General features: G+C 35.7%; 10 protein-coding genes across 32 annotated transcripts; 8 read left to right on the top strand and 2 right to left on the bottom strand.

The window, feature by feature from the left end:
- Positions 1-17,777: 17,777 nt before the first annotated feature.
- Positions 17,778-18,918, top strand: LOC122276793. The gene is made up of 2 exons (XM_043086697.1): positions 17,778-18,156; positions 18,224-18,918. Exons 1-2 carry the CDS (start codon positions 17,778-17,780, stop codon positions 18,916-18,918), a joined length of 1,074 nt encoding a protein of 357 aa, XP_042942631.1.
- Positions 18,919-40,577: 21,659 nt separating this feature from the next.
- On the top strand, positions 40,578-44,455 carry LOC122275179 (ankyrin repeat-containing protein At5g02620-like). The gene is made up of 4 exons (XM_043084150.1): positions 40,578-41,192; positions 41,401-41,550; positions 42,725-43,266; positions 43,509-44,455. The coding sequence occupies exons 1-4, from the start codon at positions 40,667-40,669 to the stop codon at positions 44,217-44,219; spliced, it is 1,929 nt and encodes a 642-aa protein (XP_042940084.1). The 5' UTR covers positions 40,578-40,666; the 3' UTR covers positions 44,220-44,455.
- Positions 44,456-46,306: 1,851 nt separating this feature from the next.
- On the top strand, positions 46,307-49,529 carry LOC122275178 (ankyrin repeat-containing protein At5g02620-like). Its single transcript, XM_043084149.1, has 4 exons — positions 46,307-46,941; positions 47,099-47,248; positions 47,710-48,260; positions 48,490-49,529. Exons 1-4 carry the CDS (start codon positions 46,422-46,424, stop codon positions 49,213-49,215), a joined length of 1,947 nt encoding a protein of 648 aa, XP_042940083.1. The 5' UTR covers positions 46,307-46,421; the 3' UTR covers positions 49,216-49,529.
- Positions 49,530-75,985: 26,456 nt separating this feature from the next.
- Positions 75,986-84,038, top strand: LOC122276792 (ankyrin repeat-containing protein At5g02620-like). Its single transcript, XM_043086696.1, has 6 exons — positions 75,986-76,144; positions 76,571-76,870; positions 80,987-81,107; positions 81,261-81,410; positions 82,231-82,781; positions 83,035-84,038. Exons 1-6 carry the CDS (start codon positions 75,986-75,988, stop codon positions 83,758-83,760), a joined length of 2,007 nt encoding a protein of 668 aa, XP_042942630.1. The 3' UTR covers positions 83,761-84,038.
- Positions 84,039-85,073: 1,035 nt separating this feature from the next.
- Positions 85,074-86,458, bottom strand: LOC122277446 (probable transcription repressor OFP9). The gene has a single exon (XM_043087422.1). It carries the CDS (start codon positions 85,605-85,607, stop codon positions 85,128-85,130), a length of 480 nt encoding a protein of 159 aa, XP_042943356.1. The 5' UTR covers positions 85,608-86,458; the 3' UTR covers positions 85,074-85,127.
- A 3,486-nt stretch (positions 86,459-89,944) lies between these two features.
- On the top strand, positions 89,945-98,481 carry LOC122277769 (pyrophosphate--fructose 6-phosphate 1-phosphotransferase subunit beta). The gene is made up of 16 exons (XM_043087900.1): positions 89,945-90,233; positions 90,559-90,720; positions 90,825-90,946; positions 91,619-91,672; positions 91,760-91,866; positions 92,779-92,884; positions 93,115-93,178; positions 94,170-94,258; positions 94,901-95,032; positions 95,135-95,305; positions 95,400-95,515; positions 96,815-96,926; positions 97,122-97,206; positions 97,589-97,633; positions 97,838-97,906; positions 98,212-98,481. The coding sequence occupies exons 1-16, from the start codon at positions 90,038-90,040 to the stop codon at positions 98,286-98,288; spliced, it is 1,707 nt and encodes a 568-aa protein (XP_042943834.1). The 5' UTR covers positions 89,945-90,037; the 3' UTR covers positions 98,289-98,481.
- A 9,961-nt stretch (positions 98,482-108,442) lies between these two features.
- Positions 108,443-109,918, top strand: LOC122274968. Its single transcript, XM_043083852.1, has one exon. It carries the CDS (start codon positions 108,631-108,633, stop codon positions 109,663-109,665), a length of 1,035 nt encoding a protein of 344 aa, XP_042939786.1. The 5' UTR covers positions 108,443-108,630; the 3' UTR covers positions 109,666-109,918.
- Positions 109,919-113,923: 4,005 nt separating this feature from the next.
- LOC122276148 (26S proteasome regulatory subunit 8 homolog) lies at positions 113,924-127,534 on the top strand. 21 transcript variants are annotated; one of them, XR_006228766.1, is made up of 14 exons: positions 113,928-114,452; positions 114,616-114,656; positions 114,744-114,898; positions 115,102-115,263; positions 116,006-116,150; positions 116,289-116,560; positions 117,180-117,230; positions 117,484-117,608; positions 118,408-118,466; positions 119,369-119,446; positions 119,758-119,822; positions 119,914-120,027; positions 121,540-121,618; positions 122,436-123,148. XR_006228766.1 is itself a non-coding variant. In XM_043085658.1 (13 exons), the coding sequence occupies exons 2-13, from the start codon at positions 114,624-114,626 to the stop codon at positions 127,382-127,384; spliced, it is 1,281 nt and encodes a 426-aa protein (XP_042941592.1). In that variant the 5' UTR covers positions 113,926-114,452; positions 114,616-114,623; the 3' UTR covers positions 127,385-127,534. The 21 variants fall into 21 exon arrangements, 15 of the variants coding, with proteins under 15 accessions (XP_042941603.1, XP_042941601.1, XP_042941600.1 ...); XM_043085658.1 differs by lacking the exons at positions 121,540-121,618; positions 122,436-123,148 and adding an exon at positions 127,327-127,534 and having other exon boundaries at positions 113,926-114,452; positions 117,180-117,194; XM_043085661.1 differs by lacking the exons at positions 121,540-121,618; positions 122,436-123,148 and adding an exon at positions 127,327-127,534 and having other exon boundaries at positions 113,927-114,452; positions 117,550-117,608.
- A 4,430-nt stretch (positions 127,535-131,964) lies between these two features.
- On the top strand, positions 131,965-139,074 carry LOC122276147 (probable 26S proteasome regulatory subunit 10B). Of its 3 annotated transcripts, none has more exons than XM_043085652.1 (14): positions 131,965-132,434; positions 132,711-132,880; positions 133,088-133,249; positions 133,707-133,837; positions 133,999-134,143; positions 134,249-134,532; positions 135,449-135,573; positions 136,311-136,354; positions 136,940-137,071; positions 137,258-137,335; positions 137,606-137,688; positions 137,780-137,902; positions 138,556-138,616; positions 138,726-139,074. In XM_043085652.1, the coding sequence occupies exons 1-14, from the start codon at positions 132,317-132,319 to the stop codon at positions 138,831-138,833; spliced, it is 1,764 nt and encodes a 587-aa protein (XP_042941586.1). In that variant the 5' UTR covers positions 131,965-132,316; the 3' UTR covers positions 138,834-139,074. The 3 variants fall into 3 exon arrangements, with proteins under 3 accessions (XP_042941586.1, XP_042941588.1, XP_042941587.1); XM_043085654.1 differs by having other exon boundaries at positions 131,968-132,434; positions 132,726-132,880; XM_043085653.1 differs by having other exon boundaries at positions 131,968-132,434; positions 134,261-134,532.
- Positions 138,967-139,942, bottom strand: LOC122276150 (uncharacterized protein At4g22160). The gene is made up of 2 exons (XM_043085671.1): positions 139,328-139,942; positions 138,967-139,235 (listed from the first exon to the last, which is right to left on the bottom strand). The coding sequence occupies exons 1-2, from the start codon at positions 139,813-139,815 to the stop codon at positions 139,187-139,189; spliced, it is 537 nt and encodes a 178-aa protein (XP_042941605.1). The 5' UTR covers positions 139,816-139,942; the 3' UTR covers positions 138,967-139,186.
- Between the last annotated feature and the right edge of the window lie 4,237 nt (positions 139,943-144,179).

Raw genomic sequence — 144,179 nt, 5'->3', positions numbered from 1 at the left:
ATTTTGCTCCAGCGCCACCGTCGTTCCACCTCTGGCCACCACTGCTTCACCACTTCATCACCGACCTCTTGTTGACCTAAACCACCCATTTCCAGTTTCAGGATCTCACTTTTCATTTTGAGCATTTTGGCATTCCACCGCCGTTTTCGCACCACCCACGGCCAACCCTCACTTCCACTAGTTTCATAAACACCTCTAAGCCATTCCCTATAAATCCCAAGCCTTGGTTCATCCCCATTCAAAAGTGAGTATTTTACAACCCACAGCCACAGTGTTTTTACACTGTTACATTGCTTTTCCTTTGCCTTTTACAGCCCATTGATCCTCCAAAAATTATTATATAGTGCTGTAAGTATTTTTCAAACTTCCTTTTAGATTTAAATATATTTTTATTTTAACAATAAATTGTGACTGGTTGGTTGTGCCAGACTAAGTCCGAAAAGTCGGGGGTCGGATGGATTGGAGGACGGAGTTATTGTATGTTGGTTGATGTTGAGATTTGTTGGATATATTTATGTCTTGTCATTTGCATTGCATAATGCATGCATGTACATGTGTTGAAAAAGGAAAACTGAGTTTTCGTGTAATTGCATGCATGTTCATGTGTTAGAACTTGAAAACTGAGTTTTCAAGCTAGAAATGATTTTTGGGTATATTTGAATGATTGGATTGATTGATTTAAGTCAGAGGTACTGTAGGGATGGTGGTAGGCAGGGACAGTGGTAGAGTCCCGCATGCTATTCCCGCCTACAATGCACGCGTCGTAGGGATGGTGGTAGAGTCCTGCCTGCGATTCCAGCCTACAGATGGACTTATAGGGATGGTGGTAAGTAGGAATGGTGGTAGAGTCCCGCCTGTGATTCCTGCTTATGGTACACGTATAGGGATGGTGGTGAGTAGGGATGGTGGTAGAGTTCCACTTGTGATTCCAGCCTGCAGTGCTCTGATGGTTTGGTTAATGTGCCATTTTCTGGGATAATGGTGAGATTGGATTTTTGAGCCATTATCTAGGATAATGGCAAGGAAATATTTTAAAGGAAATGTTTTGGGTCAAAAATGAGATTTTTGGCGTGCATGGAAAAATGTGAATTTTTGGGACATATGCATATGTCATCATGTTCATGCATTTAGTTATTGCATAAATGTATTTTTATCTTGAGGGCGTTTGGATTATTACTTACTTACGGTACCGTCTTTGGTACTATAGACTTTGTTGTAGATGAGGAAGAGGAGGCTGAGCCCAAGGAGGCGGCTCCGCCGGAGTATTGAGTTGGAATTGCTTGTATTTTTGGAAAATATTTTCCTTGCCTATATTTTTATGTATTTTGAAATTTGAGATAATGTTGAACTTGTAGTATTTTATTATGCTCATTTTAAGCGAGTTTGTATTTAGACAAAATTCTGATACTTAGTTGAAAGATTTTTATTACCTCTGCATTATTTTTATTGTACACGTGTTGCATATACATACACTTGGCACTTGGCGATGGGATGTGTGACTTGTGTTGTCATCATCAAGAAGTCTCGATTTTTACGTGTCCATACGTGGGAGTTGAGGGCGTCACATATGAGGCTGAGGAAGATGAACAAGAGGAATACTTGAAAGATCATCCCAAACCTCTTGCCATACTAGACATGGGCCAAAACACTTGCGTGAATATGTCTATGTCACTCAGAGAGGATTCCCTAGAAGCTGACTGCATTTCCATCATTTTTTCCTACAATTTGAAAGAAAACACACAATAAGTAACATATTAAAAAAATACAAATGTACAATTTATTTAACAAAATTAACTATGCTTACATAATTTTCTGCAGCGGCAGGATCCATCCACTCACTACGCTCATTAGTGTGAACAGCAACATAGACATGAACGAGGGAAAAGTTTTCAGGATCATCATGTTTCTAACAAAACAACATTAGTAATTTTAAAAAGATAGTGTTAGTACTTCTATAAAAGAATATCAGAAAATTAAATTATTTCTATAATTTATTAATTACCATTTTTTCAACAAGACGATAGAATGACCTTGAACCAGCACAATGGTAGACAATCAAAGCGGATCTATTATGTGCATTTGTAGCACTTAAATGCTACAACATTAATTAAGAATGTTAATTGTAATATATATACATATAATATATAGAATAAATATAAATGTAAATAATTAAAGGAAATAAATTTAGAATACCTGATAATCTGGATATGTGAAAAGATCATAATTCTTTCTTCAATCGTCTAACTTCATCTACTGGAAAGGGGACTGCGCAACCTCTTCTAATGTCTCAAACTTCTTGAAGTAGTCATGACATTGTCCCTTGTGACGTCGGAATAATGTAGCCATTAACTTATTCACAGTTTTCAAATCCTCACTACAACCAAAGTCGAGGTCGAATTCATCCTAATAAGTGAATTACGTAAAAAATATTATATACTAATCTAGGTGAAAAAATGTATTCTCAAAGTAAACTCAACAGCACCCAACTCTGAATGTGCTCCATAATCTCATTTTGAACATCTCTTCATGATCACACATAAAATGGAGCATAAGCACGAACTATTTATCAATATAGGAGGAAAGCACTGATGCACTATCATTCACTCCTCCAGTAGAATTATCAAGAATGGTGACCTTGAGTTTTTCGTGCCTTCAATTTGTTTTAGAGAAATACCACGTGTATAGCCACGAACGCGACAAGCAGATACATCAACTAATAGATAATAGTATAATTAATTAATTATATAGTTATTGAGACAAAAGTATTAATATATAATTAATTATCATAGATATTACTTACTGGTAGGTGTCAACTGGCTGTTGTTCTCTACCGTGTTAACTTGATTTTCAGGACCGAATTCCTCGGCTGGGGAGTCCTCAACGGGTTCGGAACTTGGATTTGGCGGATGGGGCACATTTCTTCTTTGTCATTTTGGTGGCATCCTTGAAAATGATTAATATGATAAAAAAAAAATTAATTAGAAGAAACTATGAAAAGTATAACATTGTACAACAACCTATATTGTAAAATATTTTTACTAATTTTATGTTTCATCTTCGGATATATTTTCCATGCTTGTTTCAGAATCTTTCTCAATAACATCTTCTTCATCATCATCAACCTCTTCTTCGTCCTCCTTATCCACTTCCTCTCCTGATTCTTCTTCGCTTTTTCTTCTTCGTCTTCTTCCTCACTTACTTGAATTGAATGATTACTTAATACGAACGGGTCAAGATAGATATGTGGGACGTCATCTCTACACAAGGGGAGCAAATTGAGTACATCGAGAACAACAAACAAGTTAATACCCTCTACAATCGAAGTGTCATCTTCATCTCCACTATTCTCGTAATCCACACTCGTTCATGTTTCATATATATTTTGAGAGACAAATTTTTGTACGTTTCGCCAAGTTATCTCTCCACTATCTTCATCAGTACTTTTCATTGGATCAATCAAATAATAGACTTGGGAAGCTTGACAAGCCAATACAAATGGATCATCTTCATACAATTTAGATGCAATATTGACACTCGTAAAGTCATTATTCCTATGTATCGAAACCTGACCACCGCCTAGATCTCACCAATCACATTTAAAGACATATGTTATCATTCCAACCAGATATTTCAATCCGATAATATCACGTATGACACCATAATAGTCAATATAATTTGTGCCATGACTCTCATTGACCAACACACCACAGTTTTGAGTCTTTCTACTACGTTCAAAGTCTAGAGTATGGAATTTATAACCTCGAACCGTGCATGTAGTGTATCGGAGTGCTCTATTTGAGGGACCACTGACAATGCAAAAAATTCGAAAGAAACTGATCGGGGATCACGAGTACGTTGTTCCAAAATCTATCAATTGAAATTGTATATACTTATTAAAAGTTACCCATAGTTAAAAGTTTTAAAATCTAACATATATCTAATTGTTCATACACGTTATTCAAACCATCTTGTATTTTCTTCATCATGTCTTGCCTCTATATTCTCTACGCCTTCCGTCCTAAATTTGTCCATGTGCTCACTATATATAAATGCAAATAAATATAATCGAGCACAAAAGTTATAATTAAACTTTAACTAGAATTATTTGAAGCATGCAACGACATACCTGAGATAGTCATCAATCTCCCGACAATTATTTAACACGTACCACTGAACTTTACCCAACTTTCCATCAATTAAATTGTAACCCATTTGTGCATCTAATGGTCGTACATTCTGAGAAAGCACTGATAGCTCACGAGGAGGCAGAGCAGCAAGATCAGCATTTCATTTTGACGATTAAATCGTGTCTCAATATCAAGAAGATATAGAGAGTAAAATGTTAACCATTCATCATGTATACAGGCTTTTGCTATTGAACCATCAACTCTAGCTTTATTCCCAACAGTGCACTTTAGTCGACTCAAATATCTTTCAACTAGATACATCCAATGGAACTACACCGGTCTACCCAACAGTACCTACCGGGGTAAATGTATTGCTAAATGAACCATGACATCAAAAAATGATGGTGAAAAGATCTGCTTGAATTTACATAGTATAGTAGCAATGTCTTCTTCCATCTTTCGCAACATAGCTCGATTTGCTACCCGAGCACACAAATCCTTAAAAAACATATATAGTTCGGATATGGAGACATGTACATTAGATGTTAGCTTCCCACAAATTCCCACCAGTAATAACTTTTGAGAATATTTTAACCACTCACTAGCAGTTTCTTTATTACACGTCGGACACGCTAATTTCCCTTTGGTACTCCAACTGGAAAGATTCCCATATGCCGGAAAATCATTTATCATCCACATTATCGCAGCATGCATCTGAAAAGATGTCGACGTGGATGCATTATAAGTTCTGACTCATGTTTCCGATAACTCTTTCAACTCTTCAATCAACGACTGCATGTATATGTCAATGTCATTCCTAGGTGATCTCGGGCCGAGGATAAGTAAAGTTAACAAAAAGTTGGACACCTTCATACACCTCCATGGTGGAAGATTGTACGGAATTAACATTATGGGTCAAGTGCTATAACTTATACTCATATTCCAAAAAGGGTCGAATCCATTGGTTGTGAGTCCCAAGCACACGTTCTGAGCTTCCATCCCAACTCTGGATATTGATATCAAAAGATTGTCACGCAAGTGAGTTAGCTGAGTGCCTCACATTTGCATCATCCTTAACTCTTTTCTCCTTGTGCCACCTCATATCGTAAGCTGTTTTCTTACATATATATAGTCTTTGCAACCTAGGTCTCAAGGAAAAATATCGCAACACTTTAACTAGCACGTTTTTCTTACCATTCCACCTCGACTCTGCGCATACAAGACAAGCTAGTTTCTCCTCGTTCTCCTTCCAGAACAAAACACAATCATTCTTGCATACATATATGGACTTGTACTCAAACCCTAATCTCTTTCTCAACTATTTTGCTTAATAAAAATTCTTTGGCAATGCAAACCCTTTGGGAAGTACCTCATTAAATAAGTCCAATACCATGTTTATTGCTTTCATCGACATCCCACAAAATGACTTAATCTGAAGTAATTGCACAATAAACAACATTTTGGAATATTTTGTACACCCTGGAATAAAGCTCGCACTTTGCATTTTCCCACATTGCAGCGAAATTTTCATAATCAGTCCCTCGACCACTTAAGGTACCTCATCCATAAACATCATAGCTCCAATGTCACCCAACATCTCCTCCATCTCATCCCGCTCATAATCATCATCCATGTGCAACAAATAATTCAGAAGACCAAACAATGCATCCATTGACTGTGCATATGGTTCACTATGCAGTACCCATCGGGTATACCTCAAATCCATATCATTCACAAATATATGACTTTCAATTTCATCCAACCTTATCGCACACAAATTTTTACACGCTCAATATAGACACTTAATGTAACCACGACTATCAACGTAGACCCTTGCAAAATCAATTAAGGTTCTTACTCCACGCGCATAGGGTACGTAATCTTTTCCAAGTCTATTGCCTAGACGCATCCAACTTTTATCCATTTCTAAAAAAGTTGTCTATTAGTAACACGTGCAGAGAAAATTCACATGCATGTCATGCTCCAATTCTAATTGCTCTTTCGATAAGGTAGTTGGTCATATCCCATTCGAGATTATATTATCCATATTGCAAATATTTCATCACTCTACTACTTTCCACATCAGTAAAAATTACAGTAGCACCTCCCAATAGTTCTCCAAGTATACATGTTCACATAGAGGGATTGTGACCCTATGAACAATAGAGGAAGACACTAAAATTACATACTAAACGTGTTCAGTAGGAATAACAAGAATGTAAAATACAGATAATATAATCACAAATTGTCCACAATGTACAATTCAGAAATTAGTATACACCTAAATGTACACTAATTTCCAAACGGTTCTAACGTTATTTATACAATGTCACACAATATTTTGCAAAAAACACTACAAATAATATTTTCATGTTGTTTGAATTAACAATGTCAAACGAATATAATACTGTTATATTGTTAAACTAGAGCTTAGATGAAAGAATATGCTCACAAGTTACCTATCTTGTAGATAAACGGTTGAGAATGATCTTGAAGAAATGTCTAAATTTATATCCAATTACTTAATTGTCACAAACTATCCGGCTTTAACAACTCTCAAAGCCGGAGAGATTTTGACAGTCAAGCAACTTGACAAACATTTCTTCAAAATAATTCTCAATCGTTCTCTCCAAGACAGGAATCTTATAAGCATATTTACAATATCTCTCTCTAGTTTAACAGTACAACACTATTATTTGTTTGACATTATTAATTTATATAAAAAATAAAAATTATTGTTATTATATAATTGTTATTAGAATCACTATTATATATATAATTGTTATTATAATTTTTATTATTAATATTTAATTGTTATAATTGTTATTTTATTATAATTGATACTTATTTATTTCTTATTATTTATATTATAACTTAGTAGAAGCACATATTAGTTGTAATTAGTTATTATGTCTAATATGTTTACTGATATCTATATATTTAATTGAGCGAGTTATTTATTTATATAGACAATACGTGTATAGTATATTCTAATTAAACGTTTATTTGATCCATTGTTATTTACTCTCTATTTTATATTAAATAATCTTCAATACCTCTCTTTTGAAGAGTATTTTACTTTCTTAATTTATATATATATATATATTTAATAATAGTGTGATTTAGAAAGTCACAAGGGCAGGAATATTTAATGTGTTCCCTCCAAATATAGTTATTATATGTATATTATACTTTATATATAGTTAAGTTATTTACTTATAAGTTGCATAATAATCATATTCTAGATAAAGTAGTATTAATTTGTTATGTATACCTATGACATATTAAATTTTTTTTTCTTTTTTTTTTTTTATCGAAGAGCCAGTAGCCACCCACCTAGTAGCCCTGTCCCAAGTTTATTAAAAAAACCCTCACTTACGGCGGAGGAATACGAAAAAAAAACAAACTCAAAGAACCAAAAGAACCAAAAAATTACATCTCTCTAATAGAAACCATCCCCAACCGATCCATGCGGATCAAGCCTCTAAGACGACTATTCTCGAAATCCAAACCCAAAAAATCACACACCACACCCTGTACACCCACTTTTGCCAAAAAATCCGCTACCATATTCGCTTCCCGGAAAATATGTCGAAACCTCGCACTTATCTCCCTAGAAATCCCCTGAATCTCATCCCAATACTCCCATAAAGACCATAGTCTACAAACTCCAGATGTAACCCAATCCATAAGAACCAAAGAATCAGATTCTACTAACACATTCTGAAACTTTAATTGTTTACAAAGTTGCAAACCATCAAGTAATGCTCGACATTCAGTAACCGTATTCGAAGCAATACCATAATTATGAACAAAACCAGCAATGCATCTACCCCTAGAATCCCGAATAATACCTCCTCCACCAGCCTCTCCCGGATTATTTCGAGCACCCCCATCTACATTCAGCTTCACAATTCCGACCTCTGGCATCCCCCATTTGATATACTTTAGTTGCTTGTTACGTGTTGGAATGATTGGTAAGTTCAACCTTTGCATAATTTCATAATCCCCTGTTTTTATTTTATGAAAGCTTTGTACCGAGCAGCAGGCTTCTTGTAGGAACCATTTCACTTGCCAAATGATAACATCAATGCTGAACGGAACTCCTTCTATACGCGATAAACATCTAGACTTCCATAAAGACCATGAGATCATAATAGGAATGACTCCCCGTAGCCAGCCCACTTGTGTGTTTTTCTTTGCTTTCTGCCACCAATACAACATCATACCCTTCCAGTTTCTGATATGAGGCAGCCGAAAGTTACAGATTTCTGCAAAGTATCTCCATACCTTTTGAACTTCCGGCCCTGCACATAAAACATGATTCAAAGATTCTACATCTGGAATAACACAACACTGACATTTAGACACAAAAGGAATACTTAGCTGTTGCACTCTTTCATCCGTCGGCACAGCCTCTCTTTTAGCCCTCCAGCAGAAAAAAGACATTTTTTTCTGAACATTAGGCTGCCATAGCCACTTCTTCCATTCACAGATTTGTCCCTTTTCTCTAGATAACTCCCAGGCTGATTTCGTTGTAAATTTCCCCTCCACCGTATGCTTCCATATCAACACATCCGAATTATTTGGCTTCAACTTTATTCCAGCTTCTTTAATTAATTGCATCACTTCATCCGGAACCAGATCACCAATAACCTCAAGCTTTGGACCCCGGTTATCAAAGACCTCTGCAACCTTAAGGAAAATATTCCCTATTACTGGACAAAAATCATGAAGAGGCCCACAACCAACCCAATTATCCATCCAAAAATTCACATTCCCATTACCCACCAGCCATTTTGAATTTTTAATAACTCTCGGCATTAATTCTGCTACTCCTTTCCAAAACCTTGTCCCCTTTTGCACTTGAATAGCCTTATATACATGATCTTGGCCAATATATTTCTTTTTAAAAATTTCATCCCAAAGAGAATCTCCCTTCAACAATTTCCAACCAAATTTCATAAATAAAGATTCCTGCACCTCCATCAAGTCTCTAACACCAAGCCCCCCCTTCTTCCACAGACTTACAAATCACATTCCACGACACCCATTTTCTTTTTCTAATCTCCAAAGAGGAACCCCAAAGAAAATCAGAGAAAATGCTTCTTATCCTATCATAAATTCCTTTTGGAATTTTTAAAACCGAAAGCACATGAATTGGAATGCTATTCAGTACATGTTTTAGTAGAATAATCTTTCCCCCAAATGATAAAAGCTTTCTTTTCCACCCCGCCAATTTCTTCTGAATCTTCGACAAGAAACCATCAAATAAATTAATTTTGAGCCGACCCACATACAAAGGAATACCAAGATAACCACAAGGCCAACTCCCCTCTACAAAACCCGATAACCTCTTTATATCCCTTTTACGATCCAAACCAATAGAATTAGAAAAATAAATTGTTGATTTAGTAGGACTCATCAATTGCCCCGACATCTCTTCATACCGATGTAAAATTTCCATAATCCTTCTAATAGCAACCTTACCTCCATTGGCAAAAACCAAAACATCATCCGCATACAAAATATGTGAAATAAGTGTTCCGCCACCTGAATGATAACACTTGATTCGACCCATCCTGAATTGTTGATTCACCATGCGCGAAAGAATTTCTTGAGACAAAATAAACAAATATGATGATAGTGGATCACCTTGCCTTATTCCCTGCGATGCCTGAAAGAAACCTTTAGAGCCACCATTCAACATAATCGAGTAACAAGGAGAAGAAATAGCATTATATACTAAATTCCTCCAATTCTCAGAAAAACCCAAACGACGTAAAACTTTCATAAGGAATTTCCAGTTAACACGATCATACGTCTTTGCCATATCAATCTTCAACATCATGTTCCCACCTCGAACCTTTCGATTTATTCCTTGTACCAACTCCTGTGCCAAAGCCATATTGTCAAAAATACTTCTTCCTGGAATAAATGCCGCTTGCTCCATCGAGATAATTTTACCAAGTACCAAAGCCAAACGATATACCATAATCTTTGTCATGATCTTATACACCACAGAACAAAGACTAATTGGCCTAAATTGCCCAAAACCAACAGGCTCCTCCACCTTAGGTAGTAAAACCAATTGTGTTGCTCCGAAAAATTTTGAAAAAGGTTGCCCTGCAAAAAATTCCTTTGCCATCTCCACAAGGTCCTCTTTCACAATATCCCAAGCCAGTGAAAAGAAAGAAGCCGAGTAACCATCCGGACCCGGACTGCTGTCTACCGGAATAGACTTTAGAGCCTTCTGCACTTCTTCAACAGATGGTTGTTTACACAGTTCTGTATTTTCTGCTGCTGTTACAACCGGATGCAATAATTCCATTTCAGGACCCTCTGTATTAACATTGGAACATGTAAACATTGGCTGAAAATAGTTTACTGCTTCCGTATGAATCTGATCACTATCGTCCAGCACTCTACCATCTTCCAACAACATTTTTCCAACTTTATTCTTTGAATGTTTAACTCGTAAAGCAGCATGAAAAAACTTTTGACATGCCAACATTTCTTCCCGGTTTATCCACTGCAAATGTGACTGTTTAGCTTTCAAAAGCTCCATTTCTGTCTACTCCAAACCAGTCCGTACCAGCTCTTCTTCCAGCAAGTGAACCCGGTCACCTAGTTTCTAAATCTCCACATCCACACGACCAAACACTTCTTTATTCCATTTCATTAACTTGCCTTTTAAATATTTCAATTTTTTCCTAATCCGCTCCATAGCATTTCCCTCAAAAACCTTATCCCAACAACTTTTCACCAAAGGAAGAAATCCCTCATGTGTACCCCAAATACGGAGAAATCGAAAAGGCTTCATATATTGTTCTCTTTGACTGGAAAAATTAAGCACCATAGGCGAATGATCAGAAGATGTCCGAGGCAGATAACACAAACCAGCTCCCTCAAACTCATTTAGAAATTGCACATTCACCAGAATACGGTCTAATCTCGCCCAAATCCTCCTACCACCAAGCCTTCCATTACACCATGACAATCGGTTTCCTTTTGAATGAATATCCAATAATGCACAATCATTAATGCAACTATTAAAATCCATCTTTGCCCGAGGTGCCTGAAACACCCCTCCTACTTTTTCACTATCGCTATGAATAATATTAAAATCTCCCCCAACCAACCATGGTAACCCTTGAGGATTTTGAAGCCTGAGATATTCCCATAATTCAACCCTTTTATCTCGGAAGCAATTAGCATACACAAAAGATGCAAGCAAATGTCTCAACCCAAATGAAAACCATTCTAAAATAGCTTGATCCGAACATGAAGACAGCTCAAAATCCACCTCCTCTGCCCAAAAAAGCCAAACTTTCCCACCCACTTCTGAATTATTAACAAAAAATGGCAATCTCAACCATCCCGCCCATCTACGACATTTATTCGCACTAATAAAAGGTTCTAAAATAGCCACCACCAATGGACGACTTTTATTCAAAATACGCCGAAGTCTAAATTTCGACGAACCAATGCCCCTAATATTCCAAATAAGAATAGACATAAAGAATTAATTTTTTTTTGAGCGAGTACGACGCTCCAGAGCAATTATAGACTTCTCTTTCCTCACCCCCACTTTCTTTAAAGACATATGCAATTCTGGATCAGAATCAAAATTCTTTTCCGCCAACTCATTTAATTCTCCCTCTTGTTCTCCATCAGAAACTGTTTGGAAAAGGCCAGTCGCATTCCTCAGATCAGCTTCTATAAATTCATCTTCTCTAGCCAGACTTCCCATCTCAAACTCCAAGGCCTCATCCACCAAACGCAAACCACTTCTAGGACCCGATTTACTCATACTCTATTCCATCTCTGATTCAGAGCTATCTTCACCGTCCACATCACTCCATTTAGTCGGGCTCACAGCTTGATTATATACCGGCAGTATTACCTCTAGCAACCCTGCGTGATCTTTATCTTGTCTACATCCCTCCTAGTTCCGTTGTACATCATTCAGCATAGGTATTTCTAACTCTTTCTCTATTTCCCCATCCTCACACTTTCTCATAAGCCACACCCAAATTTGAAATAAATAAAACTGCTCCCTCTTTTCCAACCACTACCTTTTTACGTGAATGAATTCTATTCAAAATCTCCATCCACCGAGACTTTGATGATTCTCCTCTTTCCACCTGCGTTGTCTTCAACCCATCCTTCTTTGCTACATTTTTTACTTCTTTCCATATCACTTTCCCTGTTTTTTTATTTCCCCCATCTAAATCAATAGATTTTTTCTGCTTCAAACCAGTTCCCCTTTTGCAGTTAGCATCATTATGCCCCTGTTTTCGACATGAACAACAATACTTTGGCAAAGCTTAATAAAAAAACCTCTTGATAATGACTTAGCCGACCATGAGGAGGTCCCAACCAAAACGACTTCCTCAACGGAACAAAAATATCTATCTCCACACAAATTCATGCCATTTCAGGTCGTGTAACACATGCTGTCACATTATCCCTTTTCAAGAATTTTCCGAATCCATCTCCAATACTCCTTAATATTGATTCTTGAAAATAATTTGGAGGAAGGCCTGGTAAATTCAGCCAAACTGGAACCAGATGAGAGTCTTCCTCTTCTATAAAATCTGGAGACCAATGGAATACCCTGAAAGGTACCCCAAGCACCTCTGAATTTCCTCTTGCCATAACCGAAATAAAGTCTTCTTCTTGACTCATCCTCACCAGAATATTTCTTGGATTTTGCAGTTGCCCAATAACTGGTATTTTTCTCAAACCCCAACGAGCTTGAATAAAACCCCTGATTTGGTCAAGAGATTGCCTTCTCCGTAAAATTTTCAAAACCACCGAAAATATGAATGGTTCAGCTGATAGTTGCACCTCTATTTTTGAAAACACAAAAAACATCTCCCCCTCGTGGAACTTTGGATCCCTATGCGGAATCACAACTGAAGGAAGCATCTGTGGATTCGAACCCACAACATCTGCAAACTAACGAATATGCGCCTCCCCTTGATCTGTGGAACTATCCACTCTGCCTTCTCCAATCTCCGGTTGAAAAATCCCTCCTTTCCCACAACCCCCCACTGGCGGCTGAGGGCAGCGCCCAAAGCCATGAAAGAGCACCCAAAATCGCCTCAACGTTTGAGAGAAAAAAGACCTAGTGCCACGTCCGTATGGTAGACATGTTTGAACAAAAAGATACATATTAAATATTTATTCCCATATTAAATGTTAACAATAATCACAACAATTTCACATATTCACAACATACTTAATAAATATTCACACACAAATTCACAATCTATAAACATATTCCCCACATATTCAATAAAAATTCACAAACAATAATCACAATATATAAACATATTCCCAACATATTCAATAAAACAAACAATAATCACAATATATGCATATATTGACATATTTCCCACATATTCAATAAAAATTCACAAACAATAATCACAATATATAAACATATTTCCAACATATTCAATAAAACAAACAATAATCACAACATATGCATATATTGACATATTCCCAACATATTCAATAAAACAAATAATAAACACAATATATAAACATATTCCCAACATATTCAACAAAACAAACAATAATCATAATATATGCATATATTGACATATTCACAAATAAATTCACAATAATATGCTAAACAAAGTTTAGAAATATACCTAGCCCAACAAAAAAACGTATCAAATTAAATAGTTGATTACAAGCTCCACCAAATAATCCTTAAAAAAATATACAAACATAATTAGTTCACTTATAATAAATTTATTAACAAGTAACACAAAAAATTTCTAAGGTGAAAATAATCTCACCTTACCACTCTTCAAGAATAAATTAATTTTTGTGAATTGGCAATTACCTTCTAACGCTATCTCTCACTCAAGCTCTCTCACTCTAACCCTCTCACGAAATTTCTCTCTCTCTCTCTCTCTCTCTCTCTCTCTCTCTCTCTCTCTCTCTCTCTCTCTCTCTCTCTCTCTCTCTCTCTCTCTCTCTCTCTCTCTCTCTCTCCCTTAACCTCTCTATTTCACGCACAGGATGAAGTAAAAATGAGGCCGCTTTTCATCCCGTGTGTGATTTCATTCTAAAACATTTCATTTGTTCTAATGTTCGAATGCAAATATTATGCGTTCAAACGTTAACATTTATAGCCCAGTTTTCAAATACTACATTCAGACGATAAAAAATATATATAATTTTTACGTTCGAACTTAAATAACATACGTTCAAATATTTATTATACGAGCTAAGGAAATGAGAGGGAATTTTGCTGCATTTTTTTAACGTCCGAACATAAATAACATAATGTTCAAACGTTTATTATTATATCTGAGAAAACGAGCGGGGGATTTCCAGCATTTTTCTAATATCCGAACGTAGATAATATAACGTTCAAAAGTGTATAATAAGAGCTGAGGAAATGAGTAGAAAATATCCTGCATTTTTTCCCATTTGAACGCTAATAATTTAACATTCGAACATTGAATAGGAATGTCTATTCACGTTTGAACGTTAAATAGAAACGTTCAGCCTTTTCATATTTTATAACTAATATTATGTTGTTAATATATTAATATTAAAATATTATAACTATTAGTTATATATTAATATATATTAATATAATATATTATAAATAATATATAAATTTGCTGCCACCCATATGCAAATTTATAGTATATTATATATATACTTATATACATAATATAATATATAATACTTACATAAACTTATACAATATACTAGATATATATACTTATATAATATACTATATATATACTATAGTACTATATATAGTATAATATAGTATATACAAGACTATATATATAATATATATTATGTACTTTACTATTATAATTGTAGACTATATATGTATATACTTTGAGAAACGCTTCCCAGCGGTCGGGCTGAAAATTCCACAAAAACAGCCCTCCATTTAGCTAACTCCACGTAAGAAAATACACTCCACCACATAGAATCACAGTCGTATGTAGCGCAGCCCTTTTGCCTTCTCATTTGCACTGCCCACCCTCTCTGCCCCTCTCTTCATCGCTGCATCCCTTTGCACCACCCTCAGTCCGCTGGTTCTCCTCCTACTGCTACTTCAACATCACCGAGATCCACGGAGTCAACACCAACGAGCTCTACAATGTCGTCCAACCCTGGAAACAGATTAAATAGAGTAAATAAACCTTTTTGGTCCATTTTCATGGCTTCCCAGCCACATATTCTATCAACTTTAATTCAGATTTTTTTTTTCAATGCAAATGTGAAGTTCTGGGTTTGAGTTCGAATCAATCTTGAGAACTCTACCCCAGCAGAACCAAAATAAAATCCAAAAAAATGAAAACTAAATCGAACGGTCTGAACGGTCTTGCCCAGGAAAAATAAAACTAAGCCTGAAAGAAAAGTACTCTAAAATGAAGAAGAAGGAAAAACGGTGAAAGCCAAAAAAGATCAAATATAAAACTAGAGCCAAACATCAAAGCAAGAAAAAATAAATAAATCTAAAGAGAAGCCCAGCGTCCGCCCAACAAGAAACTAACACTGAAAGAAAAGCCTCCGGCAAAAATAAAATCGAAAGAAAAAGCTAATGAAAGAAAATTAAAACTGGAAAAAAAAAATGAAGCCATCGCACCAGTACACGAAAAAAATAAAACTAATGAAACCAAGAAGACAACGAACGGAATGAAAATAAAATTCTACCCCAGTGGAACGTAAAAAATAAAAACTATCCAGCGAAAAAGAAAAAACAGAAGAGAAGGCAAAAAATAAACTTGCCATTTTCTAGTGTAGTGTTGCTTCAGGATAATTATGGTGAAAAACTTATGTGTTACTATGTGATTGGCAAGCTATTATTTGGCTAATAGTAGTCGGGTCGGTCCTAAGGATTTCCCTTATACTATATAGTAATAAACTATATATATACTTATATATACAGTATATATATTTAGTAGTATAGTGTGTATATATATTATATACTTTACTAGTATAATTATAGACTATATATAGTAGTATAGTGTATATATATTATATACTTTACTAGTATAGTATTAGACTATATATATAGTACTTATGTATACTTATATAATATGTTAGATACTTGAGTATGAGTATGTAATAGACGAGTTAGCCACTACAACAAAAAAGATATTTTGGGACGAATTGAAAATCGTCCCAAAAAGTGAGATTTAGGAATGAAATTCATTTTTCATTCCCAAAAAACGACGGAATGTCCAAACTGTTCGAACACGTTCGAACGTTCTAGTTAGGGATGAAATATTTTGTCCCAAATAAGTTAACCGTTCGAACACTAATGATTAACCATTCGACGTCTAAATTGTACCGTTCGAACATAATTTTGGCACGTTAAGTAAACTTTTTTAGAGGGAAATTGATATATCGTTCGAACACTCCACTTTAACCGTTCGAATGATGCATTAGCACAGTTCAAACTTTATTTGAAGGGGTCGAACGGTGACCAGGGTTTTTTTTTTTTTTTTTTGCAGAATTATATTTATATTAACTAGTAATTATAAGAAATTGGTCAATTAAATAATAGGAATAATATAAATTAATAATTAGTTCAAAAAATATAAAATAATACTATTTCATAGTTAAGTACTGAATTTATAAAAAATAAATAAAAGATAGAAGGTACTAATTAAGACCCCAAGTCTTTGCACACTTCCTCGACTGCAGCTATACGTTCCTCTATTTGTGTCAGTCGAGTATGCACTGCAATAATCACCGCTGATGTCTGTTCATTGATCGTCGCACGCACGATCTCAGCCATCTCCTCACGAGTAATATTGTTTACTGATGTCTCGGCCTGCGTGGATGTCTCAACACCTGATACTCCATGATCTCCCAGCTGTGCATCTCTCTAAGGATCAACCGGTTTTGGAATATGTCCACAAAGACGCAGTCTCGAGTGTCCCATACTGCATGAGAGGGTGGTGCTGTTTATCAGTCCCATTGGCTCCTGTTAACGCTCGGCAACATCAAGTACAACACCAGCAAATAGCAGAAATCGGGTGATTAGGATTTCGAATGGTAGTATATCCATCGAAATGTATCGAGACTCTGATCGAATCCTATCGAATATATACCCCACCAAGTAGATAGGAATGCCACGAGTGACCCATATCATAAATTTCGTCCGATCATTGCTAACCTCTGTCTTGTGCTGCCAAGGGTCATTGTTGTTGGCAATTATCAAATTCAAGATCTTGAAGAAAGAAGATAAATATGCCTATTTGATGCTCTTCATCCCGTCATACGGTGGAGCATCTGGACCAACAACCAAATCCCTCACCTCATGATCAGCAAGGGTATCAACCTTATCAATATAAACTGATGCCTCCTCCTCAGCTGTCTCCGCCTCAACTGAAGGATCAGACTCTCTAGGCACCACATTCAGATATGCATCTGGCAGTCTAGGAATACCGAGATGCTCAGCAAGTCCATCCCGTGAAAATACAATGGGTACTCCTCGGACAGAGATCTTGTAGGCCCCTCCGTCATCTGGGCTGGCACTAGCAAGCTCTCTATAGAACCCATTGTTTATATAATTTACCTTCAGCATAAAACTTTCCATATATACGTTCTTTTCGCTCTGCTAGGGTTTGAACCCTTACGTGGTTTTGCATGGCCGCCGACGGGGTTTTGCAGCCTCTGACTGGCCCCTACAGGTCCTTCGCTGACATGGTTTCGGTCGTTCCACAACCCCTACCTGAGATGGAGGTGGCTTTTCGTCCTCCAAAAATAGTAGATGGAGAAATCATTTTTCACTCCTCGGCAGAGGAGATTGAGCGCACTGCTTCTCCTTTCCGATACTCAATGGTGATCAAATTCCTCCACCCACGACCTTCACTTGATGATATCCGTGTGTTCATTCGATCTAGATGGGGTCTATCCAGCATGCCAGTTGTCTCCTCCATGCAGCAACCGCGCCATGTTTTTATCCGAATGTCCAACGAGGATGACTTCAATAAAGCACTTTCAAGAGATTCTTGTGACGTTAATGGTTGGGAAACTAGATTTTGATGAAAGCTTTGAGTCCCCATTTGTTCCGATTTGGGTCTTTTTACCAGGACTTCCTCCAAATTTTTTCCATGCTTCAATTCTTAAGGTTTTGACAGCACCGATTGGGAGATTCATTCGCCGTGATAATTCGACGAAGTGCGCAACCCGAACAGATGGAGCAAGGGTGTGTCTTGAGGTGACTGCATCCAAGGATCCTATTCTACATTTTTGGATAGGAAGTCCTGGTTTACTTGGAAGTCGACGGCAAGGGGTAGTGTATGAAACACTGCCCGCTTACTGCTCTAACTGCAGATGCCAAGGCCATAACTTGAAGACCTGTCGCCGAGGTAATGACCAGAATAAAAAAGGGAAGGGCAGCTTGGTTTGGGTTAATAAAGGTGTCAAAACAAATATGGAGAAAGAAGGGTTTAAAGTGGAAGAACTAATTCCTAAGCCAATTGAAACCGATGGTTTAGAAGTGGAAGAAATTATTTCTAAGCCGATTGAAACTGATGGGATTGAACTCAGTGTCAACACTATGAATGCCGTAGGAGGGTTTTCGACAAGTGAGAAATCTGGTGAGAAGGAAGCAGGAGGCTCTTCGGTTATTGAGAAAATTGTTGAAAAGGAAGCTGAAGTTTCTTTGGTTGCTCAGAGTCTGAAATGTGCTCATGAGGAGGTGCAGAATTTGATCCAGGGCGTGCATGAAGAAGAAACAGATTGCAGAATTTTGAGTGGACCAGATGGTGTAGGTGATGGTTAGGAATCTGATATGCAAGTGGAGATCTTGGGCCTGCAGGGTGCAATGAAAATGCAACACGTCCATTTAAGTGAGGTGCAGGAATTAGAGAAGGGTCCTGTTTTGGATTTTAATGGGCATCAAGCGGAATTTACTAGGCCGGTTTTGGGGTCCTGTGAAAATGAGAATATCGATCTTGATAATTTGGAAGGGCCTAATGTGGTTGCACAAAGGGAAAAACTCAAGGCTGTAGATGAGGAAAGACATACGGATATGATTTATGTTTCCCATTCCGATCAAGAAAGTGAAAGAGATAAATTAAAGGAGGACATGAGCAAGGACTACAGCACCGATTTAGAGGGTCCCAATAAGCCTGTGGATAAAATTAATAGAAGGAGCTCCACCAGGGCGGTAATTCACCCTTCCAAACTTAATTTATGATTAGTCCTTTTATTTTTTGGAATATTAGAGGCTTTGGCACTTCTTATACGCGGTTGAGGAAAATTCTAAAAACTTATCGTCCTAATATTTTAGCTTTGGCTGAGCCTTTTTTGTTGGAGGATAGAATTCCGTTTTATTTGGGACGACTCAATTGTGATTTCTTTGTCACTAATGAGGTGCTTGGAGGGAAAATTTGGTTACTTTGGAAGTCGGGGGTGTCGGTTCAATGGGTTGCAGGCTCTAACCAGTTTATTACTGTGAAAGTTGAGGAGAATGGTCATGTTTTTCTTCTCACCATTATTTATGCAAAGTGTACTCAAATGGAAAGGAAAGCTCTTTGGGCGGATTTGGAAATGATGAGGACTGCTAGTATTTCGTGGGTCATTTGCGGGGACTTCAATATTATTAAAGATGATTCGGAAAGAGTTGGTGGCTGTCCTCGACCTTTCACAGCCATGGAAGATTTCAATCAGTGCATTCATTCTTGCGGCCTAATAGATATGTGCTCTAAAGGACCGAAAATGACCTGGTGTAATGGTCAAGGCGGATTAGCTCGCAGTTGGTCAAGGTTAGATCGTTGTTTCATTGATACTAATTTTCTTAACTCTTTTCCTACTGTTTTTTATCAGGTTTTGGCGCGTACTACTTCGGATCATTCTCCTTTGGCTATCCAATTTGGGGAGGACCCGTTTAGGTATGGTCCTAGTCCTTTTCACTTTCATTTTATGTGGACTGATCACAATGATTTTTATAGTTTTGTGGAGGGGGTGTGGAAGCGTCAGAGCCTTGGTCACAGGTTAACAAATTTGTCCTTTAAATTGAAACGGGTCAAGGTGGCTTTAAAAGAATGGAATAAGAGTGTTTTTGGTAAGACTGGTGTGATCATCAAGGATTTGGAAACTTGTATTGATTATTTGGAGAATTGTCTTCAAAGCTCATATAATGCTGAGGACGAAAATGATCTTTTGGCATCCAAGCTGGAACTTCTAACCTAGATGGATAGAGAGGAAACCCGGCTTGCCCATATGGCCAAGAAGAGTTGGCTGAAAGATGGGGATCAGAATTCCAAATTCTTTCATGCTTACTTGAATGCCAAGTATCATCAGAGAGTGCAGGACATGCGTTTGTCAGATGGTACTTCTTTACACACTCCTCTGGACATTCATCAAGCTACGGTTGATTATTTTGATCAGTTTCTGGGTCATAATTATTCTTGTGTTTTGCCTAATTTAACTGAGTTTATTTCCCCTACTATTTCTAATGAGGATAATTTGGTGATTGGTAAAGCTCCCTCCTTAGAGGAAATCAAGAATGCTCTTTTTACTATTCCTATTGATAGTAGCCCAGGGCCGGATGGTTTTGGTTCTGGTTTTTTCAGAGTCTGTTGGGATTTTGTTAAAGATGATGTTTTTGAAGCTATTGTTGAGTTTTTCCATACTCATATGCTTCCTAAAAGCTACACGGCTTCTTATATTGTTTTAATTCCTAAAGTGGACAAGCCTCTTGGCTTTGATAAATTTCGCCCTATAAGCCTTTGTTCTGTGATTTATAAGATCTGCACTAAGATTATTGTGACTCGTATGACTAGCTTGCTTTCTAAAATTATTTCAAAAGAACAAGGGGCCTTTATCCCGGGTCGCAGTATTTTTGAGAATATTAGTTTGACTCAGGAAATGGTTCATTTTATTCACAGGAAGTCGATTGGGGGTAATGTCTTGGTTAAGCTTGATATGTCTAAAGCTTATGATCGCATGGATTGGAATTTCATCTTACATGTTTTGATGCATTTTGGTTTTTCTCCTAATGTTTGTGATCTGGTGAAGGCTTGTATCTCTTCGCCCTGGTATTCGGTCATGATGAATGGTACTCCTCTTGGGTTTTTCAAAGGAGCGAGGGGCTTAAGGCAAGGTGACCCTCTTTCCCCTTATTTATTTATTATTATGCAAGAGGTTCTTTCTCGTCTTATTAAGAAATCCTTTGAGGAAGGTAAGATTGGTACCTTCACTCAAGCTAGAGGGACTCCTATTATCTCTCATCTCATGTATGCTGATGATATTATTATTTTTGCTAATGGTAGCAAGAAATCGATGAGAGGTTTGATGGAGGTGTTGAACACTTATGAGGTTTGGACGGGTCAAGTTCTTAATAAAGAAAAGAGTGCCATCTTCGTTTCTAAGAGAATTCCTTTATCTAGGAAAAATGCTCTTCTTAACCTTACTGGGTTTTCAGAGGGTTGTTTTCCTTTTAAATACTTGGGGGTTCCTATTGTGACTGGTAGGCTGAAGGCCAGTGATTTTAGTGAGTTATTGGGCAAAGTTAAAAAGAAGATTGCAGGTTGGAAGATGAAAATGCTTTCTGCTGGGGGTAGAACTATTCTTTTACGTCGTGTTTTATCTAGTATGGCCACCCATCTTCTTGCTATGTTAGATGTACCCAAAGTGGTGTTTCTTAATTTGAATAAGATTTTGAGTTCATTTTTTTGGGGTGATTCTGAGGGAAAGGGCCGTAGAAAATGGATTTCCTGGAAGCATATTTGCACTCCCATTGATGAAAATGGCCTAGGAATCAGGGATTTTGGAGATGTTCAAAGAGCTTTACATATGAAACTTGCCTGGAGGCTTATTAAAGGTCAGTCTCTTTGGGCGGATTTTTTCAGAGGTAAATATGTTAAGGGGCAACATTTGTCTATTTTGGACTCTACTAAAGGGACCCGGTTTTGGAGGTCCATTGTTCGTAATATCCCGATAGTGTTAAATAACTCTAAATGGATTGTGAAAGAGGGAAATATTTCTTTTTGGTATGATAATTGGGATGAGTCTGGTCCTCTCAATAGCCAATTTTCTGTGATTGATCATCCGTCGATCAAGATTAAAGAGTGTCGTATTGAGAATGGATGGGATATTTCTCTCTTGACTAGGTTGGTGGGCCATCAGAAAGCTTCTGAGTTGTATGATTTTTTGGCCAGACGTAAGGAGGGTCAAGATGTGCTAGTTTGGTTGAAGGATAAGGATGGCCACTTTACTATTAAGAGTGCCTGGGATTGTATTAGGATTAGGGCGCCTCCTTTACCTTGGGCTCAGTGGATCTGGCACTCCAACCTTCCTAAGAAGATTTCCATTATGATGTGGAAGGCGATTAATAATTGTTTAAGTGTTGATGATAAGATTCAGATGGTGGGTATTCTGATGGTTTCAAAATGTAATTGCTGCCAAGAGGGTCATATTGAGGATTTGAATCATGTTCTTTGCGCGGGGGAGTTCGCTAGACACGTTTGGCGTTTAGCGGCTAGTCATTTAGGGGTGCATATGGCTTCTTTTTACACTTGGACGGAACAAATAAATTTTTGGTTTCGTCGTGCGAGTAAGTCCTCTCAAGTGCGTATTATCTTTGGTATTCTTCCTTCTATTATATCCTGGAAACTCTGGGAGAGGCATTGTAAAGCCCGGTATGAAGAAAAGGCCAATACGGTTGAGTCAGTTTGGCATGCTATTAAATTATGGCTCCGTCGTGTTGTGGATCAGGTTATGAAAGTCTCATCTGTTTCTACTCGGGATATTGATATTTTGAATAGATTGGATATCCCGATTTTGAATCCTAAACCTAAGAGAGTTCGTCTGGTTAGATGGACTCGACCTCGCCAAGGCTGGGTTAAACTTAACATTGATGGTAGTAGTCTTGGAAATCCTAGTCATTCTAGTGCAGGGGGTGTTATTAGGGATGATAATGGCAGACTGATAGTGGCTTACTCTGTCTCCCTGGGTCATGGTACTAATAATTTTGCTGAATTTCAGAGTTTACTGGAAGGAGTTCGCAGGTGTCATACTCTTGGTTTTTCTTATGTTCAAATTGAGACTGACTCTCAACTTTTGGTTAATTGGATCACCAAGGATGCTTGCCCCAACTGGTATCTAGAAGATTTTTGGGAAGATCTACATGCTTTTCTTACTTGTATGGATTATACTGTGACTCATATTTTTCGTGAAGGTAATGTAGTTGCTGATTTTTTAGCAAAGAGTGGTGCTGAGGGCTTGAACTCTGATTGGTCTGGTGATCAGACGTTGCCCAGTCTTTTAAGAGGTCTTATTCGCATGGATAAGTTGGGCCTTCCTTACTTAAGGGTTTCGTAAGGTTTGTGCTTGGTAAGTTCTTTCTATTTTTTTTTGTTTATATGCTCCATTTTTGCTTGCTTGTTGTTTTTTTGCAGGTTGTCCTGTCCTCGGTTGGTTTTGAGTTAGGTTCTTGTTTTTTTCTTTTGGCATTGTATTTGTATGTTTTAGTTATTAAGGTTTTTTACGCATGGGTTTTGGTTTTTTGTATCCCTATGCGTCAGGTTGTAACCACGGTTTTCCTCTGCCATAAGTGAAGGTTTTTAATAAAATTGGGGTAGGGGCTCCTCTCGTACATGGGGCCCTGACTTTTTCAAGAAAAAAAAAATGCTCTCTATAGAACTCAGTAAAAATGTCAATATAGGAGACTGGCTCCCATGCTTCCTCCCGCTCATCTAGGATAGGTCCCCAACCACAATTGCTAAAGACTGATAGTAGTGAATGACCCTCCCAGACAAGACTCTGGAAATCAGAAATCTTCACTGGTCGCTCTAGTGAAACAGTCCTCTCCCTGACTGGACCACTACTAATCTCACCAGGATTGCGTCGCTTATATCCCGCCCTAGAAGAAGACATTATAATCAACTTGAAATTTACAATTAAAAATTAGATATACAATATTAACAGTAAAAATACAATAAATAACTATTCATAGTACTTTCAAACGAATAGCACTTTAATAAAGTGAGACATTGTGAACAACATAACTTTTATTAAATAATAACACATTATAATATTAATTAGATTAATATTAATAGAAATATAATATTAAAAAAAGTGATAAATTACGGCATTAATTTAATTATAATATAGAAATTATTCTCGTTAAAATTTAATGGAACTATAATATAGAATAAAAAAAACAATTAATAAATATTACTAAATTTAATTATACAGTTCGAACATCTAAAATAGTGCTCGAACAGTACACATGTACAGTTTGAACATGTAAAACAATGTTCGAATGTATATCTATTACCGTTCGAACATCCAATATAGTGATCGAACGATAACTGTAATGTTCGAACGTTTACATGAACGGTCGAACAAGTGGGATTAGCCTGGACGTTTGAACGTCTAAAACAACGTTCAAACAGTTAGTGAATACCATTCGAACGATGTTTATAGTGTTCGAACAGTATGCGAATCGATTTTGTATACTAGGCCGAGTCGACTCAGCCATTGAAATTCATGGAATCCTTCGATTCGATTCCATGGATTTTTCACCAAAATAAATCAAATAGAAACCTAAATAAACCTTCATGCAATGGATTAAAGCAAATCTACTATGAGTATTGATGGATAAATCGCTTTATCCTAATTCAAACAAATAATCTAACAAAAACCTAAATCTAAACGGTAAAATGCTTTGAAAAAGAAAAATACCGGTACTTAGAGGAAGAGGCTTCGAGTGGGTACTGTTAACGGTGGCGAAGACAGCATTGAATGGCGGAGATGGACGGTTAATGGCGGAGAAACTTTGAAATGCACACGTTTGGCTTCCGTGAAAATGACGTCCGCGGCAACTTATATATGCAACACCATTTGAATGGTTAGTTAATACGTTTGAACATATTGACTGTAACTTATTGCCCAATTATGTTATTATTAAATATAATGTTTATTATCATAATAATTTATTATAAGATTAAATATAATATAATATATTATATGTTATTATATTATATTAATATATTATATTTATCATTTTTAATATAATATATATTATATTATATTTAATAGATTATATTATACTATATTATATTATATATAATATGGTATAAGTTATATGATGTAGTATAATATAGTATACTATATATACGACACTATATTATAATATTATATAACATATATGTGATATTAAAGATCACATATATGTTATAGTAAATGTATGTTATGACTTGTTTAGTATATTAACATATTATATTTTAATGATAGGCTAATTAGATGACACTCTCTATTCTAGCACTATAGATGACACTATATATGATAGTATATATATGTTATATATAGTTTAATATATATAACATATTATATTTTAGTTTTAGTCTAATTAGAATACACTCTAAATGCTAGTACTATAGATGACACTATATATGATAGTATGTACATGTTATACTAGAAAGTATTATATTATCATATTATATTTTAGTTTTAATCTAATATTTTAACACTATATATGCTAGTACTACAGATGGCCCTATGCCATGAGACCATATATATGTTATATATAGGCTAATATATATAGTTGACTATAATACTAGATGTAGTATGATATTTTATATTATATTATAGTAAAATATAATATAATTAACATATATGCTTGATTATATATTATAATCAAGCATTACTAAATCAGTAAACTTTAGTATATTATATATTAGATATTAATGTTGTTATTTTATTTAAAGGTATAGTGCAAAAAAAATTACATTGACCAACATAGTTCAAAACATTTGAACGCTTACTCATACGTGTTCAAACGTTTTCAAAGACAGATATTAACGTTCGAACGTAATATTATACATTCGAACATTAAAATTCATGGGGAAAATTTTTCCCGCTACATTATTTCACGTTCTCGTTTAATAAATAACCGTTCGAACATAAATATTCTACATTTACACGACAGAACCTCACATTCTCGCGCTCGTCCCACCACTCCCAGTCTCGCTCCCAGAGGCAATATCTTCCAACCAGCCCCATTCTCTCTCAATCCAGCCCCTAAATATTAATAGCTTTCATCCATCTCTTGTATTTTCGGATTAAGAGGTTATTTTTACTACTTCTTGAAGAGTATTTTCGTTTTGGGCATAACATATGGTCCCCTTGCACTTTCATCTCTCAAAACCAGGTATATATGCTATCTTATTCTCATTTTAGTTTGAATATAAGTGTTTTCATTTGCTGTACTGAGTTCGTGATATTGTGTGTTTTCGTTTGCTGTAATGAGTTGGTCATTGTTGGGGTTTTCGGAAGTTAAAGACGATTGGAGTCTGGAATAAAACCGTTCGAATGGTACACGCTTACCATTCAAACCGGTTTATTACGTTCGAGCACTTATTAACACCGTTTAAACGTTATGTTGGTCAGTGTTAAAATATTAATTAGAAATTAGAATAGTACTAAATCTTTAAATATTTCAATTTCAATATTAATTAAAATACAAATAGTTAAGATTTAATAATACTTAAATACTTAATATTTAAATTAATCAATTTAAGGTTAATTAAAATATAAATAGTTAAGATTTAATAATACTTAAATACTTAATATTTAAATTAATCAATTGAAGGTTAATTAAAATACAAATAGTTAAGATTTAATAATACTTAAATACTTAATATTTAAATTAATCAATTTAAATTTAATTAAAATACAAATAGTTAAGATTTAATAATACTTAAATACTTAATATTTAAATTAATCAATTTAAGTTTAATTAAAATACAAATAGTTAAGATTTAATAATACTGTCCATGCTTAATATTTAAATTAATCAATTGAAGGTTAATTAAAATACAAATAGTTAAGATTTAATAATACTTAATACTTAATATTTAAATTAATCAATTTAAGGTTAATTAGCATATCTTGCATTATTTGTTTGATACATGTTAGCATATCTTGCATTGCTTGTTCATCAAAATAAACCTTAGACCCATTCGAGAGTTATCAATCTGGATGAATTGAAAGATTGATAACTCTTGAATTGTCTATAGTGGACAGTTTGAGATTGTAAGATCATTCTTGCAAACTATCGAACTATATCTGTTATACGTCCAGCATTAAGATTTTGGTAGATTCATCCCTTTTTCTCCGGATATGCAGTTTCAGTGATGGTGTATTGATGTGTTAATCATTAGTGCACACAACCAATTGAGCATATTTGGAGAACTATAGGGAGATGCTATCGAAATTTTGTTGGATGTGACAGATTATAGAAAATAGGTTTGCGACTACAATCTTACAGTTCCGAATGGGATAGGATCAATTACCAGGTGAAAGGTGGCACACTCCTTGATTGATACATGATACATGTTAGTTTGTTGATGCACATGTGATTGTTTGTAATAAAGATAGTCGGCATGGATAAGAGTTGGACACGAGTTAGCGATTGATTGGGTCAAAATTACAATGTATATGCTGAAGGTGTTAAGAAATTCTTAGAGTTCGCATTGGGTACATGTGATAGTGATGGGCGTATTAGATGCCCATGTAGAGAATGCAGGAATTTGCATTCTCATAAGATAGACTTGGTGAGAGAACATTTGTTTGTCAAAGGTATTGACAAGGGTTATACTGATTGGGTCTTACATGGCGAACCATATACAACTTCATTCGAGGTTCCACATGAAGAAGAAGAGATCAATGAATATGTACAACCAGATGTTGTTGGAGATGAATATGATGAGGATATGGAGCAAATGTTAGGTGACATCGGTGAGGGAATGTTTATGAATGAAGGTGACACGAACACATCAAGTTCAAATGATAGGGGTCATAACACTTTTACACGATTGTGAAATGATTCACAACGTGAGCTATATCCAGGATGCAGAAGACACACTAAGTTATCATTTACCGTGAGACTGCTTCACATAAAATCAATGTGTCAATTATCAATTAAGGCTGTCAATATGTTATTCGAGCTGTTTAAAGAGGCACTGCCATCAGATAATACTTTACCTCGTAACTTCTATGAAGCGAAAAAATTGAAACGATGACTTGGGTTTGATTACAACTTAATACATGCATGTAAGAATGACTGCATATTATTTTGGCAAGAGAATTAGCAGTTGAATGAATGTCTCATATGCCATGAATCAAGATGAACATTTGACAAACAAAATGTGCCGGAAAAGGTAGTACGCCACTTTCTGTTGATATCTAGATTACAACGATTATATATGTCACGTGCAACGGTTGTAGATATGATATGGCACTCATTAGCCAGAGTTTGGAACGATAATATTTTATCACATCCTGCTGACTCTCAGGTGTGGAAGGAATTTGATCAGGAACACCCATGGTTTGCTGAAGAACCACGTAATGTGCGACTTGGGTTGGCAACAGATGGATTTAATCCGTTTGGGAACATGAGTACTAGTCATAGTACTTGGCCAGTTGTACTTATGTCGTATAATCTACCACCGTGGAAGTGTATGAAAGATCCATATTTCATGATGAGTTTGCTCATTCCAGGTCCGAGATCACCGGGAAATGATATAGACATACATTTACAGCCATTGATTGCAGAATTGAAATATTTGTGGGAGAATGGGGTTGTCACATTTGATTCATCAACTGGCAAGTCGTTCAAGATGCATGCTGTCGTGTTATGGACAAGAAATGATTTTCCAGCTTATGGAAACTTGTCCAACTTGTAACAAATATGCTAAATCTGAATGGCTCACTTACGGGAGGAAATTTTGTTTCATGGTCATCGTCGATTTTTACTTGGTGACCATAGATGACGGGGCAATTCACAAATGTTTGATGGTACTGTTGAATGGGGCCAACCTCCACCATATTTATCTGGTGAAGATGTACTTGCACAATTTATAGAGGTTGGTTGTAATGAATTTGGTAAAAAACAACGAAAGAGAAAATGAGCTACATCTGAGTTGAATTGGACTAAGAAGAGTATATTTTTTTATCTTCCATACTGTTTAAAGTTAAAATTACGGCATAGTCTTGATGTTATGCATATTGAAAAAAATATATGTGAATCCGTATTGGGAACATTGATGTCAATTGAAGGAAAAACGAATGACACATTAAACTCAAGGAAGGATTTGAAGCGGTTGGGAAAAAGACCGGAAATGCAATTGCAAGAAAATGGTTCGTCCGTTTACATGCCGATTGGGTGATATACATTGTCAATGAATGAAAGGGCTACATTTTGTGAGTGGATAATGAAAATTAAATTACCAGATGGTTATACCTTGAATTTGACAAGGTGTGTGCGAACAAATGACTGAAAAATAACTGGATTAAAAAATCATGATTGTCATGTCCTTTTATAGCGTATCTTGCCTATTGGTATTTGTGGGTACTTGACCAGAGACGTGCGCGTGGCTTTGATTGAGTTGGATTTATTTTTCAAAGACTTATGTGCTAGGACATTAAATGTAGAAGCTGTGGATCGTATAGAATGGGAAATTGCCATAATATTGTGTAAGCTAGAAAGTATTTACCCACCGTCATTCTTCGACGTCATGGTTCACCTAGCCGTCCATTTGCCACGTGAGGCTCAACTTGTAGGACCAATTCAGTATAGATGGATGTATCCCATTGAACGATTCATTGGGAAGTTAAAACGAATAGCTGGTAACAAGGCTCGTCTAGAAGAATCAATTGTAGAAGCATATATTGATGATGAGTGGCATACCTTCTGTTCCAAATATTTCACGAAGTTGACACTAGGTTTGATCGGCTAGAAAGAAACTTTGACGTTGATCGAGCCAGACAACGAAATGTGTTTTCTATGTTTTCCCAACAAGTATGTCCAGTTGGTACAGTGCGTGGTTATGACTTATGTGAAAGGGAGTTTGAGAAAGCTCAGTAGTACGTGCTAAACAATTGCCCTAAGATAGAGAACCACTTGAAGTAAGTTATAATTTTTTCTTAATTTAATATTCGCTCATTTACTTTTGTAAAATTCTAAGAATATAAAAGACTTGTGGTAATCTTCAATTTCAGTGATCATATTAACATGCTCAAGGAACTAGGAGTAAATGATATAACCTAGAAACATGAAGAGGAGTTCTCGAGATGGTTTGAATAACGGGTAATGACATTACACATGCTTTACTCATCCAATAGTTTAGAAAATATTGATTGTTTATTATTGATATAATAGAAGCTTTACTCAATATGTAAGTTGTACAAATGCATGCGAATAATCCAAATGATATATCGGATGAACTGTATGCATTAGCGCGTGGCCCATCGAGACGCGGTACAAGATATTTTGCATGTATTTCTCGGAGAAGTAGGTATCACACAATGGATCAAGATTACTATAGGAAAACATAAAATAATAGTGTCCTAGTCGAGAGAAGTTATGATGGAGAAAATATTGATTTCTATGGAGTTATTGTTTATATAATTGGAATGAAATATTAGGGGGAGCTTGCAGTGTATCTATTTAAGTGTGATTGGTGGGATTTAAGCAATCCTCAAACTGGAGTTCGTGATGATGAATATGTTTTTAGTATTAATACATCAAAAAAATGGTACAAAGATGATCCTTTTATTTTAGCCTCTCAAGTATCTCAAGTATTCTACTTAGATGACCCGAAGTTAGGAAATCAATGGCGAGTAGTACAAAAATATTCTCCAAGAAATATATATGATGTTATCTCTCAGGCGGAAGGGCGAGATGAAGAAGAAGATGATCCCTCTACTTAAGAAGCATGCCAAGAGAGTCAGCCCGTCTTTAATTTGTTTGTGGATTTGAGCCAGTATGAGATGATTCCATTAAATAGAGAAGATATTGAGGCTGAAATTGTTGATGCGACAATTGAGCAAAATGTTGATTCATCTGAAGTATCTATAGATGATTAGATTGAATTGTCAAATGATACTGATACAGATAGTTATTGACCAATCATGTTTTCACATTACGTGATTATGAGTAATATTTTACTTAATGAATATTGTATCAGTTTTCTGAAGTTATGCCTTCGAAGAGAAAGGAAGTTCGCATCCCATCTCCACCTATTCCTAGCTCTCCTTCAGACTCACCATTAGAGATTGACTCTATAGAACAAGGTAAAATTCTAATAGTCATAAAAGTTATTAATTAAGGTTATAATAGAAAATTGATTACAATGTTATATATCATGATGAATTCACAGCACAATCTTGTCAAGGTCGAGGCACTACCAGAGGTGTGGCCGTTGGAAAAATATCGTAAGGTGGGTAAGATCAAAGTTAACATTCTTGACGAATATGCCGGAGGCCAAGGACAACTAGCAGCTTGGCTTGCATCGCATGTGGGTGTTCTTACACGAACTTATGCACCTTTGGCAACAAGTTCATGAAAGAAAGTCCCCCAAGATGTTAAAAAGCTTATCAAGAAGCATTGTTTAGTAATGTTTAAAACATTTATTTAGTTGGTAAATTTTTATATTTTACTTAAAGTTAGAATATTATAAATGATAATATGTTTGTCTAAATTTTTTTTTAAGGATGATTTCGAATTAAATTTTGGTCGGAGAGAGGAGCGTAAGACTGTGGAAGAGCTTATGAGTAATGCATTCCGCAAATATAAGGCGAGGTGTCATGAGCATTATAATAAGTTCGAGAATATGGAAGATGCACGCTAACATCCTTTTTAAGATGTCCAACCTTCTTATTGGGAAAAACTTTGTGACATGTTTGAGAAACCATCATATAAGGTATAATTAAATTAATTATTTTAGTCGTCCTATTTTTAATTTCGCTTTCTAATATTTTCAATTCCTATGTAGGAGCGAAGTTCTACAAACAAAACAAATAGATCGAAATTGAAGATTACTCATCATGCAGACTCAGGATCTTTCCACCGCCTCTCTAAGAAATTGGTATTGCTATTTTTTTTATTTGTATATAGTTAACTGAATATATGAATCCTAATGACTTTATATCTTAACAAATATTTATTATAACAAGATTTAGATGTCAATTATGATCTGACAAAATTATATGCTGCATCACATACTAATCGTAATAAAGAGTGGAGTCATCCCAATGCCCATGAAAATTATGTAAGTATTATAATTTGTTTTAAATAAATATATTAGAATATTTATGATGATATTAACTCTTTATCTTATGTGTAGGATAAAATGGTTATCATAGGTGCTGAATCTACGTCAGATCAAAATTTCTCAACAAATAATGTTGAGATTTTTACATAAGTTATGGGTCAACGTTTAGGATATTTGAGGGGTTTGGGTCATGATTGAGCTGAAATATTACATGTTTTAGCTATTTAAAACCAATGTATTTTAAATTCTTCATGACATTATTATTGGTTTTAGATGGAAAAATGGTTAATAAGCATAAATACGAGTTGTGATTTTTAATAGATTGATATCATGTTTATGCTTAATTTTACATTTATGATGTAATTGGGCAATACTTCCTCACATATATAACATATTTGTGATAATCTATTTTTTTTTTATTTTAATTTATGTTTGAGTGTTATTTTTATCTACAGCTTGAATAAAATTCACATGGGAGATGACTTTTCAGTTGGTGGTGGAGCTGGTGGAAACGTGGAGAGACCGGAAAGTAAAAGAAATAAAAAGCAAACACAAAGCCAACCGAAATGAAGGAAAATAAGGAGGCACATTTCAACAACCGAAAGAGATGGAAGAAGATTTACGGAAAGAAAGTGGGGGGAATTAGCTGAAGTGCAGGGAGTATAGACGTGTAGGTGTGCTTGATTGATTAGTGTGTTTCATCCAAGTCGAAGGGGAGTTTCCAGAATTTAGTGTGTTGTTCCGTAATTGAAGGAGAGTGGGTGAGTGTAGTCAACCAATGGTGCTGGAAACGGCACTAATCTGATTACGTAATGGCACTAATGTGAGGCATATATATATATATATATATATATATATACATATATATATATATATATATATAATGCTGGACGACAAAGAGATAGGAAAAGGACACAAGGAGCACATGGGAAGAGAGTTAAGTGGGGAGAGAGAGAAGTGAAAGCAACCGAAATGGAGGGAGGAATCGGTGAGTTAGATATTGAGGTGTGTTAGTCAAGAGAAGTGGGGGAAGACACGGAAAGAAGAGAGAAAAAGTGAGTAGAAAGGGAGAGTAATGAGTGGAAGTTAGCTGTCTCATTAAAGAAAAGAAAGGGGAATAATTTGGGTTGGTAGAAGGAGTGAAAAGGGAGTGTGCCGAGATTGAAGGAGTGGTCTGAAGTATTTGGAAAGTGAAAGAAAGCATGTGAGATGTGTGGGGTCGGTTTGGTAGAGTAGAGAACCGATTGGTTTAAATTGTGAAAGGAAAGAGAGCATAGGGATCCTGCTAGCTGGAGTGAGACCAACTGGTGAGAGAAGGGGAGTTGACATGGGTTGATTCATTGAAGGTCGATTATTTTCTGAGGTCTGGACGGGAGCTGGCGGGGAAAAGCTTATTTACGTGAGAAGCTGGGAACGTGAGAAGGCACGGACTGAAGGAGCTGGAAAATAATCGAGTGGTGAAGGGATGCAGCAGGAGACTGGTACTGGTTCGGAAGGAGGAGACTCACGCTGACGGAAAGATAAAAATCAGAAAAGAAAAGATTCACGGGAGAAGCTTGTTCGTCTAACGCCGGAACCCATGTTTAAATGCACTTTATTTGGGGAGTTATTTTCGAGCTCAATATTCTCTCCACTTTTACTTTATTGTAGTTATTTTCTTGTATTTTATTTTAATATTATCATGGATAATGTTTCGAGTTTTAACTTTTATTTTATTTTCTTTTCTTTTCAGTTTTATGTTATTGTGTTGTTTCATTGTATTTTATTTTAATTTTATCCTGAACAATATTACTATATTATTTGCAATGAATATGTTTGGCTAAATTTTCATACTAAGGTTAGAGGTGAAGTTTAATGATTTACATATTGTTTTCGGATTCACATAAAATTTATTCTACGAGCTTGATCGATTGAAAGATTTTATTGTTGGATATTTTGATTATCTATATACTCGTCTTGATTCATTGTGATTTTCGAATACAGTGAATGCTTGAGGAATCCCTGTGGTATTCAAATAGATTTGTAAATGTTTTAATAAATCAATCGTTCACACTCGATCATAAGCATTTGTTTTTCTTGATCTTAAATGCTAAATCTTCCAATTAAACGAAATCATTATTCTAGTTTAATTGAAGTAAATCGATCGGAAACAATGTCATAAATTATTAGACGGATCCTCGAAACCTTAGTCTTTTTCCATTCATTTTATCAATCTTCATTTGATTACACGTTTCTTTTCGTAATTTTGTTTCATTGTCTGAATTTATTTTATTTATCACAAAAGTCAATCCCTGTGGATTCGATCCTGTAAGATACTACAACACCTGTATACTTGCAGGTAAAACTGCACTAGATTTTTGATTCATTAATTTGAGTCAAAGTTTAGTCGCAACAGGTCACTATGTAAAACCTTCTCTCTCTTCCTCTTCTTCCGGGTCTGCCTCTACGGCCGCTATAGCGCAAGAGAAAGTGAATCGTAAAATCAAAAAAATGGTTGCAAGGCAACATGAGTTAGAGGCTCAATTGGCGAAACAAGCAGACATGAAGACGCGCCTCAAACAACATGAAGAACAACAAGAAGAGTTCATGAGAGATATGCAACTCCAAATGCAGTAGTTTATGCAACAGTAAAGGCCTCTAAGCAACTGATTGTTTCTTACGTATAGATTATGACATTATCTAATTATGTATGAACAATACCAGTCTCATGTTTATGTAATTAGTTCGCACTTATTATAAAACTTTCGTGAGTATTAAACAGTTTCTAATGTATGTTTTCCAAATATTTTGAATGTCTATTTGGTTTTTTATTATTATGGGGTTTTAATAAAATAGTAGTCGTTCGAACAACAATGTAACGTTCGAACATTATTGATTGAGCCGTTCGAACGATATCGATGATTAAAAAAGGTTCAAACGCAATTTATTATCGTAGCGTTCGAACATAACTCAACACTGTTCGATCTCTTTTACCGTTCGATCTATTCCTTGAACATTCGAACAGAAATCTATTTTGTACCGTTCGAACGTTATCAAAATGTGTGATCGTTTGAACGTATTTTCATAATCGTTCAACCGAACGTACAATAGTAACCATTCAAACGACAATCTGGAACGAAATTAAACCGTGACAAATAAATTACACGTTCGAATGGTATAGAACGATCAATTTCAAATTCGTCCCAAAATATATATTTTGTGATGAAATGGTGTTTTTCGTCCCAATATATCTTCTAGGACAGTGATGTAAGGATGACCTTGGGATGATTTTTTTCGTCCCAAAATATTTTTCAGGACGAAATCACTAGAATTTGGGATGAAATTTTTTGTCCCAAAAAACCGATTCTGTTGTAGTGAGCGGGGTCGTTTAGATTAATAGAGTGACATCATTTTTGTATTTAGTATTGTAACAGTTTTTAGTAGCCATTTGATACGCAGTGTTTGGTGTTTTCTTTCTAAATATGTACAAAGGTCATTGTTGAACTCTTATAAAAGGAGGAGGAATAAGGAAGGTAGATATCAGAAAAGTTTATGCAAATTCAGTTCTTCATCTTCTTCTTTCATTTCTCTTCTTCTTCATCATTTCTAGAGATTGACTATCTTGAAATAGTCTATGAATTGGGTCCGTAACAAGGCTCATAATGGAGGACTTGGGGCTTGGGCATGTGTTCGTTTGAGGGGATGTGGCGATAGCCACTCTATGGACACTGTGAGCTATGAGGGAGGAAGGGATGTGGGTGGTTTGTTGTTGTGTTTCCAGATTGTAGGGGAGGAGATATATATAGATGGAAGCAATTTTTTGAACATGTTCAATTCAAAGTCAACCACTTACTTCTGTAGGATGATCACTGAGAAGAGGAAAGGTGACGAACATAGGGGGTTTGTTCTAGAAGTGTACGATGAGAGCTCTAACAAATTTGTGTAATTTGGATAACGCTATAATTGTGGAATTTGGGAGTGAGTTAAACGTGTAGAATTTATCAAATAAACGGCTAAGATTTTAAAAAAAATGAAAGAATTTTAGATAAAAGTCGATAATAAATTTTAAGAAGAATTCAATCAATAGATTTGGATTCGAACTCAGTAGAATCTAAAATGATAATTTAAAACGATGAAAATTCTATCCATTAATAAAAATATTATTCGAAATTAAAATGTCTTGTAAATACCATACTAAAGTTAATTTTTTTTCATCCTAAATTTATTTATTTATTTATTATCATTATCTTCTGAGCCAGATGTTACAAAGAGATTAGACTGAGCCCTTGTTAATCAATCTCGGTCTCAATCTTTTTCCCAAGTTTCCCTTGCCCATTTGGAGAAGACTCATTCTGATCAATGCCCATTTCTCATTATGAATAAAGAGATGCACACATTTGGTTGCTCATCCTTTAAATTTCAAAGGATGTGGACTAAACACCCTCATTTTCTAGACTTTGTTTCTTTTAATTGGAATTAACCTTGTCATTTCTATGGTTTGACGAAACTAGTGTTTAGATTAAAAAGCTTGAAAAAAAACTTTGAAACATTGGAACTTTTCGGTTTTGGTAACATTTTTCTGAATCTTGAGGATTTACGTGACAAAATTGAAGCTATTGAACTTTCTTCTCTTCATTCTGACCTGATCATTTTCCAAAATCTTGAAAAAGAATATAATGACAAGTTGATTCAAGAAGAAATCATTTTAAATAAAAGTCTAGAATTCAATAGTTATCTGAGGGTGGCAAAAACCCCAAATTTTTCATCAAATGGTTGCTTATAAGAGAAGAAAGACCTCTATCATCTCCCCCAGTCTTCCTCATGAATCCTCATCATCTAATTATAACTCCATTCACTCGGTTGCTTTGAAATTTTTCCACAATCATTTAATTGCATCTCACACTCTTTCTAACAATTCCCTGTTTGATATCATTCCTAATATGGTCTCTGAGGATAGTAAAATGTTCCTCCTCAAAGTTTCATCCTTAGAAGTGGGTAAACAAGATGTTTATAGCATTCCTTTAGATTTGACTCTCACTCCTAATGATTTCTCTTTCTCTTTTTATATCTCTTGCTAGGCTATCATCCATTTCAACCTTTTCAAGGCAATCACTGATCATCTTTTCAGAGGAAGGCCCATCTCCTTCCTTAAAGCATACCTCAATTTCTTTGATTCCTAAAAAAGATAATCCCTCCATCTTTTTGGACTCCTAACCCATCAATCTTTCTTAAGTATCTTATAAGATTGTTTCTAAAATTCTGGATTCTTGTCTTTCCACTGTCTTGCCTAATCTTATATCCAATATTTTGAGGGAATTTGTTTAAGGAAAGATTATTATAGATTTTATTGTTTTGGCTCAGGAGTTAACCCACAATCTTGCTAGGAATACCAAAACCAATAATCTCGTGCTTAAAGTTGATAGGCCAAGGATTTTGATACGGTAAATCGGCATTCCTGCACTCGGGTTCTTCTCTCCTTTGGTGACAATAAGAGTGTTGTCTCCTTATTTCAAAAATGCTTTTCTAACCCCACCTTCCCTGTTTGTTTGAATGGAACTCATTTTGGTTACTTCAATTTTAGTAGAGGCCTAAGACAAGGGGGTCATCTTTCCCCTCTGCTTTTAGTTCTCAATGAGGAACCCCTTAGTCGAGGTCTTCATCAACATGTGATTGATGGCCATGTCACTCCTTATAGCATCCATTATGATTGTTCTCGTATTTGTCATATATTTTTGCTGAAAACCTTTCAATTTTCACCAATATTTCCAAGAAAAGCCTTTCCACTCTGATGACTTTCTTCTCTAATTGTCAAAATACTTCCGAAGAAAGGATCACTCGCTCCAGAAGTATTTTCTTAATGCATAATAAAGTTAACACAACTTGTAGAAACATATTGCTTCTACCACTCGTTTTAGGAAAACCCTTAAATCAGCTTATGATCTGATTCTTCTCAAGATTGGAAATAAAATTGCTAGATGGAAAGGTCATCTCCTTTCTACAAGTGGCAAGCTCACCTTAATCAAATATGTGTTCTCCTCTATTTCTATTCATATCCTTTCGGTTCATAACCTTAGCTCCAAGAAAAGTCGACTCTATCCACAAAGTCTTTGTAATTTGTTTTCCAGGGTGATAATGATGGACACACTAAATAGCATTGGATATCTTAGACCTATATATGTTGCCCTTCCTCTGAAAGTGGCCTTGGCATTAGAAATTTATATGATGTTATTGATGTTCTTCATTGTAAATTAGTTTTGAGATTTCTTCAATCGAATTTCCCATGGACTATATTCATTTATAAAAAAATACATGAATAATGCCCCCTCATTAGATCTTATTGCTGCCAAAACCTATCACTCTAATTCCTGGAAAACCATTTGTAGATTCTTGCCCAATATCATTCACTCTGAAAGCCAATAGACCATTCATGATTTTTCTATTAGTTTATGGCATGATAATTGGGTAGGCAATGGTTCCCTTGCTCAAAAAGGTTTTATGATCTCCAATCCTTCCTTTGATGAAAAAATCCAACATTGTGGTATTCATTTGGCTTTCAAGTGTAATAATTTCCTGGATGGGCGTGTGGAAGATTCTGATCACGTTCTCTCTAATTATAATCTTTCTAAAGAGGTTTGGCATCAATTTTCCAATGTTTTTGGCTTCACCATATTACCCTCACAATTGGAAACAAAAAACCTCTCAATGGTGGTCTTTTTTTAGAGGCACTTATCAATTCTATATACTTCTTCAGCTATTACCATCTCTCTTCTTTTGGAAGATTTGGTAAGCTAGAAACAAAGCTCTTTTTAAAGACTCTTAGATCCACCATGCGTTCATTATCATTCACAAGATCAATAGGTGGCTAGCTAAAAGATCTTATAATTCCCTCCTAAAAACTTGAACTCTTACTTCCTCTTCCAATATCTATGTCCTTGTTAAACTTCGCATCTCCCATTTTCACCATTCATACTAAGAGACCTTTCATTGTTAAATGGTTGCCCCACTCAAAGAGTCCCTTAGGCTCATCATTGAAGATACTTCTAAAGGTAATCCCGGCCCCACTAGTTGTGGGGGTGTGTCTTATAATTGCTCCATTATTGTTGGTTTTTCCAACTATTTTAGTTTGGGTACTAACATTTTTGCAGAATTATCAACTTTAAGGATAAGGCTTACTTTATGCTACCAGCTTCGTATTTGAGACCTTATTACGGAAACAAAACCTCTTCTTGTTGTGAATTGTTTTAATAATAATAATATCCAATCCCCTTGGATTCATGCTGATATTTGGGATGTATCATTCCTTTAAAGTTGTTCCTTTTAGTATTAATCATGTTTATAGAGAAGGAAATGTTTTAGCGGACAATCTAGCTATCTATGGAGCTCAGGGCATGCAGCACGATAAGTTTTTCTTCCATTTGTGAGCTCCCCTGCCCAAACAAATGGTTGAACTTTTTGCTTTAGATCATGCAAGTGTTCCTAGCTTTCAGCATTAATTTGTAATGTTTTTAGCTTTAAGAAGTACTTTATTGTATCTTCTGGCAAATGTTTTTTAATATTATTTTTCCTAAGAGTCTTGTTTTCGAATTTCTATTGGAACCCCCCTGCTCTGTTTATATAAGGTATTCTTCACCGAAAAGTAAGGGTTAATAAACTGGGAATATATTAATAAAATTGGTACACCCTCTTCTTCTTTAAGAATATATATAAATAAACTGTTTGACAAAGTTGGCTAGAGATGCTAATTCTCAAGTGCTTCGAGTCACACGTTGTCTATAAGCTAAGTATGGCTGTCACTTTTAAAGTTGATAGACTCATTATAATTAAAAAAATGATTTTATATATGTGATAAACATTATGTAACGCCTTTAACCATATGGCCTATACTTCAAAAGAATTAGTCAATGATACAATTGGAACCTTATAAAGAACAAGAATTTATCATTTTTAAGTAACGTGGAATCTCATATACCACCTACTATTATTCTTATTATATGACGTATCACACTTTAACTTTGTAAGGAAGCAAAGTGAAGATCCTTAACTTGTTATGTCAAATATATAAATATATATATACATATATATATATATATATATATATATATATGTAAGTATGTATGTATGCCTTACTTGTTCATCAATAAATTCCTAGAATAAAGACGTTATTGTAACTGTATCTCAAATGATTAGAGACGAACCAGAATAAAGTTGACAAAAGGCAACAATACTTGTGGTAACCTATAATATTCTATGCTCATGTCAATGGTTCAACCTTAATTACGAAGCATATGATCATCACCTTCAACTGAAGGTTTCCGAAAGTAATGCTATAAGGATTCGGAACCTCTTTGCTTTCAGCTGCGATCATTATAAAATGTAGCATGCATGTAATAAACCCACGAGCAACCCACATACTCAGTTCTCTAGCTCTCTGATATCTCTCTCTCTCTCTCTCTCTCTGGTCTCTCTCTCTCAAACACACTTTGAGTAATGGATTCTATATCAGAAAGGAAAGTTCAACAGGATCATAAGCTAAATGCTGAGTTGTACCAGGCTTTGCTGATCGAAGATGCCGAAAAGGTGAAGGAATTGTGTTCAACAGGGGAGCAAGGATTGCACATATTGACAATACACGACGATACTGTGCTCCACGCAGCCACTTATTCCAAACAAACCCAATTGGTACTCCATCTTCTAGATGAACTGCCTCCCCAACATCTTGACAAAATGACCCGACAAAACCACCAAGGAAACACTATTCTCCACGAAGCGGCCGTATCCAATGAACAGATTGACGTGGCAAAGAAGATATTAGAGAAGGCCCCAGGACTGTTATGCATGCGTAACCACCTTGGAGAGACCGCGCTCTTTCGGTCGGTCCGCTATGGCAAGGAGAAGATATTTCAATTCCTTGAAGGAAAAATCTCCGATTACAAGGAGGCTAATCAACAACTCTTCCTCAAGAGGACTGATAAGTCCACCATTCTGCACGTTGCCGTCCTTAATGAGCGCTTCGGTTGGTCCCGTGCATTCATATATAACATCAATATCATTTCATATATATATATATATATATATGTACACCCATCTATATTTATTTATGTATATGTACACATGATCGATGAAATTGTGTCGTACGTGCACATGATATAATTACGTCCCTAAAGATGACTCTTTTTCTTCTTTTCCCTACGTAAGAAATTAATTGGATTGCGTACGTACAGATTTGGCCTTGCACATTGCGAAGAAGTACAATCACCTGGTTGGTGAACGAGACGCAGATGGGATGACTGCTCTTCAACTTCTATCATGCAACCCAGGAGCTTTTCTACGAGAGGAAAAAATGGATTTTTTCCCGCAAATCACCAATTCTGGTTCGTTTAGATGATACATGCATTAATCATATTTAGACACCTATCAAATACATACGTTTTGTAATGTTAGTGGGTGTGGGATTTTTGTTTATATTTTTTTATTTTCAGTTTCTGGTTTTATTTTTATTATAATATTGTTAGATATTGTTTGCAAAATGATATTAGTACTCCTTTAATTTAATTCAATCATCAACGTTTCATCCTTCCCTAATTGTGAGGCATCATGAATGGTGGTTGGCAGGTTAGAAAAAAAATTAATTTGCAACTCATTGAAGCTACGTACATAATTAATTAGATGAAATAAAAGGATAATGATCAATATATCTCTCATCTTTTTAATTTTTGATACATATTAATTATTTGTCTTATGTATTTTATGTTTATTTTTTTATATGTCTTATGTTTTTTATATGTTCATTTTTTATTTTTCTATGAAAAAATTAATTTGAAAATGAGGGTTGACATGCTTTTAAATATTCTTATTTTTTATAAATTATCTCTGATTTTTTTATGTGTATTTTTTTTCTTTGTCCATGTGGTATACCACATGTCCAAAGCGAAACACATGACATTTCACATCAGCTGATTCTGTTAACAACAATCTAATGGAGGGACCTAATTTATAAAATTTGAAACCGATTATCTATTACCAAGATAAAATTAAAAACTAAATTACTTAAAATAACATATAAAACTTAGTACCACTGAGGGTCAGTGGTCCATGGGTAAGTCTGAAGTGGCAAAGGGGGCATTAGGCTTCGAGTCCCACAACTGGAAGCATCCAGGATTATTGATGACCCCTGACTCATCGGCCATTGATGCCCTGGTGTGGTTGGAGTTAGGCTATGGTGCAAGTCTGACTTGAGGGAGTACCTGTGGTTCTTGCCGTCAAAGCCCCTCCTATCTGGCTCCCCAGCAGGTTGGGTGCTACGTACTATAGTCACGTCCTAGTAGGAAGTCACTCTGGTCGCCCTTTTTTGCCAAGAATTAAAAAACATATAAAACTTGGTAAATAATCCTAAAACTATTTAGAGTTCATGAACTCTAAATAGTTTTGTGGTCATGAAAACCACTGCCTATGCTTTATTAATTGCTTTAGATGGCAAATAAGATCTTGATATATTTTTCCTTTTATACATGCATAAGTACTTATAACTTCCAAAATCATGAACAGCCAGTTCATATTTTACTTCAACCAAACAACCAGAGCCTAAATATATATCAGCTTTGAACCTGGCCAAGTTCCTGATTGAAAGAGATACCTCGTGGGAAGCAACGTATCCTGGAATAGACCAGAGCAAGCCTAGGCTCCACAAATATGGTGGGAATCCTACCGGAGATAGGCCGGGAGTTGGACAAGCCTCCCAATTATTAATGGCTGCAGGGGATATACCAGAAACAGATACTCCTTTGTTTTTGGCAACTAAGTTTGGCTGTGTAGAGATTGCTGAAGAAATACTGAAACGTTACCCCCAAGCAGTTGAGCATATTGATGACAAAGGGCGGAACATATTGCATATAGCTATAAAGTTTCGTCGGTTGAGTATTTTTTACCATGTAACGAAAGGAGAAGTGCCCGTGAAAAGACTGGTACGAAAAGTCGACAACGAAGGAAATTCCATACTTCATGCCGTTGGAATGAAATTAAAAGATGATATGCCAGAGAAATTGCGAGGCCCTGCACTTGAGTTGCGAGATGAAATGCTATGGTTTGAGGTACGTAGTGCACTTCTAATACTCTTTCTTGCTGCAATATGCTGTGGGTGCACAAATACACATTAATTAATTGGCACAATATATACTTTCAAGCTATAACTGATCAAAATATTGTTGAAAGCTTTAAAGCAATGAATTTTCCTGAAACGATATGAACTTCTTAATTGAGCTTTCAATCATTATGTTTTATTTTTAATTGAACTTTCAATCATTATGTTCTATTTTTTGGTGTTCATATGCAGCGTGTGAAGTTAATCACCCCAGCCCATTTCCTTGAACATCGTAACGATACGAAGCTGACCGCTAAGCAATTTTTTTCTAAAGAAAATAAAGAACTCCGAACATCAGCAACAGAGTGGCTAAAGCGAACCTCAGAAGGATGCACCGTTGTCGCAGTACTCATTGCTACCGTTGCCTTTGCTGCAGCCTATACAGTACCTGGAGGTCCAAATAGTCAGACAGGCACTCCAGTCCTCGTCAACAAACCTTTCTTTGCGATTTTTACTGTGACCGATGTATTGTCCCTTTCATTTGCTTTGACATCAGTGGTAATATTTCTCTCCATCGTCTCATCACCATTCCGTTTAGAAGACTTCAAGGAATCTCTTCCAAATAAGCTCATGTTTGGGTTCACATTTCTATTCCTCTCCGTATCCATGATGATGTTTGCATTTGGATCAACGGTCCTCCTCATGATACAAAAGAGGGAAAGCTGGACAAAAGTCATCCTATATGCACTTTCTTTCCTACCAGTCGGAATCTTCGCACTTTCATATTTCCCTCTCTATATATCACTAGCGGAAACTTACAAGTACTTGCTGAAAAAGCTGAAGGGGGTAATTCCTTGGAAACTTTTTAGTAAGGTGCTATCTATCCCAACCTATTTGTTCTGTTGTTGTTGTAGAAATCTGTGCACTAATTCCCTCGAGCTCCCTCGGAGTCAACCCACTTAAAACCGGCATCAGTAAGTATACTAGATTAGTGCACCAGGAACCTCTAACTTGTCTGCATGAAGGTGACCAATAAGACGTTAGTATATACGTGCCTTTGGAAAGTACACATTGTCTGCCGCTTTGAGTTGTAGCTAATTGGCCTGCCATTTTAAGGCTAGCTTGAGTTATGTTTCATTCCTGAAACTACATATATAGTTGGATATGTCATATTAATAATAATGTGTGGATTCTGTTAATTGGGCTTTTTTAACTTAATTGGGGCATTGTCATGTTCTGTTAATGTGGTAATTCATGTGGTGCATATATACGTGTTTGTGGTTGATCAATTGCACTCTATTTGTGGTTCATGAGGTTCCGCAGTTTTATTATCTGTTGTTAGCTTGTTCCCACACATGCATTATACAGTTTCAATTCACTTGATGCGCATTAAGACCAACCAAATCAAAAAATCATATTTCAATTAAAAAAAAAATCAAAAAAATCATATGTAGGTATGGTTTAAAACTTAGAGTAATTCTATACACCATACTCTCATCATACTTTCATCCTATTATATAAAATATGGTACATTTATCACTATTGGATGATAAAGAATCATTCAATAAAAATTATTCAATAATGATAAATGTGTCACGTACATTTTATATAGTGGGATGAAATTAGCTAGGATGGTACATACATACTAGTGTGGTGTATAGAATTTTCCTAAAACTTATATAGATTTAAAATGTACCTAGTTATCTCGATCATGAATGCTTTTTCAAAACATGGTTTATATATATTATATATGACATTGATGACATGATTGATTGGTTTAATTTGGAAACAAAAGCGCTACAAAAAGAAGTCTTACAACAAAAAATAATCCTGCCATTTGATATTTAATGATCAGAGGATTTACCATATTATTATGTTTACCTAAGTCATAATAAATTTTACATTTTTTTTTTTTTTTGAGATTACGCTATTTTTTTTAAAACAATCTACTAACAAATTTAATAGACAATGTACATATCTCCAATAATTTCCTATAAAATAAATTTTAAAAGACTAATTAATAAAAATAGAAGTTAGTAATCGAGTTGTACGTGATGAAAAATATATATATATATATATATATATATTAAGGAAATTAAGAGAAGGAGATACATGGGCTTAAATGTTTTGAGATTATTTGGTTTGAGAAATATTTTCATCTTATTTTATCATTATAATTTTTTAAAATTTTCACACAAAATATAATAAATAATTCAATTTTTTTCAAATATAAATCTAACTTTTTATAACTCAAAACAATAATAAAATTTAAAAAATTATATTTTATTAATATTTATTTAACTTTTATTTAAAATCATATCATATGATCTCACTTTACAAATACCGTATTAAAGTAATATCGCTTTCACTGTTAAGGAATGATACACAAACTTTGTCGGTAAGCAAAGTACCGGAGACCTTTATAAAATATAAAGTACTTATTAAGTTATTACGGCAAATTTGTATAGATTTATACGATCGGGGTAAATCATAATTAATTAAACTAGTTCTAGATCAGGCGATCTTATATCATCTAATTTAAAGAATTTGCTTACCGACAAACTAAATCATACTTTGTATGCATATATATAGATATATATATATATATATATATATATACATAAATTGATGATATAGTATATTAGATTGTAAATTTATTTTTATTATAAAATTAATATAATATATCATATGAAATCATATCAATTTATATATTTTTTTTTATAAAATCTCTTTATAATTACTGTAACACCTTTCATATAAATATATATAGATGTATATATAGACACTGGCTTGAGAAATGATATTTGAAGTTTTAGAGTGTGTACTAAGCTGTCTTGTGCACCTCTCTAAAAAAGTAGATAAATATAAAATTTACATAAAAAAAAAAATTATTTTTTAAACAATAGAATACCCCCACTTAAAAATAAAAATAAAAATAAAATTATATATATAAATATATATGCATCCACATGCCCCATCCACCGATAAATTGCATGCTAGGTAGAATAGAACTATCCAATGCGATATATATGTAGTCCCAGAATAAAGTCAGAAAAACCTCCCTATAAAATGGCCAGAGCAGTACTTGAGTTAACCTACGTTCTATGTTAGCGCTCTCTCTCGCTCCATCGATCTGTCAAATTTCAAGTAGTGACCATCTGTTCCATGGCAGAAATGAGTATTAATAGAAATCATAAGCAGAATGCGGAGTTGTATGAGACATTGCTGAGCGAAGATGTAGAGAAGGTGAAAGAGTTGTGCGCAAAAGTTGAAGAGCAAGGGTTGCACATATTGACAATACACGACGACACCGTGCTCCACGCAGCCACTTATTCCAAACAAACCCAACTGGTACTCGATCTTCTTGACGATTTGCCTCCCCAACATCTTGACAAAATGACCCGACAAAACCACAAAGGAAACACTATTCTCCACGAAGCGGTCATATCCAATTCACAAATTGACGTGGTAAAGAAGGTATTAGATAAGGCTCCCGGACTGCTATGCATGCGTAACCACCTTGGAGAGACTGCGCTCTTTCGGTCGGTACGCTATGGCAAGGAGAAGGTATTCAAATTTCTTGCAGGAAAAATTTCTGGCTACAATTTAGCTAATCAACAACTCTTCCTCCAGAGGAGTGATAGAAGCACCATTCTACATGTCGCCATCGTTAATGAGCACTTCGGTAATTAATGGTTCTTGATCACATTCACAACATTATAAACATTATATGTATGTGTACGTCATATGTTTCTCCTTATGTACCCGGACCAAAGATTATCACTTCTTTGTTGCTTTTTCTTGGGGGGTCCTTTTCACCCTCGTATGAAATTGGATTACAGATTTGGCCCTGCTTGTTGCCGAAATGTTCCCACACTTGGTTGGTGAACGAGACGCAGATGGAATGACTGATCTTCAGCTTCTATCATGCGACTCTGGAGCTTTTAAACGAGAGGACAAACGGGAATTTTTCCAGCAAATCGTCAATTTTGGTTCGTTTATCGCCCAATATTAATTGATCGATCTCATGTTATTGTTGCATGTACATGTGTCCCTGATATGTGCAATATTCTTGTTTCGGGCGGCCATCATGCCATGCATGCAGTAATTACTTACCAATACCATTCAAAATGTTTTTTCAATGCCAGTTTGAAATCTATGACGAGTTTCATGAAGTCATATGATGTTATTAACGAGCAAATTGCGATGAGTACTTACGGATACATAGAGTATAAAAACTCTAAAAGTCATTCGTTTGAATTTTCTTTCGCAAAACGTCTTCTGAATAGTATCTCTCTTAATTTCAATGCTTTTGTACTTAAAAGTTATTCAAAGTTTAAAGAATCGTGATCGTAAAGCTATTGTATGATGCCAGCTTGCTTATAAGATCTCTACATGTTTTTCCTTTTATACATATATGCAACATGTACTAACTTCCGAACTTCGTCAACAGTCAACTCATATTTTACTTCCGCCAAACAGCGAAAGCCGACTAAATATGAGTCAGCATTGAAGCTTGCTAAGTTCTTAATAGAAAGAGATCTCTCATGGGAAGCAACTTATCTTGGAATAGACCAGGGAAAACCTACGCTCCACAAATTTGGTGAGGGTCCTGGCCCAGAGAAGGGAATTGGACAAGCCCCCTTATTAATGACTTCACTTGGTCTAGGGGATCAAGTGCCAGAAACAGATACTCCTTTGTTTTTGGCAACTAAGACAGGCTGCATAGACATTGCTGAAGAAATACTGAAATGTTACCCCCAGGCAATTGAGCATATTGATGACAAAGGACGTAACATATTGCATATAGCTATCAGGCACCGCCGATTAAAGATTTTTGAGGTTGTAGCAAAACAAGAAGTGCCCATGAAGAGGCTAGTACGCAAATTTGACAACGAAGGAAATTCCGTACTTCATGTAGTTGGATTGAAAAGAAAAGAGTATATAGCTGAGAAAATACGTGGCCCTGCACTTGAACTGCGAGAGGAAATGCAATGGTTTGAGGTGGCGAACTTCTAATCCTCTGTCTTGCTAATCTGGAAACACAAACACGCATTGGCATACTTTCTACGCATGCTTTTAGGACAATAATCTTCTAAGTGTTGATTATAATAACTTGTAAAAGTACACTACTTATTATTAATTAGCTAGTTGAAGTATTAGGACCAGTTCAGTTCATCTATTTGAAGAGTTCTCGCTCATTATATATGTTTCTTTCGGTATTCGTGTGCAGCGTGTGGAGTCAGTCATCCCAAGCCATTTCAAGGAGCACCGTAATAATATGAAGCTGACCGCTTGGGGCTTATTTCATCAAACAAACAATGAGCTCCGAACAACAGCAGCAGAATGGCTGAAGCGAACCTCAGAAGGATGCACCGTTGTCGCAGTTCTCATTGCTACTGTTGCCTTTGCTGCAGCATACACGGTACCTGGAGGTCCTAACAGTCAGACTGGTGCTCCAATCCTCGTCAATAAACCTTTCTTTGTGGTTTTTACGGTGACCGATGTCCTGTCCCTTTCATTTGCTTTGACATCGGTGGTAATATTTCTCTCAATCGTCTCATCACCCTTTCGACTAATAGACTTCAAGGAATCTCTTCCGAACAAGCTAATGCTAGGCTTCACATTTCTGTTCTTGTCCGTGTCCATGATGATGTTTGCGTTTGCAGCAACTGTCCTCCTCATGATACAAAATAGGGAAAGCTGGACTAAAGTCATCCTATATGCACTTTCTTTCCTGCCAGTCGGAATTTTCGCACTTTCATATTTCCCTCTCTATGTATCTCTATCAGAAACCTACAAGTACTTGCTGAAAGAGTTGAGACGGTCAATTCCATGGAAACTTATTGTTGTGGTGCTATCTCTTCCAACATATTTGTTTGGCTGTCGTAAACATCGAAACGCCAATTCCCTTGAACTCCCCCAACATCGACCGGCCACTTCCAACCGGCACCGGTAGGCGTACGTACAAGATTGCCTGCCGTTTTGAATACATATAACTTGGCCAGCTGCTTTGAGGTTTGAGCTATGGAATGTCCCTCAAACTACTTGAGTTGGATATAATGTGTTGATGTGTGGGTATATAATTTGTTTGGCTTTATTTATCTTGGTCATGCGATGCCCTAGCTGTTGTGGTTGTAACTTGTAGTAAATGTTTGGTCATGTTTGTTTTCTCGCTTGTGATGGTATAGTAAGTACTCAATTTGTGGTTACTTTGCGAGGTTATGCAGCTTTGTACTTTTTGATTCTCAAACTTTATACAGTTTAGCGCCAACTGCAAGAAAAATAACTTTTTACATTACTTAAATTAAATGTGAAAAACATTAAATAGCTGTGAAAAAAATTTTAGCAATTATTTTATATTTTTTACATCTAATTTAAGTGACGTAAAAAATTATTTTTCTAATAGTAAGCAAGGAATAAATGCAATTGTCCAAAAAACTTATAAAAAGAAGTACTATGACAGCTACTATATAATATATTAATTGTCTAATTTAAATTTGTCAATTAATGCTGCGATATAAACTATATATATATACTTATATTAAATTTTGGTATGTAAAAAAGCATGCAAAATGTGTCACTCAATTAAATGCTACGTACGAGCATGTAAACTCAGCCTGGTACGTACCAGGCTGGTGTGACTTAAAAGCCTAATAAGCCAGTGGATTGGATTCGTTTTTTGCTTTCTACGACCAACGGCAACGAGAGAGAGAGCCGTCAAAGAAAAGTAAAGAAAAGAGAACAAGTTCCTTGTCGAGTGAAAGCGAGCTTCACGTTGAACAGTAATTAGGTGATTTTAAGACATAAAGCAAAAGTAATGGTATTTATTGTTTTGGGTTCTTCTAAGTTTTACTTTACAGGGGAATGTCATGTCCACTTTTGGTTGGAATAACTTGACTCTTAACCTTATTCCTTAGTTTATAACCTCTTAATTTAGGACCGGACTTACCGAACCACTAAATTCATGTGGACGGTTTCACACGTATCAATATAGTTGCAATCGTGAGTCTATAAATACTATACAATTATTTTAAAATAAATAAATAAATACAAAATTTATATGAAAAGAAATTAATTTTTTAATAATAAATCTCACTTTTTTTCAAAATAATTATACGGTACTTATGCACTCCACGACTAGGGCTGCACACCGATCCACCCGATCCATATTTTGGTACGACCCGACCCGACGGGAAACCAAAATACGATTGATCCGATCCGGTCCGTGAAATTCAAGTCAGGTCGAACCCGTTCTAAACCCGTTCGCGTTCTCCTCGTTTGTTCTGCCACAGTAATTCTTGCATCGAGAGCATCACCATGAGGGGTGCCAATTGCAGCTTGGCCAATAGCCTCGGACCAGCCGAGGAACACGGTTATGATTACAGAATTGCTCGAAGTTGGAATTGTCGTGAAGGACTGGTCGCGCCGGGCATGTGACGTCAACACTGTAGAAAAAGCTGTGAAAATGTTGATGGCATCGAAGGAAGGGCATGCGATACGGAAGAGGGCGGCGGATTTGGGCAGTGCTGTCAGGCGGTCCATGGATAAAGGTAGGTAAAGTACTACTGGATCAGACTTTTGGGAGATTAAACGAGAAGAAAGACAGAGATAATAAAACAAAAAAAAAAAAATCCAGCAACCCGTAAAGAAAAATTCCAGCAACCCAGCCAAGGTGAAGAGATCTGAGACCCAAGGAACAAATACTAGAAAGTAATACAAAAGAAGGTGTAGGAATCGTGCAAGAAGCCATGTGGGTCGTAGAGGACGAACCCGTTGCAGGGGAAGATCTGGACGCAAGGTGGAGCAGCGACAAAGGGCAGCAGCAACGGTGAAGACGATGGCGATGACGAGCGGCGATGGACGATGGCGACGATGAACGGCGACAGACGACGGAGTGGTCACACCGGTGGCTAGGGTTTGTGAAACGAGGGGAAGAGGTCTCTGCCTTGGTTCTTGCCGGTATCGGTTTCGACCGATAATACTTAAGCTCGACCTGCTAGTGACGTGGATCCGAAGAACCCGACAAAAAGCCGGTTCATGCGGACGGATCGGCCCAATGCATTTCATGCACAGGCCTATCTACGACTGTATATAATATTACTCGTATAAATGGTTTACTCTCTACATCAACTTGTAAGTAGAATAACTCATAATATATAACAGCATTTTGTAAAGTGAGAAAAACAAATTTTTGAAAGATAAGAGATTCAGATCATACCACAATTGGTTGTATGCATTATCATAGATCCAAACATGACACTAATCGATTTCACATTGTTTAATTGCATTTACGAAATAAGAATAAATGGGTGCAAACCTCATGGAAAATCTCAAGTATAATCCCATGATACTCCTCAGAATTCATTGAAATATAATAATTCAAGAGACTACAAAGATCTTTTGGTTCTTGAATCCGATTTGCTATGATCATCTCAACCATGGACTCCCTAAAATCCTCTCTGGGATCGTAGGAGCACTTTTCCATGGCCATCACCAAAACAAACTTAGTCCCTTCATGACCTGATCTTTGTGGGCTTCTTCTTGGGTATTGATCTATTTCTGCAGTTGGTGGATTTGGATATATTCTGTATTGTTCGTATTCTTTGTAATACCTCATATTTACGTGTATTTTGACTAACTAATTATTGCATTTCTTAGAATTATATGCTTTCTTGTTTTAAATTTTAAATGCTAATTTACATGGTATTATTTTACGACTTTTAACTGTGAATTTAATTCGATGTGTTTTATTGTTATTAAAATATTGTTTATTATTTAAAAGGCTCCTGGTTTTAAATTATGTTATTGTTGGATTTTATTATTTTATTTTAGTTAGTCATTGTATTTAAATTAATTTTATTTAAATTGCTGTCTTAAAATCATTTTTGTTTGATCAATTTTTAGACCCAAGATAAAAATGTTGGATCTTATTTCTTTCCCTTTCTTTTTTCTCTTTCCTCTTTTTGTTGGATCAATTTTTAGACCCAAGATAAAATCAATCAACTAAGTACTAGAATTGTTAAATACAAATTCGTTTAAAATATAAAGTGTTTCAAAAAGTAATAAAGTTATCCAAATAAAAATATAATAAAGTCAAAATACAATAATTAAAAGCAGAAAATAAATCCCGGTACACGAGAAAGTGGTCTCCGATCACTCCTCCAGCGGAGCCACATCCTCAGACTCTACCTCATCAGCTGTATCAAAATCTACAATATCATGAAACGATACCGCAAGGTATTGAATACCGTTAAATTGTAAATCTCACTAAGTAACAATCTACACAACCCAAGAGATCAAAATGCATTAATACAACCAAAAAATATTCGTGCATCTGATAAAATATGCATGATACTCAAAACATCATTTTTTCCGAAAATGATTATTTTCCAACACACGCTAAAATCCCCTTTTGGCCAAAAAATCAAGTCCATTAAAATAACCCCCGCCATTTTCCCAGAAAATGGCTCAGTATAAAATCCACAATTTTTCTAGAAAATAGTCCACATATATCCAATTATCAAAACCATCATTTTTCCAGAAAATGACTCATTATCCATTTTTACCTTATGCACCATTATCTCTCCTAAGGACCAAAAGCACCACAACTATATATTAGTAAAATAAAATAATTTAAACCCAACAATAAAACAATTTAAATGTAAAATAATAATTAATATCAAGAAAATCTATCAAAATAAATTTCACAACTTAAAAAACATAAAATAAATCTAACAATTAACACGTTAAATTTAAAACAAGAGAGCCATTAATTATAATAATTTGAATAATTTTTTATTAAAAATATATGTAAATACGGGATATTACATTCTTATCATATGATATATCACACATTAACTTTATAAGGGAGCAAAGTGGAGATCCTTAACTTGTTATGTCAAATATATAAATATATATCTTCTATACATAAAAAGTGTGTATGAAACAAAATTTATTGTTTTAAACAGAAAATCTTGTTTCTCCGTTAGTTTTGTTGTTCCCGTTAAATAGCAGTTAAGCCACCATTTGTGGCCATTTGTGTCGTGTCCGTTTGAATACCAAGCGAGTGATGATTGGAATTCCATTTTCCCAATTCCAAAATCCCAAAACTCAAATGAAATGGATCCATCGTTGTTAGAGAACAGTATCTCTTGGGATTTTCTCGATTAGAGCTTCATCGGCATTAGATGGCTATGGTCGCTTCGCCAGCTCTAGCTTCACTGACATCTTCCAATGCTTCGATGTGGAAGAAGATGGTAGGCTAGGTTTCCAGTCTTCCCTTTGATTCTCATGTGCTTTTTCATTCGTTTCGTGGTTTATTAACGAGGTTCTCTGTCGTTGTAGAAGCCTAATGGTCCCAAACCATGGCCGCTGAAATCGTCTTCCAAGTCACCCTCCTCAACTCAAGATGAGATCGAGATAGAGATAGCCAAAGTGTTGTATGGGATGGGGAGGCAGCCCCAGGGCCCTTGTAAGCAGGAGATCCTGGGTACCGATTCCACGAAGTTTGACCCAAGAGAAGCCAATAAATCCTAGATCACCCTGCACAACGGAAGGCTCTGATGTTCTACCACACAAAAACAGAGCATGCATTCTCCACTTTGCTTGAAATATCTTCAATTGTTTTTTTCCCTTCCCACAAATCACGCAAGAGCTGCTCCGAATGGAGTTCCTGGGAAGGTCCATGAAGAAAGAGTTCAAGGGCTTTGTAAGGATTTTGATGATTAGAAGCATGGAGCTACATAACTATCTAGAACATGAAAAAATTTTGTTTTTCAAAGTTACCGAGATTCATTCTTCATTGTCATGCTTTGAATTTAATTTTCCATTGTCAATGAAGTGTAAATGGTGTAGTAGCCTTGAAACTTGTCGTTGTGGTCCTTTGCGTCCATCTATTGTGGTCCTTTTCCATCGTCAAGCATATTTTTGAATATTTCTTTTTTATAGGTTATTAAAGAAAGTATTGAAACTTGCCATGCGCATGATTTTACAGATGTTATCTTAGTTCATGAACACCGTGGCCGGTGTGCCAGATGGTATGACTATAAGCCATCTATCTTTTGGTCCAACTACGTATTTTGGATTATTGAATGTCATAAGTAGTTTGATCATACTATTATTTCTAAACTTTTGTTTTGTCCCAGTTGTTTTGGCCATTGATAATAAAATATTTGCTTGTAGGTTAAAAGACATGACATTAAAGATAAGAAGACCATTGGAACAATGTCTGAGGCTTACCCACATGGGTATGTCAAAATGTATTTGTCATTTGCCATTGATGATGTTACGTTATAATTCATGCGTATGCGAAGAAGCCATGTTTTGGTTTGTGTAGTAAAAAGCTCAAGTTAAAAACCATATCTTTATAATATAATTGCCAAGCAGATAGAAAACATTTTTACTCGGATCTTTTTCTTAATTTTATTTGAGAAGGATCTTTTTTGTTGGTACAATGCATGTAATTTGTTGCTATTTGTCAAAAAGGTATTTTCAATTATAAGTACTATGAAATTTAATGTTGATGTTTGTTCTGATAAGTTGGATCTTTTTTTGTTTGTTAGCATGCATTATTTTGTTAAAAAATGGTCTTAATTCTGCTTGTTAAAATAAGTTGACATGCTAATTTTGATGTAATGAATTTTATTTCTTGTCCAGAGACTAACATAGGCTTATGATAGAAATGAACTATATGATAGCCTATGCATGTGCTGAAGCTTCTTTGAGACTATTATAGGATCTTGACTCGGTTTCGAATGTGCTTCCAAGTGTAGAAGTGTCAAGTTGTATCAAGGATAAGTCCAGGATCGTATTCCACAGGGACAAAGGGTTATCAAAGCGTATAAGAAATTTGTGAGTAACAAGTGAATCGAGTATGAGAGATGAAAATAAAATTAAAATGCAATGCAAAAAGATAATCGAAATTAAAATTAGAGTTTCTAAAAAAAAACAAATTAACGAATACTTGGGTTGGGTTTGGGACTCTCTTTATTTTGGATTCTAGATAATTTTCTCGATTAACAACCCAATCAAGGCATTGATAATCGGAAGATAAAAAGGTTAAGCTCAAGTTTTGCAATATTTTCCTAAGGGATTTTCTATTTTACTAGCCGAATACAAATTAACAAACAAACGAGAGAAGCCTTGATAATTTTCAAGCTTTTGTTGTGCCTTACGTCAACAACAAAACAAGAGCAAGAGCTTCAATCTATTTTCAATTTAAATCTGACTAGTAACATAGTGAAATCAATAATTATCAACAAAATATTGCATCGATCTAGAATCCAAAACAAATCACGTCCCATTCCACAACCCAAGATTAAGAAATTAGCTACGCATAATATTTCTAGCAACAAAGATTAATCTAAGTTGAACCATGATAAAATCTAAGAGAAAATTTCCAAACGAAATAAATCCTAGATAAGCTGCATGCAGGACAACTAAAGTAAAATGAAAACTGAAAACGTAGAGCCTGCGCTTTGTCCGTCCGTAAACGTCCAAACTAAGAGCAGAAAAAAAAATAAATGAAAAATGAGAGTGCGAACGAGCTTCCGTCTACTCGCTCCTGGACTAAAACATAAAATAGAATAGGAAGTAAACTGAAAGTAAGAACCAGAAAATAAATTCCAGCCGCTTACTATCTAAACAAAAAGTAATCTAAATTAATAAAATGCTTAAAATGATAAATTCTAACATTTTAAATTATTGTATGAAAATAAATACAGAAAAATAAATCAAACAAACTGAAAGAAGCTAATCTGAAAACAACTAAGAAGTAAAGCTCAGAAACAAAACAAAGAAAAATAGAAGAACGAGAGAGAGAGTTCCCCCTCTGCTACCAGAACGGAAACGAAAAGAATAAGAAAAAAAATAAAATAAGCCGCCCGACTACATGAAGAACTGAAGCAAGAAACGAAAAATAAAATAAACTAAAACATTGCCAACTAAAATCTGGGACGAAAAGTTGAGGCAAACTAAGAACGAAAAAAAAATATGAAATCCGAATGAGAGAGAGCCTCCCTTTCGTCCGTCTCTGTAAAGAAATCAAACTACAAGAAAATAGAGCAAACCAGCCGCCTCCGTCTGGAAGATAAAAAGAAAGAAAGTAAAGCTATCAAAATAAAATGCCAAAGCTCTACTGCTGCTCCTAGAACCGAAAATGAAAAGAGGAAGAATAATAATTCCAAAAACAGCCGCCTTGCATCTAAACTTAAAGAAAAGAAATAAAATTCGTAAGAACAAAACTAAGAACTACCCTCCTCCAGGTCTGAACAAAAAGCAAGAAAAAGGAAACTTCAAAACTAAGCTACTGCTGTAGCCGAATGAAAAACTGAAAGAAACAATGAAAACAAAGTTTAGCTACTGCTGTAGCCGAATGAAAATGAAAGAAACAGAGAAAATTAAACTGGCTGCCCAGCGTCTGAAACAAAAGAAAAGAAAATAACAAATCTAGCTACTGAACTGTGTGTCCTTCTCTTTGTTCTCTAAGGTCTTTTTATAGCCGTGTGTCTCAACCACCCAGCTGTCTTCCTTCTCCAATATTGTCCAATTAGGTGGAAAGGCAGCAGCCTTTAATGACTTCCATGTCAAATTCGGTGGAGAGGCAGCCTACTTCTTCAATGTCAATTTCGGTGGAGAGGCAGCAGCTTTCAATGACTTTCAGCTCATTAATTTCCAGCCTCTTTTCACGTACAGAACGGGAACCTGCATGTGTGCATTTTTCTTCCATGTGCAGAAGCAAGAAAAGCTTGCCTTCCAGCAACATGTTTTCTGCATTGGTGTGCTGCTGGTCCACGTTTTGGTCTGCATGTTTGAGTCCGAATGAGTGTTCTGCTGTATGTGTGAGTTGCTGTGGGTCCAGCTATGTGCTGTCCATGTGGGTTTGGTCTGCTGCATGTGTAAGTTTTCTGCTCTTTCCGTTCAAGGGTCTGCATGTGTGAGTGCTTTTGCTGCTATGTTTGTCTGCAACGTCCAGGTTATGTGCTGTCTGGTGATGCTTTTCTGCATGTGTGCATTTTTTTGCATGTGCTGTGTTTGTATGAGTGGTGTCCGCTGCATGTCTGCATGTGCTGGTTTGTTGCATGTTTGCATTTTCTGCATGTGTGCTATGTGAGTCCACTGCATGTGTGTGTTGCATGTGTGAGTCCGGCTGTATGCATGTGATGTCCGGGTGAGTTTGTTTGTTGTCCGAATGATGCTCTGCTCTCCATGTTCCGCAAGACGTAAAAACCCAAAGATAAAATGAAATGTCAGCTGACTCCTCGCCCAGCTCGTAGCACTATATGCTCTTTTATTATTTTCATAAATGTCCTGCAACAATTATAGAATTTTATGTATAAAATATTAGCATCAATTAGTTTAACATCAAGTACTAGAATTTGATACATAATTAAGTGCTCAATTCTCATTTGATAAAATAAATCGTTCATTTAAGCAACTTAATTATGCAATTCTAATACTTTATCAATCGGCCAAGTGGATTTGGTCTACAAGATGATGATGATGCTTAAATTTGTATGCAGGATAATGCTAATGCATTGAAAGCTCAACTTGATAAACTGAAAACTGTTGTTCACAATCTTGTATCTAATACATGGGCATGTCAAAATGTATTTTTCATTTGCCATTGATGATGTTACATTATAATTCATGCGCATGTGAAGAAACCATGTTGTAGTAAAAAATTCAAGTTAAAAAGCATATCTTTATAACATAATTTTATTTTTATCTTTTTGATAGGTATAACAAATTTTATTGATCAATATAATTGCCAAGCAAATTTGGTTTGTGTAGTAAAAAACTCAAGTTAAAAAGCATACCTTTATAATATAGATATCCCCGATGTTTCTTTTCATTGAGTATTGTTCCTATTGAATTTGGGTTGTCATTGACAAGAGCATGTCTTCTGAAAGAGATGATCATGCCATATCAAAACATGTAAGAAATGTGTCGTCCATCAGTGGGTGTGATCATGACCCGGGTCACTTATTTTCTTCAGATCAAACCACTTCCTTTAATTTTTATGGGAGTCTTGGTAAAGACCTCCAAAACAGATTTATTTTCTACAAAAGCAAGCATAAGTCCTAAGTATCTTATTATTTTTTATATATTTGATGAGTTTCCTTTGTTACTAAGTAGTGATGTTTCAATGTTTTAGAGCTTTGATGATGAGGGGCCTGTCATTGATGTTGTCATGCGGCATGACAGAGAACTATGAAGGGCTACTCTTGACACAGAGTCTTGAGGATGACCTAGATTGTGGGAAACTTGCTAACTTTATCCCCTTAACTAATTATAGGTATGCTCAGTTGCTTGTGACTCTTGCATGTCTTCAAAAGATTGAAAATGGTTCTTGTTCAGGTAGAATGAGGATGATGTTGAAAGCAAAGAATATAATTTACAAATATCCTTGAAAAGAGCAATTTAAGTTTGATGGTATATTAGTATATTTATCTTGCAGTTCATCATCACTGATTGCTGCAGTTATAAATTGATTGATACTGTAATTGAGATTTTCCTTTTCAGTCTTTGTTTTCCTCATTTATACAAAACATTTAGGCTGATAACTAAAAATGTTGGAGATGAACTCGGTGTTTATTTATGAATTTGTTCAAAAACACCCCTCATTATTATTGTTTATATCTAATAATTAACTATGTGGGTTCCAAAATTAGAATTCCTTAGTAGATTTGCTGCTCCGATTGTCATGACAAAGTTGCTAAGTTTATATTGCTTTGGGATTCAATCTGTTTTTCTTGCTCATCAGCTTTTCTAGCAAAATTAATATTTGTGCAATCTTGTAGAAGTTTATTTTGCTCGCTCTAAATGAGTGTACCGTGGTGGATTACTTTTACTACTTCCAGTTTACCATTACTATGCCTGCAATTGGAGTTTTTCATGGCTGTCATACATTTGCTTTTTATAAGAACCTTATTTGATTTTACGTGGAGATAAATGTTTTATGCTATTTCGTGCCTCAGTTTCTCCTTCACTTGGTTAAAGTTTCTAATTTATTCTGTTCTTTCCCTAGGGTTAGTCTTAAATCACCTTGATCGCATTGGAGAAGAAAACATGCCATTCTGCCAAAATAATGGAAGAGTTTCTTTGCACCAGATGGAAGAGTTTCTTTGCACCAGATGCACAGTTCTCTCTGCTCAGACCTCTCTCATGCGAAACCAGTCTCCATATTCTATTTTTGGTTCGTTCTCTTGTAGGCTGTAAGTTTCTCTTCACTTTTCTCTATTTTTGGCCTTACTTTATCATTTTTCTTTTGCAAATACGTTCCAAATCTTGCTGATAAAATGCACACTCTATCTCTGTTTCTGGATCTGGACTCTGGTATTTTAGCTTTGCAGCAATGAAGTGGGGGGCGGGTTTGCTTGGAGAAGAGAAAAGAGAGGCAAAGAGAGAGAGGGGAGGAGCGGAAGAGAGAGAGAGAGCAGTGGAGTTCAGACTTGTAAACAAAAGAGTGCTTTGAGATTAAAATTTGGGTAGATCGAACTAGTTCTCTTCTTTGTGATTCGGTGAAAATTTGTGAATTTTCTTGCTTTGATATTTGGGTAGATCTGGGTACCCTAATTTGCAGTGTATCTATTCATTGTTTCAATTAAAAGCAATTAAAAGCCCTTGTTACGAACCATGAAACCTGGGTAGCTAATTGTTTCAATTATTAAAGGAATTTTGAATGAGTTAGGGGAGGACAGAGGAAGTAGAAGAGTAGTGTTATTGTCATTATACATAAGCACAGAAGAGAGGTGAAAACAAATGGAAAGATTTTAATTGAGATGGTGAGGATAGGCAGCAAGTAGTACGAGATCAGCAGCATTCAAGCAATGCTTATAGGTTGAAATAGTAGCTGATAAGATATGTTTTTTTCGAATGGCCTGTTTTAGTCGGTTGCGATTGCAAGGAATGAATTAAAACACCGACTAAAACAGGCCATGCCCCTGGTATGCAAGTGGTCCTATGGAAGTGTCTGTTGCGACTGCAAGGAATGAAATATGGCCTGTATTTTTATGGGTTTGGTGTGTCCAAAATTCCAAATTCCTCATCTCCATGTTGTGTTTAATATTATTTCATTGTTGTCTAAATCATTTAGATAATGTTTGCTTACAGTGTGACAATTAGTCTATGGCTACTTTAACATGTGGCTCTGAAATCATTTCTGGGTTATAAAAGGAAAAAGCCTTAAAACATTGTTTTATTTTTTCGTTTTCTATGTTTTAATTGTGGCGATGTCTGACTTTAAATATGGAGCTCTAATAACGTATTTTTGAATTCATAGGTTGCTTGGAGATGCAAGTTCTTAATGCTATTTTGTTGGTGACCTTATTTCATAATATAAGTCCTTTGGCAAACTTTGCCATAACTTGAACTGCATGCAGCAGATTAAACATATGGTTAGTGGCATTGTCATGCCGGCTGGGTCCTCTCTACTTGGGAAGAGGACCCCAAGTAGAGAGGCTTAGATCATTCTTAAATGGAAATCAACTACCTATAAATAAAAAAATCCCTATTTGTAACCAGGGCGGCTCTGCCAGCCTGTCTTTGTTTGTGTTAACCTTTACTTCAGCCTATATTATATTGCTAGGCCAACTCTTATACCATAAGATCTTTTTGGAGTTGTTGAAAAAATAGAAAATATATGTAGAGAGAGAGGTGAAATCAATTTCAGAACTAGACAGAGTAGGTTAGTAAAAAAAGAGGAAGTTGTGTGTATTTATGGAGTCTCTCTCTCTCTCTCTTTAAGAAAACTTTAAACTTGTGTTCTAATTGTTTTTAGGTGTGTTCTTTTGCAGGTTTAAAGGTTCCTTTCAACATTTTGAGACTACATCCTTCTTGTACTATTATTAGACTTTTAAAGAACAATGTCAATTTTTATAGTCCTTTGGGTGTAGAGGTTGCAAGAATGTTCTTATCAAATTAGTTCATATTTATTGTTGTGTATTGGAGTTTAATTAAAGTAATGTATGTGGTTTGTAATGTTCTAAACAAATCAGTTTAAACAATGTAATATGTAGTAGATTTTTTTTTTCTTTTAGGTTAATTAGTTGTTTATAGCGTTAGGTACGTGTTAATTAGTTGATATTTTTATCATTGTGGACAATGATTTAAAAAAATATAAGTTTTTATATAATAAAAAAATTTTGCATTTCAACATTATTTCTTAAAAATTCGTAATAAAATATTAGATTTTTTATAAACATTTTTTCAACATAAAAAAATTAATAATAGAATGACTTCAATTTAAAAAAAGAAAAAAAATCGGGTTATATAGGAAACCCGGATTTCCGGTTTGTAGAAACCCGGATTAATCAGGGTTTCGGACCGGGTCATAACCCGGATATACCCAGTCCAGAATCCGGTCCGGATTTGAAACTTGCGTTCTGGACTGGGTATACCCAGATACCCGGTCCGAAACCCAGTTGAACACTCCTAGTTATTGGTACTGTATCTCAAATGCCCAAAGACAAACCAAAATAAAGTTAACAAAAGGCAACAATACTTGTGGTAACCTTTAATATTCTATGCTTATGTTAATGGTTCAACCTTAATTACGAAGCATATGATCATCACCTTCAACTGAAGGTTTCCGAAACTAATACTATAATTAAGGATTCGGAACCTGTTTGCTTTCAGCTGTAATCATTATAAAATGTAGCATGCATGTAATAAACCCACGAGCAACCCACATACTCAGTTCTCTAGCTCTCTGATATCTCTCCTCTGGTCTCTAGCTCCCTCTTGAACACACTTTGAGTAATGGGTTCTATATCAGAAAGGAAAGTTAAACATGATGATGATCATTATAAGCTAAATGCTGACTTGTACCGTGCTTTGCTGAGTGAAGATGTCGGAAAGGTGAAAGAATTGTGTTCAACAGTTGGGGAGCAAGGATTGCACGTATTGACAATACACGACGATACTGTGCTCCACGCAGCCACTTATTTCAAACAAACCCAATTGGTACTCCATCTTCTAGATGAACTGCCTCCCCAACATCTTGACAAAATGACCCGACAAAACCACATAGGAAACACTATTCTCCACGAAGCGGTCATATCCAATGAACAGATTGAAGTGGCAAAGAAGATATTAGAGAAGGCCCCAGGACTATTATGCATGCGTAACCACCTTGGAGAGACCGCGCTCACTACAACAAAATTGATCTTTTCCCACTAGTTCTTTTTCCACTATATGTGCTCATGAAGAATAATTACTTGTTGTTACAAATTGTATTAGTGGAAAAAAATATGTTCTTTTGTCACCATTTTATATCCCACGGTTTCAAAATAGTGGGTAAAACTGCTTTTTGCCACGACTTTACCTAGTGTAAATAAATTAACCTTTTGACACCAAAGAGGAGAGATGGCAAAAAGAAAAAAATCTTTTCCTGCGACTTTTTGTCGTTGCAAATAAGTATTCTAGTTTAGTCTAAGCATTTAATCATCAACGTTGGATTAAATTTAGGATCAAACGGCCCACATTAAATTTGAAACCCTAATATTTCCACCCACCCCATTCACTTTACTCTTTCTCTCTCTCTCTCTCTCCTCCCATCAGCTCCCCCGCGCCGCAGCACCCCCTCCCCATTCGCTCTCTCTCTCCTCGGCTCCATCCCAAGCCACCGTCACTGCCACCGAGCATGACCACCTCACCGGACCCAGCCATCCCACCCCACTGCCTCCCTCTCCCTCTCTTCTCTTTCTCTCTCCTCGAGGCAAGCCCAAACCGAGTCCCTTACTCGGCTCCCTGCCGTCGCGAGCCAATCTGACGCCAACGGTTGTGCCGCACCACCACCACCAGCCCCCCACCTCGCCGACGACCTGCTTCCTCCCTTTCCCACAGCCAAAGCCCCCAAATTTCCCTCTCCCTCGCACGCTCCATCTCCGTCTCGGCATTCTCTTCATCACGGCCCAGATCCGCCGCTAGGCCCACCGTGAGCCACCTTGACTGTCTCAACTACTTCCTCCCTCGCGTTCTCTCTCTCACGGATCCCCTGTGCACAGCCACCAGATCTGCCACCGTGAGCCACAATCGCCGCCTCTAGCCACGACGCTGCACCACCACAAGCAACCCTACGACACAGCAGCACCTCCCGTATGCTTTCATTCACTGTTGAAGCCCTTAAGCATGGTAAAATCCTACCTTTATATATTTAGAGTAAATGGACGTGTATATATAGCATGGTGTTGATTGCTTAGACAGATTTATATTCATGGATATGTAGTATTTTGATTGTGTTGTTGTGGAAGTCGAAGGAGAAACAGATTGGTTGTGATGTTGTTGTTGGATTGTGAAGTGTTGGGTCTTGTGTTGTAGTTGTGAAGTTTTCTTTATATAAGCAGTTCTTTGGCATGCAAAATAAGCATACTCTAAGGTGCAATGGACATGTGCTCATGATTTTTCCTTATCCTGTATCAGGATGGGTTTGATCAGTAATATACTGAATTTCTGAAATTTGAAAATATTTGTCTCACTAATGTGTTAAAGTAAATAGAAGCTCTTCGGTGTGATTTTACTTTAATGCTCGTGTTGGAAGCTTAAAGAGTTGGTTGAAGTTCTCATTTCTTTGATTTTTTTTTTTTTTCCCTCCTATGCTCTATTCAATTAACTTTTGCACATTTCTTGTAAGAGAAAATTACTTTTGCACTTTGCTATCCTTCTGATGAACACTTTTCCAGGGGCATCTTGAGACCAGCAATGAACATGAAAAATCTTCTTATATTGAACAATGTAATTCCATACGCCCTTTTCAAGCCTAATATATTACTAACTGATCTTAATTTTGTAATAATATCTATAATTTTCATTTATGTCATTAGAATGCTCAGAATTGCCTTGCCAATTGCAGAATAGAGACCGTTGATAAGGAAACTGCTCAAAATCTTGCACCCAAGTTATGTATGCCATTCGAATCAGCCTTTTATATGCCTGAAGCTGTAAATATCCATCCCCAACACTATCTCCAGGTCTGAAGAATTAAGCCTTTGATTATATTTTCCTTCTAGGAATATTTTTGTTATCTTTATACTATCTTAAGTCCTCAATGTCATTTTGTTAGGCACTCTTCTTAGCATGTGAAAATTTGGTGAAAGAATTAACTACTTCTGGCTTTGGAGAGAAAGAGTTATGTTTGCATAAGAAATCTATTCACAAACTTCTCGACTTTGAAGGTAATCACTCAAACTACCATTTCAGTCTTTTTAGGCTCTTTTCATGTGTTGATTGACATGTAGGTTTCTGATACATAGCAGTAATGCAGCTAGAAATATACAGCTGATTAACATGGAAAATTCTATAGAAAAAATGTCTTTGATAAGCTCAATCTTCAATATACAAACATTCTCTCTCATAAATCTTAACACAGTCTCCCTGTTTTATTCTCATACAATCTATTGCATGTAGTGCATGTATCATAATCCTTGTCCAATGTCCTTGTTAATGCAACATGATATGTTTGGGCATAATAAAAAATGAAGTATCAAGTATAAAAGGCAATTTCACTCGCTGATTGGACAAGATATCTTATTGAATCTGACAGCAAATGATATCTTTGTATGAAGGTAGGCGTTGGAACTGAAGGAGACTGATTTGATTAGTTTTTGAGGACTCAGCAACTAGATTTTCTTATTCACATTTTTCACATGTAATCACTTAAGTGTAGAACTACCTAAAATGGTGACTACAGTCTTCCCCTAAAATCTGTTTGAATCTTTTTATTTACATTATCATTTATCATTTAGTACAATTTTTTTTTTCTCAACTGGGCACACGTGCAGTGCACGTTGTGCCCTTCCTAGTATATATATAAGTCTTGAAGTTATGGGTCAAAAACTAATAGGGGTATTTTTCATCTTAATCAGGATGATCATATATTTTGGTATTACAATACATTCTTATTAATATATTATTAGTTCTTATTAATATGACTGAACTCAGATCTGAATGTGGAGGATGGGTAATGTATCTTAGTGGTGATCTAATAGTGAGGAGGGATTAAATTGTAAGTGTTGATATTATGAAGAGGGTTATATTTCAAGGATTAAGTGATGACTTGTATATGTATGAGTTGGAATGTGTTGTGTGAATGAAGCTTATAAAGTTAGTGATTGTGTTTGAGTTGTTATATAATTGATATGGATGGAATTATATATACTAAATATAGTTGTAGGTGAAGTACTTATAAAAAAATATATATAGTTGTAGGTGAAGTATAATGTTAGCACTCTAATATCACTAAAGTATAATGTGATGTGATTGTGTTAATTGAATTAAGTGATAGTAATATATGGATTGAGTATGAGTAGGTGTATAGATTTTAATAGAATTTTCAGATTTGTGTTTTAAGTGATTCTATGGCTCAATATGTGAATTTTCAGATGGAGAAGACTTCAGGAAACCTATGGCACAATATGTGGACTATATTGTTGTTGGAAATGTTAATTTTTGCACACTTGTATAATTTAATGTGACAAATGGTAATTTTTCTTGTTACATTCTTTACATAGCTTGAAGATGATAACAAGAGATGTCATTTGAAACTCAAGTATTTATTGGAGATCAAAAGAGCAGTTAGATGAGTTTTGCCAAAATAATTGTATTTTTATTCTTTTTTATTTCTTTCCCTCTTTATTTCCCCTCTTGTGAAGTGCATACATGTTTGTTTGTGATAATTATTAATTTAGTTTAATATTGATTAGTCGGTGTTAAACAATGTCTTTCTTTATTTTATTTTTTGCTTTTACAATTATTAATTTTTTTTTTTTTTTTTTTGAATTCTTTTACCATTTCCCGCGAGACATATTCGTGGAAAATACTTTTTCCCCCGTTTTCACCAAATGCTTTAGTGGATAATACTAATACTCACTAGCACATTTCGTCATAAACTATAGTATTTCCCACCAACTAACTTGATTTTAGTAACCTTTTACCACGAAAGTCATTGGCTTTCTCTACAATCTATTTAGTGGAAAAATGTCACAATTTCTCACGAATTCGTGAATTGGTGTCGTGGGAAAAAATACTTAGTGTCACCAACTTTAAGTCACTAGTCTCCCACGAATAAATTTAGTGAGAAAAGAGATTTTCCCACTAAAACTATAGCTTTTCCGACCACATGCCCTCGCGGGAAAAGCCCCCAAATGTTGTAGTGGCGCTCTTTCGGTCTGTCCGCTATGGCGCAAGGAGAAGATATTTCAATTCCTTGCTGTAATGAATTTCTGAGTACAAAGTAGTTAATCAACAGCTCTTCCTCAAGAGAACTGATAAGTCCATCATTCTACACGCTGCCGTCCTTAGTGATGAATTCGGCAATTGGTTCTCCCATCTATATTTATTTATGTATATATATAAACATGATGAAATTAATGTGTCGTACGTGCACATGATATTACGTCCCTAATTAAAGATGACTCTTTTTTTAGAAATATTTTAGACACAAAAAAATTACACAAAGATAAATCTACAAACTTATAATGTGGCTTGATGTGGTACGTTAGATTGTAAAGTTATTTTTATTGTAAAATAAATCTAACGGATCCCATAAAATCATATCAATTTATAGATTTATTTTTATATAATCTTTTTGTGTATGTATTCATTCTCTTTTTCTTTGGCCTTTTCCCCACCTAAGAAATTAACTGGATTGCGTACGTACAGATTTGGCCTTGCACATTGCGGAGAAGTACAAGCACTTGGTTGGTGAACGAGACGCAGATGGGATGACTGCTCTTCAACTTCTATCATGCAAGCCAGGAGCATTTCGACGAAAGGAAACAACGGGTTTTTTCCCGCAAATCATCCATTCTGGTTCGTTTAGATGATCATACATGCATTAATCTAATTGTTTAGACCAGGCCACCATATATGCCACTTACTGATCACCTATATATCCAATACATACGTTTGCTAATCATGTTAGTGTGTGTGGGATTTTTGTTTATATTTTTTTATTGTCATTTTCAGGTTTTATTTTTATTATATTGTTAGATATTGTTTGTAAAATGATATTAGTACTCCTTTAATTTAATTCAATCATCGTCGACGTTCCATCCTTCCCTAATTGCAATTCATTGAAGCTACATTAATTAGATGATATAAATGGCTTCTGATCAATATATCTCTCATGTTTTTAATTTTGGATACATATTATTTGTCTTATGTTTTATATTTTTTATTTAATAATCTTTGAAAAAATTAATTTGAAAATGAGGGTTGACATGCTTTTAAATATTCTTATAAATTATCTATGATTTTTTTTTTGTGTATTTTTTTCTTTGTCCGTTTGGCATACTACTTGTCCAAAGTAAAACACATGATCACATGTCACATCAGCATTTCTGCTAATTGTTGGTTTGGTTACATAAAATAAAATTATCTCATATCATCTCATCTTATATAATTATTATAAATTTTCTAAATTTTTGTATAAAATATAATAAACAATTCAACATTTTTAAATCTCAAAACAAAACTAATATTAATAAATTATATTATAACAATAGTTTATTCAAATTTTAACAAAACATCCTATCTTATCTCATGTGCGTAACCAAATGAGGCTTAACAACAATCTAATTAAGGTACTTAATTTATAAAATGTGAAACGAATTATCCAATACGTACCAAGATAAAATTAAAAACCCAATTACTTAAAAATAACATATAAAACTTAATCCTAAAAACTATTTAGAGTTCATGAATTCTAAATAGTTTTGTGGTCATGAAAGCCACTGCCTGATGCTTTATTAATTGCTTTAGATGGCGAATAAGATCTAGGTATATTTTTCCTTTTATACATGCAGTAAGTACTTATAACTTACAAACTCATGAACAGCCAGTTCATATTTTACTTCAACCAAACAACCAGAGCCCAAATACATATCAGCTTTGAACCTGGCCAAGTTCCTAATTGAAAGAGATACCTCGTGGGAAGCAACTTATCCTTGAATAGACCCGAGCAAGCCTAGGCTCCACAAATTGTTGACTTTTGTGTCTTTTTAAAGTCCCATACCGGTAGGATTAATAAAAATGGCATAGGCCATGTATTATAAATAAGAGGCTTGTTGGGAGCTGTTCTGACACAGAGACGATTCTAAATAAAGGAGGGATGAAATTTAACGTGGTTCGGCAATTGCTTACGTCCACAGCTGCTGTTATTTCACTATGAAATGATTTTTACAGAAAAAAATTTATTTCTGCTCACCCACTCTCTTCCTCTCTTCTTTCTCTTCTGCACTCTCTACTGCACGCTACTATCTGCACCCTTAAGCTCTCCTATTTATAGGAGAGCAGATCACTACGTTGCAGCAATTTGCTGCATGAATCTTGGGGAGGTGGGGAGGTGCCTAACAATTACAAAAGCACCGAACGGTGCCTAATAAACCAAAGAAGCAAACGGTGCATGGCTCACCATTTGCTATTTTGTCTCCATCTGCAACAATCTCCCACTTGGAGACAAATGAGTCTACATATCTTCATAGCAATCATCACAGCAACTTCAAGTCATGCCTTTAAGTACGAAGTCCAACTGAAGCTATACACAGCTTCAGTTTGTCAGCAGTAACTACTTTTGTGAACATGTCTGCTGGATTCTCTGTTCCTCGTATCTTCTCAAGTATCAGCTGTCCACTATCGAGAAGAGATCGGATAAAATGGTATCGCAACTGTATGTGTTTTGTTCTGGAATGAAAGGCTGGATTCTTTGCAAGAAAAATAGCACTCTGACTATCACTGTGCAAAATGCCTTTTTCATTCTTCTTTCCCAATTCCTCCAAGAATGACTGCAACCAAACCATTTCCTTCCCTGCTTCAGTTATAGCAACGTATTCCGCTTCTGTAGTTGAGAGAGCAACAATCTTCTGTAACTTAGAAGCCCACAATACAGCTGTACCACCCAGCGTATACATAAATCCAGTAGTACTTTTTCTGCTGTCAACGTCACCTGCTAAATCAGCATCTACATATCCCTGTAGTTTTAAACCTGCTTTTGTAAAGCATAGTGACGTATCTGAAGAGCCTTGTAGATATCTTAAAATCCACTTGACTGCTTCCCAATGCTGCTTTCCTGGATTACTCATGTACCTGCTCACAGCTCCCACTGCTTGTGCAATATCTGGCCTTGTACAGACCATGGCGTACATAAGACTACCAATAGCAGATGCATAGGGTATTCTGTTCATTCATTCTTGCTCTTCCTCCGTCTTTGGCGACTGATCCTTAGTTAGTCGAAAGTGACTAGCTAAGGGTGTGCTCACTGGTTTCGCCTTATCCATGTTAAACCTTCTGAGCACCTTCTTTACATACTCCTCCTGGGAGAGCTTGAGAGTATCATTAGACCTGTCTCTAATAATTCTCATACCAAGGATTTGTTTTGCAGCACCCAAATCCTTCATCTCAAACCGCTTTAACAACTGCTTCTTCAGTTCATTGATTTCCTCGATGCTTGACCCTGCAACGAGCATATCATCTACATATAACAGTAGGATAATATAAGAGTTGTCAAAGTTCTTCATATAGCAACAATGGTCGGCATGCAGTCTTCTAAATCCATTACTGCACATGAAGTTGTCAAACTTCCGGTACCATTGTCGTGGAGCTTGTTTTAGGCCATACAAGCTCTTCTTCAGTTTGCAAACTAGATTCTCTTTTCCCTTCACTGAGAATCCTTGTGGCTGGTGCATATAGATGTCTTCCTCCAAATCACCATGAAGGAATGCAGTCTTCACATCTAACTGCTCAAGATGTAGATTCTCTGCAGCCACAATTGCCAACACTAGCCTGATCGTTGTCAATTTTACAACTAGAGAGAAAATGTCTGTGTAGTCGAAACCTTCCTTTTGTTGAAACCCCTTCACGACCATTCTGGCTTTGTAGCGCTTGCTACCATTGTGTTCTTCTTTAATTCTGTACACTCATTTATTGTGCAAAGCCTTCTTGCCTTTTGGAAGCTTAGTTAGCTCCCATGTCTAATTTGACATCAGTGACTCCATCTCATCTTGCATGGCTTTCTCCCACTTGATCAAATCTTCAATTCGTAGAGTTTCATCATAACTTTCCGGTTCACCACTATCTGTTAGCAAGATGTAGTATAGAGATGGTGAGAACCGCTGTGGTGGCCTGATTGTCCTTGAAGATCTTCGAGTAGCAGTGAGTGGTGTACGTTGTTCGATCTGTGTATCATCACTTTCTTGATCCTCGTTCTGATCAGTGTTCACTCGAGTAACATCAAAATCAACAACCTCAGGTTTCTTTGGTTGTTCCTCAGATTCAGCTTGTGACTTAGCTTTGTACAGAATCTGCTCATTAAATATCACATTTCTACTTCTGATGATTTTGCGATTTTTATCATCCCAAAATCGATAGCCAAATTCTTCATCACCATAACCGATGAAAAAACATTTTCTAGATTTGGCTTCTAACTTGTTACGATCAGTAGAATCTATGTGAACATATGATAAACAGCCAAAAACTTTCAAATGGGACAGATTTACCTTCTTTCCGCTCCAGACTTCCTCTGGTAGATTGAACTTTAAGGGAACTGAAGGTCCCCGATTAATCAAATAGGCTGCAGTGTTAATTGCATCAGCCCAAAAACATTCAGGCAATCCTGAATTCAGCCTCATGCTTCTGGCATGTTCGTTGAGAGTTCTGTTCATGCGTTCAGCTACGCCATTCTGCTGCGGTGTCCCGGGAATAGTCTTCTGAAATTTAATCCATTTGCAGCACAGAATTCTTTGAACCCTCCGTCGATGTACTCTCCTCCATTGTCTGACCTCAAACATTTTAACTTCAAGCCTGTTTCATTTTCAACCATGGCTTTCCACTTCTTGAAAGTATCAAATGTGTCAGATTTATTTTTCAAAAAATAAACCCATACTTTCCTGCTTGAGTCATCAATAAAGGAAACATAGTACCGCGATCCTCCAAGAGAAGCGACTGGGGATGGCCCCCACAAATCTGTGTGCACCAACTCCAACTTTGTAGATTTTGGAGTTCTACCATTTTTCAGGAAACTAACCTTTTTCTGTTTCCCAAAAATGCAACCTTCACACATGTCGAAATCAGTTGATTCCAACTTTGGTAACTTCCCCTTGGATAATAGTACTTTCATTCCTTTCTCACTCATATGACCAAGCCTTTGATGCCATAGGTTGGCATTTGCATCAGCAATTGCAATAGTATCTCTAATACTTGAAGTCATGTATAGAGTACATGTTTTTGTGCCTCGAGCTACTACCATAGCTCCTTTTGTTATCTTCCACGTGCCACCTGTAAATAGTACCGAATGCCCATCAGCATCAAGTTGTCCTACAGAAATCAGGTTCCTCATGAGTTTGGGAACATGTCACACCTTCTGTAGCAACCATACACTTCCATTGGGCAAATTGATTGGTACATCTCTCATGCCTTCGATTTCCAACGCTTCACCATCTGCTAAGTACACCTTCCCGAAATCACCAGTGACATAATTCTGCATGATTTCTCGGTGTGCTGTAGTGTGGAACAAGGCTCCTGAATCTAACACCCAAGATTCAATTTGGTTGTCGACTGAAAGAAGTAAGGCATCTTGGAGATCTTCTGTTGTGGCATTAACAGAGTCATGCTCATTCTTGTTCTTTGCTTCCTTGCAATTATTTTTGAAGTGGCCAATCTTGCCACAATTCCAGCACTGTACTTGTTTTCCAGACCTTGATTTACTTCTGCCTCTTTGGGACTTCGATCTGCCCCGATTTGAACTTCTACTAGCTCCTCTACCTCTCGTCTCGAGGTTTAAGGCAGAACTGGAAGTTGATGCTTCTCCTGTATCTCTTCTGCGAACTTCCTCGCTAAGAATATGGTCCCGGATATCTTGATACTTCATCTTTGTTTTGCCATAAGAATTGCTGACAGCTGTTCTCATGGCCTCCCAGCTCTTTGGCAATTGAGCTAGAGCAATCAGTGCACGTACTTCATCATCAAATTCAATCCCCACTGAAGCTAATTGATTGATGATGGTGTTGAACTCATTCAGATGCTGAATAACTGGAGTTCCTTCTGCCATTCTCAAGTAGAATAGCTTGTACATCAAATGCACTTTGTTATTGGCTGATGGCTGCTCGTACATGTCCGATAGAGCTTTCATCAAATCCGCCGTGGTCTTTTCCTTTCCCACATTGTGTGCAACTGATCTTGACAGTGTTAGTCTAATGACTCCCAACACTTGTCTGTCAAGGAAACTTCAATCTTCATTGCTCATGTCATCTGGCTTTCTTCTTAGGAGTGGAAGATGTAGTTTCTTCCCATAGAGATAATCCTCTATCTGCATTCTCCAGTAGGCAAAGTCTGTACCGTCAAATTTCTCGATACCAACACCTTTAGCTTCTTCTCCAGCCATAACTTTACAAATGAGTTCAAATTCAAACAAACAAAGATCACTGTTGCGTCCAAAACACTCGAATTAGCTGGAAACGAGTCTGGAATGATCCAAATAGTTTGTCAGCACTATTTGATCGTTGCGATGGAACTCCAACTAGCGTGATCTAGCCCAAAATGATCTGCAACACGTGGATGGTTCAGATCCAATGTATTGATGCCGAATCTCAAAATTTCGACCGTACGGATGAGTCCGGAATGATCCAAATAGTTGGAAAGCACTATTTGATCGTCGAAATCGGACTCCGAATGGCTTAGATCTAGCCAAAAACAAATCTGAAAAACAGACGGCTCTGATCTGTCTAGCGCGTGAGATACACGCGCTGCACAGTGCGCGTGGGCAACGTGTGGGAGAGTGTAGAACACGCGCGTACAGTACTGTGGCGCGTGGGGGAGAGTGAGGCGCGTGCGACACACACGCCGAACCTCTCTAGGGCGCGTGGGCGCGTGTCCTTCACGCGTCTTCAACCTCTGGCGCGCATGGGGGCGCGTGGGAGCGTGTGTTGCACGCGTCTTCAACCTCCGGAGCTCGTGGGGCGCGTGAGTTGCAACAGATGCACGCGCCGATCTTTTAGGGGGGCGTGTAGCCTCGTCCGACCTCCGTTTTCGATTCTGTTTGCGGCAACGGATTCGTCTCGACGCAAGGAACACCTTGGAGTTGTCAAAAATTGATTTTGAACAACTTGAATTTTTGGACAGCTCGAACCAGTGCTCTGATACCAGTTGTTGGGAGCTGTTCTGACATAGAGACGATTCTAAATAAAGGAGGGATGAAATTTAACGTGGTTCGGCAATTGCCTACGTCCACAGCTGCTGTTATTTCACTATGAAATGATTTTTACAGAAAAAAATTTCTCTCTGCTCACCCACTCTCTTCCTCTCTTCTTTCTCTTCTGCACTCTCTACTGCATGCTACTATCTGCACCCTTAAGCTCTCCTATTTATAGGAGAGCAGATCACTACGTTGCAGCAATTTGCTGCATGAATCTTGGGGAGGTGGGGAGATGCCTAACAATTACAAAAGCACCGAACGGTGCCTAATAAACCAAAGAAGCAAACGGTGCATGGCTCAACGTTTGCTATTTTGTCTCCATCTGCAACAAGGCTTAGCCTCTTAGTTTAAGTGCACCAGTTAAAAGCTTATCTAGTAACTTTTGACTTTAGTTAAATTCCTCTATTAGCCTTTTGTAAAAGGGAAAGAGGTGTAGAGTTAAAGATTTACTAGTGGGGTAGCTTTGTAGGTGTGGTGAGGAGAAAAATTGTGTGATTGTAACAATTTTCACATAGTGAATTTTCTTCTTTGGGTCTGGTGGTTTTTCTCCTATTTTGGAGTTTCCACGTAAATTTCTTGTGTTGTTATTATTTCTCTATTTTTCTTGTTATGCCTGCAAAGGGTAGATCCTAGAGGGGTGAATTTGGAAGGTCCAAATTCCCAACAATTGGTATTAGAGCCACTAGGCTCTTTTTGTGGGGTGGAGCTTTGGTGTGGTAGTGTGGATACGTACAGTCTAAGGAGGTTCTGTCTAGGAGATTGGAAGTTTTAAGTGTGTCCATTGTGACCCTCCAATCTTTGCTGGAAACTGACTTAGTGAGGTACTATTCATTTCTACAGTAAATTCATCAAAGCAATGTCAGGAAGTAGGCCTTCAAATCTTGTCAAATTTGAGGTGGAGAAATTTGATGGGAGAATCAATTTTGGCTTGTGGCAAGTACAAGTCAAGGATGTCTTGATTCAATCAGGGTTACACAAGGCATTGAAGGGCAGACCAACACATGAAGTCAGCACTGGTACTAGTGTGACTGGTGAAAGTAGCAGATCTAAAATGAGCGATGAAGATTGGGAGGATCTGGATTTGAGAACAGCAAGTGCAATACGTCTATGCCTGGCCAAAAATGTTCTTGCAAATGTACATGGAATATCTACGGCAAAGGAACTCTGGGAAAAACTCGAAGAGTTGTATCAGACGAAGGGCGTCTCAAATCGCGTGTACCTGAAGGAGCAGTTTCATACACTACGAATGAGTGAAGGTATAACTATTTCAGATCATTTAAGCGTTCTCAATGGTATTGTCGCTGAGCTAGAAGCTATTGGAGTTAAAATTGATGATGAGGATCAAGCCTTGAGACTCATCTGGTCTCTTCCACCTTCCTATGAGCACATGAAACCTATTTTGATACATGGGAAGGAGAAAATAATTTTTTCAAAAGTTACCAGTAAAATCTTTTCTGAAGAGAGAAGACTAAGTAGTGGAAGTAATGTTCCACTTGAGAACTTAGCGATGGTAGCAGCTAGAAATGAGAAGATGAAGAACTCCATGAAGAAGAAAGTAGTCTGCTAGGGGTGTGGACAATCTGGGCACGTCAAGAAAAATTGTCCAAGAGCTGGAGCAGGTTCGGCAAGTGGCTCCAAGTCAGTAAATGGAGATACTGATATTGATGCTAATATTGTGTCTCTCTCCATGGAAGATTTTGATCTTTAAAAAGAGACATGTACATCCTCATGGCATGCCGCTAATTCCCAAAGTTGCCATGATAGAGGATGTGTTAATATTAGCGGGTCCACAAGTTTGTACACAGGCATTGGTTTGGCATTGATGCAGGGTGTGTAGTGAAAATTCATGTCGATGGCTGATGAACTTCCAGGAGAGCCAAACGTGGAAGTTACACCATAATTTTCAGCAAGGTTGTTTTCGACATGGGCCAAAGTGAAATACTTGGAATTGGTTTATTCTAAGTGAGTATGCTTTTATGGTGAAGCATGATAGCGGAAACTATGAAGATCTTCATTGTGGTGGAGCTTGGCTATGGGACCAGTCAAAATCACAAGGTGGAGATTGTTGACTTTTCTGTCTTTTTAAAGTCCCACACCGGTGGGATTAATAAAAATGGCATAGGCCATGTATTATAAATAAGAGGCTTAGCCTCTTAGTTTAAGTGCACCAGTTGAAAGCTTATCTAGTAACTTTTGACTTTAGTTAAATTCCTCTATTAGCCTTTTGTAAAAGGGGAAGAGGTGTAGAGTTAAAGATTTACTAGTGGGGTAGCTTTGTGGGTGTGGTGAGGAGAAAAATTATGTGATTGTAATAATTTTTCACATAGTAAATTTTCTTCTCTGGGTCTGGTGGTTTTTCTCCTGTTTTGGAGTTTCCACGTAAATTTTTTGTGTTGTTATTATTTCTCTATTTTTCTTGTTATGCCTGCAAAGGGTAGATCCTAAAGGGGTAAATTTAGAAGGTTCAAATTCCCAACACAAATATGGTGGGAATCCTACAGGAGATAAGAGGCCGGGAGTTGGACAAGGCTCCCAATTATTAATGGCTGCAGGGGATATACCAGAAACAGATACTCCTTTGTTTTTGGCAACTAAATCAGGCTGTGTAGACATTGCTGAAGAAATACAGAAACGTTACCCCCAAGCAGTTGAGCATATTGATGACAAAGGGCGGAACATATTGCATATAGCTATAAGTATCGTCAGTTGAGTATTTTTGACCTTGTAACGAAAGGAGAAGTGACCAAGAGAAGACTGGTACGAAAATTCGACAACGAAGGAAATTACATACTTCATGTCGTTGGAATGAAATCAAAACATTATATGCCTGAGAAATTGCAAAGCCCTGAACTTGAGTTGCAAGATAAAATGCTATGGTTTGAGGTACGTAGTGCATTTCTAATACTCTTTCTTGCTGCAATATGCTTTTGGCGCGCAAATACACATTAATTAATTAGCAAAATATATACTTTCAAGCTATAACTGATCAAAAAATTGTTGAAAGCTTTAAAGCAATGAATTTTCTTGAAACGATATGAACTTCTTAATTGAACTTTCAATCATTATATTCTATTTTTAATTGAACTTTCAATCATTATGTTCGATTTTTTATTGTCATGATGTGCAGCGTGTGAAGTCAAAGATCCCACCCCATTTCCATGGACATGATCGTAACGATAAGAAGCTGACCGCTGAGCAATTTTTTAATAAAGAACTCCGAACATCTGCAACAGAATGGATAAAGCGGACCTCAGAAGGATGCACCGTTGTCGCAGTACTCATTGCTACCGTTGCCTTCGCTGCAGCCTACACAGTACCTGGAGGTCCAAATAGTCAGGCAGGCACTCCAGTCCTCGTCAACAAACCTTTCTTTGTGGTTTTTACTGCGACTGATGTATTGTCCCTTTCATTTGCTTTGACATCAGTGGTAATATTTCTCTCCATCGTCTCATCACCATTCCGATTCCGAGACTTCAAGAAATCTCTTCCAAATAAGCTCATGTTTGGGTTCACATTTCTATTCCTCTCCGTATCCATGATGATGTTTGCATTTGGATCAACGGTCCTCCTCATGATACAAAACAGGGAAAGCTGGACAAAAATCATCCTATATGCATTTTCTTTCCTACCAGTCGGAATCTTCGCACTTGCATATTTCCCTCTTTTTATATCACTATCGGTAACTTACAAGTACTTGCTGAAAAAGCTGAGGTGGGTAATTCCTGTTGAGTCAACCCAAGTGTGAGTGCAGGTGGTGTATAGTTGCTGCACATGCACCGTTCTCAAATTTGGCATGTTAGGCACCGTTTAGTGCTTTTGTATTGTTAGGCACCTCCAAGGCACCTCCCCAAGAATCATGCAGCAAATTGCTGCAACGTAGTGACCTGCTCTCCTATAAATAGGAGAGCTTAAGTGTGCAGAAAATCATCCTCACTAAGGTGAGAGATCAAGGGCAGTGGGAGAGGAGAAAGAAAGAGGGACGTGAGGGAAAATTGAGAATTTGAAGATTTTTTGTAAATCTTGTACAAATTCTATAAAAGAGGCTCCAGTGGACGTAGGCAAGTTGCCGAACCACTTTAAAATTGTTTTGTGTGATTTTTGGACAGGTTAGAGGCTCAACAATTGGTATCAGAGCTCTGGTTCGAGCTGTCTGAAAATTCAAGTTGCTCAAAATCAATTTTTGACAACTCCAGAGTGTTTCTTGCGTCGAGACGAATCTGTTGCAGCAAACGGAATCGAAAACGGAGGTCGGAAGAGCCCACACGCGCCCCTAGAAGGTCAGCGCGTGTATCTGCTGTCATCCACGCGCCCCCACGCGCATCGGAGGAAGAAGACGACTGAGCCACACGCACCCACGCGCCCTCACGCGCGGCAGAGGTTGAAGACGCGTGAGAGACACGCGCCCCCACGCGCCCTACAGAGGCTCGGCGCGTGAACGCCACGCGCCTCACGCGCTCCCCACTTGCACAAGTTACTGTGGCGCGTGTTGTCCACGCGCCAGACGCGCCTCAGACGCCCTACTGCGGCGCGTGTGGTACACGCGCCAGAGAGATCTGGACCGTCCGATTTTCAGATCTTTGTTGGGCTAGATCTAAGCCATCCGGAGTCCGATTTCAACGATCAAATAGTGCTTTCCAACTATTTGGATTATTCTGGACTCATTCGTACGGTGGGAATGTTGAGATTCGCCATCAGTACTGTCGATCTGAACTGTCGATGTGTTGCAGATCATTTTGGGCTAGATCTACGCCGATTGGAGTTCAATTGTGATGATCAAATAGTGGTGACAAACTATTTGGATCATTCCGAACTCATCTGTACGGTGGGAATGTGGAGATTCGCCATCGGTACTGTCGATCTGAACTGTCAAGGTGTTGCAGATCATGTTGGGCTTGATCGTAGCCAGTTGGAGTTCCATCGCGATGATCAAATAGTGGTGGCAAACTATTTGGATCATTCCGGACTCATCAGTACGGTGGGAATGTTGAGATTCACCATCGGTACATTCGATCTGAACCGTCCACGTGTTGCAGATCAGTTGTGGGCTTGATCATAACCAGTTGGAGTCATGATGGACTCATTGGTTTTGGGCTTAATTTAAGCCAGTTGGGATCGTGAAATTTGATGGATCAAATTTCAGATCATTGGACGATGCTGATTAACTTGTTATATCAGCAGGTTTTGGCAGTCATACAACTCATGGAGCATATTGTTATTAAGAGGAGAACCGCATCGGATCTCATTGTGGCTTTCTTTGAAAAGCCAGTTGCAAATAACAAAGTGCAGATGAAGCTTTGGTGTGGTAGTGTGGATACGTACAGTCTAAGGAGGTTCTGTCTAGGAGATTGGAAATTTTAAGTGTGTCCATTGTGACCCTCCAATCTTTCCTGGGAACTGACTTAGTAAGGTACTATTCATTTCTACGGTAAATTCATTAAAGCAATGTCAGGAAGTAAGGTTTCAAATCTTGTCAGATTTGAGGTGGAGAAACGGTTCAATTTCAGATAAGGCAGAAGGTACTATTGTTGCCCAATAGCATTTGGCGTTGTGGTCAAAAGGTTGGGAGGTCATGAGAATGGCTATGAGTAATTCTGCAAAGAAGTCAAAGTTGAAGTTTCTCAATGTAAGAGATCTTATCCTGGACGAGGAAGTGCGCAGAAGAGATTCTGGCAAGATTTCGAGTTGTTGGTCCTGAATGTTAATTGTAAGGACAGAGGCAAGTCAAGATCTAGACAACAGATGACTCGCTAGAAATTGTGGCAAGACAGGCCACAAGAGACTGCTAAAATCAGGAGAAAATTGAGAATGATGCTGTGAATATGGTAACTGAAGAAATACATAGCATTGCATTTCTTGCAGTGCACAATGCTGTTAAGGACAGCTTGAAGACAGCAGTCATTCAATAGTGTTTTCTCAAAAAGGCGTTGAAGGGCAAAACAATCCCTGAAGTCAACAGTGATACTAGCGACTGGTGAAACGGCTAGTACAAGGAGCAGTTTCGGCAAGTGGCTCCAAGTCAGTAAATGGAGATACTGGTATTGATGCTAATGTTGTGTCTCTCTCCATGAAAAAAAAAAGAGACATGTATATCCTCATAGCATGAGTTGCCATGATAGAGGATGTGTTAATGTTAGCAGGTCCACAAGTTTACACACAGGCATTGGTTTGGCATTAATGCAGGGTGTGTGGTGGAAATTCATGTCGATGGCTGATGAACTTCCAGGAGAGCCAAACGTGGAAGTTACACCATAGTTTTCAGCAAGGTTATTTTCGACATGGGCCGAAGTGAAATGCTTGAAATTAGTTTATTCTGAGTGGATATGCTTTTATGGTGAAGCATGATAGCGGGAGCTATGAAGATCTTCATTGAGGTGGAGCTTGGCTGTGGGACTAGTCAAAGTCACAAGATGGAGATTGTTGCTATTGTTGCCAATAGCATTTGGTGTTGGAAGGTCACGAAGGATTAATTGGTCTTGGCTCGGGTTAATTGTCGTGTGAATTAGAGAAAGTAAAAGGAACCCAGTTTTACTTTTCTAAAGAAATCTCCCTAGACCACGACATGAAGTATAGGTGTGAGAGATGGGAACAAAACGTCAGATGTTCCAGGGATATCTACACCTAAAGAACTGCCAAGACGATCAGACCTCCATGGTGGTTACTACCTTAAAATGTATCCTGCTGAATGATGGTAGTGAACTACGGTATGAAGAAAAATCTTGCAAGAAGGGAGATTATGCAAGTCGGAGATTGCACACAAGATGGACACATGCGACTGAAGATAGCAGCAGGATGAAGGGTCAGTCACCCGGATTAGAGATGGAGACCTCAGCAACAGGTTCTCTGATATGTGTCAAGGTCCGTGCGAAACCATTGATTCCCAGTGCAGTGGGAGATGTGTTGCCCTATGTAGATGTGTTGATTAAGGGCATTGTATGTGATGAACTAAAGTTATGCATCACTTTAGTTAGTCTTCTAAGTTGAAGACATGAGCTGTAAAATTGTATAAGGGATCATGCTGGAGATAGAGCTCGGCATGTTGAGAACTAGTCTCCAAGTTGGAGATTGGTGTGATTGTAGGATTATGGAGCCTGGGTTTGAAAGCTGTAAAGGCACCAAGCAAATTGTTCGCTCGGATGTGGCTAGAGCGAAGCAGATTGTTCGCTCGGATGAGCCTAGAGCGAAGCTCAGTTTGTTCAAGGTGTTCGCTCGGATGTGGCTAGAGCGAAGCAGATTGTTCGCTCGGATGAGCCTAGAGCGAAGCTCAGTTTACTCAGATTGTTCGCTCGGATGTGGCTAGAGCGAAGCAGATTGTTCGCTCGGATGAGCCTAGAGCGAAGCTCAGTTTGCTCAAGGTGTACATGAGTGCGGACTCATGGACTCGAGCAAAAGAAGAATCCTAGAGTGTTGAGATTGTGCAATTGAGCACTGGTAAATCTCCTCTGAAGAAAATCCCTTGCAAGCTCCGTGGATGTAGACGATGCTGATGCATTTGAAGATGCATTTGGAAAAGCATTTGGACATCCATTTGAAGACGTACTTGCAGAAGGTATTCAAATTTCTTGCAGGAAAAATTTCTGGCTACAATTTAGCTAATCAACAACTCTTCCTCCAGAGGAGTGATGGAAGCACCATTCTACATGTCGCCGTCGTTAATGAGCACTTCGGTAATTAATGGTTCTTGATCACATTCACAACATTATAAACATTATATGTATGTGTCATATGTTTCTCCTTATGTACCCGGACCAAAGATTATCACTTCTTTGTTGCTTTTTCTTGGGGGGTCCTTTTCACCCTCATATGAAATTGGATTACAGATTTGGCCCTGCTCGTTGCCGAAATGTTCCCACACTTGGTTGGTGAACGAGACGCAGATGGAATGACTGATCTTCAGCTTCTATCATGCGACTCTGGAGCTTTTGAACGAGAGGACAAAAGGGAATTTTTCAGGCAAATCATCAATTTTGGTTCGTTTATCGCCCAATATTAATTGATCGATCTCGTCATGTTATTGTTGCATGTACGTTTCCCTGATATGTGCAATATTCTTGTTTCGGGCGGCCATCGTGCCATGCATGCAGTAATTACTTACCAATACCATTCAAAATGTTTTTTCAATTCCAATTTGAAATCTATGACGAGTTTCATGAAGTCATGTGATGTTATTAACGAGCAAATTGCGATGAGTACTTACGGATACATAGAGTATAAAAACTCTAAAAGTCATGATTCTTTTGAATTTTCTTTCGCAAAACAGCTTCTAAATAGTATCTCTCATAATTTCAATGCTTTTGTACATTTTTTTGGTCTTATGTTTTAAAATTGTACGTTTATAAACATTTTAGGATTTCTTTTTTGTATTTATTATTTTTATAAAAATGGAATTTTCTAAATGAGTGTTGACATGCCTAGCTAGCTAGCTGCTTTTTCATTCTTAGATTTTTAAGCTATATTTTTTTGTCAATTTATATAAGTTCTTATTTTTAAGTCATGTGGCACACAATGTACAAAAGATCGACGCATGACATGCCACATCAGCATTTTCGTAGTTCGTTATTAGAAATATAATGTCGGGACCTAATTAACAAGTTCTTGAAACAATGTTAGTAAAAAGATAAATGTATAAAACTCGAGCATTAATTATTTTTATACTTAAAAGTTATTCAAAGTTTAAAGAATCGTGATCGTAAAGCTATTGTATGATGCCAGCTTGCTTATAAGATCTCTACATGTTTTTCCTTTTATACATATATGCAACATGTACTAACTTCCGAACTTCGTCAACAGTCAACTCATATTTTACTTCAGCCAAACAGCGAAAGCCTACTAGATATGAGTCAGCATTGAAGCTTGCTAAGTTCTTAATAGAAAGAGATCTCTCATGGGAAGCAACTTATCTTGGAATAGACCAGGGAAAGCCTACGCTCCACAAATTTGGTGAGAGTCCTGGCCCAGAGAAGGGAATTGGACAAGCCCCCTTATTAATGACTTCACTTGGTCTAGGGGATCAAGTGCCAGAAACAGATACTCCTTTGTTTTTGGCAACTAAGACAGGCTGCATAGACATTGCTGAAGAAATACTGAAATGTTACCCCCAGGCAATTGAGCATATTGATGATAAAGGACGTAACATATTGCATATAGCTATCAGGCACCGCCGATTAAAGATTTTTGAGGTTGTAGCAAAACAAGAAGTGCCCATGAAGAGGCTAGTACGCAAATTTGACAACGAAGGAAATTCCGTACTTCATATAGTTGGATTGAAAAGAAAAGAGTATATAGCTGAGAAAATACGTGGCCCTGCACTTGAACTGCGAGAGGAAATGCAATGGTTTAAGGTGGCGAACTTCTAATCCTCTGTCTTGCTAATCTGGAAACACAAACACGCATTGGCATACTTTCTACGCATGCTTTTAGGACAATAATCTTCTAAGTGTTGATTATAATAACTTGTAAAAGTACACTACTTATTAACATAAGTTTTTAGGATAATGTCATTAATTAGCTAGTTGAAGTATTAGGACCAGTTCAGTTCATCTATTTGAAGAGTTCTCGCTCATTATATATCTTTATTTTGGTATTCGTGTGCAGCGTGTGGAGTCAGTCATCCCAAGCCATTTCAAGGAACACCGTAATGATATGAAGCTGACCGCTTGGGGCTTATTTCATCAAACAAACAATGAGCTCCGAACAACATCAGCAGAATGGCTGAAGCGAACCTCAGAAGGATGCACCGTTGTCGCAGTTCTCATTGCTACTGTTGCCTTTGCTGCAGCATACACGGTACCTGGAGGTCCTAACACTCAGACTGGTGCTCCAATCCTCGTCAATAAACCTTTCTTTGTGGTTTTTACGGTGACCGATGTCCTGTCCCTTTCATTTGCTTTGACATCGGTAGTAATATTTCTATCAATCGTCTCATCACCTTTTCGACTAATAGACTTCAAGGAATCTCTTCCGAACAAGCTAATGCTAGGCTTCACATTTCTGTTCTTGTCCGTGTCCATGATGATGTTTGCGTTTGCAGCAACTGTCCTCCTCATGATACAAAATAGGGAAAGCTGGACTAAAGTCATCCTATATGCACTTTCTTTCCTGCCAGTCGGAATTTTCGCACTTTCATATTTCCCTCTCTATGTATCTCTATCAGATACCTACAAGTACTTGCTGAAAGAGTTGAGACGGTCAATCCCTTGGAAACTTATTGTTGTGGTGCTATCTCTTCCAACATATTTGTTTGGCTGTCGTAAACATCGAAACGCCAATTCCCTTGAACTCCCTCAACATCGACCGGCCACTTCCAACCGGCACCGGTAGGCGTACGTACAAGATTGCCTGCCGTTTTGAATACATATAACTTGGCCAGCTGCTTTGAGGTTTGAGCTATGGAATGTCCCTCAAACTACTTGAGTTGGATATAATGTGTTGATGTGTGGGTATTTAATTTGTTTGGCTTTATTTATCTTGGTCATGCGATGCCCTAGCTGTTGTGGTTGTAACTTGTAGTAAATGTTTGGTCATGTTTGTTTTCTCGCTTGTGATCGTATAGTAAGTACTCAATTTGTGGTTAATTTGCGAGGTTCTCCAGCTTTGTACTTTTTGATTCCCAAACTTTATACGCTTTATCCGTCACTATAAAAAAAAATGACTTTTTGCATCACTTAAATTGAATGTAAAAAATATAAAATAGTTGTGAAAAATTTTTTAACAACTATTTTATATTTTTCACATCTAATTTAAGTGACGCAAAAAAATTGTTTTTCTTATAGTAAGCAAGGAATAAATGTAATTGTCCAAAAAACTTATAAAAAGAAGTACTATGACAGCTACTATATAATATATTAATTGTCTAATTTAAATTTGTCAATTAATGCTGCGATATAAACTATATATATACATACCCATATTAAATTTTGGTATGTAAAAAAGCATGCAAAATTTGTCACTCAATTAAATGCTACGTACGAGCATGTAAACTCAGCCTGGTACCAGGCTGGTGCGGCTTAAAAGCCTACTAAGCCAGTGGATTGGATTCGTTTTTTGCTTTCTCCGACCAACGGCAACGAGAGAGAGAGAGCCGTGAAAGAAAAGTAAAGAAAAGAAAATAAGTTCCTTGTCGAGTGAAAACGAGCTTCACGTTGAACGGTAATTAGGTGCTTTTAAGACATAAAGCAAAAGCAATGGTATTTATTGTTTTGGGTGCTTCTAAGTTTTACTTTACAGGGGAATGTCATGTCCACTTTTGGTTGGAATAATTTGACTCTTGACCTTATTCCTTAGTTTATAACCTCTTAATTTAGGATCGGACTTACCGAACCACTAAATTCATGTTGACGGTTTCACACGTCAATATAGTTGCAATAGTCTATAAATACTATACAATCATTTAAAAAATAAATAAATACAAAATTTATATAAAAAGAAATTAATTTTTTAATAATAAATCTTACTTTTTTTCAAAATAATTATACGATATTTATACACTCAACGACTATATATAATATTACTCGTATAAATGGTTTACTCTTTACGTCAATTTGTAAGTAGAATAACTCATAATATATAACAGCATTTTGTAAAGTGAGAAAAACAAATTTTTGAAAAATAAGAGATTCAGATCATACCACAATTGGTTGTATGCATTATCATAGATCCAAACATGACACTAATCGATTTCACATTGTTTAATTGCATTTACAAAATAAGAATAAATGGGTGCAAACCTCATGGAAAATCTCAAGTATAATTCCATGGTACTCCTCAGAATTCATTGAAATATAATAATTCAAGAGACTACGAAGATCTTTTGGTTCTTGAATCCGATTTGCTATGATCATCTCAACCATGGACTCCCTAAAATCCTCTCTGGGATCGTAGGAGCACTTTTCCATGGCCATCACCAAAACAAACTTAGTCCCTTCATGACCTGATTTTTGCGGCCTTCTTCTCTCTAATTGTCTTGCCTCCTGCCTTTCTCTAATCATTTGATCCAGTCTCTCTTGCACCATGGCGTGCGCTAGGGTTGAAACTGACGCAAACCTCTCGGAATTTGAGCTCTCTGCTTCCTCTGACGAAGATACGCTAAGCCTGCTACTGCAACACAAAGCCCTGCATCCTCTCTGCTGAAGCTGTTGCTTCTTGTTCTGTTGCCTGGACGCTTTCATTCTCAGGCATAAACGGGGAGCAGGCTTTGAAGGGAAACCAGTTCAAGAATAATCATTTATGCACAATTGGCAAGTAGGTCATGCTAATCATGATTGTGTCTTGTGTTTACCACATTTAAAACATAAGTTTAGAGGAAGGTTGGAAAGGAAATGGGAAACATCTGTGTTGTTAATTGAGCCAAGTGATTATGGTGTTTTACCTAGACCCTTAATAATTTCCTCTATAGGCCACTGTTAGGTGGAAAGCATTTGAAAGTAGGATTAATATGGAAAGCAAAGGCTTCGTGAAAGCCTTTGTCATAGAACTCTAATAGGATACCATATTATAGATGAAAGTAATGGCAAAGGGAAACTATGGTTGGCTGCACATGCCTTGTGGGTGTCAGCTCCAGCGTACTTGCTGAACTTAAAAAAAGGATGGAACCAAGATGTGCCTGCTGGTAAACCACAGACTCGGATCTAATGCGAAACTTAACATTCCCATCTAATTAAAAGAGACAGCATTATTAATCCTTGCTCATTTATGTGTGAATACTAGGCTGATTCCAAGATCACGTAGGGATAATTGATGAAGCATATGCACTAAAGGGTTGTAATGGTACTATCGGAACACTTTGACAACTCAATATGTCGACAACCTTAGCTCGCTCATATGTATGGAAATTAGTCCAACTCTTAGCTCGCTTACATGTGCCTAACCAAATACAGCATATTTTGTGTACCATAACAAAAAAAAAAGTTGTACATTGTACCTTAACCGTGGAAATTATATGACCAAAAAGCAGCAGTTCGGTACCATGATTGGTGGGCACTGTATTAAGAAGGGCTCCATATATGATTGTGTCAATTATATTAAAAGAGGGTTGTGGGGGTTTGGAGATAAAGCATGTCTTATGCTTTGTTGCTCACGTTTCTTTAATTTCATGCATGGCATGTCTCTTTGTAAGTTCTGTTTGATTAGGTGAATTGAATGGATAACATTCTCTTGGCTCTGCTCGGGAATTTTTTTCAGAAAAAGTTCCATATTACTTTAGGAAAAGCATGCCTTCTCTGCACTAGTTTTACATATGCGTACTGTGTGCGTCATCCAATTATGGAGAAAATCCTTCAAAGATATAGGCAGGTGGGTGAGAATATCTTTTTGCGTGGATTCTTTACCCACTGATCATTACCGTTATGTTAGAAACATAGTTCTCATTCTCAGAATGCATTATTGTATTGTTTATCAGTACCAGTTTATTAAGCAAACCACATGTTGCTATAATGATCACTTATTCACTTGTAAAGGCACAGATAAAAAAGTTATGGAAGTGCAGAGTGCAGCAGTCCCCATTAGCTCGATTGAAATGGGGACACTGGGACCAGATATAGCTGATTTCGGAAAAGCATTTTTCCACATTGGACGAAGCAGGCCATCCATCGAACGAGTTTTGTGCACCAAAGCCAAAGTTTTGGGTGATACAGTGATATTGATATATTATCTAAACACTGGGTCGGACTGTTTCCTGAACTTTTTCCCTCGCTTTTGGAGAAGTAGAATGGATAGAAGAATTCCAATGACCTCAGACACATTTACCGGGGTGGGAGGCTGAGATGAATCAGATGATCATGTCACAAATCGTACAAGTTTCTTCACTTTTAACTCCAAAAACAAAACAAAACAAACATAGCAGTTAGCGACTTATCCAGCCCACTTTTAGACCACGCTGGAGCCTGGCACAAGGTCCATCCCACACCAAATGTATTCGTCGAGCTCTTTTTCAAGCCAAGCCCATGATTTTAGTCTAGTTTCTATGGACCCCATATCAAAAACTTGGACTTGAATCTCGTAGTTTGGAACGAGGGAGAGAGAAATTATTTCTTATAATAATTATTAAATATTTAAGATTATTTACGAAATTCAATTAAATCATTATATAATTCACTTCATGAATTTAAGTTTTTTACTCTGAATTTTAAAATTCCGACGTGAACTTGAAATCTTTACTAATAGGCTAAGGAAAATGGTTTAGGCACAACATTTCTACAACATTTTAGGTAAGTATGTTTCAGTTTTAAATTAGGGATAGTTTTATAAAATATTTTATAAAAATAATATTATTTTATAAAATATCATTTTATAAAAATACTCTCATCTTACAATATTATTATAAAAATATTATTTATACAAATCTCAAATAAACAAATCTTATATAAATTCTTACCAAAAAAAGATAGACCTCGCACAAAAAAAATATAAAAACAATATTCATTATTAATAAAATTTACTTTTTTACAATAAATTTATATAAAAAAATTCTATTTAAAATTTATACTTATCCATTTTCTTGCAAAAGAAAAATAATATTTACAATCGTAATTATGTAAATGATATGTAATCACTTTAAAAAAAATAAATTAATATAAAATTTATATAAAAAAATTAATATTTTAATCATAAATCTTTTTTTTTTTTTTAAACAATTACATAATATTTACAATCACACGATTATATATATCATTGCTGCTCGCAAAATGGGTTGCGGCTTTCATTACTCGCAGTCTAACAGCGTTCAGCTTAACTGGAATATGGGAGTAGGCCTCGAATGTAGCGTTCTGCGTGTGATGTTGACGTACCCACCAACAACAGAAAAGTTAGGTACCCGTGAGTCATTCTCGTCAAGACCCTCATAACGTAAAATAAATTATTCAAAAATCTCAGCACTCTGATCCCGCCACTTTACCTTAATTGGATTACTAGTTAGAACCACAAATCCTTTCTTTTATATAATTCATTCATAATTACTGGTTCGGTAAAGTCTATTGAATTTTAATGCTTATTTTCTCTGTTATATATATATATATATATATAATTTAAAAGTCTTTTGATATATTTTCTATGGATAATTAGTCTATATTTAAGCCGATAAAATATTCAAATCCCCTTTAAATCTAAATGAGAACCATATATCAAGTCTACGGATCCCTTTTCTTACTAGAGTAAAGCTTGTATACTGTTAGTAATTAACCGCTCTAATATATTGCTGATAAAAAAAAAATTATTTTAAATGTATTAATATATTTTTTTATTTTTTAAAAATTTTTAAATATATTAAAAATATATATTAAAAAAAATTGCAAAGACACGCCCTTCAATAAACGCTGGAAGCATAGTAGCGTTGCCCATCTTACTAAGTCCGTATCGTACCTTTTTGCGCCCATAAATCAACCGCCCACCAACCAAATGAAGGTTAGGTAAGTACAGGGAGTATGATCCACTACTATCCCAACCATCGTACCTAAATGGGAAATTAACCAATCATACACGTGCAACCTACCTAAATTGCCTCACCAAATTAATTTTGATGTAAATGTTTTTAATTTTATTAGTAAGATATATACTAAAATACTAAATGATTTATCAAATGAAATAATGTTTATTTTTCATCTTAAATCCTATCATCTTCAATCACATATTTTAATATTTAAAGTAATACTACATACAGTTATAAAATGCGTAAATATAACACAAGTGATTTAAAAAATAATAAGATCTATTATTAAAAAATTAGTTTTATTTAGTATAAATTTCATATTTACTCAATTTTTTTAAAGAATTTTGTTACATACAAACAAAGTTGCGTACTAATCTGCATATCAATACTGATTACTTCATATTTAAAATTTTAATTAGCACTATTTTCAATAAAATCTATTTTTTGACCAATCACATTAGATTGGTACACAGATTAGTGTACGATTATACTTATAACTATACTTTTCCTTTTTCAAATGGATCTTACACATTCTATAATTATAAATATCATTTCTCTAATATTTATTACTTAAAAAAATAACTACTTAAAATATGTCATATCGACACATGTGACTTAGGATAACAAAACATAGAACTAAGAGTATTATTTTTGAAAAATATTTTAGCTATAAATGAATTATATGAAAATAATTCTACAAATTAATATAACTTAATGTGATATGTCAGATTGTAAAATTATTTTTATTATAAATTAAATCTCACGAATTCTATGAATCCAGATTAATTTATAAATTTATTTTTATAAATTTTTTGTTTATGTAACAGTTCTCATTATTTTTGTACTAGATTGCAAAGAAATCGGTGAACCTATAAAAGATTTTATGCCATTAAGAGAAATTTTCTAAATTAATAAGACACCTTTGAAACGGCATAACTCAGCTGGGGAGTTGGGAGTTGCTAATAACTTTTCATTTCCGAAAACACCCACGGACGGTGTTGATGTGCAACTAATTAACTACCTTTCAGGGCGGAAAGTCCAATGCATAAAAGACCTTATTGGCCTTGACAATCGCGCACATATTACTCCTCTCTGTGACTCTTCGACAGTCTGATAGTTTCAAGCGCCGCTCCCATTCAGTCACACGCAGAGACTGACGAAGATCTGAGTTGAACAATGTCTACAGCTCTCCTCGCTAACGGCAATATCATCGACGCCAAGCCAGCCTCGGCTTCCGCCACCGGAAGAGTCGCCTCCGTTTACAGTGAGGTCCAAACGAGTCGTATCGAGCACGAGCTTCCGCTTCCCTCGGTTCTCAGAAGCTCCTTTAAAATAGTCGATGGCCCCGCTAGCTCCGCTGCTGGCAACCCAGGTCACTCTCGTACCTTCCACTTCTCGTTCTGATCCACGAGTCGTCGTTGATAAATCCGCATTAGTACACTTCGCTCTCTATTAACTTCGATACTGTTTGGTTGCCGAGAATGTTTGACGGACGGAAAACTACGATGACTCTTTGGATTTCTATTTCTTTCTTTTTTCGTTTTAGTGAATGTAAAAATACTTCCCAAGCAAAGAAGAGGAATGGAAAAACTCGAAGTTTCATTGTTTGTTTTTGTTCGTTCTTTTTCCTAGCTTTCAAACAGAGAATTGAGCCTTTTAATTTGTTTTTTCACTTGAATGTGTTGCGGTGTTTCCAGATGGGATTGCAAAACTATTTCCGAATCTGTTCGGGCAACCTTCGGCAATGCTGGTGCCGAGCGAATCCAATACGTTGAGGTCGGATCAGAAGTTGAAAATCGGCGTCGTTTTGTCTGGAGGCCAGGCTCCAGGAGGACACAATGTGATTTCTGGAATCTTTGGTGAGGATCTCATTATAAACGATAATTATACATCTTCTTTTATGCACGACCTGTTTCTATTTTCGATGGATATGATTTCATATGAATCCTTGTATTGGTGGCAGATTACTTGCAGGAACGCGCAAAAGGAAGCACATTGTACGGGTTCAAAGGCGGTCCTGCTGGGATCATGAAGTGCAAATATGTGGAACTAAGTACAGACTATATTTACCCGTACAGAAATCAGGTGAGTAAAATTGGTGTTATGTAGTATACTTTGGATATGCATGTGAATGAGATATTTTGAGTAGTAATAAAAGTTTGTGAGTTAAGATGAGATGAAATAGTTTATAAAAAAATGTGTATTTGGATAGAGAGATGAGATGAGATAGTTTTTAATTTTTGGGATTTGTGAGTCCCACTGTTCTATAGAGGGCCCAAATTGTGCACTGTTTATGTTAGAATTGTACTGTTCAAGCACTGTTTATGTCAGTTTTTAATATTTATTTACTGTTCATTTGAGTAGATGTTTTCAAAACTCTAAGAGAAAATATTGTATTTGGATAGCCAAAACTGCTGTACAATACAACTCTTTATGAGATGTTTTCATCTATATTGGCTAACCAAACCGGGCCTTAGTCGTCAATATAATTTGAGGTCTGAGAGTAGGAAAATTTAGCAATTGAAAATTTTTTATCAACCATTGGGTTGTATTGAAGTAGGTGAGTGGAGATGAAAATATTTAGCTGTATGCTAAATTGATGTATGTCATTGCCATATGCATATACAAAAATGTACGAGGAAGCTTAATGCAATAGTTTTACTCATTATATATCTAATTTAGTTATGGAGCTATACATGCACTCATCCTTGTTAAACTAATAAGATTATCACTTTTGTATTTTTTTGTGTTTATCAGGGTGGCTTCGATATGATTTGCAGTGGAAGAGACAAGATTGAAACTCCAGAGCAGGTGTGACTAATGTTTGGATTATTTAGGCTTTTTGTGTTGCGTTTATCTGTGCAAGACTAAATGAATGCAAATGGATATGATTTTTAGTTTAAGCAAGCTGAAGAAACTGCATTGAAGCTTGACTTGGATGGGCTTGTTGTTATTGGTGGCGATGACTCCAATACAAATGCCTGCCTCCTTGCCGAAAACTTCAGGTATGTTATATGGAACAATCTTCTTGTTGAAATACTATTGTTTCTAGTTTGAGTAATCTTTGCAAGTTGTTAATAAGTTTTGCATCACAATTTATTTTATTATCAGGAAAATCGCAGTTAATTATATCCTTGAAGGAAGGGGTGCACAGTATTAGTTTCGCTTGTAGTATGTAGAATGTAGCCTCGAACGGAGTTTTCGGTGGTGTCTCCGTTTTGTGGAAACAAGGGGTTGGGGTAATTACAGTTGCTTTGCTGCGGGGAGGAGCATTTTGTCCCAATTGGGCTTGGTGTATATTGGACGGACTTACGGGTCATTAGGCGTACTCTATTATGGGCTAGGTGTTCTCTCTTGTATGCATCCAGTAGTTCGTTACATTTATTGATATTAATAAATTTTTACTTAGCAAAAAGAAAGTATTAACTCATACAAAAAATTTTAAAAAAGCGTCTGAAGTTATCAATATCCCCCCTAGGTGCCTCATGTTGACAGAAGTAGACCTGACATTAAGTAAAATAGATTATGTGCCATGAAAAAAGCACATACCTCTCGGTGCTTACATGTCTCCCTTCAATTTTCCTAACTGTAACTCTGAAGTCACGAGAGCAGCCTCTTTTTGCCTCTGTATCAGAGCTCTCCTTAGCAACTCATAGAATAATTTTCCCCCCACTCTCTTCCTCGCATCTTTATTCATGCAAAAACACCTATCAATATTTGTCATCCCCTCGTCAAAATCAAGTTTAGAAGATTTTCAAGGGTGTACTGTCATTGTTTGTCTGATTCTCACTCTAGTTTCAAAGTGATCTATGGTTGAGCTTCCAGGGTGTTTAGCATCTTCTTGTGATTTGTCCCCTGGTATACTTGCATTCGCAATCATATCTGTGTAAGTTTTTCTGTATTATTTGTTTCATCAGGGGTAAAAATCTGAAAACTCGGGTGATTGGGTGCCCTAAGACCATCGATGGTGATCTGAAATGCAAAGAGGTTCCTACAAGTTTTGGGTTTGATACTGCTTGCAAGGTGATTATAACTAGAACTCAAAATCTATGCTCTGTTTTCTTATGTTTTGTTTTTCATGGTTTCATACTATGATGTTGATTATACGTGAGTTCCGTAATGTACGGTGATCTCATTTACTGAAAAGGTGTTTTATACCATCGTCTCTATGGTTAAGCAAACATTTTCATTATGAGGGACTTGAAAATCTTGCTTTTCGTTTATCATAGTTTGATATTTTTATTTGCTTGCAGATTTATGCAGAAATGATTGGTAATGTTATGGTTGATGCCCGATCAACTGGAAAGTATTATCATTGTACGTATCGTGTTTGATATATTTAAAAGTAGTGTCTGTTTTTTCTTTACTGTGAAATTGCATACGCATTTATGAGCTGTATCCATCTCTGAAAATTTTCTTTCTTATAATCTATTATGAAAAATATTAAGATTTTCGATGACAAACAAGTAAAGGAGAGAGCAACAACATAAATAAATCACCAATGAAGAGATGTACTACGTTTATAGTTTCGCACAAAAATCATTTTGAAACTAAGACTTTAGATGTAAAAGGGATTCGGGCTTGAGCATTTCTTATGCCCATTATACTCCATATTTTGTAAGTAGATTTTTTCTCTAACTTTTGTTTATTGCACATGGATTTAGATCTTGTGCCAAACCTCATAATTTTTTTTTTATATCTCGTTTTTAATTTATTTTATTTTATCTTCTCACTACATTCCAAAAACACAACTCTTTTACACAGCCTCTTTGCCGCGACATAAAAAAATCAAAGAAAATAAATACCTTATGATTAGTATATATGACAGCTTAAGGTTGATTTGCACTAACCTAACGCTATATACATAACTGGCATGAAAGCCAACAAAGACAGCCTTTTAAAACAATTATAAAATTGAGAGCTATAAATCAGATACATTCAATACAACTGACTTGGAAATGGCTGCCACAAAAAGTCTTGGATTGGTCACATAAAGGAAATAGTTTTTGTGGGATGTGGTGCAGTGCAGCGTGCCCTGCACATTCATATCTATTCCATCTACATCAATAAATATCTATCTTAGCTACTATCTTTCCTGAGTCAGTTTGCATTGAAATTACCAAGTTTATGGCTCTAATACCAGTAATGGCAATCAACTTATGAATACAATAAGCTTCGTGAGGCGTGATTCATGTATGCCATGCACCCTCATATCTATTCATGCTAGATCAGCATTATCTCATCAATTGTTCATCTGCTTTTGTGGTACTTTTTAGCAAAGTACTATTCACTGGGTCCATGTTTGCAGTTGTACGGCTTATGGGGCGTGCGGCTTCACACATCACTCTAGAGTGTGCCCTACAAACACATCCAAACATTACGATTATTGGAGAAGAGGTATCTTCATAAATATATTGTTTTGCTTTCAGATCACTTGTGGAGCCCGTTATAGCGGCTAATAAATGCTCAAGTTCAAATGAGAAATGTTAAGACTTTTGTTCTATCTTTGTGGCTATCAATCCAAGCATACTTGTTTATGACAATCAATTCAACATAAGACCTGACTAAGTCCAACCCAGAACCACCTAAAATATGCAGTTTCAGGTAGTCAGTTTAAGAACTGTCAACAAGTGAGTAGATGTGAGCTCCTCCTATTATCAGTGGACTGGATCTAGGCATGGTTTCCTGCTACCTACCTTCCTACCTATTCTGATCCAAGAAGAATTGCTTGATCTATATTTACTTTGTTTTACATCCTTACTTAAATCTCTAAGATTGCTTGTCCTCACCCACCTACAAGTATTGCTTCCCATCAAATAACTCAAAGCCACATCCCAACCATTCCTTTCTTAGCCTGCTCATTTTTGTTATATTTCTAGCTTCTCAGGACTTTCTTGCTCGTTTTTCTGTTTAAGTGTATCTCTTATATAATCCCTGTGTAATTGACCGGCGTTCACATTGTTATTATTATTAAATTTTGAACTTATGAAAAGATTCTTAGGAAACATAAGAGTCTAATTATGATGCCTCTTACTACAGGTTGCTGCTAAGAAGCTGACGTTGAAAAATGTGACTGACTATATTGTAGATGTAATCTGTAAACGTTCCAAACTTGGTTTTAACTATGGTGTTATACTTATTCCCGAAGGTCTAATTGATTTCATTCCCGAGGTAATGTTCAGGAATCTGATGCACTACTGTTTTACAAAGTAACGAATGCCCATAGCACTTTGTTGATATATAAACTACCATTACTTTCTTTGAGATATGTAGGTACAGCAGCTTATCGCAGAATTGAATGAAATCCTTGCCCATGATACTGTGGATGAAGGTGGGCTATGGAAAAAGAAACTTGCAAATCAATCTCTACAGCTTTTTGAATTTTTACCTCAAGCAATCCAGGAGCAGTTGATGCTTGAAAGAGATCCTCATGGAAATGTTCAGGTATTTGTTTATTTATATTATTATGCTGGTCTATGATTTGACGTCTTGTGATTTCCTAGTGATTGTTCACGTTGTATGTGTTTTCTAAAATTAGGTTGCCAAAATAGAAACTGAGAAAATGCTTATTCAAATGGCTGAAACCGAGTTGGAAAAGAGGAAGCAAGAAGGTGAATATAAAGTACAATTTAGAGGGCAGTCCCACTTTTTCGGGTACTTACTTTCTTTCCCTAAAATACATCATCATTTATTTCACAATTTTGTAATTGATCGATAGTGGGTGTGTATGTTTGGTGATTGTGATTTAGGCATTAGGTTGTTGGCTACCCTTGGGCCCTGATGGACCCGATGGTCCCGATGGTCCTCACTCATAGGCCTGATCATCCGGGTTCCAACCTGGAAATCCAGATAGACCCAAATCGGAACCCGGATTTTAAATCCGGGCCAAAACCCAGACCGGGTTATCCCGGGGGAGAAACGGGCCGGAACCCGGATGAATCCGGATTTTGAAAAAAACCGGATTCCGGATTTCAGATTGAACCTGGATCTTTTTTTTTTTTTTTCAAATGTATATCCAATATTTTATTTTTTTATAAAAAACAAAAGAACAAAAATTTGGGCGCCCAAACGATTGGCCCTGCGGTGCGTTGTTGCCCTCGATCAGAAGCCGATGGACGATGGGTTCACTCGCCCCACCCGGCCCTCCCACCCACATTGAAACACAACCGAAAAAGAACAACAAATCCAAAACCAACCCAAGTTTTTTCACCAAATCCGCTGATCTATCTAGAAAAAATCGCAACCTTCTACTCCGATGAGACCACGACGAGATCGTGGGTTTGAGCAAAGACCCATGTGCAGATGAGATCGTGCGTCTCATAGTTGGCAATATGGGTTTGAGCAAAGAACCGTGTGCAACGAGATCGTGGGTTTGAGCAAAGAACCGTGTGCAGATGAGATCGTGGGTCTCATAGTCAGCTATCTGTTGAGAGAGTGAGAGAGAGAGAGAGAGAGAGAGAGAGAGAGAGGAGACGGAGACGATCGAGACGGCTATCTGTTGAGAGAGTGAGAGAGACGATCGAGGGTTTCGTCTGTTGAGAGAGTGAGAGAGACGATCGAGGGTTTCGTCTATTGAGAGAGAGAGAGAGAGAGAGAGAGAGAGAGAGAGAGAGAGAGAGAGAGAGAGAGAGAGAGAGAGAGAGAGAGAGAGAGGGCTAGGGCTTTTTTAGTCTTTTATATACACAAACCCGGTTAACCGGGTTTTAAACCCGGGTCCGGACCGGATAATCCGGGTTTTCATAATCCGGGTTTCGGTCCGGATTTATTCCGGGCCGGAACCCGGAACCGGATTCCAGAATCCGGCCCGGATGAACAGTCCTACTCACTTATACCTAAACTTATATTCGTAAATGTGATCTTTTGCTTCTTATTCTCCACATATTTAGTTGCAATTTATATTGAGAAATATTTTTCAATATTCTTATCTCGGACATAAATTGATCATTTCTGCAGGTACGAAGGGAGATGTGGTTTGCCAACTAACTTCGATTCTAACTATTGCTATGCATTGGGTTTTGCTGCTGGAGCTCTCCTTCAGGGTGGGAAAACTGGGTTGATATCATCGGTCTGGGTTCCATCCCTTTCACTTTACCCATTATTCTTAAGGAGCTTAACCTCCATTCTTTTCTTCTATTTATAATTCCTTATACTTTTCTGTTGATTGCACATTTTGGTTCAAAGTTTAATTTGTGTTACTATGGCAGATGGGAAAGAGCATAGCTAAGCTAAATTTGTGATATGCTTTTCATTATGTCTCCAGGTTGGGAATTTGGCTGCTCCAGTTGAAGAATGGACAGTTGGTGGGACAGCATTGACTTCATTAATGGACGTGGAGAGAAGACATGGTATTGTCACCTTATACTTTCTTCCTCAAATTCTGCAGATGTAGTTTGTGCGAACTTTTCTTTCTTAGTTTTCCCTTCGTCTTTAATTTGGTGAACTGCTGAACAGAATACGCTGTATTCCATTATCTCTTTCAGCTAGCAGTATTTTAACTGGTATTCTATGCAAGTAAATACATTCAAGGTGGAAAGATATTTTCATGGATATGGATTTTTTCCATCGCTATGCTAAGCTTCAGAAGTTCTGAAGAAAATTATCTTGTCAAAGTATTTCAGGATTTCAATCTATAATAGAACTTCACTGTTTTTTCATGTTAGATATCTTCATTCTTTTTTCATCAATCGCTTGAGCTGTTTTTCATAATTTAATTATTATTTTTTTCAGGTAAGTTTAAGCCTGTGATAAAGAAGGCAATGGTGGAACTTGAAGGTAAGACTTTTTGGGGAAAAAACTTCTCAATATTCACTTACATATTAAGTTATAAGGATTAGTTGCAATATTTCTTTGGGTTCATGGTAGGCATGATAGTGTTTGGTTCGCCATGAAATATGATTCACTTTCTTTGCTATTCTCCCCAAATCTGAAACCAAGAAAAAGGTGATCAGCAAGTGAACTAACATGATGAATTTTCAGGGGCACCTTTCAAGAAATTTGCATCCATGCGGGACGAGTGGGCAGTGAAGAATTGCTACATCAGTCCTGGTTAGTCATTAATTTTGTATTCAACAACCATTATCTCTACCCACTTTTAGCAGTTTATAGTCTTGTTTTTCTTCGTTTATTTAGCCTGAATTTTCTCAGAAGATTGCCCTACTAAAAACTCGAGCGCAGCAAATGGACTTTTGACCCCGAAACCCAGTGTTGATAAAAAATAATAATAATAAAATAAAAATCGAGCACAACACCTCACATCATATTCCTAATCTTGATTTTGTTTTGCATTTTGCCTGCTAGTTGAATGGCTGATCTAAATCTGCTAATCAAGCCTTTAATTATTCTAATTGCAGGTCCTATCCAGTTTCAAGGTCCGGTATCAAATGCGGTTAATCATACCTTACTCCTCGAACTTGGAGTTCAGGCTTAGGAAAATTGTTGAATTCTTGCTTTGATGAGCGTTCATATATTTAGAGACTCAATTTAAATCTGTATCTTTGAGATTTATCTTTTGTTTCTAATTGGGAATATTGAGATTTTGGTGCAGATCCAAATTGATATTGGATATCAGTTACTTTTTTTAAAATAATTCAAAATAATAAAAATTATTTTCTTTCAAATCATATATTTATGTTCATTCTTACCTTATTAGTAAATATTTGATTTTAAGTTTGGAAGTGATTTTGATTTTAATTTTGACCAAATTTTTTGCAGGATTCTTATTTATTTATGTATTAATTTCTTATACAATAATTTAGATTTTTTCATTTTTAAAAAAATCTTCACAATTTCAAATTTTACAGCTATTTAAGTCCGACTTGTAGGTTTTATAAAATAATTTTTAATTTTATTATTAATTAATATTATTCAAAGTTGTTTTTTTTTTTTTTTTTTTTTTGTATTTTAGATAAATTCCTTGTCTTCTTCTTATAAATTATATGTTAAAACCAGCTGCAAAATAATTGTTAATCTATCCGGCATCAGATTTTTACCTTACTGTATGTGGAGGATGACCTACGGGGTAGTGTTGAATCATCTAATGGTGAATCTCAAATTTCTATCACATACTTCTTTCCTAGTTTGCTTCACGTGGGATGTTCTAATTCATTTGAAAAATCTGTTTTGTTACATGTTGAAACTTGGAAGTTGAAATGTAACGATCCAGTCTAATAATTTTAAGGTTGAGATATTAATAATTTTTATTAGATCTAAATTTTAAAAGAAATCTAACTTGTTCAATAAATAATAAATGAGATTTAATCTAATTATTGAGCCTAATTAAAATTCATAATGAATCTTAATAATTTATCTCTTGTGAGCTTATCTAATGTGGTCTATTAAATTATCATGACAGAGTCAAACTCTTCACATTAAAACTATTTAATCGAGCCCAACTCAAACTAGTCGTAACCTTCCCCCAAATCTCTGTATAAATATATCCCCTCTACGTGTTATTTGGAAGAATGAAGAAATTAAAAATAAAAATAAAAAAAAGGAACCATAAACCTCCTAGTCTAGGACTGGGATCAATTTTGTATTGGAATTTGTAGGAAACAACACTACAAGATAATTAGCTGAATCATAAATCAGGATTAGCAATATATATTATTATTAAAACCAGTTTTTTTGAAATCAATGTTTATTTACAACGCATGTCATTATATTTGTAAGCACATCATTCACCATGTTTCATTTCACATATTATTGTTATATATGTATTATGCATCTCATGTTGCATAAGACATGTAAGTTTTCATAAAACTAAATGTAAGATAAGCTCAAATAAGTTAACAAGATAACCATTAGATGCATGGTACCAATGCGATTTATAGATAAATGTGCAAGTCATGGAACTAAGCGTGGTCTACCATAATATGCTAAAATATTATTAGCAGCTCCCCTCGCGACTATAGGATGTGGGGTCAATACACAATCTTGCACATAGGGTTAAGTGAATGAATCAGTAAGATAAGTATGATAAGTTAGATAATTTAAAACAACTTGTGCATGACATAAACATACACATAAACGATCATGATTTTAAGTTTTTAGAATAAAATATTTTTTGAAAAATACTATGTTAAGTATATTTACGTTATGATGGATTCTTTACCAAGTCATCGATTCATTTTAGTTTGTTTTTATGTTTTTAAACCACCATAGGTCAAAATATTTATGAAAATAGAGCTGCAGAACAGAACTTGATTCAAGGAGGCATGATAGAGACCTAGATCACATACAGAGATTTTAAGTTATGATTTTTATGGTATAAATTTTGAGAAATTTTAATGAATACTTACGCGCACTTTCTTTTATGATCTCAGTATTTTAATAAAGAATTATTTTGTTTATAGAATTTTTATATCTTGTGCTTCCTTTAAAATGAGTACTGTTACATCCACAAAAAAATTATATAAAATAATCTCACAATCTGATATAATTTTATTCAATATGTTAAATCTGTGATTTTACAATATAACGAACCATATTAAGCCATATCACTTTGTGAAATTACTTTTACGTAATTCGTTTATGATAAGAGTATTTCCCTTCCATTAAATCCCAACAATTATTTTCATTTATTTTCCAGGCAACGTGATTTAAATTATAAATTTATAACCGAAATCATGGTTCCACCAAAGGGTTGTAGATTCCACAATAAATATTCGGATTTTTAAAGCAGTAAGTGTTGATTTATGAAATCTCGATCATTGAATGTAATAAGGGATTGTCATTAACAAAATCACATCCATGATGATTTCATCAACTTTTACCAATCAAATTCGGAATGATACTTCAGCCGGTAAGAACAGGACAGAAACGTTTTCAGTATGAAGTATGCCATTGCCGAGAAAAGAAAAGAAAAATCATGGGGATCTCTCTCTCTCTCTGTGTAACAGGGACCATAGAATTTATGAACTCGAATGTAATTAGAAAAATGCTAGGTAGACCGATGGTCTACCGAAGCATTTGCACCGATAGGTGTTTTTTTTTTTTCCCTCTTAACTGTTAAGAAATAAATTAAATTAATTTTTTTAACTGTTAAGAAATATTTTTCTTAATATTTAAAATTTAAAAATAAAAAACTATTTTAGTGATGATAGATCAACTCCATCGATCAACTTGTCGATCTTCGTAAAACTGTCCTGGTAATTACATCCCTAGAAGTCAACTAAAGTTACTTTTAGCTCAAACTCGAATCCTTCCAAACAAGAGGGACGACTTTTAGGTACTTGGCTTATGGCTATTATTGACACACATGATCTGGATTAATTACTGCTCAAAAATATCGCCTAATCCCGATTAGTCTTATCTCTTGGGAGTGGAGCCCATAACATGATGCTCTCTCGGCTTCTGCAGTATCAAATGAAAAAGAACCAGAAAAAAATTACAGAATTTCTGTGCATTACTCTGCCTTGAAAGCTTTGCTGTTCGCTGAAATTGGCAGCTTGTGCCGTGCGCTGACTACTCTCACTTTGATGCAGCCCAAAAGGATTAATCACTTTTATCTTTCTTTCTTTCTTTCTCAGCAGACAGCACGACAGACAGACAGAGGGCTTGCCTTTTTATATGCTTGGCCCTCTGAATCACGTGCTGGCACTCGCTATGTTCTCTTGCCATGGCGTTGTGGATCACCTTTTAGATTTATGAGACGCTCTTCACACACCCTTTTGTAATGATACAAAGTTTCATTACAAAGAATCAGATGGGGGTGGGGTGGGGTAACTTATTAAGGGAAATGATGTCGAGTTGGAGTTTGGATTAATTCCAATAAAAATTGGTCAACAAAAGCTGCACTTGGTTTAATCATTTTCAAGTGTTTTAACAGATTATTAGGACAAAGTTACATTTGAAGTGTTAGGCGAGGAAAGAATGATGCATGATCACAAAAGGTCCATGTGAATATGTGATATAAGGCGACATAATTTATAATTAAATTATACGTACTCTTTAGGATATTGAAATAAGGCTCTTAAGGAGACTATTGTAATCAACAAGAAGTTTCAACCACGAATTGAGATTTATGCTAAATGGGTCCCATATATTGATGCAATGGTAATAAATCTCTGCAACCTTCCTGATAAAAGCTGTCATGGTCATCTTCGCCATCAAACGGTCCTTCGTACACAAACCTTCTAAATTTGAATCATTCACACATGTTTTTTTTTTTTTTTTTTTTTTTTGAGTGATAAAGTAAGTATTTTTTTTATATTAATGTTGTGAATTTTATTTTCTTAAAAAGGTATTTAAGAATATTTTAATAATACATAAAATAAAATAATTGCACTTGTCGGACCAAAGGCGGAGTGTTCACACATGGTGCTAAAGTACTTTTGTTTTATTTTTTAATGAATTAGGCATGTGAGACCCCCGACCTGCATAATCGCAATTGGTTTCAATTTGGAAAAACTTGATTTAAAATGGTACGTTGAAGTCACGTCTTGGCAATGATTGAAACCCAGGTTTTGTTGAGAGGCATCTATGGTGAATTTAATTTTTATATATCTATTACACATTCCTCTCTCGCTTACTATGGTAACCAAAGGCGGTAAGGATATATGGTGAGCCTTCTTTGTACTGTATGGTTGAGGTCAAATTTTTAGTCCTAAATCTCACCCCCTTATATCTTAATTTATTTATTTATTTATTTTAAATATATCTTAATTTATTTATTGAAATATTTGCTTTGTCAAATATATATATATATATATGGTAACCAAAATTTTGATATTTAAAATTATTAGTGCAAACAAAAATTTACAGAATATAGATGTTATATTTTAGATCTGGTTTGTATATAAAAGTCTCTCTGACTCATTTCAATTTATTTTATTTAATTATTATAATTTTTTAAAATTTTCACACAAAATATAATACATAATTTAAATTTTATAAATCTCAAAATAATAATAATATTAAAAAATAATATTATAATAATATTTTCCTCAACTTCCAATTTTTATTTTAACTTATCTCATCTCAACTCATTATCCAAACCTTTCATATTGTTTCGCTTACCAACTTGAAAAATTTCTGAAAAACTAAATAGATAAAATTGTTTTAAATGAAAAATATATATATCAATTTTTTGATCTTATTAATTCACTTTGTAATGTATGAGTGAAATTTTAACCAAACATACCCAGATCTTAAAATATATGTATATCTACATAAATTATATTTTCTTTGAAACATGACTCTTTAAAAAAAGAAGTCAAGGGCCTGATGATCGAGAAAGAGGAAAATGGCGAAACCCAATGCCTAGTGCCATGAACCGTGTGGTCCAAGTCCATAAATGCTTTGCCCGACCACCGAACTATTATACCAACTATTTGGAGAAAGTGTTAGTACCATCACTATAAAATTTTTAAAATTTTTTAAATATATATAAATTGATATAATTTTATATAATAATTAAATAAATTTTATAATAAAAATAATTTTATAATCTGATATATAATATTAAGATATATTAATTTGAGAGTTTATATTTATGAAAACTTTTTTAATTAAAATATTTTTGTTTAATAAAAATAACTTCTAAGACTATCTTTATCTTAAGTCATACTCGATACATTTAAAAAATGTTATGTACACCATTCCTTTCCTTTTATTTTCCATCCATTTTAATCCCATTATCAAAGACAATATAATGGGATTAGTACACTATTCCCATCATGAAAGAGAAAAAAAAAATTGGATTTGAAATCTTCTTTTTAGCTTTCTTTAGCAACAGAACTCCCTAAAAAAAATTGTACGGAATTAATTAAGCATATAGTATAGGTATATTCTTGCATTATATTTTCATTGTCAAAATCACCTTTCCCACCGTAAAGGAACCTACCTGTCTCGCCTATATCCTTATGTTTGCCATCCTTTTTTGCTCTTTTTGTCAAGCCATTCGAATCCAGATTCTCCATGCATGCTGTAAAAGCCATTTATTTATATACAACGCACAGAGAGAGAGAGAGAGAGAGAGAGGGTGACGGCCCCATGCCCTTTTGAACTCGTCTCTAGTAACGATACACATTCTCTGGATTTCCAGTCTTGCATTTTTGGACCCTCTCTAAAATATTAATAACGTATGTATATATACATACAAACACACACACATTATCCTTTCGAGATATTTACCAACTACAGTACTACTACATGTCAACGCAAAATCATTGTTTGCTTTTAAAAATAGAATAAAGTAGGATAGATAATGAAAAATTGTGCAGGAGATGGATGTGGAGATGCGTGAGTAGTGGGGATCGAGTGACCGCCCGCCTAGAAGCAAACACAAGTAGTGCAGATCGATCGAAGATGGAAGAAACAAAATGTAGCTAGCTAGCTAATTAATGGGAAGTTTCTGTAACCACACGCAAAGGCAGGCTGGCTGGCTGGCTCTTTACTCATGATCTGTAACTTGCATCTCATGTTCTTGTCCTTGTCTTTTTCGTTTTTGCCTTTACATGTTTGGATTTCACCAAAAAAAAAATCAGTAAATTGGGATTCGTATGATCGATGGAGTCTGATATAGGCAGCATACATGTCTTCCATTTTCACAGGACCGTAGGAAGTTGGATGCAACACAACATATATAGTTACACAGATAGGAACAAAGGCCAGGCCACGTGGCTGTTGCTCTCAACAAATGTCTGTTTGGAGCGTTGGTAGGACCCTTCCCATTAACGCAATAATGATTTTTTTTTTTTTTTTTGCCTGCACATGGCTCATCATCATTTCGCCTACGAACAAACGCCATTAACTCGAGGGCAAAATCCCGTCCGGCCTTTCCTATCTCTCTACCATTCCCCCTCCTCCAGTTTTTCTAAGGTGGGGGACAATGAGGTGAACTCCTTGCATGAATTGTCTAAATGGCCTAATGCCTCGTATATACTAAACTATTTGAAAACAAACGTCCAAGATATATAATTGAGCGCTACTACGTACCCTTAATGATGTCTTTACATAGGACATGACCACCTAATTTGCAAACAATTAATCCTACTGACCCCTGATAGCCCCATCATCCTTAACTACTGGATTCCATCTAAGGTTGTCACCTTCTGCAACTTAATTTGTGTTTGATATTTGCAGATTTCCAAGTACCGTGTGATCTTACACCTAAATCTTCTGCCCCATCCCATGGTGTAAATTAAAACGAGTACCTATCTGTTGAAAATTAAGGGTGGTCCACTCATGTACAATTCAAGCCAACATGTTGTTTAAATTAAAGTCATTAAAATGATTCTCTAGATATTTAGATCATATGGATACTATGGATGGGTGCATGAATCAAAACGACATGAGATTCCACCGGTCATATTAGCGAAAACAGCAATATTAATGTACATTCTCTATTCAGATAAGAGTAGAGAGTAGTATTAAAACTAGCTATATATATATCATGTCACTTAATCTTCATCCATCTTAGAACAATCCATTTGTTTTGAAAAGATGGTACAGATTTGTCGTCGTTGGAAATATTGGCAATGTGGGGTCTCTGCTTTCTGGTCCGGTGGTTCGGGTTATTGACATGCAAGCTGTCTATTTTTTTTTCTTTTTTTTTTATTATTTTTTATCTTCTTCCACAAAGTCATAAACTTCCAACTACATGGAGTGATTTAATATTTATTATTTATTCTCTCCAAGCAATATATTATTTCCCAAGAGAAAAGCTTGAAATCATTAAATTTATATGATTTAAGAATCTCTAAGACATCATTTAATTCTGACGTATTCAACCACACATATGATCATCGTATAATCATTAATCAGGAATAAGGCGATCGATGTATTATCTTATGTTATTTGGTTGAGGTTTGAGTTTCTTAAATAATTTTAAAATATATCAATATCATATTTTTGAAATATAGTATGGAGTTAATTAGGAAGTTGAGAGGAAACATCATGGGTGGGGGGTTCATGTGGTGAATCAAGATTGAATTGGATGTCAACGCTCAGGAATTAAGCTCCATGAATGTTTGCCATTTGGCATTTCCCCCACATCATCTTGACATGACACCACTCTCCCTTTGGTCACTAGTGAAAGATAGAAACGGATGCCTTTTTCGCTTTATCTTATTCACAGTAACGTATGCCTACATTAATCAAACACCTTTTTTTTTTTCTTTTTTTTATCATCTTTCATCTGAATACGAGTCCCCAAAAACCAAGATTCAAGAATTAGATTGGCCGTTTCTGAGTTCTAAACATAAGTCTACAACTTCCCGGCAAACATCTTGTCATCTACTACTAGAATCAACTTTTACTAGTACTGCGAGATCCAGATTTTTGGTGGGCTATGTAAATATATAGTGAGTATACTAGATACCATATTTTTTTTATAAAAAATATATATATTTTAAGTGTGTGTAATTTAAATAATAAGATGAGATGAAATGATTTTAGATAAAAGTTAAATAAAATATTATTTTTATATTATTATTATTTTAATATTTGAAAAAGTTAAAATTATTTATTATATTTTATGTGAAAATCTAATAAAGTTGTAATGATGAGATGATATGAAACTGTTTCTGTATCCAAACTAGGCCTTATTCTTCTTAAACTAACTAAATTTTTCTATTCATCATTCATATACCACATATTTAATAAAAGAAAAAAATTAAAATAAATGTGGTGCGTGTAAACTCATAATGTAAAGCTCATAATGTAAACTTTTTAGGCAATTAGTAAACTTGAATAATAATATACTTCTATGAATTGTTGTATAGAAAATATTTCACCCAAAATATTCTAACATGACCCACTAATTATTCTCTAAGAGTTTTTATATTCGGTGCTCCAAATCACTGTTATACTTAAAATTTAGAGAGTCAGGTTAATTTTTTTGCAAAATAAACACTTTATTCGGTTCTCTATTTTAAAATATAGATTTAGGATGTAAACAGTGACTCTCTATATTTGAAGAGTCACGATTCATCTCCTAAATTAATTTATATATGTTGCCCAGATGACTAACACAAGAGAGAAGTGAATTGAGTTGTATTAAAAAAAATAACAATTATAAATCAAATATAAAATATAAAATATAAACAAAATATGAAATAACAATAAATATAAAGAGTAAAGGTAAGAGAGAAGCAAACTCAGTATGTTAACGAGGTTCGGCCTCACTGCCTACGTCCTCGCCTCAAGCTACCCCTTGAGGATTCTCAAATTCACTATTCAACCTCCTTCAGGTAGAGATAGAAACCTATTACACCTTTAAACAACACCGCTGCAAAGGATCCGTGTAGAACACTCTCTACACTTGCAATCACCTTACACGTGGTGATTCAACTATTCCCCGTGTAGAATACTTTCTACACGCACAAGGGTTATACACACCCTTTTTCTGATACAAAAGCTGATAGTGGGTAGGTTATCAGAAAATACTCCTCAATGAGTGAAATAAGAATAATACAGCGCAAACTATATCTCTCAAAATGAACAAGGATTAAGGCTCAATGCTTAGAGAAGAGAGAATGAAAGTTTTGAATGAATGTTGTATGCTCTTGGTGTTGTAAATGTGAAACTCTCAAATGATCTATTTATAGGCATATGAGACTTCATATTCAAATTTAAAAAGATTCACATGTTAAAGACAACATCATTCACTTTTTCAAAAAATTCAAATAAAAGGTTCTTCTTTTTCAATTGTCAAAGATAACATCATTCACTTTTTAAAAAAAATCAAACCTAATTTTTTACTTTTGGCATATGACAAAATGAGCACACTTTCCTTTTTAAAAAATTCAAACCTAATCTTTTACTTTTTGCATATGACAAAATGAGCACACTTTACTTTTCAAATTTTTCAAACAAAATCATCTATCTTTTGTATAAGTCCAAAAAAGTATCAATCACTTTTGAAAATATTCAAATAAAACATTCACATGTGAAAGATGACAATCAATCATCTTTAATATTTTTAAAATTTAACCCTTTAATCAAGTCATACACATGTAAAAGATGGAAATCAATCATCTTTCAAAATTTTCAAATTTAATTTTCAAAAATATTCATGCACATGTAAAAAATGTATTTTAATGTTTTATGATAAAATATTAATTTTGAGCATTAATCCTAATTTCGAATTTTGAAGAAATTTACAACATTACTCTATAATTTTAATGTGAACTTATTCCCTTTTTGCTCATGCTTGTTTCCTTGATGTGCTTGACTCTATTGTGTAGACAACTTGAGTTTGAGACTTCTTTATTCTTTGAATTCATTTGTTATCATCAAAATCTATGTGTAAATATATAATTACACAAAATTTGAAATCTTGGGTTCAACAATATATATATATTTTTTAATTTTATAAAAAAATAGTTAAAGATGTATATATAAAATAGTATAAATAATAATAAAGAAAGAACAAAAAATTATTTTAATTAAATAAAAAAAGTATAAAAAATAAGATGTTGGAAATTTTTTAAAACAAAGGAGTAAAATTTATAAAAAGTATAATTTCTAACTAAAATTTTAAAAAATTTATAATAAACGGGACGTGAATCTATGGGTTAAAAGTTAAAACTTCAAAAGTATAAACGGACCATCGTTTTCGGTGTTGTTTTATAACGTGTGACATTGCTCCTTCCATGCACTCATCCCCCAAGGGCCAAAACTCTTTCTCTCTCTCTCTCTCGTCTTTTATTACTCATTCTCCTTTCTTTATTGCCCGAGCAGGTGGGTCACTGAAACTCTGAACTAACCTCGTTAAACGGAGAAACTTCCTCCCCACTCACCTTCACTTTCTCTCTCATTCTCCTTCCATGGATAGCCCAAGTGTGACCACAGAGGTCCGAACCCTCTGCCCCAGTAGCAGTGGAAGACGAAGCAGCTTTTCCGCGTCGCCCGAGTTCGAGTTCTGGATGGTCCGAAACCCGTCTTTCCCACAGCCCAATCTCCTCTCCGCCGACGAACTCTTTGTAGACGGTGTCCTCCTCCCTCTCCACCTTCTCCCCCACCACCACCCGGAGCCAACACAAGAGCCCGACCCAGATCCTCCCAACTCAACCCCAGCTGTTACAAACCCAGAGCCAACACGACCAGAGAGCTCACCCGCGGCAATCACCGAGTCAACCACTGTATTGACCGGGTCGAAGCGGTGGAGAGACATTTTCAAGAAGAGTAGCACGAAAAACCCAGAAGGTAAAGAGAAAGAAAAGGAAAAAGATAGAGAAAAAAAGAAGACGGAGAAAGAGAGAAAGAGTGGTGGCGGCGGCGGCGGCGGAGCGAGCTCGGCCGAGTTGAACATCAATATATGGCCATTTTCGCGGAGCAGATCAGCCGGGAATGCTGGGACTCGACCAAAGTTCGTAACCGGGGCTCCGGGAACCCGGAAGGTGAACAGCGCGCCATGCTCACGCAGTAACTCGGCGGGTGAGTCCAAGTCGAAGAAGTGGCCGAGCAGTCCGGGACGTGGGGGTGTCCATCTGGGTCGGAGCAGCCCTGTTTGGCAGGTTCGCCGGGGTGGCGGCTCGGGCGTAAAGAGCTCCGATCCGGCGGCTCGTGGTGCCGAGGGAGCGGCCAAAAAAGATGTACCCGAGAATCGCAGGAGCAGAACCGCCGCCAACGGAGGAAGTAGCTTGCCGAAAGCTAGGGTTTTGAACTTGAACGTCCCGATTTGCATTGGATATGGACACCATTTGAGCTGTGGAAGCGATGAGAATAGCACTATCAGTGGCGGCAATAATAGCCATCGTATCATAAGCAGTGGTGGCACCGACGGCAGTAAGAGTGGCAACGTTGGAAATGGTGGTAATCTTTACAACCTGCGAAGCCTCTTCACTAAGAAGGTGTATTAAATTGAAAGTAATTAATTAAAACTCTCACAGATTATTTCTCTGATAGTTGAGAGATTAATTTGTTTTTTTTGTAATGTTTTCTTTTGTAAACAAATAATTAGTTTGTTAATTTCATGTGTAAAAGTAGCTTTTCTAACCTTTTTTCTCTCCCTTGTATTTGAGTTAGACAATGTTATGCTCCATTGTAACAATGGGGTTCTGATATATGTGTGCATGATGACAATTCCATGGGTATATGACATCATTATCTGCATCATAAATAGCTTTCCTTTCCATGCACTTAACAGGGGAGTATTGGAAAAGAAAAATAAAGACGAAAGGGAAAAGTGGTTCAGCTTTTCTTCCCTTTTAAGTTTGTTGCTTCTACCGCCACCTCTTCTTTCCTTCTAATAAAATTTGTTTTGTTTTTTTAGTAATGGTTCTTTATGTGTATAATCTTTGTTAGATTTTAATACAAGATAGGATGAAAATTGGAATTATGTTTAAGAATTGTTTTGCTAGAGCCAAGCCCTAATACAAATGATAACATGTTGCTAACCATTTAAGAGTGAATCCTTCCTGTGAAGTAGAGGATACATAGCCTTTTTTATTTTTTATTTTTAAAGTCCAAAGAGCCTTTACACATAAGAGGATGAGCTGTTTGGACTTTCACAGTTATTCCCTCTTGTGTTCCAGTCTGGCTGTCTTTCACACGGATTAGCTGGTTAGATGTAGCTTTGTGTTAATGATATTACAAAAAGTATTTGTATTTTAATTTTTTTAATAATTATTGGACTTTTTACAAACTTGGAATTTCAGACAACCAGAAAGGCAATTTGTTTTCCTTGACCCAATTCAAATGCTATTGTGAGCTAACTGAAATTAATTAATATTCAGTCAAAAAGTCCAACAATTCCAAATTCTAACATTCTGAATCATTGTCAGATGCAGCTATTTAATTTTTTCAAAGAACAAATAAATTAAATTAACTCATCCATGCCTGCAAGTCTGCAACCGACTGCTTTGGGAAGGCCGAAGAAGAAAGGATACTGCTGATGAATGATTGAATGCAAGTCTTCTTTGGATAATACCAAACCTGCAGGCCGGCGTTGATGGCCTTGTTTTTTTTTTTGGGGGGAAAATACCTGTGTATTTCATTTCTAACTGTCAAGTAATACAACTTTTATCATTATCTAGACTTCTTTCAACGAAATTTGGTATCTGTCCAAACTGTCTTCTCTAACAAAGCTAAAGCTGACTTTGAAAGAAAAACTTTACATAATGAATTAAAGAACCAAAAACTAAACTTTCCTCTTCAAGACTCTGCACAGCCTTTATGACAACTCTTGCATCTCCTTCGAAAATAGCTCTGTGTATGTCCTCTATGACAACTCTTACATCTCCTTCGAAAATAGCCTTGTGTATGTTCAGTCCACTGCAAAGCTCTACAACCATCCTCAAAGCAAAGCATTCTACAACCACTGGGCTATCAACATTGGTGTTCTGATCACAAACAATAACTAAAGCTTCTCCCTACTCATCTCTAACTATGATCACAGCCCCTATTTTTCTCTCTTTTAGGTTTAAAGAAGCATCACAGTTCACCTTCACCCATCCACCCTCTGGTTTCTCCCATCTCATAACTCTCATCTCATTACTGTTTTGCCTTTTAACCACTTGTTTTGTAAGAATCTGAGCTTCCTTATAATCAAGTAAGCCTTCTATAGCTGTCTTCACCATTGTCTTAGGACATCCTAACTTCTTCTCAAAAATAAATTCATTCCTGTGCAGCCAAACTCTCATAAGCAACGCAGCCATTTCTTCTAACTTCTTCATGCTCAGCTTTTCCATTAACTTCTCACATAACACCAAAAACTCATCTTCTATTCTTCTCCATTTCTACACACAACCTTCAGCCTCAGCCCATATATCATTGGCTACTGGACAAACCCATAATGCATGCATAATGGTTTCTGATTCTGCATTACAAACTGGATAGCTTGTATCATCAACTACTTTTCTTTTAAACAAATTCTCCTTTGTAGGTAGTGTATGTTCAGTTCATTGCAAATCTCTACAGCCATCCTCAAAGCAAAGCATTCTGCATTCTGCAACTACTGGGCTATCAACATTGGCATTCTGATCACAAACAGCAACTAAAGCTTCTCCCTACTCATCTCTAACTATGATCCCAGCCCCCATTTTTCTCTCTTTCAGGTTTAAAGAAGCATCACAGTTCACATTCACCCATCCACCCTCTGGTTTCTCCCATCTCATAACTCTCTTCTCATTACTGTTTTGCCCTTTAACCACTTGTTTTGTAAGAATCTGAGCTGCCTTATAATCAAGTAAGCCTTCTATAGATGTCTTCACCATTGTCTTAGGACATCCTAACTTCTTCTCAAAAACAAATTCATTCCTGTGTAGCCAAACTCTCCTAAGCAACACAACCATTTCTTCTAACTTCTTCATGCTCAGCTTTTCCATTAACTTCTCACATAACACCAAAAACTCCTCTTCTGTTCTTCCACATTTCTACACACAATCTTCAGCCTCAGCCTATATATCATTGGCTACTAGACAAACCCATAATGCATGCATAATGGTTTCTGATTCTACATTACAAACAGGATAACTTGTATCATCAATTACTTTTCTTTTAAACAAATTCTCCTTTGTAGGTAGTGTATGTTCAGTTCACTGCAAAGCTCTACAGCCATCCTCAAAGCAAAGCATTCTACAACCACTGGGCTATCAACATTGGCGTTCTTATCACAAACAGCAACTAAAGTTTCTCCCTACTCATCTCTAACTATGATCCCAGCCTCTATTTTTCTCTCTTTCAGGTTTAAAGAAGCATCACAGTTCACCTTCACCCATCCACCCTCTGGTTTCTCCCATCTCATAACTCTCCTCTCGTTACTGTTTTGCCCTTTAACCACTTGTTTTGTAAGAATCTGAGTTGCCTTATAATCAAGTAAGCCTTCTATAATTGTCTTCACCATTGTCTTAGGACATCCTAACTTCTTCTCAAAAACAAATTCATTCCTGTGTAGCCAAACTCTCCTAAGCAACACAGTCATTGCTTTTAACTTCTTCATGCTCAGCTTTTCCATTAACTTCTCACATAACACCAAAAACTCCTCTTCTATTCTTCCCCATTTCTACACACAACCTTCAGCCTCAGCCCATATATCATTGGCTACTGGACAAACCCATAATGCATGCATAATGGTTTCTGATTCTGCATTACAAACTGGATAGCTTGTATTATCAACTACTTTTCTTTTAAACAAATTCTCCTTTGTAGGTAGTAGATTATTTTCAGCTTTCCACAAAAACAGTTTTGTTACACTTGGAACTTCAAGATTCCAAATGTTTTTCCACCTCTCATCCATTTTAGCCCCTCATTCCACTCCCCCTTCTACTTATCAATAAACTGTTTCACTTTGGCATCTTCCTGCAAAAGAGAGACAAGGGACTGTAAAGAACAAGTAGAAGGAGTGGGTAGCCATTTTGAACCCCATATTTTAATCTTACTTCCATCTCCTACTCTCCATCTTAACCCATCCTTTACCAGCTCCCTTGCATACCAAATACTTCTCCATATTAAAGGAGGCAAAGAACTCAGTTGTGCATCAAAGAAGTTTGAATGCCTATAGTACTTCTCTTTAAAAATCGTGGCCCTGATGGCCTTGTTAAACACTCGTTGGGCTGCTGGAAATTAGCCTCACTTTGTAAATGGATTGGTGATGCTGTACCATATGAATTTGAAAAAGGAAAATGCTCGTTTATTCTCTCGATAACAACATTATATAATATGGTTTGGTGGAAATTTGATGAAATTATGGTATAGAAACATAACTTCTATAATTGGATTCGACAATTCCATACATATTTTATTCACCATAATTGATCTTTTTAAGTTTTTTCCAACTTTGATTATAACTTTGTAATGATTTTATTTCTCAAATTGATGTATTAAATAAACAAGATTTCATCTGTTTTCAACTTATACAAATTTTATTTACCAGTCAATACAAAGATCTATTTTTCGTACTATTATATCTTCTACACCATCCCTTCAAAACTTACTTTTAAAATTATATATATTTCTCGCACCGACTTTATCTATAAAATATATATATGTTCTTCGCACCGATTTATAAATAAAAAAATTATTAATAAATAAAAATTCGTTAACTCTCAAATTGTAATTTGAAATTAAGCTGAACGAAATGGAAATACGGTCAACGGCGACAAATCACTTGACAACGAATAATATTTGACCCACCCAGGCCGCAGTGTTGCCTTTCGAACGACTCTTCCCGCATGTTCAAACAACCGAGACAACTGGGAAGGAGGGAGGGTGGCAGTGTTATGGGGCTGGCTACGTTTAAGGCTGGTAGGGTTATCCATGTGGTCTTGTCGATGGAAGCCTGAGTAGAGTGGGTATTAGCAAGTATTTGTTGTCCGAATCTTATGGGATTCGTTAAGTTGTTTTTTTTTTTTTTTTGTTAAAGAAAGCTTGTATTTAAGTAATCGTACTATCAATTGAAATGGCATCAGAAAATATAGCCAACTTTTATTGGAGGATAGACTAGAGCCCCCTCGAAGTGGTTCACTTTCCAGTAATTAATATCTAGTCCCTTACAAGTAGATCAAAATTTCTCCGAACTCGCGGATAGCCTTGGCGGTTTTGGGGCGACTAGTGAGAACATCTCCTGCATGGCGCACTCTTGCCTCGCCGAAAACCGTAACCCCTCTTCGCCCTCGCTCGCGTGTCCTTCCTCTCCGCCTTTACCACAGTAAGCCCAACATTTTGTTCTCATCCGCGTGATTTTAGTGTCATTTTGTGCCTGCTTTGTGTTTCAAAAAATTGTATCGCATCCTTTTATTCCGCTTGACCATATAACACTAGTGTATGATCGTACTAAGTTTTTACTAATTCAGTGAATCTGGTGGTTTTAGGTCGTTTCATGCATATCGAAGTGTTCTTGGTTCAATTTAGAGTAATGTTCGGATTTTTCTAATTTTTTTAATTATCCCTGGTGATACTGGATAATGTGCTAATTTATGGTTAGTAACGAACCATGTAGGATCTACTGAACACAAGAGTCAATCTAATGCATCTGAAGTTCTGCCAAAGAGGTCGGCACCTGATGCTTGGGGACCGTATTCTGTCTTTCCATTTGTCATGGTTGGTTTGTTTGGAGTTGGAGTGGTTGAATCGGCTTATGCAGATGGTGATGAGGTTTGTGAATTGCTTTGTTGATCATAAGATATCGGGTGTGAAGTTTTCCCTCGTTCTGTGATTTTTCATTTTAAGAAAACAAACCAGTGCCGCTCAAATTGATCGTGTGTGTGTGTGTTTCTTGAAATGTGTGTACTCTGAGTTGTTGCTATGTTGAAGCTGCATTCTTTGAATTGAGTTTCTGCAAAATGAGCTTTGTTCAGGCTGCTTTCAAACCTCCTTTGCCATCAGAATCTCCTCCAAGTTATGAGGTCTTGGAAGAAACTGCCAAGAAAGAACGACGGCGGATTGAAGAGTTGCTTAGAAGTAAAGGAATGCAACGTGGTTCTTATCCTCGCTTTACTGTGGCAGTTAACGGCCAAAAGGTTGTTACATTTACTTCTTTAGATAATGCGTTATTAATTGCAGGTTGTCTTGTGGCCTCTGTTTAATACTACTTCACGTATAAGCTCATTTAGCCGATAGAGATTTTCTTTGACCTTGGGGCATATTTATTTATGGGGAGGGAAAAGCTCAATTCATAAGTAATTACACTGTTGTTAGTCCCTGTACAGCAGGGGATTCAAAAATTCATATTCTTGGAGTCATAACATGGCAAAACTAACTTAGCTTGCTTCTCTAAGATCACTTTCTTTGGGAGCATCTCTTTTCTCTTAAACTTTGTATTTTTTGATTTTTGGAAGAAAATTTTTTGGCAGATTTTATATGAGGTTGATCTAGATTATTCTAAGTTTTGATGCAGTTCCTTTTCATGTAAAATCCATAGTATGAGAATACTTCAAAATGTGTTTGCAGAAGCATGTGTTGCATTTTAGATCACCATCAAATTCCAAATTCCTCCTGCTTGTGAAGTTTTACAACTGATTGCAAACCTTGTTTCACATCTTGGACTGAAAGTTGAAAACTGTGGCAACAGCTCAGATATGTTATTGCACGCTTGGGACAGGTTGAATCAGACTTAGTGTCCTTCAGTTTTCTTTTTGTATTTAATAACTGCAAGCTTATGCTTTGTGGTTCACACAATTTAATTCATTGTATCTAAGTTAGTCATTTTCATCAGTTGAAGTGAATTCAATAATGCTTTCTCGTTCGTATGAACTATTGCAGTGCAGTTGCTTGGCAACTAACACTTAATCCTCTCGAGAAAAGGAAGGAAGTTGATGGGGATGTGGGGTATTCAAAAGATATAAATTCACAATATGCAGATCTATGCATCCTCATATTCCGTTCACTCGTTAGCTCAGAAAAAGCTGTTAGTATTCATTTGGTTTAGTTGATGAAACCATTATCCTATGATGTTTATATTTCTGATTTCTTGCTTTTCTAATACATCACAAATAAAACATTAGTCGTTTATGCGAATTTTCTGATTTGTTAGGGTGAATTGCAGGAAATTGAATTCATAAAGCAGGGGAGCTTGACTCCCAAAGAGCTTGATGCTTTCGTGTCTGTTTTAGAACTAGCAGCTCGAAGGTTGGCACAAAATAAGACCTTAGAAAGAAGACAAGGGGAAGGTACCGCATGTGTGCCATCTGCGAAAAACTCAGTTCCTGACCGCAAGTCCGCGGGAGTGAGAATTTACGGACTCAATGAACCCCGCAGTTATTCCCCGAACAAAGAGATATCATGGGACAATATTGCTGGGTATGATCAGCAGAAACGGTATGTGAGGACTTAGGTGTGTTGCATTCATTGTTGCTATCTTTTATTCAATCTTCCTAAATCACTGCAGTTGTTAGCTTGCCATTAAAAAATTAAGAGTTGTAATCTTAATAATGTGAGATCTCATACCTATTTCGTTCAACCAAGCCTTACTTTCCCTTTTGTGTATGTTTAAGACAATGCAAACAGTGACTAAAACACGTGCTTGCCTTTTTAAGAAATTTTCTCTTCTAATAATTTGAAACAGAATATGACTGCTGAATCAAATAATAAGTTGTATGGATAGCATTGTTTTGGAGTGGCATATCCATGTGTAAGACCCAAGGAAAGCCCAAGATACATCTAGGCCTATATTCCAAAAGGATTAGTTAAGATTATAATTGGAGCCACTTGGAATTATAGAAAAGCCCATTCCGTTTAGGCTGAAATTGGCTCATTTTTTAATGCCCCAATTGCTTGGAGGGAGAAGTTTTTGCCTCTTACATGTATTCCAAAGGGCATTAATGGTAAGCTTGATTAGTTCTTTTGGAGTATAGGTGTAGATGTGTTTGGTCTTTGCTTTGGTTCGTTATACTCAGTAGTCCATGTGGGACATGTTATCTAAATCTTCTATTTGCAGGATTTCAAGGACTGGGTATAACCTATGCTACCAGCCAGTAAAACTAAATCAGTTAAGTCCATTTTAGTTTGATTATTCTTATTTCCTTGTTCTCATGATCTCCACCAAAAAGTGCATTTGTGTGGTTAGTATGTTGATTGAATTTACTTGCTCATGTATTCTCCACCGTGTTTTCTTTGCTTTTGTGTGCTGACATATTACGTCTTTCTTTTTTGTTGTCTACATGTGTTTCAGAATAGATGCATCCATGCTTCTCCATATAGAAGTTCTTATATATCCCTATTTTTTATTCCTGCTCATGTAGAGAGATAGAGGATACAATACTGTTGGCTCTGCAAAGTCCTAAAGTATATGATGATATCGCTCGCAGGACTCGGCGTAAGTTTGAGTCAAACAAGCCTCGAGCTGTGCTCTTTGAAGGACCACCAGGCATGCCCTTTTAGCCCCAAATAACTCGATGAATGATGATTGTGTAAATTGATCCACTTCTATAGAATATACAGAATTACATACAAAGAATTACTTTTTCGCTCTACTATTTTTTTAAAATTTTTTGGCAAGTCTCTGAAGATGCATGGAAACAAGGCCTTGTTGGGTTACACAGGTAAGATTAGATGAGATTATATGAAAGTTGAATAAAATATTGTTAGAATATATTTTTTAGTATTACTTTTGTTTTGGGATTTGAAAAAGTTGAATTGCTTTTTGTATTTTGTGTGGAAGTTTGGAAAAATTGTAATGATACGGTGAGATGAGATGAGATGAGATAGTTTGTGAAAACAAACTATGCCTAAAGCAAACTAGGCACATAGGGAATCAAATTAATGTTATGCACCAGAGAAATGAAGGACTAAGTAATCAAAAAATTTAAATTAATAACGGAATAAGCATTTTAAAAGATAGAGGATACCGAATTTTTGGGTAATTTCAAAAGCAAGCTTCCCAACTTTTTCAAGCTAATATTTTCCTTATTCCTTTATTTTATGGGGACAAATGATTTAAACACTAGTTGCAACATTGGATTTTGATGCATATATCAGCATGCCTTTCAAATGCAAGAAATTTGCTTATAATTCTTGGATTGATTTTGTTTCTTGTTGGGGGTCTTAGCAAGTCTCCCATTTTTTTATTTTACAAAATTCTATACCACATATCTTGGACTATTTTTCTTGCCTCTTAAAGAAGAGAAGTGAGAACTGTGTTGACACGAATTTGTTTTTCATCCCAGACTTCAGAATTCAGTTTAAGGATGGGACAAGATTACTGATAATGCATGCTCAATTTCAGGTACAGGGAAGACATCTTGTGCTCACATTATTGCTAATCAACCGGTGAGCCATGGGGCAATCGATCCAGTATTTCGGGAGCTTTTGTGTTTGGCTTGCAGTTTTTCCACTTTTCATACACTCTTTAGTTTTAACCAGCTGCTTTTATTTATCTGCACATGTGCAAATGTTTAAAAGCCATGCATTCTTGTTACTTTTGTTTTCCTTTTAAGTACAGACTACGGTGAATCATTTATATAAAAAAAAGTACAGTGAGCCATTTGGTTAGTTCAACAATAATAGTTTCCCCCGACTGTATGCTGGACTCCATAGAACTAGTGTGTAGGTGGTAGATTCTTTTAGTGCGCCTGCGAATGTGGCTTGCACTACACATGGGTCAAATGCTTGCTTGACCTTCTGCTCTGCTGGTTGAAGTAGAGCACATTAACTTACATTGACTGGATATGGATTCACAATACTTGGATTTGGATGCACATGCATGACAAGCTCCAAAATAGTCCAAACAGGATAGTTTTAAGATTTTCTGTGTCTGCAAGTTTGAATTTTCAAAAAACTGTGAATGAGCTTGTAGCATTCCTTGGCAGGGTGTCCCTTTGCTTTATGTGCCACTGGAGGTTGTTTTGTCAAGGTACTATGGTGAAAGTAGACGTTTGTTAGGAAGAGTGTTTTCACATGCTAATGAGTTCCATAACGGTGCTATAATTTTTCTTGGTTAGGTAACTGAAGCTCTTATCGCTTAATAATGTCTTCGTATACTTTTGCAATAGTGTGGTATATCCTCTCTGCATAATTCATCTTCTTCCCCCATTTTTTCCCTTAGATGCGGACTGCACTTCTTTATCTTATGATCTCTCTGTTGAAGTGTTTAATTTCTTAGTAACATGGTGTTGTTTCCTATTGCAGATTGATTATTTTTCTGTAGCTCGTGATAGTGAACTGTATGAAGCTACACACAGAATCTTATCCGTGTTATTGCGGCAGGTGAAACTGGGTTTTTCCATTACATTTCACACAGAAAATGAACCGTTAGGCATGCCTTTCTAAAATTAAAATTATTTGCAGTAGACTTTAAAGAAAAGGATTTTCTCAGTGAAAAGACTTAAAAGAGGGTTTACGCTCTACTAAACGCGCTCTACAGAACTGTCTGAAATTTGAATGGCCATGTTATGTTATATGTTTTAATTCTTGCATATATTATGAGGCGCAAAATTTTATGGATGTCACAGCTATTGTGCCTTTAATATATACCCTTTTTTATTTTTTTTGGCATGCATATTGATGAATTTGAACAGGAAAAGAAAGTAGTTGTAATTGCAGCAACAAATCGAAAGCAAGACCTCGATCCTGCTTTAATTTGGTAAGTATATGCACATTTTTCCTGTAGATGACAATTGTACCAAAAGCTGATGGGAATGTGTGCTAACTTTGTTTTATCAATGCTGTTGCAGTCGTTTTGATTCAATGATTACTTTTGGCTTACCTGGTCACCAAAATCGTCACGAAATAGCAGCAAAGCACCTTACAAAACGTGAATTAGAAGAATTTGCGACAGTTACAGAAGCGTAAGTTTCACACATACTATCACTACTATTCGTTAATCATGTTGAATTTGCCCTTTATTTTCTAGTTTAGTGTAATTATGTTCAATTAAGCCTCAAACCCAACTTGCCAATTATTTGCTTGCCTTTTTTTCCCTTGTTTTTTAATTAATTCATATGTAGGAAATTATAGTTAACCCTCCTTAACCACTATCCCTTTTTGCAAAGACTCGTTCAAATGGATTCTGGATTTGGAGTGTACAGAAAATAGTTCGCGTGCTCCACATTTGCATCTGGTGCACTTGGAAGTGTATTTTCCTTATACCCTGCCTTCTTCCCTCCAGAGTGAAAATTGCCTTCTTCTTCTTGCCCATTGCATACTTTCTTCCATCATAAATTATAACAAACACTGAAAGCTGGCTTAGGGTGCTCCTTGAAATTGCGAAAGGATGATAGTTTAGGAATGCTAAAAGCAACTTTTCCTCGTTTCTTTCATATACCAAGAACTATCTTTGGATTGAAAACAGCCACTATGCGTCCTCTGTTCTGTTCTTCAACTTGGCAAAGCCTTGCCAAGCACGAGTGGATGAAATTAGCCATATGGATTCTTTCTTGCAGTACAATGTTTAGCCTAGACAGAATTCTGTGCTTACACGTTATTGTTAATCCTCATGCAACTTTTTCTCCGGCCCTTGCCAATTTCATTATGTCTGGGGAGGGATATTAGAGATGTATGCCAACAAGCCGAGCGGTCTTGGGCATCAAAAGTAGCAATCAAGCTCTTCATGTTTCAATCATTACGACAGTAATTAGTCCCTTTTTTCTTTCTTTTATCTAATTCAAATGGCATTGTTTTTTTTGTTTAGATAATTCGAGCACAAGTACGTAAAGATGGAATGTGTCTTCCACCTTTACAAGAATATATCAAGAGTGCCATGACTCGGCAAAAGTCTTTACTGGGTATATGTACTAGTAATGGGCTCAACAAAGTCAAAATTTGGCCAACATTTGACTATGAAGCATAAAAAGAGATTGTAGTGGACTCAACAAAGCTACAGTAATTTTAGCTTTCATCAATTTTACTAGTCAAATCTGTTGAGCCCCAACTGGTAGCCAAATATTATTTTGGCATAAAAAAATTCCCTCTCCCTCTTGCTTTTCAATTCTTACCTGTTGCATTTCCTAGTTTCTGTTTCTTAAACATATTTAATCATTTACATAGCTTTTTAATTTAATTTGCATCTATACTATATTTGAAAAAATATGACAGTTATACCAAAAAAAAAAACCGATAGAAAATTTTATCCGTCGGAATAATACGAACATGTGTAATTTTTTAATAACAAATAAATATCCAAATTACAATTAGAATTAAAATAAATGAAAGTGTCAAAATCAATATTTTTATAGAATAGTGATAGATTTGTTGAGTATGTTATTTAGTATTGTTGAAAAGTGACTAGTTAAATTTATAAAATTTATAAAAGTGAATTTCCTAATTAAATTTTGACTAAATTTTATTGAGCCTATTTCTAGTGCTCTTATAATGGACTAGAAGATGGATGGTGCTACAGAAAAACCCCGAGGCTCATGAAATGCACACGTGGAAATTGTGGTAATCTTTATAACCTGCGAAGCCTCTTCACTAAGAAGGTGTATTAAATTGAAAGTAATTAATTAACACTCAGATTATTTCTTTGATAGTTGTGAGATAATTTGTTTTTTTGTTTTTTTTTTTTATGTTTTCTTTTGTAAACAAATAATTAGTTTTTTAATTTCACGTGTAAAGTAGCTTTTCTAACATTTTTTGTATGAATGTTTTCTCAGATTTGAGTTAGACAATGGTATGCACCATTGGAACAATGGGGTTCTATTATATGTGTGTGCATGATGACAATTCCATGGGTACATGACATCATTATCTGTATCATAAATAGCTTTCCGTTCCATGCAATTAACAGGGGAGTATGGGAAAAGAAAATTAAAGACAAAAGGGAAAAGTGGTTCAACTTTTCTTCCCTATTAAATTTGTTGCTTCTACCACCACCAAATTTTCCTTTTACTAAAATTTGTTTTGTTTTTAGAGTCGAAGCTAAAAAATTACATATTTCATGCATTTAAAATTAACATATTTTAATCATTTTATGATATTATTATTAATTTTAGATTAAAAGAAATAGTTAATAAGTATAAATTCATGATTTAAATTAATTAATATCATGATTTATACTTAATTTTATAACTTATTATTTAATTAGACAGTAATTTTTCACATGCATAATATATTTTTAATATTCTAATCTTGCTTTCTTTCTTTTTCTTCTTTTTTTTTTTTCCTATTATTTTTGTGATTTCTATTTCTTTTCTTCTTTTTTTTCAGGCCTGATTTCTTGGGCAGCAGTTATTTCCTTACCTTTTTTATGCATATGCAGTGACATAATAAAAAGGTAACACAGCAGTTTCTCGTTTGGGCGGACTTCAGTGACGTGAAATGAGCTGGACAGCAGGGGAAAACAAAGCAGAGAAAGCTTGAGCGACGCAGGATTGAGAGACCCTATTTTTGGTTTGGCTTCTAGCAGAACGACAAGGAGAGAAAAGGACGCAGCAAGAGGTGAGGGATGTAAGAGGCAAAAAAAAAAAAAGGAGAGTTTTATTTTCTTGCTTTTGAAAGGAACAGCGGCAGAGGCTTTAACTGGAAGCCAGCAGAAAGCAAGGGGAGTAATTAACGGAGAGCTGGTTTTTCCGAAAACGGACTGGGGACTCTGATGGGAGTAACACGCCGAACGCTGCAGAAGAAAAAAGCCTGGGTTGGGTCTTCCTTAGGAACGGGCATGCGGCACTTTATTTTTTGGAGGAAAATGGAAGAGGATTGGTTTTGACTGGCTTTTGACGGAGAAGTAGTAGACACAGGGTCTTTTTCATTTTCGGAGGGGAAACCAATTGGCTGCAGGGGATTTTCTGGGTTTGTGGGGAGAGACGCTAGGCAGTATGGAGGGGGTACTTTTGGAAAAAAAAAAAAAAAAAAAAAAGGCTTCTCTTTTTTGTTTTGGACGCTGGGAAACGAAAAAAGAGAAGAAGATACTATCTTCTCTCCACTTTTCTCTTGGGGTTTTTTTCTAATGTTAAATTTTGTATTTTATTTTAATTTTATCGTAAAAAATATTTATTTAATTTTTATAACTCTTATGATAAACATGATTAATTAAATTTTCGTACTAAAATTAGATGTAAAATCAGATGATTTAAACATTATTTTTAGATTAATATTAAAATTTATATTGTGAGTTTGATCAATTAAATAGTTTTATTATTGAATATTTTGATTACTTATATAACTATCTTGATTCATTATAATTTTCGAATACATTGAATGCTTAAAAAATCTTTGTTATATTCAAATAGGTTTGTGAATGTTTTAGCCATCAATTGTTCATACTTAATCATTAATGACTATTTTTCTTGACTTAAAATGCTAAATCTTTCAATTAAACGGAATTATTATTCTAGTTTAATTGAAATAGATCGATCGGAAACAATATTCTAAATTATTAAATGGATCCTCGAAATTTTAATCGTTCTCCATATCGATTCATTTTATTATTTTAGTTTTATTCTGTTACTTTAAAAATCTACATCTCAATAATTTATCTTCTATTCCTTTTAGTAATTTTTTTTTCATTGTTTAAGTTTATTTTCCTTATCATATAAGTCAATCCATGTGAATTCGGTCATATTTGATACCACAACACCGGTATACTTATAGGTAAAATTGTTCTAAATTTTTGGTTTACTAGTTGAGTCAAAATTTAGGTGCAACAAACCCATTATATCATGTCTTAAATTTTTCTCTTAATCAAAGCATCATTAAATATAGATAGAGAATCCATTTATTAAAATTGTTTAATTATATAAGGGTTGATATTTTTTTAGGGAAAATACTCGAGATAAAGGGATTCTACAAAAACAATCATCCAAACTAATGTGGCTTATTATAATTTATCAAACTGTAAAGTTATTTTTACTAAAAAATGAATCTAACAGATCAGATAAAATCATATTAGTTTGTAAATTTATTTTATATAATTATTTCATGGATGTAGCGGGACTTTTTTTTTAATAATTGTTCTTTTAAGTGTAATCTTTGTTAGATTTTAAGACAACATAGAATACATTAAAAATTGGAGTTATGTTTAAGAATTATTTTGCTAGAGCCAAGTCCTAATACAAATGATAACACGTTCCTAACCATTTAAGAGTGAATCCTTGATTAAGTTGATTTTAGCATTCAACCCGCTTCCGTCTCTTTCTAGACAGATAAGCTCTGCCATCTCTCTAGAAAGAAAACCGATCATTTCAAATGTTGTTCCAGAGAAGAAGGTGTGAGTCTCGGCTTCACCTTCCTCTCCATTTCCTCTTCATTTCCACTACCTTTTTTGTGTGTATGCTTCTATGGTAGTGTTTTTCCATCGATTCAGATTTTCTCAGATCTACAGCACTCCGGCCATGAATAGTTGACATGCACCCCACCACGACGTTCCCCTTCCAAATATCTACTGGAACGATACGGAACCGCGCTCAAAATGTAGGCGTGTGGCCCTCATGTGCAGCTTGTTTCCTCTCGTGGCCTTCACGTGCCTCTACACTCTGACAGCTCTGTCGACTACACACTCGTACCAGCAAACTCCCCACCCTCCGATCCTTCAGATCGGCCAGACTCCACCTCCTTTCCACCAGCGCGTGGTCCTCTGGCGCAACTCAAGAGGCACAAGTTGAATATTTTGTCACTACATATCTTCCCTTTTGATACCAGTCTATTCAGATTATTGCTTTCTCTAACCGGTGCATGGTCCTCATGTGCCACTCCAGATGCGCAGGTTGACTATTCTGCCACTACATATCCGCCCTTTTGATACCAGTCTATCTGGATTATTGATTTCCCTAGCCAGTGATCTTGTGAAAGAGATTAAGGACCTCACAAACAAATATCTTAAAACTTTCAACTACAGTACATCCGCTTGCACCACTTCTAACAGTGGCTTACCTTAAAAACGCATTTTAAGACGATACCCTCTTTTTAGAGCTTAGATCGAGACCAATAAATTGGTCTCAAAACCTGTCTTTTTTTCTTTTTTTTTTTCACATCTTTTGCATTGTGGTTGTTATTTTGAGGTGTTTTGTTGGGAAACTCCACCCTCTCTAACTTATATCATATTTTATTTTAATGAAATTTGCTTGTTTAGGGGGGAAAAAAGTTGATTTTAGCATTCTTCTTTCCTATAAGAAAAAAGCTAAACCCACCACTCCCAGCTCCTGCTGGGAGTTACCACTGCATTTTTTTTTTTTTTTAATTTCATAACTAAGGAATTGTTTCTTAATGATGTTAGGAATTTTTTTTAAAAAAATATTTAAAAATTTAAAAATATATATATATATATACACAAAAAAGATGAGCCCCAACTGCTAGCCAAATATTATTTTGGCATAAAAAATTTTCTCTCTCTCTCTTGCTTTTCAATTCTTACTTGCTGCATTTCCTAGTTTCAGTTTCTTAAACATATTTAATCATTTGCATAGCTTTTTACTTTAATTTGCATCTATACTATATTTGAAAAAATATGATCGTTGAAAAAATATATTAGTTTAAAAAATATGATCGTTATATAAAACAATAAAATTAAAATTAAAATTAAAATTAAAAAAAAGGACTGTTAAAAAATTTTATCCGTTGGAATAACATGAACATGTGTCATTTGTTAATAACAAATAAATATCTAAATTACAATTAGAATTAAAATAAATGAAAATGTCAAAATCAATATTTTAATAGAATAATGATAGATTTGTTAAGTCTGATATTTAGTATTGTTGAAAAGTGAATAGTTAAATTTGTAAAATTTGTAAAAGTGAATTTTCTAATCAAATTTTAACTAAATTTTATTAAACCCACTACTAGTACTCTTGTAAGAGCATTCACATTGGTTTAGGCATATGCATATGTAAAATCACATCTTTTGAAGATCCAATTTGCCATACAAGCAAAACTTCCACATTGGCTTATGCAAATTTGAGACAAAATAATAATAAAATATTATCATTTTTTTTTATTTTATTTTTTTGCTTTTTTTTAATAGGGTTTGATCTTCAAATATGTAAAATATTTAAGTAAAATATTTTTTGGGGAGTGAATGAGTAAAATATGTAGTAAAATATTTAAAGGTAAAATATGTAGTAAAATATTTAAAGGTAAAATATGTAGAAAGAGAGTGGGAGGAGAGAAAAAGAATGAATAAAATATGTTTTTGAGAGTGAATAGTAGATCTTTAAACATGTAAAGGTACTGTTCATAGCTATGCAAATATTTGAAGATGCATAATCTAATGTAGATGAATTTAAGCTCATATTATGCAAATATGACTTTACATATGCATATGCATAGACCAATGTGGATGTTCACGGACTAGAAGATGGATAGTACTACATAAAAACCCCTTGAGGCTCATGACATGCACACGTGGAAATTGTGGTAATCTTTATAACCTGCGAAGCCTCTTCACTAAGAAGGTGTATTAAATTGAAAGTAATTAATTAACACTCTCATAGATTATTTCTTTGATAGTTGAGAGATTTTTTTTATTTTATGTTTTCTTTTGTAAACAAATAATTAGTTTGTTAATTTCACGTGTAAAAGTAGCTTTTCTAACATTTTTTTATAAATATTTTCTCGGATTTGAGTTAGACAATGGTATGCTCCATTGTAACAATGGGGTTCTCATATATGTGTGTGCATGATGACAATTCCATGGGTACATAACATCATTATTTGTATCATAAATAGCTTTCCTTTCCATGCAATTAACAGGGGAGTATTGGAAAAGAAAATTAAAGACAAAAGGGAAAAGTGGTTCAACTTTTTTTGCCTTTTAAGTTTGTTGCTTCTGCCACCACTACATTTTCTTTTTACTAAAATTTGTTTTGTGTTTGGAGTCAACTCTTATTAAGTTGAAAAATTACATATTTTATACATTTAGAATTAATATATTTTAATCATTTTATGATATTATAATTAATTTTAAATAAAAAAATAATTAATAGACATAAATTCAAATTATAATTTAAATTAATAAATATCATGATTTATGCTTAATTTTATAACTTATAATTTAATTGAGCAATAATTTTTCACATGTATAATATATTTTTAAGATTCTAATATTGCTTTCTTTTATTTTTTTCTATTATTTTTGTGATTTTTATTTATTTATTTTTTTCAGGCCTTATTTTTTGGGCAGCAGTTCTTTGCTTACCTTTTTGATGTATATGCAGTGACATAATAAAAAGGCAACACAGCAGTTTCTCGTTTGGGCGGACTTCAGTGACGTGAAATGAGCTGGACAGCAGGGGAAAATAAAGCAGAGAAAGCTTGAGCGACGCAGGATTGAGAGACCCTATTTTTGGTTTGGCTTCTAGCAGAACGACAAGGAGAGAAAAGGACGCAGCAAGAGGTGAGGGATGTAAGAGGCAAAAAAAAAAACAGAAATGATTTGTGCAGTCGGGAAATGCAGTCAGTGTGCAGTCGGCTGTAAAAAAAAAATTAATACAGGACCTATATGAAAAAAAAAATTATTTTTATAACTTTTTATAATTCATGTAGATCTCCCTTTATATAAAACAATTTTTTTATAATTTTTTTTATTCCTTCTGTACAGCCGACTACGCCGACTATATATAACAAAGTCTAAAAAAAAAAGGATTTTCTTGCTTTTGAAAGGAACAGCGGCAGAGGCTTTAACTGGAAGCCAGCAGAAAGCAAGGGGAGTAATTAACGGAGAGCTGGTTTTTCGAAAAACGGACTGGGGACTCTGATGGGAGTAACACGCCGAACGCTGCAGAAGAAAAAACCCTGGGTTGTGTCTTAGACTGTTAGATCATTGGTATTGGATTCATTAAATTTATCTTTAAAATTTAATAAAAAGTACACATTTTTCATAAATTCAAAATATTCATATCTATAATTTTACATTGGATTAGCTATTAGATTCATCAAAATAATAATATAATATTATTTTCTTAATAATAATATTTTTAATTTTTTTTCTTCATATTTTGTAATTATACTAACCATATAGATATTAATAGTTTAATTTAGTACTTAAATAATTGATTCCCAACTAATTTAGAATAAAATAAAATAAAACTATTGCCTAGTAAAATTAAAATAAAATATTAGTTTGAATGTAGAATAGTAGACCTTTAAATTTGAAGGAAGAACAACAATTACTGTAGCTCAAAATTTTCCAAATATCTCTTTGATGAATCCAATATAGATTTATTTTAAGTAAATTTATTAAAATTTAAAGATGTATTAACTTTTGATGAATTCAATACTAATACTCTTAGGAACGGGCATGCGGCACTTTATTTTTTGGAGAAAAATGGAAGAGGATTGGTTTTGACTGGCTTTTGACGGAGTAGTAGTAGACACAGGGTCTTTTTCATTTTCGGAGGGGAGACCTATTGTGGATGCAGGGGATTTTCTGGGTTTGTGGGGGGAGACGCTAGGCAGTTTGAAGGGGTACTTTTGGAAAAAAAAAAAAAAAAAAAAAAGGCTTCTTTTTTTGTTTTGGACGCTGGGAAACGAAAAAAGAGAAGAAGATACCTGTCTTCTCTCCCCTTTTCTCTCTGGGGTTTTTTTTCTAATGTTAAATTTTGTATTTTATTTTAATTTTATCGTGAAAAATATAACTCTTATTATGGATGTGATTAACTAAATTTTCGTACTAAAATTAGATGTAAAATCAAATGGTTTAAACATTATTTTTGGATTAATATTAAAATTTATATTGTGAGTTTGATCAATTGAATAGTTTTATTATTAGATATTTTGATTATCTATATATTTATCTTGATTTATTATGATTTTCAAATACATTGGATGCTTGAAAAATTCTTGTGATATTCAAATGGGTTTGTGAATGTTTTAGCCATCAATGGTTCATACTTAATCATTAATGACTATTTTTCTTGACCTAAAATGTTAAATCTTTCGATTAAATGGAATCATTTTTAATTGAAGTAAATCAATCAGAAACAATATTCTAAATTATTAGATGGATCATTGAAACCTTAATCGTTTTCCATATCGATTCATTTTATCATTTTAGTTTTATTATGCTACTTTAAAAATCTACATCTCAATAATTTATTTTCTATTCAATTACACATTCATTTTAGTAATTTCTTTTCATTATTTAAGTTTATTTTCCTTATCATATAAGTCAATCCATATAAATTTGACCATATTTGGTACCACAACACCTGTATATTTGTAGGTAAAATTGCTCTAAATTTTTGATTAACTAGTTGAGTCAAAATTTAGGCACAACAAACCCATTATATTTTGTCTTAAATTTTTCTCTTAATCAAAGCATCAATAAATATAGATAGAGAATCCATTTATTAAAACTGTATAATTATATAAGGGTTAATATTTTTTAGGGAAAATACTATAGAGATAAAGGGATTCTACAAAAACAATCATTCAAACTGATGTGGCTTATTATAATTCATCAAATTATAACATTATTTTTATTAAAAAGTGAATCTAACAGATCAGATAAAGTCATGTTAATTTGTAAATTTATTTTGTATAATTATTTCATGGATGTAGCGGGACTTTGTTTTTAATAATTGTTCTTTAAGTGTAATCTTTGTTAGATTTTAAGACAACAAAGAATACATTAAAAATTGGAGTTATGTTTAAGAATTATTTTGCTAGAGCCAAGCCCTAATACAAATGATAACACGTTCCTAACCATTTAAGAGTGAATCCTTGATTAAGTTGATTTTAGCATTCAACCCGCTTCCATCTCTTTCTAGACAGATAAGCTCTGCCATCTTTCTAGAAAAAAAACCGATCATTTCAAGTGCTGTTGTCGTAGAGGAAGGTGTGAGTCTTGGCTTCATCTTCCTCTGCATTTCCTTTTCATTTTCCTCTTCATTTCCACTACCTTTTTGTGTATATGCTTATATGGTAGTATTTTTCTATCGGTTCTGATTTTTTCAGATCTGCAGCACTCCAGCCATGAATAGTTGACACATACCCCACCACGATGTTCCCCTCCCACATATCTACTGGAACGATATGAAACCGTGCTCAAAAAGTAGGCGTGTGGCCCTCACGTGCAGCTTGTTTCCTCTCGTGGCCTTCATGTGTCTCTACACTCCGACAGCTCTGTCGGCTACACACCCATACCAACAGACTCCCCACCCTCCGATCCTTCAGATCGGCCAGACTCCACCTCCTTTCCACCGGCGCGTGGTCCTCTGGCGCCGCTCAAGAGGTACAGGTTGACTATTTTGTCACTACATATCTTCCATTTCGATACCAATCTATTTGAGTTATTGCTTTCTCTAACCGGTGTATGGTCCTCATGTGTCATTCCAGAGGCGCAGGTTGACTATTCCGTCACTGCATATCCACCCTTCTGATACCAATCTATCTGGGTTATTACTTTCTCTAACCAGTGATCTTGTGAAAGAGATTAAGGACCTCACAAACAAATACCTCAAAACTTTCAATTGCAGTACATCCACTTGCACCACTTCTAACTGTGGCTTACCTTCAAAACGTCTTTTAATACGATACCCTCTTTTTAGGACTTAGATAGAGACCAAGAAATTGGTCTCAAAACCCATATTTTTTTTCTTTTTTTCGTATCTTTTACATTGTGGTTGTTATTTTGGGGTGTTTTATTGGGGAACCTCACCCTCTCTAACTTATATCATATTTTATTTTAATGAAATTTGCTTGCTTAGGGAGGAAAAAATTGATTTTAGCATTCTTCTTTCCTATAAGGAAAAAGCTAAACCCACCGCTCCCAGCTCCTACTGGGAGTTACCATTGCATTTTTATTTATTTTTTTATAAATAAAGAAGTATTTCTTAATGATGTTAGGAATTTAAAAAAATATATATATTTCAAAATTTAAAAAAATATATATATACACAAAAAAGATATAAAAAAACTCAATAACGATAATTTCTAACGAAAGTTGGGAACGGTGACCGTAGTGCCTTCTTAAAAGAGAGGATGCATATCTTTTTTAATTTTTTTAAAGTCCAAATAACCTTTACACATAAGAGGATGAGCTGCATGGACTTTTCAGTTATTCCCTCTTGTGTTCCAGTCTGGCAGTCTTTCACAGAGATAAGCTTGTTAGATGTAGCTTTGTGTTAATGATATTACAAAAAAGTATTTGTAATTTATTTTTTTAATAATTATTGGACTTTTTACAAACTGGGAATTTCAGACAATTTGGAAAGGCAATTTGTTTTCCTTGACCCAATTCAAATGCTTTCGTGAGCTAACTGAAATTAACTAATATCCAATCAAAAAGTCAAACAATTCCAAATTCAACATTCTGAATCATTGGCTATTTAATTTTTTCAAAGAACAAATAAATTAAATTAAATTGTTCTCTCTGGCTGAATAGGCCACAGTTTCCTTTATTTAACTCATCCAGCTTTGGTAAGGCCGAAGAACAAAGAGTTCTGCTGATGAATGATTGAACGGTCTTCCTTGGACAATACCAAACCCGCAGGCGGCCGTTGATGGCCTTGTTAAAAACTCCTTGGGGCTGCTGGAAATTAGCATTAGTTTGTAAATGGATTCGTCATGAAAAAGAAAAATGCTCGTTTATTCTCTCGATAACAACATTATATAATATGGTTTGGTGGAAATTTGATGAAATTATGGTATAGAAACATAACTTCTATAATTGGATTCGACAATTCCATACATATTTTATTCACCATAATTGATCTTTTTAAGTTTTTTCCAACTTTGATTATAACTTTGTAATGATTTTATTTCTCAAATTGATGTATTAAACAAACAAGATTTCATCCATTTTCAACTTATACAAATTTTATTTACAAGTAGGTATAGATAATCTGTTCTTCGTACTGTTATATCTTCTACACCGTCTAATTAAAATTTATTACATAAATTATATATAGTCCTCGCACCGACTTTGTCCTTAAAAAAAATATTTTCTCCGCACCGATTTATAAATAATAAAAAATTCGTTAACTAATATCTCTCAAATTGCAATTTGAGAGGTTTAAGCTGAACGAAATCGAAATACGGTCAACGGCGACAAATCACTTGACATCCTCAGGGACAAATAATATTTGACCCACCCAGGCCGCTGTGCTGCCTTTCGAACCACGCTTCCCGCATGCTCAAACAGCCGAGACAACTGAGAAGGAGGGAGGGTGGTAGATCAAAATTTCTCAAAACTCGCGGACAGCCATGGCGGTTTTGGGGCGACTAGTGAGAACATCTCCTGCATGGCGTACTCTTGCCTTTCCGAAAACCGTAACCCCTCTTCGCCCTCGCTCGCGTGTCCTTCCTCTCCGCCTTCACCACAGTAAGCCCAACATTTTGTTCTCATCCGCGTGATTTTAATGCTATTTTGTGCCTGCTTTGTGTTTCAATAAATTTTATCGCATCCTTTTATTCCGCTTGTCCATGTAACACTAGTGTATCATCATACTAAGTTTTTACTAATTCAGTGATTCTGGTGGTTTTGGGTCGTTTCATGCATATCGAAGTGTTCTTGGTTCATTTTAGCGTAATGTTCGGATTTTTCGCTTTTTTTTAATTATCCCTGCTGATACTGGATAATGTGCTAATTTATGGTTAGTAACGAACCATGTAGGATCTACTGAACACCAGAGTCAATCCAATGCATCTGAAGTTCTGCCAAAGAGATCGGCACCTGATGCTTGGGGACCGTATTCTGTCTTTCCATTTGTCATGGTTGGTTTGTTTGGAGTTGGAGTGGTTGAATCGGCCTATGCAGATGGTGATGAGGTTTGTGAATTGCTTTGTTGATCATTAGACATCGAGTGTGAAGTTTTCCCTCGTTCTGTCATTTTTCATTTTGAGAAAACCAACCAGTGCCGCTCAAATTGATCATGTGTGTGTGTGTGTTTCTTGAAATGTGTGTACTCTGTGAGTTGTTGCTATGTTGAAGCTGCATTCTTTGAATTGAGTTTCTGCAAAATGGGATTTGTTCAGGCTGCTCTCAAACCTCCTTTGCCATCAGAATCTTCTTCAAGTTATGAGGTCTTGGAGGAAACAGCCAAGAAAGAACGACAGCGGATTGAACAGTTGCTTAGAAGTAAAGGAATGCAACGTGGTTCTTATCCTCGCTTTACTGTGGCAGTTAACGGCCAAAAGGTTGTTGCATTTACTTCTTTAGATAATCCGGTATTAATTGCGGGTTGTCTAGTGGCCTCTGTTTAATACTACTTCACGTATAAGCTCATTTAGCCGATAGAGATTTTCTTTGACCTTGGGGCATATTTAATATTATTAATGGGGAGGGAAAAGCTCAATTCAAAAGTAATTACTCTGTTGTTAGTCCCTCTACATCAGGGGATTCAAAAATTCATGTTATTGGAGTCATACCATGGCAAAACTAACTTAGCTTGCTTCTCTAAGATCACTTTCTTTGAGAGCATCTCTTTTCTCTTAAACTTTGTATTTTTTAATTATTGGAAGCAAGTTTTTTGGCAGATTTTATATGAGGTTGATCTAGATTGTTCTAAGTTTTGATGCAGTTCCTCTTCATGTAAAATCCATAGTATGAGAATGCTTCAAAATGTATTTGACAGAAGCATGTGTTGCATTTTAGGTCACCATCAAATTCCAAATTCCTGCTGCTTGTGAAGTTTCACATCTGATTGCAAACCTTGTTTCACATCTTGGACTGAAAGTCGAAGACCGTGACAACAGCCCATATATGTTATTGCGCGCTTGGGACAGGTTGAGTCAGACTTAGCGTCCTTCAGTTTCCTTTTTGTATTTATTAACTACGAGCTTATGGTTTGTGGTTCACACAATTTAATTCATTGTATCTATGTTAGTCATTTTCATCAGTTGAAGTGAATTAAATAATGCTTTCTCATTCATATGGACTATTGCAGTGCAGTTGCTTGGCAACTAACACTTAATCCTCTTGAGAAACGGAAGGAAGTTGAAGGGGATGTGGGGTATTCAAAAGATATAAATTCACATAATGCAGATCTATGCATCCTCATATTCCGTTCACTCATTAGCTCAGAAAAAGCTGTTAGTATTCATTTGGTTTAGTTGATGAAACCATTATCCTATGATGTTTATATTTCTGATGTTTATAAAACATTAGTCGTTTATGCGAATTTTCTGATTTGTTAGGATGAATTGCAGGAAATTGAATTCATAAAGCAGGGGAGCTTGACTCCCACAGAGCTTGATGCTTTCGTGTCTGTTTTAGAATTAGCAGGTCGAAAGTTGGCACAAAAGAAGACCTTAGAAAGAAGACCGGGGGAAGGTACTGCATGGGTGCCATCTGCAAAAAACTCAGTTGTTGACCACAAGTCCTTGGGAATGAGAATTTACGGACTTGATGAACCCCACGGTTATTCCCCAAACAAAGAGATATCATGGGACAATATTGCTGGGTATGATCAGCAGAAACGGTATGTGAGGACTTAGGTGTGTTGCATTCACTGTTGCTATCTTTTATTCAAACTTCCTAAATCACTTCAGTTGTTAGTTTGCCATTAAAAATTTAAGAGTTATAATCTTAATAATGTGAGATCTCATACCTATTTCGTTCAACCAAGCCTTACTTTCCCTTTTATTTATGTTTGAAACTATGCAAACGGTGACTAAAATACGTGCGCTTGCTCTTTTAAGAAATTTTCTCTTCAAATAATTTGAAACAGAATATGACTGCAGCAAATAATACGTTATATGGATAGCAATGTTTTGAAGTGGCGTATCGAGGTGTATGACCCAAGGAAAGCCCAAGTTACATCTAGGCCTATATTCCAAAAGTATTAGCTAAGGTTATAATTGGAGCCGCTTGGAATTATAGAAAACCCATTCTGTTTAGGCTGAAATTGGCTCATTTTTTAATGCCCCAATTGCTTGGAGGGAGAAGCTTTTGCCTCATGTATTCCAAAGGGCATTAATGGTAAGCTTGATTAGTTCTTTTGTAGTATAGGTGTAGATGTGGTTTGGTCTTTGCTTTAGTTTGTTATACTAGTTAGTTCATGTGGGGCATGTTATCTAAATCTTCTATTTGCATGATTTCAATGACTGGGTATAACCTATGCTACCAGCCAGTAAAACTAAATCAGTTAAGTCCATTTTAGTTTGATTATTCTTATTCTTGTTCTCATGATCTCCACCAAAAAGCACATATGTGTGGTTAGTATGTTGATTGAATTTACTTGCACCTATTCTCCACCGTGTTTTTCTATGCTTTTGTGTGCTGACATATTATGTCTCTTATTTTTGTTTGTCTACATGTGTTTGAGAATAGATGCATCCACGCTTCTCCATATAGAAGTTCTTATATATCCCTATTTTTCATTGCTGCTCATGTAGAGAGATAGAGAATACAATACTGTTGGCTCTGCAAAGTCCTAAAGTATATGATGATATCGCTCGCGGGACTCGGCGTAAGTTTGAGTCAAACAAGCCTCGAGCTGTGCTCTTTGAAGGACCACCAGGCATGCCCTTTTAGCCCTGAAGGACTTGATGAATGATGATTGTGTGAATTGATCCACTTCTATAGAATATACAGAACTACATACAAAGAATTACTTTTTTGCTCTATTATTTTTTTAATTTTTGTGGGATTTCTTTAGAAGACGCATGGAAACAAGGCCTCGTTTGGTTCCATAAATGAGATGAGATGAGATGAAAGTTGAATAAAATATTGTTAGAATATAATTTTTTAGTATTATTTTTGTTTTGGGATTTGAAAATGTTGAATTGAATTAATGTCATGCACTAGAGAAATGAAGGACTATAAGTAATAAAAAAAATTTAAAATAATCAAGGAATAAACATTTTAAAAAATAGAGGATACCGAATTTTTGGGTAATTTCAAAAGCAAGCTTCGTAACTTTTACAAGCTAATACTTTCCTTATTCCTCTATTTTACTGGGATAAATGATTTAAACACTAGTTGCAACATTGGATTTTGATGCATATATCAACATGTCTTTCTAATGCAAGAAATTTTCTTATAATTCTTGAATTGATTTTGTTTCTTGTTGGACTTTGCAAGTCTGCTATTTTTTTATTTTACAAAATTCTATACTGCATATCTTGGACTATTTTTCTTGCCTCTTAAAGATGAGACGTGATAACTGTGTTGACATGAATTTTCTTTTTCATCCCAGACTTTAGAATTCAGTTTAGGTATTGTACAAGATTACTGATAATGCATGCTCAATTTCAGGTACAGGGAAGACATCTTGTGCTCATATTATTGCTAATCATGCGGTGAGCAATGGGGCAATCGATCCACTATTTCAAGAGCTTTTATGTTTGGCTTGCAGTTTTTCCACTTTTCATACACTCTTTAGTTATAACCAGCTGCATTTATTTATCTCCACATCTGCAAATGTTTAAAAGCCAGACATTACTTCTTCTTTTTCTTTTTTTCCTTTTAAGTACAGACTACAGTGAATCATTTATGTAAAAAAAGGTACAGTGAGCCATTTGGTTAGTTCAACCATAATAAGTTCACCGGACTGTATGCTGGACTCCATAGAACTAGCATGTAGGTGGTAGATTCTATTACTGCACCTGCGAATGTGGCTTGCACTTCACATGGGTCAAATGCTTGCTTGACCTTCTGCTCTGCTGGTTAAAGTAGAGGACATTAACTTACATTGAGTCCTTGACTGGATATGGATTCACAATGCTTGGATTTGGATGCACATGCATGACAAGCTCGAAAATAATCCAAACAGGATAGTTTTAAGATTTTGATTGATCATTCCATAAAATGAATTCCTTTTTTTCTGTGTCTGCAAGCTTGAATTTTTGAAAAACTGAGAATGAGCTTGTAGCATTCCTTGGCAGGGTGTCCCTTTGCTTTATGTGCCACTGGAGTTTTTTTTGTCAAAGTACCGTGGTGAAAGTGGACATTTGTTAGGAAGAATGTTTTCACTTGCTAATGAGTTCCGGAACGGTGCTATAATTTTTCTTGATGAGGTAACTGAAGCTTATATCACTTAATAATGTCTTTGTACACTTTTGCAATAGTGTTTTATATCTTCTGTGCATAATTCTTCTTCTTCCCCCTTTTTTTCCGTAGATGCGGACTGCACTTCTTTAAATAATGATCTCTCTTTTGAAGTGTTTAATTTCTTAGTAAGATGGTGTTGTTTCCTATTGCAGATTGATTCTTTTGCTGTAGCTCGTGATAGTGAACTGTATGAAGCTACACGCAAAATCTTATCAGTGTTATTGCGGCAGGTGAAACTGGGTTTTTCCTTTACATTTCACACAGAAAATGAACCATTTGGCATGCCTTTCTATAAAATTATTTGCAGCGGACTTTATAGAAAAAGATTGTCTCTGTGAGAAGAGTTTACGCTCTACTAAACGCGCTCTACGGAACTGTCTAAATGGCCATGTTATGTTATATGTTTTAATGCTTGCATATATTATTATGAGGGGCAAAACTTTATGGATGTCACTGCTATTGTGCCTTTAATATATATACATATTTTTTTTTTCATGCAGATTGATGGATTTGAACAGGATAAGAAATTAGTGGTAATTGCAGCAACAAATCGAAAGCAAGACCTGGATCCTGCTTTAATTAGGTAAGCTTATGCACATTTTTCCTGTAGATGACAATTGTACTAAAAGCTGAAGGGAATGTGTGCTAACTTTATTTTATCTATGCTGTTGCAGTCGTTTTGATTCAATTATTACTTTTGGCTTACCTGGTCACCAAAATCGTCAGGAAATAGCAGCGCAATATGCAAAGCACCTTACAAAACTTGAATTAGAAGAATTTGCGACAGTTACAGAAGCGTAAGTTTGACACATGGTATCACTACGATTCGTTAATCATGTTGAATATGCCCCATACTTTCTAGTTTAGTGTTATTATGTTCAATTAAGCCTCAAACCCAACTTGCCAATTATTTTCTTGCGTTTTTTTCCCTTGTTTTTTAATTAATTCATATGTAGGAAATTATAGTTAACCCTCCCCAGCCACTATCCCTTTTTGCAAAGACTCGTTCAAATGGATTCTGGATTTGGAGTGTACAGAAAATAGTTCTCGTGCTCCACATTTGCATCTGGTGCACTTGGAAGTGTTTGTTCCTTATACCCTGTCTTCTTACCTCCAAAGTGAAACTTGCCTACTTCTTCTTGCCCATTACGTACTTTCTTCCATCATAATTAACACTGAAAGCTGGCTTGGGGTGCTCATTGAAATTGCGAAAGAATGATAGTTTGGGAATGCTAAATGCAACTTTTCCTTGTTTCTTTCATACACCAAGATCTCTCTTTGGATTGAAAACAGCCACTATGCGTCCTCTGCTCTGTTCTTCAACTTGGCAAAACCTTGCCAAGCACGAGTGAATGAAATTAGCCATATGGATTCTTTCTAGCAGTACAATGTTAAGCCTAGATAGAATGCCGTGTTTACATGTTATTGTAATCTTCTTTGCCAATTTCAGAATGTCTGGAAGGGATATTAGAGATGTATGCCAACAAGCCGAGCGGTCGTGGGCATCAAAGGTAACAATCAAGCTCTTCATGTTTCAATCATTACGACACTAATTAATCCCTTTTTTCTTTCTTTCTTTGATCTAATTCAAATGACATTGTTTTTTTTTTTTTTTTATAGATAATTCGAGGACTAGTCCGTAAAGATGGAGAAGGGGGAGGGTGTCTTCCACCTTTACGAGAATATATCGAGAGTGCCATGACTCGGCGGAAGTCTTTACTATTATAATGACTAGAAGATTCAAAACTCTAATCTTCTCAGAAAGAGCCCCCAGTTGGATTTTTGGGCGATGAAAGTGGACTGCTTTGATATTTTCTCTAGATGTATACAGTTACTCATAATCAAGTAATCAAACATTGGGTGACACTTACAAATAACATCATTTTATTGTTTCGAGAAGAACAAGTGATAAATACATAGTTTCCCCATGAATTGGGGCCATAACTGACTTCAGAAGAGCAAATTGCACTGGATAAAACTGAACAGCATTGCTCAATATCATTTTATTGTTTTCTCGAGAAAAAAAAAGGGCAGAAGTAATAAATACATAGTTTCCCTATGAATTGGGGCCATAAGTGACCTCAGAAGAGCAGATTGCACTGGATAAAACTGAAAAGCAGTGCTCCTTCCCTGCATGATTAACAAAACTTACTAACTCAGTGAGTCAAATAAACCATTTCTTGGCTGATTCGTAAGCCCCAACTACCTATTTAACTTTTTACCTTTCAGAAAATAATGGCGACTGATCTTCTTCGACGCGCTTCCGCTTCCTACTCGGACTCTGCTGCAAGACAAATGAGGCCATCTGCAACTGAGTCTGCAGCATCATCCGAGTCAGCTCGGCCTCCGATTCGATCCGCCGCTTCTCCGATTCCAATCGCGAGGCTTCCCTCGCCTTGGCCATCTCCAATTGGGCTCGCTCCATTCTCAACAGCGACTCCGAGAAGACGCGGAAGCTCGCTGCCAGACTGGCCAGTCGCGGCGACTCACCAGCCGATTCGCAGCTCTCTGAGTCGTCAGAGCTCGGGGCTCTACCAGATTCTTCGTCATCGAGGGCAAGGGCGTTCGGCGTGTCGTTAGGGTGTGGACCGGATAAGAATCCGGCATCAACGGCGTATTTCAGACGAAAATTTTTGTTGTTTGCTGCCCCGTTGTTTCCGGCTCCACCAGTCTGATCAGCCATTGGCAGCTTTGCCTCCTTGTGCTTCATTGCACGGAAAGACGGCTTTTAAGGGCCACTGGCGGTAGTGCGTTTTAATTAACTTTGGAGGAGTTGGCGTATAACCTGAGTTGAGATTCGTCTCTATACTTCTTTTCTAAAGATCTATAACTTCTTCTGCAATAAGATTTAGATCATATATTATTCTTCCTTTTTTGACCCCGCGGCTAAGAAAACACGACTAGGACCAAGAAAACACTACCCGCGGGCCGGGGGGGAGCCCAAGCCCAAGCCCGCTCGAGTTTTTACACGTCCGCCCAGCCCAATATATATTTGTGTATCTATTTATATATATATATTAAAAATAACAAATTTTTTTAATTAAACGCGTCATTGTCGTTTTGCTATTATGTTTTATTTTACAAAATTATATTTATCATTCTCACACAGTGCATAATACATAACTTTTTATTTATTTTTTTACTAAATGCATGGTGTATGTAAAAAATTTTAATTAGTTTAAAATAAATAAAATAAAAAATAAATTAAAATAAAATAAAAATAAATATGGTGAGTGGTGCGTGAGATAACGAATAACAAAACTCTTTATTTTAAGACCCTACTCTCCCCCTCCCCCTCCCTTGTGTCTTCCTCTCTCTCATCTCTTAGTCTCTTACCTCTTGCCTTCGCAGTCTCTCAATCTCTTATGCCTTGTTATCGTAGTCTTTCTTTCTCGTCGTCATTCTCAGCCCCATGTATATCTCTCTTTCTCTTTAGAAACTCTCTCTAGTCGTAGGCAATGGGCGAACAGTGGGAATAGGCACTACCTGCCCGGAAGGTGCAGGGAGCACCCCTAAACACAATAATCATACCTGACCGCCTCATTGCAGCCAAAGCCCAACCTTTTTTTTCTTTATCAATAAACTATAAAAATTTTATTTTTTAAAATTAGTAATAATAATTTTTCATTTAACAATCTATCGTATCCTCTGCAGTGAGTTGCAAAAGAATATTTCTTTCTATTAACTATAACTAAGGTGGATGAATTTCTAATAGATGAGAATCCTAATCCAAAACTTATTATAGTACATAGTATTATTTCATAACAAGATATATAAGAGATGAATCTCAACCTGACCAAAGATACTAGGGTTATTGATCAATTTTTCCTTAAATTTTTAATCTTGTATTTCATTATAATCAAATTAGTCTTTTTGTTAAGTTTTTGTAAAATCTCAAAAAAAAAAATATTAAAAGGAAAAAAAAAAATCGTTTCATTAGGCACACTGATGGAAGAAATAAATTGTATAAGAAAAAATAGAAAATTAAAAATTAAAAATATGAACCTAAAAACCCATACGTTTCCTAGCTTAAAAAAATAGTTTAACCAATTTGTTTTTTGTTGCCCAGATGATTAACACAAGAGGGGGGTGAATTGAGTTGTATTAAAAAAAATAACAATTATAAATCAAATATATAATATAAAATATAAACAAAATATGAAATAACAATAAATATAAAGAGTAATGGTAAGAGAGAAGCAAACTCAGTATGTTAATGAGGTTCGACCCCACTGCCTACGTCCTCGCCTCAAGCTACCCCTTGAGAATTTTCAAATTCACTATTCAACCTCCTTCAGGTGGAGATAGAAACCTATTATACCTTTGAACAACACCGCTACGAAGGATCCGTGTAGAACACCCTCTACACTTGCAATCACCTTACACGTGGTGATTCAACTATTCCCCGTGTAGAATACTTTCTACACACACAAAAGTTATACACACTATTTTTCTGATATAAAAGTTGATAGTGGGTAGGTTATCAGAAAACACTCCTCAATGAGTGAAATAAGAACAATACAGCGCAAACTATATTTCTCAAAATGAACAAGGATTCAGGCTCAATGCTTAGAGAAGAGAGAATGAAAGTTTTGAATGAATGTTGTATGCTCTTGGTGTTGTAAATGTGAAGCTCTCAAATGATCTATTTATAGGCATATGAGACTTCATATTCAAATTAAAAAAGATTCACATGTCAAAAACAACATCATTCACTTTTTCAAAAACTTCAAATAAAAGGTTCTTCTTTTTCAATTGTCAAATACAACATCATTTATTTTTTCAAAAAAATCAAACCTAATATTTTAATTTTTGGCATATGACAAAAGGAGCATACTTTCCTTTTCAAAAAATTCAAACCTAATCTTTTACTTTTTGTATATGACAAAAGGAGCACATTTTACTTTTCAAATTTTTCAAACAAAATAATCTACCTTTTGTATAAGTCTAAAAAAGCATCAATCACTTTTGAAAATATTCAAATAAAACATGCACATGTGAAATATGACAATCAATCATCTTTAATATTTTCAAAGTTCAACCCTTTAATCAAGGCATGCACATGCAAAAGATAACAATCAATCATTTTTCAAAATTTTCAAATTTAATTTTCAAAAATATTCATGCACATGTGAAAAATGTATTTTAATGCTTTATGATAAAATATTAATTTTGAACATTAATCCTAATTTCGAATTTTAAGAGATTTACAACATTACTCTATGACTTTAATGTGAACTTGTTTCCTTCTTGCTCATGCTTGGTTCTTTGATGTGCTTGATTCCATTGTGTGAACAACTTGAGATTGAAACTCCTTTATTCTTTGAATTCATTTGTTATTATCAAAATCCATGTGTAGATTTATAATCACATGAAACTTGAAACATTGGGTTCAACAATCTCCCCATTTTTGATGATGACAAATACTTGATAGAACTTGAAACCTGTATTAATACTTAAGCTCCCCCTGAAAATATGCGTTAGTTTTTCAAGCAAAAGTATAAATATAATTCCAAGCATATATAACAAGTTTAGCAATTTAAACAATGTTAATGTTCTAGTCTAAAACTTCTCCCCCTTTTGGCATCATTAAAAAGGATCGGCAGCAAGTAAATGGACTGAAGAAAATGATGGTTTAATAGTCACTGTAGATAGTTGAAAAAGGAGCCGTTCGTGACCCGACAAATGCTGCAAAGTCTCGAGGCCTAACTCTATGAATTTAGTGCGGCTAGAGATTTAAACAATAACCTGATGTTGTTGACAAACGTAATTGAAGGCTTTAAGTTGCTATAAAAAAATGATCATTTTCATCTATTGGATGCCAAAAAAATAATCGCTTCTTGACTTGAGTTCTGTTTTTTCACAACGATAGAATGGCTGAGCAATTCTCTTCCACTAATGTTTCAGACTTGAATCAGGAACCATTGACGCATCAATCATCAATCTTCTCTCCTGAGGCCGTCAATACCATGATAGGAGCAGAGAACCGTTTTTATAGTAAGGTTGATTCTGGGATTATTGCAGAATCAAGAATACTCAGTAGTCAATATGCTGCCTCTATTACGATCATGTCTCGGAGGTTAATGACGAGGGTGAGTGAGATTGATCATCTTAACATGCAAATATTTAAGTTACGACAGAAGCTTGCTAATAAGGATAGTGAGAATAAAAGGCTAAAGCAAGAAAACCAAGAGTTGAAAAAATTTGCAGATTGGTATGCTCATGATCTGCAACCACGAATAGAGGAGCTGGAACGAGAAAGGGTTCAGATACAAGGTCAACATCGGCAGATAACAGCAGAAGTTCATCGTTTACTAGAAAAATATAGACAATCTACTGTTAATCTCGCTGGCTTAGTAAGAAAACTTTTGACAATGTGTGTCCAGCATATCTTGTATTTCTTTTGACTAAATAAGATTTGAAGAGACAATAGTTTGTCTTATTCTTTATGCTATCTCTATAAAATCAATCCTGAAATTCATCCAATCCGCATCAAGTTTTCATCTCATTTTTATAACTCATCTGCATTCCTTCAACATTCTCGTTTTAAGCCTTCTATGCTTTTCTCAATGGTTTATTCTTCTAACATTTCTCTAGATTCATCCATGAGGCATTCTACATCTCAACCTTCTATCCTTTCTGCAGCTGCCATTGGTGCTATGTTGCAGCAAGAAAATAATAATCTGACTAATAAGTCAGATTCTGATGCTATTTATGACTTGGTGAGTGTTGGGACTCACTACTCTTCCTCTATTGTTGCTTTTTCTCAGCAGCTACAAGCCAAAAATCACGAAGTTGAAAAGCTCAAAGAACAAATTGTTGTACTTCAACGAATTGTTCAAGAGTCTCACACAAGGGAATGAATCATTCGGCAGAAGAATAAACAGTTGAAATCTTTATTAGATTCTTCATTCCGCTTGCCGGTTCCCATGGATAAGAATGACATGATATTATATGAAGAGAATGAGCATCTCAAACATGAGACTAAGAATCTCAAGTTTATGTAAAAGTATTTAAAAAATCTATCTCTATGTTTATTGACTCTGGTCTATCTCTTAAGAGATATTCATAGCA

Source organism: Carya illinoinensis, chromosome 9 (assembly GCF_018687715.1).
Source record: "Carya illinoinensis cultivar Pawnee chromosome 9, C.illinoinensisPawnee_v1, whole genome shotgun sequence".
Lineage (NCBI taxonomy): Eukaryota > Viridiplantae > Streptophyta > Magnoliopsida > Fagales > Juglandaceae > Carya > Carya illinoinensis.
The sequence above is the reverse complement of the archived record's forward strand: the minus strand, read 5'-3'. Positions and strand labels throughout refer to the sequence as shown.

What these genes read in the sequence shown, in the direction of transcription:
- LOC122276793 (XM_043086697.1), top strand. Translation starts at nt 17,778, where the DNA reads ATGGCCGCCGACGGGGTTTTGCAGCCTCTGACTGGCCCCTACAGGTCC. An exon ending in AGATTCTTGTGACGTTAATG is followed by an intron (nt 18,157 to 18,223) that starts GTTGGGAAACTA and finishes TCTTTTTACCAG; the next exon opens with GACTTCCTCCAAATTTTTTC.
- LOC122275179 (XM_043084150.1), top strand. Translation starts at nt 40,667, where the DNA reads ATGGATTCTATATCAGAAAGGAAAGTTCAACAGGATCATAAGCTAAAT. An exon ending in CGTCCTTAATGAGCGCTTCG is followed by an intron (nt 41,193 to 41,400) that starts GTTGGTCCCGTG and finishes GCGTACGTACAG; the next exon opens with ATTTGGCCTTGCACATTGCG. An exon ending in ATGAAATGCTATGGTTTGAG is followed by an intron (nt 43,267 to 43,508) that starts GTACGTAGTGCA and finishes GTTCATATGCAG; the next exon opens with CGTGTGAAGTTAATCACCCC.
- LOC122275178 (XM_043084149.1), top strand. Translation starts at nt 46,422, where the DNA reads ATGGCAGAAATGAGTATTAATAGAAATCATAAGCAGAATGCGGAGTTG. An exon ending in CATCGTTAATGAGCACTTCG is followed by an intron (nt 46,942 to 47,098) that starts GTAATTAATGGT and finishes ATTGGATTACAG; the next exon opens with ATTTGGCCCTGCTTGTTGCC. An exon ending in CCAGCAAATCGTCAATTTTG is followed by an intron (nt 47,249 to 47,709) that starts GTTCGTTTATCG and finishes CTTCGTCAACAG; the next exon opens with TCAACTCATATTTTACTTCC.
- LOC122276792 (XM_043086696.1), top strand. Translation starts at nt 75,986, where the DNA reads ATGGCTGCAGGGGATATACCAGAAACAGATACTCCTTTGTTTTTGGCA. An exon ending in TGCATATAGCTATAAGTATC is followed by an intron (nt 76,145 to 76,570) that starts GTCAGTTGAGTA and finishes CATGATGTGCAG; the next exon opens with CGTGTGAAGTCAAAGATCCC. An exon ending in CATTTGCTTTGACATCAGTG is followed by an intron (nt 76,871 to 80,986) that starts GTAATATTTCTC and finishes ACGTACTTGCAG; the next exon opens with AAGGTATTCAAATTTCTTGC.
- LOC122277446 (XM_043087422.1), bottom strand. Translation starts at nt 85,607, where the DNA reads ATGAAAGCGTCCAGGCAACAGAACAAGAAGCAACAGCTTCAGCAGAGA.
- LOC122277769 (XM_043087900.1), top strand. Translation starts at nt 90,038, where the DNA reads ATGTCTACAGCTCTCCTCGCTAACGGCAATATCATCGACGCCAAGCCA. An exon ending in TGTGATTTCTGGAATCTTTG is followed by an intron (nt 90,721 to 90,824) that starts GTGAGGATCTCA and finishes TATTGGTGGCAG; the next exon opens with ATTACTTGCAGGAACGCGCA. An exon ending in ATCCTCATGGAAATGTTCAG is followed by an intron (nt 95,306 to 95,399) that starts GTATTTGTTTAT and finishes TTCTAAAATTAG; the next exon opens with GTTGCCAAAATAGAAACTGA.
- LOC122274968 (XM_043083852.1), top strand. Translation starts at nt 108,631, where the DNA reads ATGGATAGCCCAAGTGTGACCACAGAGGTCCGAACCCTCTGCCCCAGT.
- LOC122276148 (XM_043085655.1), top strand. Translation starts at nt 114,624, where the DNA reads ATGCATATCGAAGTGTTCTTGGTTCAATTTAGA. An exon ending in CTTATGCAGATGGTGATGAG is followed by an intron (nt 114,899 to 115,101) that starts GTTTGTGAATTG and finishes AGCTTTGTTCAG; the next exon opens with GCTGCTTTCAAACCTCCTTT. An exon ending in TAATGCATGCTCAATTTCAG is followed by an intron (nt 118,467 to 119,368) that starts GTACAGGGAAGA and finishes TTCCTATTGCAG; the next exon opens with ATTGATTATTTTTCTGTAGC.
- LOC122276147 (XM_043085652.1), top strand. Translation starts at nt 132,317, where the DNA reads ATGGCGGTTTTGGGGCGACTAGTGAGAACATCTCCTGCATGGCGTACT. An exon ending in GGGTATGATCAGCAGAAACG is followed by an intron (nt 134,533 to 135,448) that starts GTATGTGAGGAC and finishes CTGCTCATGTAG; the next exon opens with AGAGATAGAGAATACAATAC. An exon ending in ATATTATTGCTAATCATGCG is followed by an intron (nt 136,355 to 136,939) that starts GTGAGCAATGGG and finishes ATTCCTTGGCAG; the next exon opens with GGTGTCCCTTTGCTTTATGT.
- LOC122276150 (XM_043085671.1), bottom strand. Translation starts at nt 139,815, where the DNA reads ATGAAGCACAAGGAGGCAAAGCTGCCAATGGCTGATCAGACTGGTGGA. An exon ending in TCGCCATTATTTTCTGAAAG is followed by an intron (nt 139,236 to 139,327) that starts GTAAAAAGTTAA and finishes TTAATCATGCAG; the next exon opens with GGAAGGAGCACTGCTTTTCA.